Source organism: Amphiura filiformis, chromosome 19 (assembly GCF_039555335.1).
Source record: "Amphiura filiformis chromosome 19, Afil_fr2py, whole genome shotgun sequence".
Classification (NCBI taxonomy): Eukaryota; Metazoa; Echinodermata; class Ophiuroidea; order Amphilepidida; family Amphiuridae; genus Amphiura; species Amphiura filiformis.
The window spans coordinates 2,142,768-2,266,894 of record NC_092646.1 but is presented as its reverse complement, the minus strand read 5'-3'; the positions used below and the strand labels follow the sequence as shown (position 1 = coordinate 2,266,894).

At 38.3% G+C, this 124,127-nt stretch overlaps 2 protein-coding genes and 1 long non-coding RNA gene across 6 annotated transcripts; 2 read left to right on the top strand and 1 right to left on the bottom strand.

Moving 5' to 3' along the window:
- Positions 1-2,442: 2,442 nt before the first annotated feature.
- LOC140140824 (lysosomal acid glucosylceramidase-like) lies at positions 2,443-37,645 on the bottom strand. The gene is made up of 11 exons (XM_072162579.1): positions 36,870-37,645; positions 35,974-36,186; positions 35,193-35,387; positions 32,984-33,136; positions 31,920-32,053; positions 9,531-9,703; positions 6,669-6,906; positions 6,026-6,247; positions 4,852-5,015; positions 4,481-4,597; positions 2,443-3,313 (listed from the first exon to the last, which is right to left on the bottom strand). Exons 1-11 carry the CDS (start codon positions 37,192-37,194, stop codon positions 3,184-3,186), a joined length of 2,064 nt encoding a protein of 687 aa, XP_072018680.1. The 5' UTR covers positions 37,195-37,645; the 3' UTR covers positions 2,443-3,183.
- Positions 37,646-45,704: 8,059 nt separating this feature from the next.
- Positions 45,705-66,923, top strand: LOC140141685 (protein-glucosylgalactosylhydroxylysine glucosidase-like). Its single transcript, XM_072163597.1, has 12 exons — positions 45,705-46,017; positions 52,396-52,517; positions 53,295-53,405; positions 55,944-56,175; positions 57,197-57,605; positions 58,241-58,430; positions 59,244-59,459; positions 60,588-60,797; positions 61,224-61,498; positions 63,560-63,863; positions 65,027-65,128; positions 65,673-66,923. Exons 1-12 carry the CDS (start codon positions 45,764-45,766, stop codon positions 65,759-65,761), a joined length of 2,514 nt encoding a protein of 837 aa, XP_072019698.1. The 5' UTR covers positions 45,705-45,763; the 3' UTR covers positions 65,762-66,923.
- A 28,228-nt stretch (positions 66,924-95,151) lies between these two features.
- On the top strand, positions 95,152-109,074 carry LOC140140806 (uncharacterized). 4 transcript variants are annotated; one of them, XR_011857295.1, is made up of 5 exons: positions 95,152-95,374; positions 103,121-103,209; positions 107,096-107,174; positions 108,377-108,479; positions 108,895-109,074. It is a non-coding gene; the product is annotated as an uncharacterized lncRNA (long non-coding RNA). The 4 variants fall into 4 exon arrangements; XR_011857297.1 differs by lacking the exon at positions 95,152-95,374 and adding an exon at positions 101,207-101,220; XR_011857298.1 differs by lacking the exon at positions 95,152-95,374 and adding an exon at positions 101,734-101,780.
- The last annotated feature ends 15,053 nt before the right edge of the window (positions 109,075-124,127 follow it).

The window sequence follows — 124,127 nt, the reverse complement described above, 5'->3', positions numbered from 1 at the left end:
CCAAAAGTTAAAAATGCCAACCGACCGAATATGACGGGACAGGGATATGGGAATAGGTTCGATTTTAGGCAGGAGAAAAACATGGAGCATCCGGAGAAAAACCTGACACAGTAGACAGTAGGCCTACCCGATAGCGACGTTTTCACAGTATTTTTGTGGGACCTGAGTAATTATTTGATATCAGAAAGACATTCCCCGTATTCAGAATGCAATTTGATATGCCTGATGTGCAAAGGCGGGTGACCGATCCCTTAATAACATTGAAATGTCGGGTATACAGGGTGTCCCAGAAAAAAATTACCGGGCGAATGAATTTGGACGTAAGTCGAGAAATAGACATCAGAATCCAAAACTCAGCGTGTAGCCCATCTTATTCTGCATCTTATATACAAATTTTACTGGAATCGTTTGATTGATCGCGAAGAAAGGAGCGATTACATAACGCATGTATCAATTCACTTCATTCCAAGTTTGTAAGAAAGATCATTCAACACAATGCACACTAGTGGTTAACTGTCAATGGGCTTTATATTTTGTTCTTAGAAATCCTTTTTGTTCTTTTTTAAATAACCTGTTTCTTGCAAAACATTTAATTAGGTTTTGTTTGAATTTGAAAATCTGCACGATATTGAAAATTAAAGCTTGCATTATAAGATGATGCTCGGTACTTGTAAATATATTTTTTCGTTAATGTTGATATAAATGTTGCATAAAGAACAATTCCAGTCGGCTTAAAGAATTTCTCACCGTGACATTAATGTCAATTGAAGAAATTGTTATGCAAAGTTTAGATCTTTAAAAACTTCAACATTAATGTTGCCTGGTGTCAAAAATGACACGTAAATTGTTATTCTCGGCTCAAATGTTCTTTGGAAAGTTAAAATATAACATATTTGCACAACATAAAGAATTGAATTTGGAAAACTTCCAATTGCAGAAATCAAAGTTTTCTCGGACAAACTGTTATTTATCTTCAGTGAAAGCATGAATGACATAACACCGTCCGATTATAAAATAGATAGTGTAATGTGGACTAAATTTAATGAGATACACAAACTTTAGGAAGCGGTGAGCGAGAATGAAAAAAGCGCCTGTTGATCAAACTTGGAATGAACTGAATTGATGCACACATTATGTAATCGTTCATTTCTTCGCAACCAGTCAACCGAATCAAATAAAATTTTTGTATGTGATGCACAACAAAATCAGCTATGCGCTACATTTTAAATTATTTGATTTTGATGTCTATTTCTCGACTTACGTTCAATTTTATTCACTCGGTAATTTTTTCTGGGACACCCTGTATTTAAAGGTCCTGAAAACAATTTTAAAACGTTTTGAATTAAAACAAAAAAAACAAAAAAAACAACACTACAACAATTAGTGCTGGCATAGTGTTTTAGCAAATATTATGTGGATAATTGGATATTTTGGATTAGGCCTATATTATCAAGCTTTCAAAAACGTTTTTTGAATGTTATTAAGGTTAGCAACTGTTTTAAACTGTTGTGATTTTGTTAGTTCACATCATTTTACGAATGGTAGTGTGCTTTGGCAAAATATATACTTTTGTAGACCCTGTGGTTCTTGAGTTATGTTGTAAAGAGGGCTGTAACAACAACACTTTTGCAAAACGTACATAACTCATTAACAACAAACAAATCAAGCAAGTTTACAAAGTATATGATTTGTAGAATGAACTTTTGCAAAACATCAAAGTGTTATTTTTCAATAATATATTGATTTAGATAATGAAAATCGACTTTTTGGTTGCTCCGACCAACAATACCTCGTCTACCCTTAAAACGTTACACTTTATAACCCGATATTTAAACGTTTTTATTATGTAAAACGTTTTGTGTTTGCCGGGAAAGCATAATTAAAAACAGTCTAAAAACTAAAAGTAATACAAAATGAAAGCAGAAAACAAATGTACAAGAACAATTTACAATGTTAAAACATAAAATGATATACAGTAAAAAGGTAAAAAAGCACATTCACTTCAAATAACCAAAATGATTAACGAAAATAAAAACAAGCACTTAACTTCATTTGCACTTTCTTCCGAATACATGTATAATGTACTGCAAGCTTTGGCAGTACATTAATAAATGAAAATAGAATTTGTGGTACCCGATTTTGTGGTATTTTTTTAATGAAAAATCATTGATTTCAGCACTCACATGGAACAGTTCATGTTGACGACGAAACATTTATGAGCCTTATTATTTGAAAAATAACCGGGGGAAATGGGTTGATTGGATGAGGAATGATTTATATTAATCATGACACAAATTCAGATATTTAACATTCCCGTCATGGGGCAAGCTTTCTTCGATTTTCATGTAAATTACATTACACATTGTAACATTGTTTTTTCATTCTGCTGTAGTTCACCCCCAAATGTCAGACCAGGCCTGAGCTGTGTCAGACAGGCGTCAGACGAAGATTGTTGCACTGCCCTCAATCTACCATCTAAGCTCGGATCACCCGTACGATATTATAGAGGACGCTGTTCGATGAGATCAACTTATTACAGGTGTCTAGACGAATCCAATTTAACGCATTCCTACACCTCAATGGCAGCCATAGCTGTGCCACCTGAAATGTGAAATGATGTGGCCTTGGTATTCCATCACCCGTGTTACACGTAGACAAAAGAATGTTAAACAATACATATTTCAGCGGCTTTAATCCACCCAATTGGGCAGTAACAACACCAGTTTGGTCCGGAGGGGTCCCAGTAATGGCTGAATGAATTCTGACCATCACTTGGCTCGATTTGATGATGAATGATGATACTCTCTAAATTCAAAATGGCGCGTCTGTGATTGTGCATATCCTCCGAGCATCTTCCCACAAATTACCTACTCTTTTCGAAACTAACTTAGACTGTATGATATACGCGTAGCTCCCTCTTTCACGGCTAAGCGGCTTCAAAGCTCTTTCTTGCAAAGGACCATATAGATCAATTTTCTGATTATGATCTCCCACTCACTCCACTTACTCAGAAGATAATACCATAATAATTATGTTTATAATATTCTTAATCTTAATATTGATATAATTATTATGATTTTCGACCCTTCAGTCCATAACCGAGAAAGCTCATGAATTGCACACGATTGTTTCCGAGGTAGTACGACTATAGAGTAACTTGATAGTCTCTTTTACAGTCATGTTTTATTTGCGATCCGTATGACTTGGTTTCCAGTGGTATGTCTGAATAGATCTTGCCGGCACTTGTGCATTTATAACGCCTCTGTCAGAGTCTAAGGGATCTTCGATGTGGATATTGATGGGCTCGTCTTTTCTGTAGAAGTGAAACAGGAAAAAAAAGTCGAGGAGTCGGTGACACAAAGACGTAACTCCATTTTTTTCGAAAATGAGGTTTTGATATCAAAATTTTCAGAAACATAAAAAGGCACATGAGTACTTTCCAATAAACAATTAACCAGCATGCAGCAGTAACTCCATTTAGTAGGCCTTCCCCATTGAAATCAATGGCCAGTGAAACAGACTTAACTACTATAAAAGCGATGTGGACCATTATCTTTAAACTCATTTTTCTCAGAATAGCCAAAGTGGAGTTACGTCTTTGTGTCAATGACTCCTCGAGGTAATTTACATCAGTTTGTTGTTTAACTCTCTCCACACCGGGTGTCAGATATTATCAGGAATCAGCAGGAAAAAATGCTTTAAAAATGCTTGGTTAAGACACAATGTGACAGTGCAATAAAACGTGCAATTATCACAGCATCGTAGCCAGCATTTCAACTACTTTGTCTCATTTTTAGTCATTTTAATTACACTTTACTCTTTGCCGTCCCTATATTTCATGATATTTGGAGGGGGGGGGGGCAACTGAGGAGGCAAAGCCCAAATTTGTGGTCGGGGCAAATGTCCCCATGAACTCCCCCCCCCTTGTGACACCGAATCTGAAAATTGTCCTAATAGTGGGATTTTTGGTCTTTCTGGCTGACTGGGGGTCTATAGGGGGAGACAAAGTCGGTGGGTGGGGTAAATATGAACACCCGTGGAGCTGCTATATAATCAAAGACAGAGATAAAAAGATTTTATCGCGTCTGACGTCATCTGTCAATCAAACTCAAGCACTTGCTTACAAGTGTCGTGATGATGACTTGCTGAACCCGGCGGTATAACCGGGCGCCTTGTTGTTAATTTTGCACCTTTCGACATGCAAACCATCAAAAGTTAGGTTTTTATAGTAGGAAACTTTCTTTCGCGAAGGCACCATGTCAACAATGCCTAGAAAAGCTGCTTTTTGCCTTGTAAAAGTATGTAATTTTTCGCCATTTGCTTCTCTTCCTTTTCTCCGATCAGCACCAGATAGATCGGTCTTCCTTTACGCGCTATTAACCTGTGTTAACCAATCAAGGATCGTAATTGACAGTGACGTCAGACGCGATAAATTCCTTTTATCTCTGTCTTTAATTATACTGCCGCGCAGAATTCTCACCTGTTCAAAAATACCGCTACAAACGATAAATCGGCTTGCTGGACGATAAAACTTTCTAGCGATGTTTCCTTATCCGTGCTATAATCAATCCGCCACGAGCCAGCACTAACGAATTTACTGTAGAAATCACAAACATCACAAAGCAATCAAATCCGTGAATCTCCATAGTTATTATGAAACAATTTCTTACAACATATAACTGGAAAGTGTACCATATTTATGCGGTACGAAGTCGATGGCTAAGGGCAAACTAATACCACATAATCTATAAATATTTTGCCGGTTCTAACTTTTAATTCTTTATTTTAATATGCATTAAACAAGGGACATGTCCCTGTAGCAATAAGCAATTTAAGGAGTTTAAAACCTACCTAAAATGCCCTAAATGATAATACATGGGCTGTTTATAAAACAAATCATGTTCAGTGTCGACAATAATAGGACTGTCGACAAAATTCTGTACCCAGTTTGGTCCACCTTGTAAATCCAATGCCATATTCCAATCTACCCAGCCTGTCACCCAATGGTTCAAATCCTGAAAGATAAACAATAAATCGAGGATTAGAGAAAACTCGTCACCCAATGATTCAAATTATGAAAGATTAACAATAAATCGAGGATTAGAGAAAATAATATCAACAAGCAAAAACTTCACGTGGACTCTTAGTTTCATAAAACTTTGTCGTCATAATAACGATATGCTATATTGTACTTGACCTGTTTCTTTGTGTGCAGTGCAATATGATAAAATTGAAATTGATAAATTCAAAAAACTCATGAGACCCGTCTTTAGGCCTAGCCCGCTGGGCATGATCGAAACCACTCCTACCACACGACTTTATTTTGCATTTGAATATCGCGCCATACCTGTCAACACACTACCTTGATCATAGCTACTTGCATGGGAAGTGAAGCCGTGTGCAGATACAAAAATGGATGGTTTTATTCAAATGAGTATAACTTGGGTTTGGTGTAGGGGCCTAAGCAAATGGCGTAACCATTCTTTTTTAATTTAAACGTTCAAAATATGCTATTTTCAGTGAATTTCCAGTTTTCATTTACAGTGAATTCTTTCTAGATTTCGTACAATAGCGTCACAAAGATGAGTTTACTTCTTTTGGAATCAGCTTATATAAGCCTACAATACAATGCAGCTCAGGACACCTGCAAAATTCACCGTCCCATTGGTTCAAATTCAGCGAAAAGTAATTAGCCTATGATAAAAAAAACACCTCTAAAACACAGTAGATACAAAAAGGAAAAAAATTAACAACAACAATAAAATCTGTAACCTCTCCAAAATAAAATTGCTCAAAATAAACAAACAATCAAACCCACAAAAGCCAAAGTATAGACCATTCCCATAATTGTACTTTCCTGCCGTTGATGGGGTGAACATCGCTATCACATAACGAATAGTCGAATACATGTAGTGAGGACAAGAAAGCTATCGCGTGATCATTTTAAATAACGAAAGCGATGTTCACCCCATCAACGGCAGGGAATTGACAATTACAGGAATGGTCTATACCAATAAAACGTTACCTCTATAATATCATGGCTATAATCTTCTCCTCTCTCCCAGCTGCCAAGGATGACGGCATCTTCAAACATCCCAGACCCAGCACACGCCTCGGTACCAAGTAAGAATTTACTGGGATGATTTGCATGGGTTTGGTTTAGCACTGACGCAGGAGAGAAGGTGTCCCAATACCAGTGGACGCCGATACCAGAAACATATGATGCAGCTTCGGGATCATTTAATATCTGGAACAATTATATAAAGACTAACTTGAAGAAGCTGTGTTGTCATGCCATATGTGTGGGGGTCAGGGTGGGGTGGTGTGGTGTGGTGTATCAATAAGCACGTGAGTTTATAGCCAAGATAGATTAATGTGCAAATTTAATAAAATTGGGGTGCTTTTTCTACTACCTGGTTCACAACTCATGGGAGGTTTAATACCTTTTCATGTGTGCGGGGAGGGGGAAGGGGCGTATATGCATGTGTAACATTAAGTATACGCCTGCATACAATTGTTTTAGGAGAGCGTCGTGATCCCGCAGTTGATCAAAGTTGGGCAAAAACTCTGTCAATAATCTCTTCAAAAAAGGAATATTATGCCGAAAGTCATGTTATAAAAGCTCTTTACGACGAAAAACAATTCTAATAAAATAATGCCAAACTTACTGGATTAACCCACTCTGGCAACATGAATCTCTGGTCATCCAATATCATGAGCGACACATTACTGTAGCCATTTGCTTTGAGGGCAGGCCCTAAATCCATCTTAATAAAATCCCTTTCCATTTCAGACGAGAAATACATTGCTTGCCAACTATAGCCAGGAAAGTTGCCAGCCGAAGGTTCATTTTCGACGGTTAGACCCCAAATGTCGATGCCATTCCTAGCATATTCTTGCAGGAATCTGTGAAGTACAAAATGATAGGTTTAAAAGATTTACACTGGCATTGACGTGCGACTGGCCTTTGACAAATAGTTAGGCACCACGTTCAATTTGGTCCTATAGAACTATCGGTGCCCGGTTAGGTACCGATGACTCTTAACATCGCTCCCTGATAATAAATTGTATCGAGCATAATAATTAAGAGTTGCATAGTGTTATTGTTTTTCATTTAAATAAAAAACAAATGCACTGTACAAATATTCAGGGTACAATAAAAAGTGTCATCGGTACCTCTTCGGGCACCGATAGCGCTATAGGATCAAAAACGATGTAGTGCCTTATAAAGTGCTTTTTTGCTGCATAACATCGTGTCAAGCTCCCGGTCAAGCTACTACAAGTTTCCTCCAGCTTCATCGGTCTTGAGCCATTACTGATAGTTGACCTTGACTCAGCACGCTGTACATATCCCCCAAAAGACACTGGACGTATTTCCAGAACAAGGATCGTTACCGTCCAGGTTTCCTCTTACCATGAGTTGGGACATATACAAATGCACACTCTTTTACTGGCTCATAGGCAAGCGGAGTATATGGCCTACAAATTTCAGTTGACGAGTCCTGGCTTTCTCAACAAGTGGCGCTGTCTCTGTCAGATTGTAGATGGTAGTATTTGGTACGGTACCGTCTCTTGATGGTCAGCATAATACGGTAGCAGGATGTGCCAAATGAGTTGATTTTATTTTCCATATCCTTGGAGATAACTCACGACTCACAGCCGTATAGCAAAACTGTGACGCAGGTTATGTGAAACAGTTTAACCTTGGTGGAAATTGGGATGGTAGGACTTTTTTCCAAAGTTGCTCTAATTTCCAGAAGGCTGTCCAAGCAAGAGCTTTCCGTCTCTTGAGGTCACTAGCACTGGACCCCACCATGGAGCCTAGGTATCTGAAGTTGGTTACATGCTAAATGGGGTTTCCGTACACTTGGTGAGGAGGCTGGGGTTTACTCTGTTTTGGATGCGCCGATTATAAGTCCAAGGTTTGCCGCGGCATTAGCGGTCCTGGAGTGCTGAGTTTGGGCCCGAGGGGTGGAGGACTCAAGGAGAGCGATATCGTCAGCAAAGTCTAAGTCATTTAGCAATTTGGACGGATATCTTCTTGATCGACGAGGACAGGTCACAACTCCGGAGTCTGATCCAGACGCCTTTCTCAAAAGATAGTCAACAAGGATGACTTGAGTGATATGCCTCTATAGATGGTCATCAAATAAAGGTCACCTTTCTTTGGCAATGGTTTAATAACATTGGTAATCCATTGGCGTGATGGAGATAGTGTAGTGTAAACTTCTGAACAGGAAGCATGAATGACATCAACCATTTGATCACCACTTCCCTGGATGAAGGGCCCCGGCTGTAATGACACAATCTAAAGCTGCTACTCTGTTGGTTTCCATGGCGGCAATTGCCTTAACAGTCTCGTCACGAGTAAGGGGGGGTCAGCACAGATGGGGAGATCTTCTTGCGCTGGTGGGGTACATGTAGTTGACCCAAACCACTGTCATTGTTGAGCAATGAACTGAAGAAACTTTTTCACTCCTCGAGAAGTTCTTTATCACTTGAAGGAGCTGTCCCATCTCTCTTGTTGACTTTCACATTTCGCTTGGAGTTCTTTCCTGAGAGTGTGTGGACAGTTTTCCGAGTAGCTGTATAGTTCCCAGTCTCATCAGCTGCTCTCAGCTTATCCATCTGTTTATTTGAGTGCAGCAGCCTCGTCAACTTTATGAGAATCATTGAGACTGCTATTCAATTTCCTCCATCTTTCTCTTGATTGTGGGGAATTGCTTAGACAAAATTTCTTCTTAGCCTTATCCCTCTCGATTTTAAGGTTGATGGTCTCATCAGATACCCAGCTTGGCAGACCACAGGGCTCTTTCTTACCAACCACTTTATCTGCAACTTCTTGTACCGTTGTTTCAAAGGACTCGTATCTTATGGTGATGTTTATGGAATCATAATCGATTTGTTAGTTCTAGTTGAAACTCTTCTCTTGTGCCTGGATCCAACAGCTTCCTCCAATTGAACTTGGATGCGATGATTAGAGTCCAGTTCTACTGAATAATTTGTAGGCACGGCAGTCTGTTTTATATCATAAATACTGACGAGAAACGTAATATTAAGATCTTGACACTTCTTTGACCCGGCAGATATTTTGCATAATGAGAAGTTGAATACAGTACTTGCAGTAGATGAATGGCCAGCTTGAAAAAAAAAAATCAATTCAAAAGTTCTTGCTTGTATAACTTGGTGGTGTAACCGGAAGTGCTTTTCACAGTTCCGTCCTTCCTGCTCCCCTGCAGTGTTTATCTGGAAATTGGATGCGCCAAATGAAACATTTTCTTCCGAAATTGGCCCAATTTTGGCTCAGTAATTCCCCAAATTGACTAATTGTAATACAGCATTACAAATTTGTGTGGGCCAAAAATAAGTTTCACTGGGCCAAAATTGAGATACGGCCTCTGAGTAAACACTGCTCCCCTGTGGGATGCTTCTACCCCAAATTTCATAAACCGGAGTAAACCGGCATATGCTTTGTTAACATATCATATGGTGTTCACGAACCTTCTATCCAAGTGTAAAACAATACTTACTTTACAAAATAGTTTGCCCATGTTTTATAATATTTTCCCCCAGGGTCTCCAACCAATCTGCCTTTCCCTTTCATTTGTTGACTGTCCTTCATCCAACCTGGAGCCGACCACGGACTGCCGAATAATCTTACGTAGATCCCACTCTCATTCAAAGATCGCAAGATGATCGGAATCTGCAGCCAAAAGATGATCACATTTTAAACAAAATTAATAAACGGGAACCGATTGTATGTATCATCAGATCAAGTTTTAAATGTAAGATTCATAATTTTAAGGTAAAATTCATATTCATAAGATGGACTGAACATGGTGAAATTAATTCTCCAAATTACGATTATCTAAATTTTAGAAGTGCACATTTTGATAATCACCTTGAAAATCGTACCTACATTTATTTCTTAATGTTTTTAAATGCATAAATGTGTTAATAACGTTTTAATTACTTCATTTTGCCTCATTCCATCGAATTTGCTATTTTTATTGCTAATAAAATAAAAGAGAATCCTTTTAAACAATTTTGGAAATTAAAAAAAATCTAAACTTCTGAAAATACAAAAAAATACATTCCAGTACACAAGTTTTTTTCTTCTGTGTAAGAAATTTTTTCTTGCATGCAATAGCTTTTTTCTTACAGGTAGGAAATTTGATAAATAGGTCATCACATACAAAATTCATGTATGAACCTATTAATCAAATTTCTAACCTGCAAGAAAAAAGCTATTGCATGTAAGAAAAAAAAAATCTTACCCAGAAGAAAAACACTTGTGCACTTGAAATGTACTTTTGTTGTATTTTCAGAATTTTAGAATATTTTTTTAAATTTCCAGAATTATGTAAAAGGTTTCTCCTTAATATAATTAGCCATAAAAATAGCAATTTTGATGAGATGATGCTAAATAAAGTAATTGAAACTAAATTGACATATATTCATGCATTTAATAACACTAAACATGTTTAGGTCTGATTTTTCGGTTTTTACAATACCGATTATGCCTATTTGTGTGCACTTAAGGGTTCCAGCCTTCATTTTCAACCATTGTTGACTTGTTTTGGACCTCGATAGTTTGCTTTTTTGGCCAGAAATATTTTTTCAAAAATTTATTTCTTTTACGTTTAAACGGCCGATTTTGTTACCGTTTAAACGTTTTTCTTACGGAAATCGACAGCCTTATTAAATCCCTAACAATTGCCTTTAAGGAGATATCTAAATTCGTCAATTTTGAAACTCGAACATTTGTCATTCGATTGAGTTATAGTGCAATACAATCACATCGTGCCGAATAAGGTATCAACGTACGCAGAACAAAATTCTTCATCTATCGACTCTTTATTTTGAAATCTACGAGTCTGTAAGTCTTGATATGACTTTTGTTTTAAGTATTCTGGTTTGGCGATATATCTCACAGGTAAAAAGTACTCCGAATCCCTGTGGGAAACATGGAAAAATGTAATACAGGGGTCAACTTCAAAATTGCTCAAATCCCGAGTTCAAATCTGGTTTAAAAACCGCATCAAACTGATTATCCTCTAGCCTTAAGGAGTCAGTACAATGTATAATATAAAGATTACCATGGTTACATGGAGGTTACATGTACAAATGTATCGGCAGCTCTGATATGTAAATGAGATGTCTCTCTGCATGCGATTAAATGGTTTGAAGTTTTATTTTGAACGTTATAAATATATTGGTTGTGAAATATCAATTGGATAGGCAGAAGCTGTGACAGAGACATCTTTCCTAAAGCGTGCAACTGGGTAACTTATACGTTTCTTGAATGTTGTGTCGTATAAAATTCAGGCTATACCTAGTCGCAGTAAGAGACCTCTCTCTGTGACAGAAGAGACCTCTCTCTAAAAGCGTGCAAAGTAAACTCGTATACGTTTCCTGAAACGGTATGTCGTATAATATCCAAGATACACACATACAAATTGACAGCTGTGATATAAGAGACGTCTCTGCATATGCAGACAAATTGTTAACTCACATACGTTAATTGAACGTCGCGTCGTAAAATATCCAAACTCTCCACAACTGAATTGGATGCTGTGATATACGAGACCCATTTCCATAAGTGTGCAAATGGGTAACTCGTGTACGTTTATTGAACGTCGCGTCGTATAATATGCAAGATACACACAATACAATCGACAGATGTGATTATAAGAGACGGAAAGAGACGGCTCCCGATCTCGTGCAAATGGTCAACTCACATACTATACGTTTATTGAACGCTGTGTCGTATAATATCTACGCTATACACAGTCGCTGCAGCAGCTCGTGAATAAGAGACCTTTTCCTCATTTGAGTACAAACGGGTAACTCGTACGTATCATGCCTTTTATTGAACATTGGAACTGACGTATAACATACATCAGGCAACACCTCACAAATTGCGTCCAAATTGTTAACTCACATACGTTTATCAGTTGTAGCCTATCGTATAATATCCAGGGTACAAGCAACACCATTTGCCGCTCTGATATAAGATACCACTCCCCACAAGCGACCAAATGGTAAACTTATATACGTTTATTGACGTTGCGTCGCATAATATCCAGGTTTTACACAATGGCATTGGCAGCTCTGATATGAGATACCACTCCCCACGTGCGTGCAAACCGTTGACTTACATACGTTTATTGAACGATGTGTCGTATAATATCGAAGCCTAGTGTGTCAACTTCCTATGCAGTTATAGCAATAGCTAAAAAGGGGGAGCACAAGCGCATGTAGAGTAACTTTGCGTGATACTTGTCACTTTCATACGCCAAATTACTGCATGGTAGTATGCAACGCGCAGCAAGTATTGTGATCGTTTCTATTCTAGCCTGACACGGCACATATGTGGGAAGCATTACTTTTGCGAAATATATATATCAAGTGTACGGCGCTATGATGTTTATGACGCACCGTATGCTTACCTACTAGAAAATGGGGAATGCTGATATGGGAAGAAGAGGAAGAAAACCAACTATGTGTGTAAAAAGCAATCTTTATGCGTCAAAAATGTATTATCGTCCTCTAACGGAATGTCGTATGATGCTATGACAGGTCAGAATTTAGTAATTAATAATGGTAAACAACTGGGAACCAAACACTCTTGAAAACCATCATGGTAAGGGACATGGACCTAGTGGGACATGACCCTAGTGGGACATGGACCTAGTGGGACATGGCCATAGTGGGACATGGACTCAGTGGGACATGACCCTAGTGCGATTGGACGAAGCGGGATTGGACAAAATGGGATTGGACAGAAAGTGGAAAACTGGACCAAGTGGCCGCCGATGTGGGAACTGAACAAAGTGGGAACTGGACAATGTGGGAATGGACCAAATGGGATTGGACTATGGGAATAAACCTGTGTACCCACGGGGTGGTCAATTCTCAAAATGGTCTGATAAAAATCGCTTGCTCCCCCTCTATGGCTTCCTGTTTTGCATTGCAAATCCGGTGTCTTGTCTTAGAATGTCGACATATGTTAGGGCAGGCCTTCCTTGGTTTTTTTTCCCATGCTTCGGGATCCAGTGCACCAGTTTAGATACAGGTTCTGTCTTGCTTCTGACCAGCAAACCGTGTCCTTCTTTCCCTGATCTTGTCTGATAACTTTGGAAATACAGCGCTTACACCAAATACGCGTTGCCCTCAACAGTCTGGTATAGCAGCCATCCATCTCCTTTGCCAGTTTGGAAGTGACTGTCAACGCCTCACACCCATAGAGCAGTACTGATTCAACTGTTGCTGTAAATACGCGTTGCTTGAACCTTGTTGAGAGTCTAGGTAAATGTCAACGAAATAATGAAGGCCCTAACCCTAACACTGAGACTAAAAAAAGGGGCGCGGAGCATAATACGAGTTACGAGATATTTTATTCAGCCTCATTTTGTCGAAATTGCTAGCAAATAAAATATAATAGAGAAACCATTACAACAATTTTACCAAAAAATATTTCTTGCACGTTTGAATGTTCATACTCTTGAGTCTCTTGCACTAAAGAAAAAAAAGAGAAGAAAAAAAAATGGGGGTATTTTCAAATTTGTTTGAATGGTTTCTCCTGAATTTGATTAGTAATAACAATAGCAATTATTTGGATAAAATAAGACAGAAAAAAGTAGGTTAGTATATTCGTGCAAATAAGTCCGATTATCAGGTGAAATCAATTATTTTCCCCAGTCAGGACAAGGGCTAGGGTAAGAGCCGGGGGTAACGGTTAGTTTGGCTCGGTTGGTGGGGTTGCATATTTTGGGGTAACGGTTTGGTAGGATGCATGGGTTAGGATAGCCTATGTGTCATAGGTTAGGACAAAAGTTCACCTGGCAATATCCATCCATGATATTTATTGAAAGTTGTGTCGTATAATATCCAGGTTTCACACATTCGCATTGGCAGCTATGATATAAGACACTACTCCCCACATGCGTCCAAACTTACACACGTTCATTGACGTTATGCCGTATAAAGTCACAGACATAGTGGCAGCTCTGGTATAAGACAACTCACTCCTCATGCGTGCAAACTTCTAATTCACATACGTTTGTTGAAAGTTTTGTCGTATAATATCGATGCTGCTGTGCCAACTTCCTATGCAGTTGTAGCCATAGCTAAAAAGGGAGAGCACAATCGCAAGTAGACGAACTTTGCGTGATACTTGTCACTTTCATACGTCAAATGCACTTGTTCGTATACAACACAGCCAGTATTGTCATTGTTTCTATTCTAGCCCGACACGGCACATTTGAGGCGGCACTACTTTTGCATAATATCTATGTCAAGTATACGGCGCAACCTTATGGCGCGTCGTATGCTTACCTACTAGCAAGTGGGGAATGCTGATATGGGAAGAAGAGAAGGAAACCAACGATGTGTGTAAAAAACAATCTTTATGCGTCAAAAATGTATTGAGCCTCTATCGAATGTCGTATGATGCTATGATCGGTCAGTATTGAGTAATTGTAAACTTAGAATCACACACTCTTGGAAACCGTTATGGTAAGAGACATGGACCTAGTGGGACATGGCCCTAGTGGGACATGGACCTAGTGGGATATGGGCCTAGTGGGACATGTACCTAGTGGGATATGGACCTAGTGGGACATGGCCCTAGTGGGACATGGACCTATTGGGACCTGGTCCTGGGACATGGACCTAGTGGGACATGTCCCTAGTGGTCACCATACAGCTCTTTCTTTGTCATATGCTGTTTTCAATGAACATTACAGGCGGCGGATGACATGATCGAGCCAGCAACCCGTGAAACCGCCCGGCCGTATGGCATTTTCCATATACTCGGTTAGTTTCGTGGGGTTCATTATCGAACCCCAACGGTTTTAGCTTGTATTTATATTATTTATCAACATAGGCCTATTTGTTTGTGATATTTCAAGCGTTTTAAAATTTCAAAATAATCCCATTCAATTACACGGTTGACGATGAAAATTTACTGAATTTAGGGACTGCACGTCATACACCACCTGGAACATTACGCATTCAGGTGCCCTCAACAGTCTGGTATAGCAGCCACCCAGCTCATTTGCCAGTTTGGAAGTGACTGTCAATGTCTCACACCCATAGAGCATTACTGATTCAACTGTTGCTGTAATAAGCGTTGCTTGAACCTTGTTGAGAGTAGTCTTTGACAAAGATTAGGTAAATGTCAACGAAGCAATGAAGGCTCTAATTCTAATAAGACTGAAATAATGGGGCGCGGATCATAATACGAGTTACGAGATATTTTATTCAGCCTCATTTTGTCGAAATTGCTAGTTAATAGCTAATAAAATATAAAGGAGAAACCATTCAAACAATTTTACCAAAACTATTACTTGCATGTTTGAATGTTTTTCTTGAGTGAACGAGATGTTTTTGCACGTTTGATTTTATTCTTGCATGCAAGAGCTATTTTCTCGTGTGTTTGAAATTTCAAAAATATGTGAAAGCATTAATTTTGTATAAAATGACCGAAATATCAAATTTCTAATATGCAAAGAAAAAAGCTCTTGCATACAAGACAAACATTCAAACACGTCAGGGAAAAACTCAAGTTTTGCGCACTCTAGAAAAAATATAAAAAATGAATTTTTGGGGTATTTCCAAAATTGTTTGAATGGTTTCTCCTTTATTTGATTAGTAATAACAATAGCAATTTGGATAAAATGAGACAGAATAAAGTAGGCTAATATATTCCAGCTTATTCATGCATAATAACACTGAAAACAAGTCCGATTATCAGGTGAAATCAATCATTTTCCTCCCAGTTTGGGAGTCAGGACAAGTGCTAGGGTAACGGACCGGGGGTAACGGTTTGTTGGGCTCGGTTGGTGGGGTTGTATAATTTAGGGTAACGGTTTAGCTGGGATAGGTTAGGGTAGCTTATGTGCCATAGGTTAGAACAACAGTTCACCTGGCAATATCCATCCATGATATTAATTGAAAGTTGTGTCGTATAATACCCAGGCTTCACACATTCGAATTGGCAGCTCTGATATAAGATACCCCTCCCCACATGCGTGCAAACCGTTAACTTACATACGTTCATGACGTTATACCGTATAATATCCAGACTACACACAGTCACATTGGCAGCTCTGATATAAGATACCCCACTCCGTATGCGTGCAAACTTCTAATTCACATTCGTATGTTGAAAGTTATGTCGTATAATATCGAAGCTTGTGTGTCAACTTCCTATGCAGTTTTAGCAATAGCTAAAAAGGGGGAGCACAATCGCATGTAGAGTCACTTTGTGTGATACTTGTCACTTTTATACGTCAAATCACTACATGTTCGTATGTAACGCAGCAAGTATTGTGATAGTTTCTATTCTAGCCTGACACGGCACATTTGGGGAGAGCACTACTTTTGCGTAATATCTATGTCAAGTGTACGGCGCTACCTTGTGCCGCGTCGTATGCTTACCTACTAGCAAGTGGGGAATGCTGATATGGGAAGAAGAGAAGGAAACCAACGATGTGTATAAAAAGCAATCTTTATGCGTCAAAAATGTATTATTGTGATATTGTCCTCTACTGGAATGTCGTATGATGCTATGATCGGTCAGAATTTAGTAATGGTAAACTACTGGGAACTATACAATCTTGAAAACCATTATGGTAAGGGACATGGACCTAGTGGGATAGTGGAACATAGACCTAGTGGGATAGTGGGACATGGCCCTAGTGGGACATGGACCTAGCTTTATTATCACTTCAGTGACCAACAAACCATGTCCTTCCTCCGTCCCTGATCTTGTCTGAACAGTCTGATAACTTTAGAAGGTCACCATACAGCTCTTTGTCATATGCTGCTTCCAATAGACATAACGCATTGACCTCAACAGTCTGGTATAGCAGCCACCCAGTTCCTTTGCCAGTTTGGAAGTGACTGTCCCTCACACCCATAGAGCAGTACTAATTCAACTGTTGCTGTAATAAGCGTTGCTTGAACCTTATTGAGTGTAGTCTTTGAAGCTCTTTGACAAAGACTAGGTAAATGTCAACGAAATAATGAAGGCCCTAATTCTAACAAGACTGAAAATAATGGGGCGCGGATCATAATACGAGTTACGAGATACTTTATTTAGCCTCATTTCGTCAAAATTGCAGGCTAATTGCTAATAAAATATAATAGAGAACCCATTCAAACAATTTTACCAAAAATATTTCTTGCATGTATGAATGTTCTTCTTGAGTGCACGAGATTTGTTTGCACGTTTGACTTTTTTCTTTCATGTAAGAGGTTTTTTTTATTGTGAGTTTAAAATGTCAAAAATATTTGAAAGCTTTAATATTGTATAAAATGACCAATATATCAAATTTCTAACATGCAAAGAAAAAAGCTCTTGCATATAAGACAAACATTCAAATACGCTAGAAAAAAGCTCTGCACTCAAGGAAAAAAAGAAAGTTTTTTGTGGCATTTCTAAAATTGTTTAAATAATTTCTCCTTTGTTTGATTTGTAATAAAAATTAGACAGAATAAAGTAGGCTAATATATGCAATGCATGCATTAAACACTGAAAACGAGCACGATTATCAGATGAAATTAATCATTTTCCCCAGTTTAGGAGTCAGTACTCCTGACTTTTTAGGGTATAACGGTTTGGCTGTGTATAGGATAGTCAATGTGTCATAGGTTAGGACAACAGTTCACCTGGATTTTATTAATTGAAAGTTGCATCGTATAATATCTGGCCAGCCTACACACAATCGCATTGGCAACTCTGATATGAGATACCTCTCTCCATATGCGTTCAAACCGTTGACTCACATGCCTTTACTGAACTTTGTGTCGTATATCGAAGCTGGTGTGTCAACTTTCAGTTGTAGCAATAGCTAAAACGAACAATGGGTAGCACAAGCGCATTTTGCGTGATACTTGTCACTTTCATACGTCAAATGCACTACTTTGGTCGAATGCAATGCAGCAAGGATTGTGCTCGTGTCTATGTGTCGTATAATATCGAAGCTGGTGTGTCAACTTCCTATGCAGTTATAGCAATAGCTAAAAAGGGGGAGCACAATCGCATGTAGAGTCACTTTGTGTGATACTTGTCACTTTCATACGTCAAATCACTACATGGTCGTATGTAACGCAGCAAGTATTGTGATTGTTTCTATTCTAGCCTGACACGGCCCATTTGGGGGAAGCACTACTTTTGCGTAATATCTATGTCAAGTGTACGGCGCTATCTTATGACCCGGGCTTATGACGCGTCGTATGCTTACCTACTAGCAAGTGGGGAATGCTGATATGGGAAGAAGTTGAAGAAAACCAACGATGTGTATAAAAAGCAATCTTTATGCGTCAAAAATGTATTATTGTCCTCTAATAGAATGTCGTATGATGCTATGATCGGTCAGAATTTAGTAATGGTAAACTACCGGGAACCATACAATCTTGAAAACCATTATGGTAAGGGGCTGTGCAATAATTATGAGCCCTGGGGAGGGTAAAATGGGGGGGGCAAGAAATTTTGGCGAGCCGAAAGGGGGGGGCAAGCAATTTTGGCAAGCCGAGAGGGGGGCAAGCGATTTTTGGCACACATTCATGGGGCGCTTTTTAATAAAACGCTCTAAAAGGCTTAGGAAAACAGTACGGAAACGCTTAAATATGCAAATTTTCCTGCTCGCTGCGCTCGCAACATACATCTAGACCATGTAAGGTTTGCAAATTGGGATCCCAAAATTTGGCATGTTCAAGGGGGGGGGGGCAAAGAATTTTTGGCGGGCCAAGAGGGGGGGGGGGGGGCAAGCGATTTTTGGCGAGCCGTTCGGAAATTTTACCCCCGGGGGGGTAAATAATTATTGCACAGCCCCTAAGGGACATGGACCTAGTGGGATAGTGGGACATGGCCTTGGTGTGACATGGACCTATTAGTGGGACATGGCCCTAGTGGGACATGGCCATAGTGGTATTGGATGAAGCGGGATTGGACAAAATGTGATTGGACAAAGTGGGAACTGGACAATGGAACTGGACCAAGTGGGAATGGACCAAGTGGGATTAGAATATGGGAATAAACCTGTGTAGCTATGGGGTGGTCAATTCTCAAAATGGTCTGCTAAAAATCGCATGCCCCCTCGCCTTTGGCCGTGCCCAAATCTTTGCCTCTTTTGACGTGCCAAAAACATTTGCCCCGGGCCCCTACACCGTCACACACATGGAAGATATGGAGAAACCCAAATTTAAAACCTTAAATTACATGTACACCCATATAATGTGAGCGCAGCGAGCAAGAAATTTTGCATATTTGAACATTTGTGGGTTTTTTAGCGGGTTCGCCTTCGGACAAGTTTAGAACTTTCAAGCTTTCATCAGGAATAGCTCTGACTTCTTCAGGACAAAGTACCTAAGAATGAGACATGTAGGCCGCCCCTTGCCTACTGATGATTCTGAAAAGAGCCGTTCACTGATGACTGCCCCTTGTCAACAGAGAACAAGCAGATTTCGCCTATCTGCTAATTTTAAAGGTTTTGGTGGCTCTGAAAAGAGCCGTTCACTGAAGACTGCCCCTTGTCTACAGAAAACAAGCAGACCTCGTCTATCTGCTGATTTTAAAAGGTTTGGCGGCTCTGAAAAGAGCCGTTATCTGAAGACTGCTCCTTGTCTACAGAAAACTGTAGAAAAGTCGAGTGTTGTCCTCGAACTGTTATGGCCGTCCATATCTTCCTGTCTTGCATTGCAAGTCCGGTGTCTTGTCTTAGTCGACATAATAGGGCAGGCCTTCCTTGTTTTCTTTTCCCATGCTTCGGGATCCAGTGCTGTGCACCAGTTTAGATACAGGTTCTGTCTTGCTTCTACAACAGTGACCAGCAAACCGTGTCCTTCTTTCCCTGATCTTGTCTGATAACTTTAGACGGTCACAATACAGCTCTTTGTTTGTCATATGCTGTTTCCAATAGACATAACGCATTGCCCTCAACAGAATAGCAGCCACCCAGCTCCTTTGCCTGTTTGGGAAAGTGTCTGTCCATGCCTCACACCCATAGAGTAGTACTGATTCAACTGTTGCTGTAAATAAGCGTTGCTTGAACCTTATTGAGAGTAGTCTTTGACAAAGTCTAGGTAAATGTCAACGAAATAATGAAGGCCTTGACCCTAACAAGACTGGAAATAATGGGGCGTGGATCATTATTATAGTTACGAGATATTTTATTCAGCCTCATTTCGTCAAAATTGCTAGCTAATTGCTAATAAAATATAAATAGAGAAACCATTCAAACAATTTTACCAAAGATATTTCTTGCATATTGGAATGTTCTTCTTGAGTCCACGAGATTTGTTTGCACGTTTGACCCTTTTCTTTCATGCAAGAGGTTTTTTTTATTGTGAGTTTGAAATGTCAAAAATCATAAAGCATCAATTTTGTATACGATGACCGATATATGAAAATCTAACATGCCAGAAAAAAAGGTCTTGCATACAAGACAAACATTCAATCACAGTAGAAAAAAAAGTTCTTGCACTCAAGAAAAAAAAAAGAAACTTTTGGAGGGTATTTTCAAAATTCTTTGTGAATGGTTTCTCCTTTATTTGATTAGTAAATAACAAAAAGCAATTTGGATAAAATGAGACTGAATATAAAGTAGGCTCATATATTTATACATAATAACAGTGAAAACAAGGGTTAGGTAAGGGCCCGGGGGTAACGGTTTGTTGGGCTCGATTGGTGGGGTTGTATACGTTAGGGGAACGGTTTGGTGGGATGGGTTAGGGTAGCATATGTGTCATAGGTTAGGACAACAGTTTACCTGACATTATCCATGATATTATTGTAAAGTTGTATCGTATAATACCCAGGCTTCACACATTCGCATTGGCAGCTCTGATATCTATACTAATAAAATAATAAGCGGTCTCTGTCTATCTGTCTGTGTATCTGTGTATCTATCTATCTGTCTGTCCGGCTATGCGTTTCGCCGCACTTCAACGCATCGTGCTGAAATTTTGGATATAGGTAGGTATTGGGAAAAGCATGTTGGCCATGTGGTTTTGAGGGTCATCGGAGGTCAAGGTCAAAGGTCAAAATTTCAAACTTTGTCCGATCGGGCCCAAATTTGGTGGGTGGAATCCTTGATAGGAGGGGAATATAATGCGCAAAATAAAATCGAGGTCAACCGAGGTCAAAGGTCATTACGGAGGGGTCAAATTTCAAACTTTGTCCGATCGGGCTCAAACTTGGTGGGTCGAAACCTTTGTATGAGGGGAGCATGAAAAACATTATATGGAGGTCATCCGAGGTCAAAGGTCAAAGGTCATGGATTTCAAACTTTGTCCTATCGGGCTCAAAATTGGTGGGTGGAATCCTTGATGCGAGGGGAATATATGCGCAAAATAAAATTGAGGTCAACCGAGGTCAAAGGTCATGTAGGGGCTAAATTTAAACTTTGCCCTATTGGCCTTAAACTTGATAGGTGGAATCCTTTGTATGAGGGGGGGCATGAAAAAAATTACACCGAGGTCATCTGGGGTCAAACAGAAATGCTATCATGCCAGTGCTCTCACAGCATCAGGGCTCTCACAGCTGCAGGTGCACTAGTCTATACTAATAAAATAATAAGCGGTCTCTGTCTATCTGTCTGTCCGGCTATGCGTTTCGCCGTGCTTCGACGCATCGCGCTGAAATTTCGCATATAGATAGGTATCGGGAAAAGCATGTTGGCCATGTGGTTTTCAAGGTCATCGGAGGTCAAGGTCAAAGGTCAAATGGGGGAAAATACCCCACATGGATACAAAGCAGCAAGTGGATAAAAAGAATCAAGTAGACAATCTACAACAAGTTTCAAGCTGCCCAAGCGGGTTTCATTCAGCTTTTGGCTATGTGCCCAATTTGAAATGCACTGTAATGTCTACCCAGAATGCATTGCTGCAAATGATTTGTACATTTCAAACTTTGTCCGATCGGGCCCAAACTTGCTGGCAATGAATTCTAGAAGCGCCCATACGCCAATAAGTGCCCACACCCCAATAAGTGCCCATACCCCAATAAGCGCCCATACCCCAATAAGCGCCCATACCCCAATAAGTGCTCTCACAGCATCAGGGCTCTCACAGCCGCAGGTGCACTAGTCTACTATACTAAAATAACCAGCGAAGTGTGTGTGTCTGTGTGTCTGTCTGTCCGGCTATGCGTTTCGCCGCGCTGCGACGCATCGATCCAATATTTCGGATATGGATAGGTATCGGAAAAAGCATGTTGACCGCATGGTTTTCGAGGTCATTGGAGGTCAAGGTCAAAGGTCAAAATTTCAAACTTTGTCCGATCGGGCCCAAACTTGGTAGGTGGAATCCTTGATACGAGGGGAATGTATGCCCGAAATAAAATCGCGGTCAGCCGAGGTCAAAGGTCATTACGGAGGGGTAAATTTCAAACTTTACCCGATCAGGCTCAAACTTGGTAGGTGGGATCCTTGATACGAGAGGAATATATGCCCGAAATAAAATCGAGGTCAACCAAGGTCAAAGGTCATTACGGAGGGGTCAAATTTCAAACTTTGTCCGATCGGGCTCAAACTTGGTGGGTGGAATCCTTGCTACGAGGGGAATATATTCGCAAAATACCATTGAGGTCAACCGAGGTCAAAGGTCATTACGGAGGGGTCAAATTTCAAACTTTGTCCGATCGGGCCCAAACTTGGTAGGTGGAATCCTTGATACGAGGGGAATGTATGCCCGAAATAAAATCGCGGTCAGCCGAGGTCAAAGGTCATTACGGAGGGGTTAAATTTCAAACTTTACCCGATCAGGCTCAAACTTGGTAGGTGGGATCCTTGATACGAGAGGAATATATGCCCGAAATAAAATCGAGGTCAACCGAGGTCAAAGGTCATTATGGAGGTTTCAAATTTCAATTTTTGTCCGATCAGACTCAAACTTGGTGTATGGAATCTTCGATATGAGGGGAACACGTAAAAATATAATCGAGGTCATCCGAGGTCAAGGGTCATCCAGGGCTACATTTTAATATCACGGGAGCATGAACAAAATCAAACCGAGGTCACTCGAGGGCGAAGGTCAAATGGGGTCAGTATGCCCAATTGGGCTTAAAAGTAGTAAAAAGAATGACGGGAACATGTCAAAAAGTCAAAAGGGGTCATCAGGGGTCAAATAGCATCGCTATCAGTAACTCTCACAGCAACGGGTGAACTAGTCTATACTAATAAAATCGTAAGCTCTGTCTGTCCGTCTGTCCGGCAATGCATTTCGCCGCGCTTCGACGCATCACTCCGATATTTCGGATATAGATAGGTATCGGGCATTCCACGTTTATGGGGTAGTTTGAAAGGTCATCGGAGGTCAAGGTCAAAGGTCAAAATTTCAACTTTGTCCGATCGGGCCCAAACTTGGTAGGTGGAATCCTTGATACGAGGCGAGTATATGCCCGAAATAAAATTGAGGTCAACCGAGGTCAAAGGTCATTACGGAGGGGTCAAATGTCAAACTTTGTCCGATCGGGCTCAAACTTGGTGGGTGGAATCCTTGATACGAGGGGAATATATGCCCGAAATAAAATTGAGGTCAACCGAGGTCAAAGGTCATTACGGAGGGGTCAAATTTCAAACTTTGTCCGATGGGGCTCAAAGTTGGTGGGTGGAATCCTTGCTACGAGGGGAATATATGCGCAAAATACCATTGAGGTCAACCGAGGTCAAAGGTCATTACGGAGGGGATCAAATTTCAAACTTTGTCCGATCGGGCACAGACTTGGTGGGTGGAGTCCTTGCTACGAGGGCTTAAACATGGTATAACGAATTCTCAATATGACAGGAACAGGAAGATTTCACCACTCCCTGTGAGGACTGCAATGTCTTCCCAGCATTCATAGCTGAAAATGATTTCTAAATTTCAAATGGATGTATCAAATAAAACTGAGGTCATCAAAGGTCAAAGGGGATCAAGCCAAGGTCATTTAGGGTCAGAGGTCATATGGGTTCAGTGGGGGTCAAACAGCATCACTATCTGATGCTGGTGGTGCTCTCACGTACAGCTACAGTGCCCTCACAGCCGCAGGTACTCTAGTTATACAAATGACTACTTCCCCGAAATGAAACATGTTGTATTTGTTTTACTATACCTCATACATATTTTCACTATCACGGTAAAATCGTAAACAAAAGTCAAAACACACATGTCAACGTGCCGGTCGGCATGGTAAAAAAGCTTAGGCCTAATATTTTGCTTTACCTGATTTTATTGCAGGATTTCTGTTCAATCAATATTTACATTTTGACCTATATTATTCAAATTTTCTTTTTGTTTTTCATTTTGTTTCATAAAATGTCAAATTCGCGAGTTATTATCCATCGGTAATCTCGGCAAATAACTGCAGCAGACGCCATTTTCACGAATTCGCATCTGCAGAATCGCCGTTGTCTAGCATAGTGCTACGTCTGAAGGAACGGTGACGCGCGGGGTCGATATACCGTGTGGTAGTAGGGGTGCGGAAGTTTTACTACTTCCCCGCGTTCGCGTAATTGCACAGGCGCGGGGAAGTAGCCAAAATACCGTACTCGGACGCTGGCGTTATTAACCAATAAGATGTCTGGATTACCTAATAAATATTTATGAGGTATAGTAAAAGCTACTACTCCCCACATGCGTCCAAACTGTTAACTTACATACGTTCATTGACGTTATGTCGTTTATAATATCCAGACTACACACATTCGCATTGGCAGCTCTGATAGCTTCTGATATAAGATACCTCTCTCCATATGCGTACAAACCGTTGACTCACATACGTTTATTGAACGTTGTGTCGTATAATATCGAAGCTGGTGTGTCAACTTCCTATGCAGTTGTAGCAATAGCTAAAAAGGGGGAGCACAATCGCATGTAGAGGAACTTTGCGTGATACTGGTCACCTTCATACGTCCAATGCACTACTTGAACTACTTGTTCGTATGCAACGCAGCAAGTATTGTGATTGTGTCTATTCTGGCCTGACACGGTACATTTGAGGCGGCACTACTTTTGCGTAATATCTATGTCAAGTGTACGGCGCTGCCTTATGCCGCGTCGTATGCTTACCTACTAGCAAGTGGGGAATGTTGATATGGGAAGAAGTTGAAGAAAACCAACGATGTGTATAAAAGCAATCTTTATGCGTCAAAAATTTATTATTGTCCTCTAATGGAATGTCGTATGATGCTATGATCGGTCAGAATTTAGTAGTGGTATTTAACTTCCTTAACCCTCTTGAAAACCATTATGGTAAGGGACTTGGACCTAGTGGGATAGTGGGACATGGACCTAGTGGGATAGTGGGACATGGACCTAGTGGGACAGTGGGTCATGGCCCTAGTGGGACATGGACCTAGTGGGACATGGCTCTAGTGGGACATGACGCAACCTCTCTGGATAGTATACTAATAGCAACAGAGCCCGAAAGTAGTGCTAGTTTGGAAGTGACTGTCCATGTCTCACACCCATAGAGCAGTACTGATTCAAATGTTGCTGTCAATAAGCGTTGCTTGAACCTTATTGAGAGTAGTCTTTGACAAAGACTGAAAATAATGGGGCGCGGATCATAATACGAGTTACGAGATACTTTATTCAGCTTCATTTCGTCGAAATTGCTAGCTAATAAAATATAAAGGAGAAAGCATTCAAACAATTTTACCAAAACTATTACTTGCATGTTTGAATGTTTTTCTTGAGTGAACGAGATGTTTTTGCACGTTTGATTTTATTCTTGCATGCAAGAGCTTTTTTCTTGTGAGTTTGAAATTTCAAAAATATGTGAAAGCATTAATTTTTGTATAAGATGACCGATATATCAAATTTCTAACATGCAAGAAAAAAGCTCTTGCATACAAGACAAACATTCAAACACGCCAGAGAAAAACTCAAATTTTTTGCACTCAAGAAAAAAATATAAAAAATTAATTTTTGGGGTATTTCCAAAATTGTTTGAATAGTTTCTCCTTTATTTGATTAGTAATAACAATAGCAATTTGGATAAAATGAGACAGAATAAAGTAGGCTAATATATTCAAGCTTATTCATGCATTATAACACTGAAAACAAGTCCGATTATCAGGTGAAATCAATCATTTCCCCCCAGTTTGGGAGTCAGGACAAGTGCTAGGGTAACGGACCGGGGGTAACGGTTTGTTGGGCTCGGTTGGTGGGGTTGTATAATTTAGGGTAACGGTTTGGCTGGGATAGGTTAGGGTAGCTTATGTGTGTCATAGGTTAGGACAACAGTTCACCTGGCAATATCCATCCATGATATTAATTGAAAGTTGTGTCGTATAATACCCAGGCTTCACACATTCGAATTGGCAGCTCTGATATAAGATACCCCTCCCCACATGCGTGCAAACTGTTAACTTACATACGTTCATTGATGTTATGCCGTATAATATCCAGACTACACAGTCACATCAGCAGCTCTGATATAAGATACCTCACTCCGTATGCGTGCAAACTTCTAATTCACATTCGTTTGTTGAAAGTTGTGTCGTATAATATCGAAGCTAGTGTGTCAACTTCCTATGCAGTTTTAGCAATAGCTAAAAAGGGGAAGCACAATCGCATGTAGAGTAACTTTGCGTGATACTTGCCACTTTCATACGTCAGATGCGCCACTTTGGTCGTATCTGGTCGTAAGTAACGCAGCGTGTATTGTGATTGTTTCTATTCTGGCCTGACACGGTACATTTGGGGGAAGCATCGGGAAGCACTACTTTTGCATAATATCTATGTCAAGTGTACGGCGCTATCTTATGCCGCGTCGTATGCTTACCTACTAGCAAGTGGGGAATGTTGATATGGAAAGAAGAGGAAGAAACCAACGATGTATATTAAAAGCAATCTTCATGCGTCAAAAATGTATTATCGCCTCTTATGGAATGTCGTATGATACTATGATCGGTCAGAATTTATTGTAAACTAGAACCACACACTCTTGGAAACCATTATAATTATGGTAAGGGACATGGACCTAGTGGGACATGGTCCTAGTGGGACATGGACCTAGTGGGATATGGACCTAGTGCGACATGGCCCTAGTGGGACATGGACCAAGTGGGACATGGCCCTAGTGGGATTGGACGAATTGGGATTGGACCAAATGGGATTGGACTAAAGTGGGAACTGGACCAACTGGGATTGGATCTAGTGGGAATGGATCAAATGGGATTGGATTAAGTGGGAATAAACCGGGCTGTGCAATAATGTGTACCTCCGGGGTGGTCAATTCTCAAAATGGTCTGCTAAAATCGCTCGCTCCCTAACATGTCTTTGGCCGTGCACAAAAACCTTTGCCCCTCCCCCACATGCAAGATATCGAGGAACTCACGTTCAAAACTTTTAAGAGCTAAAAAGGGGGAGCACAAAGCCTGCCAAATATATTTGCCCACCCTATAATATTGACCACCCGGGGACGCACATTATTATTGCACCACCCCTAACCGCAGCCATTCCAACAATTTTACCAACAATATTTCTTGCATGTTTGAATGTTTTTCTTGAGAGCACGAATTTTTTTTTGCACGTTTGATTTTATTCTTGCATGCAAGAGCTTTTTTCTTGAGTGTTTAAAATATGTGAAAGCATTCATTTTGCATAAAATGACCGATATATCAAATTTCTAACATGCAAGAAAAAAAGTTCTTGCACTCGGGAAAGAGTTTTTTTTGGGTATTTTCAAAATTGTTTGAATGATTTCTCCTTTATTTGATTAGTAATAACAAAAGAAATTTGGATAAAATGAGACTAGTAGGCTAATATATTCGAGCTTATTCATGCATAATAACACCGAAAACAAGTTCGATCCATTTTCTCCAGTCAGGACAAGGGTTATGGTAAGCCCGAGAGGGTAAGGGCCCGGGGTAACGGTTAGTTGGGCTCGGATGGTGGGGTTGTATAATTTAGGGTAAACGGTTTGGTGGGATGGGTTAGGATAGCCTATGTGTCATAGGTTAGGATAGCAGTTCACCTGGCAATATCCATCCCATTGGCAGCTCTGATATAAGATACTACTCCCACATGCGTGCAAACTGTTGACTTACATACGTTAATTAACGTTATGCCGTATAATATCCAGACTACACACAGTCACATTGGCAGCTCTGATATAAGATACGTCTCTCCATATGCGTAAAAACCGTTGACTCACATACGTTTATTGAACGTTGTGTCGTATAATATCGAAGCTGGTGTGTCAACTTCCTATGCAGTTTTAGCAAGAGCTAAAAAGGTGGAGCACAATCGCATGTAGAGTAACTTTGCGTGATACTTGCCCCTTTCATACGTCAGATGCGCCACTTTGATTGTATCTGGTCGTATGTAACGCAGCAAGTATTGTGATAGTTTCTATTCTAGCCTGACACGGCACATTTGAGGCGGCACTACTTTTGCGTAATATCTATGTCAAGAGTACGGCGCTACGTTATGCCGCGTCGTATGCTTACCTACTAGCAAGTGGGGAATGCTGATATGGGAAGAAGTTGAAGAAAACCAACGATGTGTATAAAAAGCAATCTTTATGCGTCAAAAATGTATTATCGCCTCTTATGGAATGTCGTATGATGCTATGATCGGTCAGAATTGAAAATAGTAATTGTAAACTTAGAATCACACACTCTTGGAAACCATTATGGTAAGGGACATAGACCTAGTGGGACATGGCCCTAGTGGGACATGGACTATGGACCTAGTGGGACATGGCCCTAGTGGGACATGACCTTAGTGGAACATGGCCCTAATGGAACATGGCCCTAGTGGGTCATGGCCCTATTGGGATTGGGCGAAGTGGGATTGGACCAAATGAGTTTAGACTAAGTGGGAACTGGACCAAAAGGGAATGGACAAAGTGGGAATGGACCAAATGGGATTGGATAAAGTGGGAATAAACCGGACTGGGTTGTGCAATAATCATGTGTACCTCGGGGTGGTCAATGCTCAAAATGGTCTGCTACAAATCGCGTTCCTCTCCTTTGGCCATCCCAAAAATCTTTTTCCCGTTTTGAGGTGCACAAAAACCATTGCCCCTGCAAGATACTTTCGAGGGACCCAAATGTAAAACCTTAAATTTCATCATAATATAATGCAGAAAATTTTTGCATATTTGGTCATGTTAATGTCTTCCTACACCTTTTTAGGGCGTAATATAGAAATGGTGCCCAAAACATCTGTGCCAAAAATCGCTTGTCCCTCCCTTTCGACCTGCCAAAAATTGCTTGTCCCCTCCTCCCTTTCAACCTGCTGAAAAATGCTTGCCCCCTACTTTTGCCCTGCCAAAAAATCTTTGCTCACCTATAATTGACCACCCGGGGACAAACATTATTATTGCACCGCCCCTAACCGCAGCTCGCTGTCGCAGCTTTCGCTACTTCACAGCTCGCACTCGTCGCGTCTCGGGCTGACGCTGTTTAGCCGCTAACCCCCACAATCTCAAGTCCGGTGTCTTGTTTTGGAATGTCGACTTAGGGCGGCCCTTCCTTGTTTCCATGCTTCGGGATTCATAGAAAAAGGCTCTGTCTTGCTGCTGTAACAATGACCAGCAACCCGTGTCTTTCTTTCCCTGATCTTGTCTGATAACTTTAGAAAGTCACCATACAGCTCTTTGTTTGCCATAATGCTGTTTCTCATGGACATTATGCATTGCCCTCAACAGTCTGGTATAGCAGCCACCCAGCTCATTTGCCAGTTTGGAAGTGACTGTCAATGTCTCACACCCATGAGAGCAGTACTCATTCAACTGTTGCTGTAAATACGCTCTGATATAAGATACTACTCCCCACATGAGTCCAAACTATTAACTTATATACGTTCATTGACGTTATGCCGTATAATATCCATGCTACACACAGTAACATTGGCAGCTCTGATATAAGATACCTCACACCTTATGCGTGCAAACTTCTAATTCACATTCGTTTGTTGAAAGTTGTGTCGTATAATATCGAAGCTGGTGTGTCAACTTCCTATGCAGGTTTAGCAAGAGCTAAAAAGGGGAGCACAATCGCATGTAGAGTAACTTTACGTGATACTTGCCACTTTCATACGTCAAATGCACTACATGGTTGCAAGGATGTAACCGTTTCTATGTGTCGTATAATATCGAGGCTGGTGTGTCAACTTCCTATGCAGTTTTAGCAATAGCTAAAAAGGGGAAGCACAATCGCCTGTAGAGTCACTTTGTGTGATACTTGTCACTTTCATACGTCAAATGCACTACATGGTCGTATAGAACGCAGCAAAGATTGTAATCGTTTCTATGTGTCGTATAATATCGAGGCTGGTTTGTCAACTTCCTATGCAGTTTTAGCAATAGCTAAATATGGGTAGCACAAGCGCATGTAGAGTCATTTTTCGTGATACTTGTCACTTTCATACGTCAAATGCTCTACATGGTTGTATGCAACGCAGCAAGGATTGTAATCGTTTCTATGTGTCGTATAATATCGAGGCTGGTTTGTCAACTTCCTATGCAGTTACAGCAATAGCTAAAAAGGGGGAGCACAATCGCCTGTAGAGTCACTTTCAGTGATATTTGTCACTTTCATACGTCAAATGCACTACATGGTTGTATGCAACGCAGCAAGGATTGGAATCGTTTCTATGTGTCGTATAATATCGAGGCTGGTTTGTCAACTTCCTATGCAGTTTTAGCAATAGCTAAAAAGGGGTAGCACAATCGCATGTAGAGTCACTTTGTGTGATACTTGTCACTTTCATACGTCAAATACACTACATGGTCGTATGCAACGCAGCAAGGTTTGTTATCGTTTCTATGTGTCGTATAATATCGAGGCTGGTTTGTCAACTTCCTATGCAGTTGCAGCAATAGCTTAAAAGGGGGAGCACAATCGCCTGTAGAGTCACTGTGTGTGATACTTGTCACTTTCATACGTCAAATGCACTACATGGTTGTATGCAACGCAGCAAGGATTGTGATCATTTCTATGTGTCGTATAATATCGAAGCTGCTTTGTCAACTTCCTATGCAGTTATAGCAATAGCTAAATATGGGTAGCACAAGCGCATGTAGGGTCATTTTTCGTGATACTTGTCACTTTCATACGTCAAATGCACTACATGGTCGTATAGAACGCAGCAAGGATTGTGGTCGTTTCTATTCCAGCCTGACACGGTATATTTTGATGTGGCACTACTTTTGTGTAGCGCCGTATGCTTAGGCCCTACCATGAAGTGGGGAATGCTGGTATGGGAAAAAGGTGAAAGAAACAAGCGATGTGTGTAAAAAGCAATCTTTATACGTCATTGCCCTTAAATAGATTCATCAGGTTTGCAGAAAATCAGTTACAAAGTTCATTTTTCAAAACCAAGTAGATTTCTTCACTAACCTGACAGTATCGAACGCCATGGTCGACTCAGAGTGTTGAACCGATGTCCACAAACCTTCCCCGACAAACATCGGCCTGTACGGGCTGCAATACTCGCGGTGATGATGGGGTCATAGATGTGACCCCATCATTGAAAATACCCCCACCCTAGGAAATCTGCGATCTCCGACTATTCTGCCCAATGATTATGTCATCGATTGGCAAGGGTCCAGAATTCTAAGCAAGGAATGTGACGCTAGATCGCGAAGAATTATCCATCTGGATACGGAAGAACTTCAAGAACAGAGACGAGGGGCCCCATTTTCTAAGTCACATCTATGACCCGATCATCACCGCGAGTACCACGCCCCCTACAGGGCGACGTTCAATGGGGAAGGTATATTATGTTGGGACATAGTTCAACACTCTGAAAAAGAACGTCGACCATGGCGTTCGAAACTGTCAGGTTACTGAAGAAATCTACTTGGTTTTGAAAAATGAACTTTGTAAACTTTATGCGTCATTGTGTCATCGCCTCGTGTGATGCATGATAAACTGAAAATATTGGTGTAGGATATGATGGGGTGCACTAACCTTATATTTAGTGTCTTCCATAGCAAGGGAGAAGTTTTTCAATTCAAAATCATTTGCATAATCATCATAAGAATATGACCGAGTTGAGAAATCACAACTCGCCATAGGAATGCGACCCAAAGAGTATTCAATACCTATAGAACAGAGAAAACATTATTGAACGATTAATATATAATATTTTTGTAAAACTTGGTGCCTTGAAAGTTTTGCATATTCTGCCATAGCTGGGAAATAATGTGCAAGATGGATTTGCTTGTCTATGTGATGAATAAATGATGACTACTTAAAGTTGAGTTCTTGTGTTAAATAATGAGAAAAACTATATTGTCAATCAGATTTATATTTTATTAAATATTTTTGTCACAAAGGATTTTGCATAATATAATGAAATGTTAATCAAAACAAGAAGAAAACATAACAGCAGGCTTTTTACTGCCATGAGAGGTTCTGGTTAAAACTATGGGCCCGAGCTGAGATTTATTTTAGTATCATATAGCTCATACAAAGTTTCTTGTCATTTGCTTGGCCAATTACTATTGATTATTGCTGCTATTTTTATGTTTTTGCCGCCAGCTGCAAAAGGACTATTGCACTCCACGTCCGTGCAATAGTCATTTTTCCATTGCTCGGACGCGGAGCTACCATAGCAACGCTGACAGACGCGCGAGGTTTACACCTCGATACGCCAATTATAGGTGCGGGTGTTGCCTCTAGAATATATGCATTTAGATATCTTTTGATTTATTTTGTTTTCCTGATGATTTATAAAATTAAGTGGAATCAAGGGAACTTATTTATGAGTTATATAAAACAAATTGAATGTTTGTATTCGTTCCATGGTAAGAATATTTTCATTCGGTGAAATATGAACTGTCCATTCAATTCGGCAAAGCCTTGAATGGAACAGTCCGTATTTCCCCGAATGAAAATATGCCTACCACTGAACTCATAAACATTCAATATTTGTATACTATTTTCGTGAGGGGCACAGCCCCGAACTATTTTTGGTCACGTGATCCATTTTTAAACAATCAATAACATAGCTTTTATGGGCTGTCACTTACCATCCGTTCCAAAATATGATTTGATTAATTTGTCCTGCGCTGGTTTAGATAATTTCATGATGTTAATAGTTGCTGAGTCGGTGAAAGCCCCTCCAAAACCCAAGACAGCTTGAAGGATGGTTCTCTTCTTCAGGCTGTATGTTATACTATCGTCTGAGGTAAGAGAGTGTGACAATAGCACATTAACTTATATATATTATCCATAAACTCTATTTCTGTAATGAGGCATTACTGCATGCAGGAAACCTGAGCAGTGGTCAATTCTCAATCTCATCCCAATTCCAAAAAGCGGTGATCTCAGAGAGGGCAGGAATTACAGAGGCATCTGCTTATCATCCACAGTGACAAAGACCAGAGGATGTTTAAAGACATTCCCATGGCCCAATGGGGTTTCTGACCTTGGTATGTCTGGTTTTTGTACACATGTGGCAAGTTGACCATACTTTGCATTGGGATTGTGTGCAAATATCTGATGTTTTCATCCTATTATTTAACATTGAAAACATCGAGACTTAGGAATAAAATTAATGCAGTGGGACAATATGAATGTTTCCTGTAAGAAAATCAAATATCAGTCCTAAGTCTCAACTATTAGCTCGTTGGCTGCAGTTTTAAAATGACCATTTTGTGTGTGTGGCAATGGGGACTTTTGCCTCTAAAATTAGGTTATATTGGTCAAATTTCCCAATCATAGTGCATTGTAGGAATGCCTTTAAGCCTCCTCTGGACAAAGACCTACAACAGACTACTACTCAACAGAATTCGACCCTTCCTGGATCCTGTACTACGAATGAACCAAAATGGCTTCCGCCCTGGAAGGTCTGGCCTTGAGAAGAATTATTGAAGAGATAAACAACAACAATCTGCAAGCAGCACTGGTCTTCATCGATTTTGAAAAGGCATTTGACACCATCCATCGAAGGAAAGTGCTAGACATTCTAAGAGCATATGGAGTACCAGAGAAACTCGTGACGGCTATTGGAAACTTCGCTGACGACATAGCACTATTGGCCGACAGTCTCAGTGATGCCGAAGAGCTACTCCATCTTGTTGAGACTGCAGCACTAACAGCATGAACGCCAAGAAAACCAAGGCAATGGTTTGCAATATGGCTGCATCCCCAATCAAAACACTTGATGGAAGTGAGCTTGAAGTAGTTGACGATTTCAAATACTTTGGGGCCTGGATTGGCAGCAGTGAAAAGGATTTTAACATCAGAAAAGCCCAGGCCAGGAGAGCCTGCAACAGCATGAACAAGATATATGGAAGAGCAGCCTGCCTAGAAATCTTAAAACCAAGCTTTTCACCACCACAGTCGAATCAGTTCTGATGTATGGTGCAGAAACCTGGACAATTACATCAAAGTTTAGGAAGGCGCTTGATGGTTGTTACACAAGACTACTGAGAAATTCACTTAATGTTACCTGGTAGTCGCACATCACCAATAAGGAGCTGTACGGCAATCTCGCCCCAATTTCCGAAAGGCTGAAAACTAAAAGGCTGAGATTTGCTGGACACTGTGCCAGAAGTGAAACAGATGCAGCTTCCAGAGTTTTCCTGTGGCAGCCTACGCATGGTAAAAGATCAAGAGGACAACCACGGAAAGATTACATTAAACAACTAATCGAGGACACTGGGATAGAGAGACAAGACATTAGGAACTGCATGCAGAACAGAATCGTGTGGAGAGCCATCAGCGGAGTCCGACTAGACAAGTCGACATGCAAGTAAGCAAGCAATCCATAAACATAGTATCGCTGTTGCTTCTTGGCGCCCCGCATATCAGTGAATATGTGGGTGGGTGGGGATAGCGGGTGTGCGTGCCTAATTTTGTGTGTGCCGGGGTTTGTTTAGCGGGATGTGCACCTCGCGCGGTCAACAACCTTGTATTTTGACCAGAACAATGTCAAGGTTCTTGATCAAGATTCTAACTGGTATAACAGAGGAGTGAGGAAAGCGATTAACATCCACAGGCACCCTAGCAACCTAAACAAGGACAAGAGACGCGACCTGGCACCTGTCTACCGCAATATCCTGTCACATGACGTTGTTAACAACAGCTCGTCATATGACACTCATCAAGATCAATAACATAAGTTTGAAAAAGGTTTAGCGACCGCAAGCCGAAAGCTCACGTAAGTGAACATTTTTGTTGTGAGAAAAGTCATAAATTCACCAATATTTATATTTTACGTTACAAGTGCCTTACCTGTTTTATTAGCCTTTTCACTGAAATTATAATGTCTTTGAGTTAACCTATCCCCTGTTTTTGTTGATGTGATGACATTGTATGTGGTAGATAGCATTCCTATAGTACTGGTCGCAATCTGGTCACAATACGTTGAATTACAGACACAGACAAATGAACTGCTACCTTCAATGTCCTTTCTTACGCATGGACGTACTGGAAGAAAAAAACAAACATATGGCTAGGATGGCTCGTTATAAGTTTGACAGAAGAAAGAAGAACTGACGAAAAACAGTACATTTGCGATTGTAAAAAAGAATTGAAAAGAAGAGAAACGGCGAAATACAATACTGTATATAAAAAATAAGAGATTTTATGATACTCATTGTGGCTTACCTGGCAAAAGGGAGCAAATATTGTAAAATTATCCCTCTGACCAGCTACCAAAATGACTTTTTCAGGACGGTGCGCAAATGTGCAATTTTACTGCCTAAATATTAATGCATATTGGATTGAGTATTGCCCCATGAAACTTCACATGTCCCTTTACCAGCTACGTGTACCCATCAAGTTTAATTATTATTATTGAAAAGCATCCCTCTTCCAAATGCAACATTGGATACTATTGAAATATCCACAATGTACAGTGTATGACTTGTTATACAAGATATTATTTGGATCTTATGTTGAATATTGATGTGTCAGAGTCATCCATTATCAATGATGGGTACCAATCATTTTGTGTGCTCCTTTAAAACATGATTATTAGTTTGGTTGGAAAATAAACCATTAAAATACATACCGTTTTGGACGACAGCTTCTGTTCTCTCCACTTTAGGCGGAAGTGGAACAAAGTATGACGTGCTCTTTTCTACGTCTACGACCTTCCTTGTATAAGTACTTGAATTGCTCATCCTTCTCGTCTTTGAAGCAGTTCTCTTCAATTCTGTATCCATTTGTGCCCTCAACTGCCAATGAAGACTATCTTTTTTTCGTTCCACCCTATCTTGAAAAGCTGAAGGATAATTGCGAAATAATATGAAAAAGATAAAGTGTGACAGCCCAGGCATTAAGTTAACTGGGCGCAAGTATTCAATATTAAAGATGGTTCGTCAAAATGGCGATTTGTTATTAGTGGAAAGCCGTTGTTTTCACCTTGATTCTGTGAATTATTATAGGGATGAAATGTGTGTGTGTGTGTGGGGGGGGGGAGGCAACGACCATGCTGGGGGAGCACTGCGCCTGATGGAGGGATCACAAGCTGCAGAGTTGTAACGAGTCAAGTCATTTCATGGTCGAGTCGAGTCATTTCTTGCAATATCTTGAGTCGAGTCGAGTCAAATGACTCGAGTCACTGTACAATCTCTATGGGTAAATTTGAAAATCCGAGTCGAGTCATTCCATTTTTGAAAAGTCGAGTCTCGAGTCAAGTCTGCAGAGTCTGACAAGCCGTTTTCGTTTTGGCAATTTTCGAGGTTTGGAAATCGTGCCCCCTTCCCCTGCCCCTATGACGCTACGTCACTGTTTGAAAGTAAACAAATAAGCACAAAATCATTATAACAATATGCACATGTAGGCCTCTTCACGTGCGCATGGTGCAACACTATTCCCAACAGTCGACATTTGGACCATTTTAGGCCTACCATTGTTGAGCAATACCGATTGCAGGGATTACACCGATATGAAATCAATACACACCTTCTGTGTTATCTGCGTTGTGTGTCATCTTCACTTTTGGCGCGCTTCCCTCCGCATCCAGGACAGTTCTGGCGCTCAAATGTCCACGTGGGTTAGTCCTATGCATTTGTCCTCCGTGGAAATCGAAATGATAAAGAAATGTAATCACCAATCCACAAAATCCTAGCAATAATGTCAGCTTTTTGATAGTTCGCATCATGATTGTGAGTTTGGCAGCAAAATAGTGGTAGTAGCCGGAGCACAGATTCTTGTACGACCTGAAGTTCACTGATAACGACTGTTCAGTGCCAAAAGTAGGTAAGTGAAATAGCTGCCTTGTGCACATTGGGCAATTTACACACAGGATACTGTACTCATCTATACATGGCAGCTACACATGGCAGCTATTACACTTACCCATTTCTTTCACGAGTTAAAGTTCACTGATAAGTTTTATGTAAAGTAGATGAGCAAACAGATTTGTGTCAGTCTATTAGATCGAATGTGTACCCTTATTCGAAAAACTAACTCATGACGTCACATGTCATACGATTACACGATAATGGTCAATGTTGCAGCATTGATATTGTGACGTCATAGCCTTATGATAAGTTTGTTGACTTCGTTGAAGTTCAAAGCCATGACGAATCATGAAAACAAGAACGGTGCCAAAATGATATAATTATGGCACATGACAAGGTTACATCCGTTTGGTGTGACTAAACAACATGCGGTAAAAATAATCCAAAACAAATATGGTGCCTCCACAAAGTATGATGTAAACAAATGCAAGCTGTATAAATAAACAACCAAGCTATAACAAAGAATTAAATAAACAAAGGAACAAATAAGAGAAGGATAAATCGTGTGAGCAATTGGAATAATGATATGCAAGATATGAATAGATTCAATTGTTTGAATACCTCTGGTCAATGAACTTGCGTTCGCGTAAAACCATTCTGATATTAAAACTGTGTCTGCAACACACAGTCGTCTGCAACTGTCCTGGTTTTAGAAACGCAGATCAAGCTACGTGACTGGTAGGCCTACGTGTTTGGTAGGCCGTACCTGATGCTGATGTCCACCTTCCCCAATCTGACCACTTAGCCATTGCCACTCCAACACTGGGAACGTTGGACTAGCTGTTTTATTTTGATGTAGGGAAGAGTGGCACTACAATCCACCGTAGACGTAGTGATGTAAAACAGGATTAATTACCATAGCGATGTGCTTCTTTCGTTGATAAACAGGTGGTGAGTACAGCTGGTACAGCTTGCATTATGTTGGGCGGGAGTTCAAACAGCCACGAGGATTGTGTAGACACTTCTCTACGGTAATTAATCCTGTTACATCAATAAGGCGAATTATGAATAGCATACCATAGCAATGCATTTACAATTCTTTGAATGTACATGTATTGCCCCGCACTACACGTTACATCGTTCCTATGCATTATAGTTATATTATCAAAGAACAGGAATTCAAAGACCTGAATCGTAATTCTATAGAATTGTCACATCATGCTGATCACTTGCACCTGTAAGATTAGTGTCTTTGAAAAGAGCGGTATTGTAGTCAATCTAATATTGTTCACATACATAGGTGCAGGTGAGTAGTGCATTCTGTTTATCTGCCGTTGAAGTAGTGATGCAACAGGGTTAATTCCAACGCACTGCCGGGTCTATTGTTCTATTGTGTCCGATTTGAGCGCTGACATATTGGAAAATGTTGCCAATCAATATTCATGCTCGAGTGTACATTCAACGTCCAATTTTCGAAATTGAGTGACTTGCGCTTGACAGGTGTGAAATGCATTTGACTGGGCGTTTTAATTACGTAACGCATAAAGGCATTGACATCATCGAATGGCTCCTATAGTGCTGTTAGTGTTAGGCCGGGGTGTGTGTGTGTGTGGGGGGGGGGAGATGTTTAGTTTCTATAATGATAATTATTAGGCCTACATTTATTTATCATTCCTTTCTTTTCCTTTCGCTGTAACTTATTCTTTCCTTGCTAAAGTATCACTCCCTCTCCTTTTCTCCCTTCCCTTCTCGATCCATCCCCTCTTACTTTTGTTGTGGCGATATATTATTTTATATCCCGTGCCTTCTATTTTAATTTATTTATTTAATCAAAATTATGGTGTCATTCACCCCGAGTGAGAAATCACTCTCTCGTATCATTTCGATTAGACTATCGTAAAACGTCACAATGGTCTTTTGTAAACGGAGGTCTTGTGGACGACGCAAACTGAGAATGAGTTGTAGCTTGTAGCAGTCACTCAGACAGATAACACCTCTCTATAAAATCTCCGTGTGCGTCAAGATTTTGAAACAACTTCTTAGTTTAGAGCGAGAACAATTCTCGCTAATTATTACTTTGATAATGGAGTTTGTTCTACTCCCAGTTCACTTGTTAGTTTTAATATAAAGTTTCATACGGAATGAAGAAGATGTAGTAAGGTAATAAATAACTTAAATATAAGTAAATTGTGGTTTTGATTTTCTTGATGTTGGTGTGATAATATTCGTGCTTGGTTGAGTCTGAAAGCCTAAATAAGACCCTGGTCGAACCTCTAGTTCTATGGAGAGCTTTTTATTAGCGCCCATACCAATGCCAAATCTACGATGAAGAGCCGAGGAACAGAACTACCAATCTGAGAGACTAGCCGAGACGAGTGAACCAAGACGCATCTACCAAGCCGTGTGATTTATCCTGGTACCTACCTCGCCGCCTAAAATATTTAGCGAGTCCTAATCCCAAAGCTCTTTATTAGACTTTTTGTCCCCTCTCATTCCTATCATTTTTCCTTACCTTTCTATTTATTTACTTCTATTTATTTATTTCTCTTCATTGCTTCCTCTTTCTCTCTTCCTCCAGTCCTCCAGTCCTCTCATTCTCCATATCCCCTTTTCCACCTCTTCCTCCCTCATCCCCTCCCAAGACCTCTCACAGAAGAGCTGCCCCCTGGGTACGCCGCTTTTTATGCCAATCTCCTTCTTAAAAATGTCAATTTGTGAAACAACTTTTATAGGCCTAGTACTTATTATATGTTACATGTATACGTAGCTATTACCATTATATATACAGTACTAATAGACATGTGGACATGGCAGCCTTAATATACATTCTGATGTGTAATCCAGTGTTTCTTAAATAATAAAATGTCCTAGATAGTGCAAACTATTCTTTTTTGGATTGCAATTACAAGATAAAACACTGACAATTTTCATCAAATTGGAGCAAATGTTCTGCTTTGACTAATGTGGAGCCTAAATATTCGATCCTTTCACTAATAAATACAAACTGACAAGAGAACCAGAGGATTAATTGGTTTATCAAAATATGAGCCATTTTTAATTTGACCACTGTATAAACACAGACATGAGAATTCTGGGATTCGCAGTTGTGCCACTTGGCTAACATTTTCCCTAATGGGCTATTCCATTTAAAATCCACACAACTGTTATTGGTTAGGGTTAATCATTTTGAAAGCCATACATAAGCTCCCATACTCCCCTTGTATACTGCGCCAATAAACAATATGGTGGTAAATTTGTTTTTTTAAAGATGCACTATCTAATACTGCACATTATGACACAACATTGAATTGAATAAGTGACCCACAAGGACTCATAATAAAAGACAAAGCTGGCAAACTTCTTACACAATCTGCAGAAATCAAAGGCAGATGAAAGGAATTTTCTGAAATGTTATATGAAAACATAAACCATGATCCACCACCAATCACTGAATTACTGAATACCAACGAGCCAAGCATTTTCCTGGATAAAATAGAACAAGTGCAAAGCTGGGAAACAACAAGTCCGCTGGAATAGATGGCATCCCGGAAGAGCTCCTGAAGGCATCCAGGACAGCAGACCGACAGATGGGTTTGAATATCACTATGGACCACAATGGCCTCATCCCAATGGCAGAGTCTAATAACCTCCATAAAACAATCATATTGCAAAATTTGACCTCAAGTTGCAGAGTATGAGTTGTTGTACCCAGGTTGTCAAAGGACATTCAATGGATGTACAAATGTATTGGGATTAAAGAAATGTGCCCTGATAGCAGTAGCGTAGCCAGCGGGGGGCAGGGGGGCAGAGTGCCCCCCCTGACAAAAAAATGAAAGAAAAAGTGCCCCTCTGACAAAAAATGAAAGAGAAAATCAGGAGGGCAAAGGAAAAGAAAAGGGCAAGGAGCCCTTTTCTAGCAAAATTCAGGGCCAAAATAGTGTAAAATACAAAATTTTCAGCGCTACGCGCGCACATTGTAACAACAACGCCCTTTTTTAGCCGGATAATGGGCGAAAATAGTGTAAAATACCATTTTTTTTCGCGCTACGCGCGCACATCATCCCAATAAGGCCCTTTTCGGGAAGCTCGAAGACGTACAGTCTCTATGTATTGTATGATGCAACTGCAATTTTTTTCGTCTGTGCCCCAAATTTTTTATTTTGCCCCCCCTGACCAAGAAAGCTGGCTACGCCCCTGCCTGATAGATGAGCATGTTGTGGATCCTAGCGTATCTGTAATCGGATTTAGGATACAGGAGATTGACCAGAAGACTGGGTCTCATCTGATGTTATCACAATCCTTAAAAATGGGAATTAACCAACTCTGACAGAACAATTGCCCTATATGCACATGCCAGTAAAATTTTGCTCAACATAGTGCTGAACCGCATACATGGCATACAGAACATCCTGAACTGTGAAATTGCAGAAGAACAAACAGGGGGACACAAGACCAGATTATCGACCTATAGATGATATTACAGAAGAAACTGGAAACAAATATACCAGTCTATAATATAGCCTTTATTGACTACAAAAAGGCCTTTGACTCAGTTAGCCATCAGATGATGCCGTGTTCATTGCTTGATATGGGATTTCCCAGATACATAGTGGCACTTATCCAGTCACTATAATATAACACACAGAGAGAGAGAGAGTAGATGGAGAAATCACTGAATGGTGTAAAATCAAAAAAAGAGGAGTACGACAAGGTTGTATCATCTCACTACCCTGTTTAATGTTTATTCCGAAATCATCACGAGAAAGGCAATCGTTGAGTAATACAATGGCATCAGTATTGGTGGAATGATTACTGACCTGAGGTAATGACGTGGCTATCTTAGGTGAAAATGACGATGACCTCCGGATGCTTATGCATGATGTCTGAAAGGAAAGTTAAACAGTCCACACTATGGATCACAATAGCCTCATGTCAATGGCATAGTCCAGTAACCTCAATTACATATCATAGTGCAAATTTTGACCTCAAGTTGCAGAGTATGAGTTTTTGTTCCCAAATTTTCAAAGGTCATTCAATGAATGTACAAATGTAGCCTATTGGGCTTTAAGAACTGTGCCCCTGATAGAGGAGCATGTTGTGGATCCTAGTGCCACCTCCAAATGAATGTAAGAAAATCAAGCTCCTGGTGCTCCCGCTTTTAGTAAAAAATAATACGATATTTATTATTTTAAAATCATTAAATTAAAATACCGCTTCAAATGCACCATTGTTTAAAATTTAATACCCATCTTACGAGCACTGACCAGATGGTTCATGATTCAACTCAATTCAAGCACTTTTGGTACACAAAGACACGAAAGTAGCCCAAGCTGTTTTAGGACTACGGTACACAATTGGCCATATCTTCGCTTGTCGACCACCAATTTTATTAGAACAAAGTCTATGTAGTAGCGTACGAAATTGCCATGACGACCAAGTAAAATATGATACAATCAATAAGTAACATGTGTGTCTAATTCCATTTTCTAAATTGCATATATTTTATTGTTACAATAATGTGTAAATTCTGTTACTTTCTCACTTCATTCATTTTCAGGCATTAAGGTTAGCAACTATTTTCAACTGTTGCGATTTGGTAATTTACAGAATCCTGCGAAAGGTAGTGAGCTTTGACAAAAATTACATTGAACATTTCATAGCGAGTATGTAGAAGAATTCAAATATCACAGATATACTTTTGTAGGCCCGTAGTTCTTGAGTTAATTTGAAAAGAGGGCTGAAACAACAACACTTTTATAAAACGTACATAATTCATTAACAACAATAAGTCAAGCAAGTTTTCAAAGTATATGATTTGGAGAATGAACTTTTACAAATCATCAAAATGTTATTTTTCAATAATATATTGATTTAGATAATGAAAATCGATTATTTTTGGCTGCTGCGACCAACAATACCTAAACCTTGATTGTTCACCCTCTCTTGTACAGATTGGTCAAAGGAAGGTGCATTCCAAAACACCTACACACCCTTTTTCATCATAAATATATTTATTTACTATCCGCATGGCGAATTTTCTTCTAATAAAACCCCAGAGCTTTATTACATGCATCATATAAAATTCACAATACATGACCATGATGATTATTGCTGTATGCCCTATGGGTCATACCAGTTTGCTTTTCATGGTTGTTGTTAGCTTCCTCGTTACCATAGCAACAATTCCTTTTGTTTAAGCAAGTTCAAATTTGGCATCCCTGGGAAGTTCCACTTTATATTTTGGTATCAATAGCAAAGCGATTTCATGTTGATTAATGATGTTGATCGTTTGTTGTTAGTTTGTTTACAACAGACGCTTTCAATTGACAAAAAACAATCGCCAGTCGCCATTGACACAAGTATAAACTCGTCTTAATAGCTGTCAAAGTAGTTTCAGATGAATATCACATTGACAATAATTGTGTGATTAATGATAATAACACAATACAACCACATACCTACTGCGTCAAATTGGGTTGTGTTGGTTTTTGTAGTGTTAGCTCATTTTGTCAAGTTCATGGTCGGTAGCAGGTATTGTGTACATTTTGCTTGTTCTTCATATATAGGGGCATATAATTTGCACAATATATACAGTCGTAGGTATGTTGAATATTTGAATTGATAATCCGTAAACTCAGTGCTGAAACACGCTTGGGTCATGAAAGATCACATTATATCATTTTAAACAAAATGAATTTGATAAAACTTTGCAGACGATTAAGTTTACTGGTTCAAATTTCAAAATAGTGCTCTTGATTCAGTAGTAGAATTGTAGCCGATTTTCTCTAATACGTATATCCGACTAGAAAACAGAATAATATTGTAGATTGCATATAGACTATAGTATTGTAGAATTTAATACAATCATGCGTCTTTGCTGTCAAAGGTTTTGTTTGAACATTTTGAACATAAAAATAACAGACAACACGTCATGAAATATAGAACACGCATACTTTCGCTCTGCTTTCACAAAGGTAACAGCCCATGCGAGCAATCTGAATAAACCATATCAGCAATTCATTTAGGCCTAGTTACAATCATGGAAGAAAGAGATAAGAAGGAACCACAACGAACGCATTCACTTTGTACACTCCCTTTACCGACATTTAATTGACATTGTTATTCATGAGGATTTACTTTGATCAATACCCCGCGTTAAATAGGTGATTGGTATTGTACTCCATGTATTTGCATGTCTTCTGGAGCGTGTCTGAAGGATGATTTGAACTAATGACCTTCCGTGCAAGCACTCTATAGGATTTTCTCTGGTGACGTGATCATCGGTCATTGATGGCCTACATCTTTTTCTTCCATTTCGCCCAATTTTCCCGAACTTTGATGACTTTTTTCTCAGAGTTGGCAGTCTTTGGCACTGAAACGAGTTAGCTAGTTACGATTATACACATATAAACTATTAAATTAAACAGGTTTCATGTACCGGACTCAACCGGAACATTGTACATTATTTAAGAATATTTTACATCGATTTTACATCGAAAAAGACACCAAAATCTTACCTTATTTGCTAAAGATGAAACTCAGCAAAAAAACGGCCGATTTTGATGACCTTTTCGATGTTTTAAAGGACATTTTCTACATAACACGATCAAGAAAACAGTTTGACTGTAGATCCCAAAACAAAGCTACTATTCAAGTTCAGAGCATCAGTGAAATTCCATAATCTTACTTCTGGGTAGCGTTTGTTTGTTCTTGGATGGGTTTGTTATAGTTTTTTCCAGTAATTATTTCGCCAAGCATCGATCGCGGTAAATGGATCATACATGAAAGTAAGTACCATTGATAGCTTTTCTTTTCATGCGTCAATAGATATGCGGATTAAAACTTGGCCGATCGAAGTCGTTGTGGTTCCTTCTCATCTCTTTCTTCCATGGTCTATTGTAACTGTGGTTCTTGTCATTAAGCGCAAATAGTTATAAATTTATTTTTTTATGAGAATGGGCCCTAAGCATGCTAAGTGGAATATACCATTATGGGCCAACATGCTTTAAAAAAAATCATTTTATAGGCTATAGCTAGGCTATTAGGCCTAGTATTAGCTAGGCTATTAGGCCTATTAGGTAGCCTAATTACAGCCCGATTATATTGATTTTTCTAAGTAAAATGCTAATCCCTATACAATGCATTCAAAAGTCCAGGGAAATTAATGAGGTGTCACTGGAGCTGGAATAAATAGTACTACTTGCATATTCATTTTACAAATTATGCTCATATTCTTTACATTTTTTAACATTTTGTGAACTCTTTACATCCACGGTGTGTTGCATTCTTTGGTAAAATTATTTATCTTTCAAATAACCCAAGGCCAGGGCGAGAGATAGCTATATATCATATATCATCATTAGGGAGCTATAATTTGTACACACATATCAATGCCTTTGAGCCGATGCACTGACAGACACAAACTTTTATTTTTGAAGTAGGCGTCGTGAAACTAGAATGACAACAAATTATTCTATTATTATGACGACCACGCTACCCTTTGATTTCATTGGTATGTTATGGAATATTTCACTTTACTATATTTTCCACATGACGCTTTTTGTTATTGTAAACTGACTCTGACACGGACGCTAAGCGACCCAATAACTTCCCATGTCTTTTACGCACTGCATTGACAAACTGGGTGAAGTCAAACATATTGTTGGGGCAGGGCACTTTAAAATGGAATATTATAAAATGTCTTTCATATATATCTTGTTGGGATTGTGTATGGTACCGTCCATGTTTTCTTTACCAGCAGCAGACGAAGATGTACATCAAAATGCAGAATGGAAATCCTCGCGACATAAACGTGCGAGTGGGCAGAGAGATATCAGTACACAGCCGCTTATCTTTGAAAGTACAAGGTGAGTTTTAGTTCTGTATATTATTGTGTCGTGTGGATGTACAGACAGTAGTAGACTTAATACTATAATAGAGATGTCTATAATATCTATCTATATATATATCTATATATATACGCAACTGATTTTATATCATATATGCATACATGCTATACTTCGTCTCTCCTATATACAACAATGTCATTGTCATACACTCCCACTCTCGGGCTCCAACTGCTTTTGACAGGTAACATACAGAAAACCATTGTTAATGTAAGCATCACTGCACTGCAACACTTTGTATTGTCAATAATTGATATTCTGCAAATTATCAACATGCAGTTCTTGCAAAATCACTGCTATTATCATTGTAGTTGTTTGCCACGTCTTTTTAGATATTGCTGTCGATTTTCATCGTCACACTTCCCCCTCCTCCTGCTCATCCTCATTCTCATCATCATCATCAGCAGCATCGTCATTATTATATCTTTTCTTTCTTCTCTCCTTCTATCTTCTTTTTCTTTTCTCTTATTTAGCATAAAAACCGGTGCACTTTTAAGGAATATATGAAAAATTGTTTACAACATATACCAAGTATATTTTGTTGTCTATCAACTAAAGTACAATTTCTAGGAGAAAGAATGCTTCTTTTTATAAATCCATTTTATTGGCTGACATATTCTTCAGAAACATCTAATATTGCTCCTGTGAGACCAATTCAACATTACCCGAACTATTGATGTACACAAAATATGTCGAAGTACAGGGTGTATCAAAATGATTGGTACCATCAGTTTCCAGTGATTATGGACAAGACCCTCACAACAAAATGCAACATGGGAGCTACATTATTTATAGATGTAAAGTCATAAAACTATAAATCCTGGGCATTTCAAGAGGATTCAATGTTGCATATTGAAGAACAGCCTTGTCAATAAACACCAAAACCTGATGGGTACCAAACATTTTGATACAGCCTGTATAGAGTAGATGAGAACATGAATTGGATTCCTGAGTTTCACAAGACAGTCGTCTCAGGTCAGAGGTTTAGTAGGCAGTAATTTATTCTCCGCCATGGTTCCTCTTTCATTACCATGCATGTCAAGTAACAGGGTAATATTTCACAGTTTTCAATAGTTAGGTTACACCGCAGAAATATGGAGTAGAAAATGGTAAATTGTTTGGAACAGCGCTGTCGATTGGTATACAGATAACATATTGAGGTGTGCTGAAAATGTTGCTGTGGATGTATTGTAAGCATAAAATTTTATTAGAATAATATTGCATCTATTAGTAGAAAGTGTAGAAATATTAGTGAATTGGTTTTACTATTTCCATGGTATAAGTATTAAACACCGGAAGTAACATCAAAACCTGTACTTACTGCTATACTTTTATGTGATTTAGTAGAAGTCCTCTTTACGGTACTGAGATACGGCAGACGGTAGCCATGGTAGCGTGCCAATAAATACAAGGAATGTTACGCTATAAACATGATAAAAGGTGCATGCAAGGAAAGCAACAAAAACCAAAAGTGTTCAAAATATGCACAATTCCTAGACTTCTCCGTAGTCCACTTGCCCATTTTGTATACTTTGGCTATTACATTTAAGCATAAAACTCTGATTTGTATTAATTGTGTGCAATTGATCTGATCTTTTCAGTCATCGTACTCCCTCTGTTTACTAGCTTCCGATTTTTAACTCGGGCTTTCGCGATTAATAACATGGTAGATTCTAAAGTCAGAATTGTTCAGTATTGAAGTGCCATTATAATTAATGCCATTATAATATGTTGCATAAGTTGGTATGTGTAAAGATTGGGGATAGGGAAAAAGCAGTTCAGCACAAAGGCGAAGGGTATTATTTTGGCCAGCCAAAAAAGTGGAGCAAATCATCATTTGGCAGGCCATTTGGAATCATTCATAGACTATGCAACAAGTCCACTCAAAATTCAACAAATTGTACATTTTTCTTAATGTGGGCGTATAACAAAGCAATAAGGTATCCGACCTTACATGCAAACGCGTTTATTTTCCCTACTTGTTTACACCCCCTTTATAATCAAATCAAAGCATTTGAGATATAGCATGTTTACATTTAAAATCCAAACTTTTGAAGTAAAAATATTTAGCTTTTCATTCATATTTTCGACCCTGTGTAACGGCGTGAATAGATTTTTCACACTTGATAAAATATGAATGGTTAAATAGCTTACGCACTAATACCTGGTATAATCAGTATCGTGTCTAAATCTACAGTCCCCTAAGAACCACCCTAAGAATTCATTTTATTTTATATTATTTTTTTTATCAAGATAATTGTGAAAATATATATTTTTATAAGTTTCCTAAGTTCCTATTCAAGTAAATACGAAAATACGTAGACATCTTTGACTGTAATTAACAAACCATCTGACATCAATCGAGAGTTCATGTTTATATAGGCCTACTTATTATGTAAGTAGGTTTTCACGACATTACTAAATGCATAAATAAACATCTCAAAAAAAGTAACTAACCCACCCTAAATAAAGACCATTATTCAAAAGTGGTAATTATATTACATATCTGTAAAATGCGTTGGAAGCAGAATTTATTTCTGCACATTTGACACCTCGTTTGTAGCAATGGACTAAATATTGACGTCACCATAGTCACAGCGTACATTTAAATCAATGTAGCCCAAATATTGAAAGTTGCAGTAAATTCTATTGATATGTGTATGATATCTGAGTGTTTTTGTATTGTAAAAATTTGTATGTAAGTGCAACTTTCAAATTTGGACCTCACTACATTAAATTGGCCGGTGTTTTATTGTTTTCTGGGATATCGTATCAAATGAGGTGTCAAAATGCGCAGAAATAAATTCTGCTTCCAAAGCATTTTACACATTTGTAATACAATAGCCCATTTTTGAATAATGGCCATTATTTAAGGGGTTAGTTACATTTTTGAGATGTTTACAATAACAAAGCGTACATAATGGAAATTAAATTTCACGAGTCTTTTGAAAGAGTGAAAATATTGTGTTCTCCAAAAATTATTTCTGCAACTTTCACTGACACATAATGGGTTCAAAATCAGAGCCAATATTCACGGTAGAGTACACATTTAACGCTCTCTCTACGCGGGTGTCGACTGCAGACGACAAGTTTAAAAAAAAAATTGTTTATTTTCATGCCTATATTTGGAATCAGCATGGAAAATTAATTAAAATGAGTACAAACAAGCCTAGTATTGGTTCAGTGGTTCTTTATATAGCTTTAGCTTGATATTTTGAGAAAATACTCAAAACTTGGACTTTTTATGTTGAAGCCTATGGCTATAGCACGCAGATCATTAATCTTGTCTGGTGTGTTTGCAAAGTTGTCGTTAACAATTTAGAAATGACTGATTTAACAAATTTTGACCCAAATTCAATAATTATATGAAAGGTTTGATAAACACATGGCTATGGCATGGCATACAGCATAGAATCCCACTGTGATAGAAGTTTAATAAAATAACATTAAAAAAACCCGTCAAAATACCGGCCACTCACGAATCACGTTATATTAAAGCATGCTACTGCTATGTTTTGACTGTAAATTACCTGGTAAACAATTTACTAATGATTGAAATTCACTCTTAATTGGAGTGACCTGGGATTCTGGGTTAGCATTCAAAAATGTTGAAGGCTATTTTACCATTAAAATTTATGATTTTACACATTAACAAATAATACTAATAGAATAAAGCTTTGGTTAACTTTACTTGAAAAATACAATTTAATCATTTACCGAAATGACACTAATATGTCAACAGTGTGATTAAGGTTAGCAACTATTTTAAACTGTTACGATTTGGTAGTTCACAGCATCTTGCGAATGTTAGTGGGTTTAGGCAAAAATTGCGTTGTCACTTTGTACTTCAGTGTGGACACACTCATGCGCGTACGCAGGAATTTTTCAAGGGGGGTGTGATGATAAAAATACTAAAATAAAGAAATGGCCGCGTAGCGGTCATCCCGTCGCGCCTGCGCGACGCAGGGGGAGTCTGAGGGGGGATGTGCCCCCCTCAGAATTAGAACCTAATTGAAGCGATTTGGTGGACAATTTTGGCACTATTAGTGTGTAAAATTTTAAATTGAAAAAGCCGAAAATTTGTGAAATGATGGTCCATGAAGCCTTTCGTGAACAAGTTTTTTCTTCAGTTGTAGGCCTATAAATTGTGTTAAACACAAATTGGTAAATTTGGGGGGGGGGGTGTCTGAGGGGGATGTGCCCCCCTCAGAAGTAAGAAACTTTTGCAAAATGAAGACCTAATTGAAGCAATTTGGTGGATCATTTTGGGACTATTAGCATGATTAGTGTGTAAAATTTTAGTTTGAAAAAGCCGAAAATTGGTGAAATAACGGTACATGAAGCCTTTCGTGAACATGAGTTTTGCCTCCTGCAGAAGTTATAAAAATTTTCAAAATGAAGGTCCGATTGAAGCCATTTGGTGCATAATTTTTACACTATTTAAATCATTGCTTCAAACAGAAAAAAGGGCCCGAACTCAATTTGTACAGTTAAAACCTTTACGTATGTTGCCGGGGTAGGGTCCGGGGGTTAGGGTGTGGGGTGTGATGTGGAGAGGTGTTGGTTTTAACATCATAAGGCCCTATATCCATGTCAATTAACAATTAAAACCATTACGTACGTACGTTACCAGGGTAAAGGTGTAATGATGTGTGTGTGTGTGTGTGGGGAGTGTTAACACTGATGTATTGACACATTTACGTACGTACGTTTCCGGTCAATACCGGGTATAGGCCTAGGGGTGAGATAAATTTGTTTGGGCGGGGTAGTTATGTAATAATATGTCCCATATGCCTTGCTCATCTCCCTCCTCTCCTCTTCCCATTTCCCCCCTCTCTCTCCCCTCTCTCGATCTCTCTCTCTCCTCTCTCTATCTCTCTCTCTGTCTCTCTCTCTTTCTTTGCCTTTTCTCCCCCCATTTTAAATTTTTTTGGACAGATCCAAGGGGGGTGTTTCACACCCGTAACACCCCCCCCCCTGCGTATGCCAATGGACACACTGTAGTCTATACCCTTAACATGCTTAAAGTACTCGTTAGTACTTGCACTTATTTGGAATCGTCCTACAGATCTCGTTTCACACTTTGAAAGAGAGTATAAAGTTGGGTCGCATATATGTCACAAGATTGGGGTTGTTATGGTCAATGTTACCGCGTGTGGGAAAATACCGAAAATTAATGTATTTCCACAACCCTCTTATGTCTCATTTCAACTTCTTAGAAACCAGGGGCCAGTTCATGAAGATCATCTTATATTACAACAGTCGTAAGCTAAGTTTGACATACATGTACGCGGAATTTACTCTAAATGTTACTATAAGGTCAATAAAAACAGACACACTTCTACAATAGTCTATACAGGGTAGACGTAGGAAGCATTGTAACATCCCGGGGGGGGGGGGCACTCCAACTCTGGAGGTGACGCGTATGTAGGGCTGTTCAGCATCGCTGTCACCCAAAGATCCCCTATTTTTTTACGAACACATGCTCTGTCACCCGAAGACCCCCTATTTTTCCATTTGATCTGTCATCCAAAGACCCTTACAAATTCAATTTGAACAGCAACTTTCATTTATCACTGATTTTGTTACTTTTTAGAACTAGAAATTTGATTTTCGAGGTTTTTGCGACGCTGTTTCGGCTCTCACCCAAAGATTCCATTTAAAAAAAGGTCATGTTCTCACCCAATGACCCCATATTTTTGACATTTTGCTCTCACCGAATGCCCCTTAGTGCGAAAGTGCCAGCCCTACACCTATATCCATTTCATATTGAAGTGCCCCTCCCCCCGGGTGTAACATTATACATTTCATCATGCCAACCATTACAAGAACATGACTCAATAGAAACATGGAATGCGAAAGATGAGTTTGAGATCCTGAGAGGGGGTAAGAAAAGGAAAACAACCACGCACATATATTTATATATTTTCAAGATAAATAAATCCCTGCAACGAGGCCTTTTTAATCATTGGATTGTACTTGGTCAATTGAGAGGTTCTGGGTTCGATTCTGCTCAATTGCACCTATTGGATCCTCTCTCAAACGCTTCATTTTGTGATGCACGTAGTTTAACGGGTCATGATGAGCACTATTAAAATAAACTCCAGAGTTTGGCCAAGAATGTGAACATTAAAGTGCGTAATGTGGAGGTGACCGAACCAAAGACCTTTCAATTAAGCCGGGCACTCATACCGTTCGATGTGAGCGACTGTTACAAGGTTATTTCACTTCGTGTCGTGTATGTGACCATTGCAATGTACAACAAAGTTACACACTCTAAATAGACATGTGTTATGTGCAACCACATTATCATCGTATTTTTCTGTTGTGTTTTTGTAGCTTACCTGTGTCAGGCAATGCTGTTGATACCCGCTATATGCCAGTCGTAGGGAATGGACACCTTGCTACAACTATTTATAGTAATGCTATCTATGTCAACGGACTGTACAATGGGCGACTAGGTAGGTACAGCCCTACAAACACACCCCGTCCCCATTTGTAAAAACCTGCAACCCTGGACCCTTTTTGTGTCTAGAAAGTACCCAAACCAATGGACCGAAATTAACCACCCGCCCAACCGAAGACACCGATTGGACACTCACTCCAGACAGTTTACATGCCATTGGGGTAACCCATACCCTAGCAAATAACGTGGACATTGAATTAAATGGCGAATCACACACTGCTTTACATTTTGGTAAAGTGTTCTGAGGCTTGTGGATCAACGTCCAGGGCAGGCGTTGTGCCTGTGCTTGCTTTCTTCCTTTTTGCTGATTCCAATAACTATGAACGTCCTCAGTTGGAAGTGTGTCCCCATTTAGGTGGTATAGTCAGATCAAGGTCCACCTTTGCAGGTCTTTTCGAACGCCACCACATAGAACACACCCACCTCCTCCACACAGAAAAGTGATGGTTTTAAGCAGTGTGAATGTGTTTTCTATAGCATGTAGCCTCTCTGTACTTAGCCATCAATGTCCTACCATTGTCAAATCACTCTAATACCATGATAAATGTAATGCCATGTCTTGTTTGCCATGTCTCCAGACACGACAACAAACGTATCATCGACATACCTAAGCCACACATCTGCTTTCAAAGGTGGTACGAATCTATGATTGTTTTTCTTTTTAAGTGTTCCTTAAATATGTTGGAAACCATGGATTATAACTTAAGGGCCCCATGGTCTGACTTTCTTTTTGCTCATACTATTTCCCCACTATTCTTCAATTAATACTCAGGTACTTCTCATCGTGCTAGAATACCATCATACAATGCAATACGTGTAGACTTTCGAAACAATGCGGATAAGGTGGATGCCACTAGAAGCTATCAGTTACAAGCTGGCAACGGTAAGAACTACTATTTGTTTTTTTTAATAAAATTCTAAATTAAGATTCATTTGTTCATGAAAATAGTCAATATAAGTGCATCTTCCGTTAGATTGAGAAATTTTGCTATACTTAGCACCATGCTATCATGCTACAACATGATAAATAGGTTCATTTAAAAAACTGACATTTCCATTATTGTACTTGATAACCCCAATTATGAACACAACGTGCTCGTTATTGTGATTAAGACAATTTGTTCATTATCGGGAGTATCAAGTTAGTAAAGAATAATTAAATTATTTTGTATTGCTATAGACCTTTTTCCCTCTTTCCCATCATGCACTATTCCAGGGGGGTATGAGTGTCGCAAAATACATCATCTCCCCGGGGGAGTACAGAGTTATGTTCATTACATTCTGGAATACGGACATTTCGGCTGGTGCCTTCATCACAAAAAAGGAATCCCCAATAAACACGATAATGGCGCCCGATCTCTAATACGTTTCGGGGGCAAAACAACAACATTTCTATGCCTTATGGACATGGTGTCATCACCAAAAAAAGTTTCCTGCTATTGAAACCTAAGTTTGTATACATTTTATAGATATAATGGTGAAAAACTAATGACGGGACACGCAGTGATATTTTGTCGGCGTCCGTTCACTTTTTTTCGGAGATGAAAATAAGACGTAAACAAATATCTCTTACACAGATGTTCTGCATCGCTCCGTAACTGCATCACTCGTGTATTCAATAATTGCATAATTAGTAACATCGATGGCCTTTACGATAATCCGCATATATGGAATCAGTATGCCCATATTAAGACAAAATAATTGCAAAGGCCTGGCGAAGACCATCGTATGCACACGATCTATGAGGTTGATGAACTACGTCATACCCCCTGGAATAGTGCATTGTGGGATAGAGGGAAAAAGGTCAATATGCTCATCATTCAAGAGGTATTAAATCATAACTGTAATTTGGTTTTGTTGTTCAAAAGGCATATTGAGGTAACTGAGGTTAACAAAGCTCTCCATTTAAAGGGACCCTTCGTGATCCACAGCCTCACCAACTTTGAATTGTAAACTACACCCCTGATAAATTTTGTGACTAATTTTGTATTTTTCTCAAAATATAACTACACACTGGTAATAAAAGTTATGTATAATTAAAGGGGGCAAGGAATCCAGTTACTTCACTTGAAATTTCAGTGATTCAAGACAAGTGGTTCATTGAATCATTATATATGTTAAGAAATGAGGTACATTCTAGCGGTACCTCTTTTCTTATCATAAATAACGTACCGCTTGTCTTGAGTCACTGATATTCCAGTGTAGTAACTGGATTCCTTGCCCCTATAATATACAAAACGTGTGGTACCAGTGTTTTATTATTTTGGGAGAAAATTGCAAAAATAGTCACAAATTAATCAAGAGGTGTAGTACCATCTTAAGCATTGAGATTGGGACTACATAATGTTTGTGAGCATAACCTATTTCTTGTAGATTGGGTCGTTTGCCAAGACATCTTCCAATGTGTCTCTCTGTTGACAGACAGATAATACACACAGGCCTATGGGGCACTGTAATGCATGCAAATATGTGTAGGTCTAACTCACACAAATTTAGTTTCAGAATCAACTGAAATTTTGTAAAAAGGAGGTCATGCTAAAATCATGAAATAACCCTTTACGGTTGTATCAAAATGTTTGGTATCCATCGGTTTTGGTATTGACGAACCTGCTTCTTTAAAATGTAAAATTGGATTCTCGTGAAATATCCAGGAACATAATATAGCATTTATATATGAACAAGGTATCTCCTATGTAGTATTTTGATGTGGTAAAGTTAATTCTTTATTACTTCCGTAGTCCGAACTGTGCGCCAAGCGTAGACGAGCGTACACACAGAAGAAATAAACAATCACGCTGATTGGCTGATCAACGGACTTGAGAACAAGCCGGTTGACCCATTGGTCGTCGGCGCGGCGCGTAGTAGGCGACCTTGTCACTTCTACGCGATCGCAATTCACCAGCGCGTACCCGGACCACGGAAGTAATAAAAAATAACTTTAGTCTTGTCAAAAATCACTAGAAACTGATGATGTAGTATCATTGTTTGCTGGGAGAGTTACGTGGACTACTTTGAACAACATTCATTCAAGTTGAATGTATTTCAAACGAAAACAAGAGGATCCTAAATTAGAGAAGTCAGATGTTGCAGATTTATGAATAATAGCAATATATCCACTATGCAACGGTTGTTCAAATATGAACATGTTAAAATAAAAAACGTTTGAAAATAAAATGGAATTTTATACTCAATCACTGAACGACGAGCGATTGGTTCCTGCCAATAAGGTAGAGCGCTTTTTGTTACGTTGCGAAAAGCGCATTACCTCATTGGTCTAATACCAATCGCTCGCGCTTCGCTCAGCAATGGAGTATAAATTCAGCTTAGCACAAAAAAATTTGAGTTGTACATAAGTTGAACAAACTTTGGGTAAAATGTTTAAAAAAAGGTTAATGTTTCTTTAAACGTTTTTCTTTAAAAGGTTTATGGATTTCAACATTGGAAACCCCAGAGGTTACAGTAAGTGTTGTTATCTATGCCCATCAGTACTACCACCATTTACTGATTACCAGAGTGGCAATAGCTAGAAAGGAAACGGAAACAGGCAAGGATATAGAACTGAGTGTAACCAACAATAGAGGGCCAGATAGTGAGGATATTGATTTCAGGACTGAAGTATCGTGTGCTGGTATAAATATACCAGAAATGGATTGGTAGGTATACCATTAAAGGAGAATTTCGTGATCCTAGCATCGTCTTTTTATGACATTTTTCAGTAGATATCCGCGAAAAAAGTTGATTCCGATTTTGCGTTTGCGAGTTATGCATGATTATGTGTTTTACAGTGTAACACTGCTCAATAGGCCACTGTTGTAATTTACCAGAACGAAATTCAAATTTGGCGATATTTTTGCTAAACGAATGAATCTGCAAGAAATATTTGGTACATAAACATTATGTAGCCAGAGGTATTGAACATTGAACATTGACCAATTAATCATTGCACAACTGAATTTTCCCACTTTCCTTTTTTGATGCAATTGTTTAGCTTCCCAAATTTGGACCTCCTGGATCTTGGGCCCTTGATCCGTGCCCATGTGGCTCTGCAGCATTAAATTCGATCCTCCTTAAGGGGGTACTACACCCCTGTGGTAAATGTGTGACTATTTTTGCATTTTCTCAAAAAATAATAACACACTGGTAACAAAAGTTATGTATATTATTGGGGCAAGGAATCCAATTACTACACTGAAATTTCAGGGACTCAAGACAAGCGGTTCAGTTTATATAATAGGAAATGAGGTACATCCTAGCGGTACCTTATTTCTTATCATAAATAACGTACCGCTTGTCTTGGGTCACTTGTCTCAGTTGTACTGATACTAGTGTTTCCAGACTCAAAGTAGCTTCAAGCTGTAAACTGTAGTAATAGCGCCCCATAACAGCTTACACTTTGTACCCCAAAATTAAAACCGTAGTCCAAAATAGAGTGCCAATTCAGAACCTCTCTATAATTCGACTGCTTAGAAGTGGGTAAGTGCAATAGCTGCCATGTGTAGCTGCCACGTGTAGATGAGTACAATATACTGTGTGTAAATTGCAAAATGTTTACAGGGCAGCTATTGTAATTATACCCACTTCTGGCAAGTATTATAAAGCAGTAGGAAGTGTATATATTGATGTTTTTTGTCGTTTATCATTAATATTTATATTGTTTAATAATTTTCTTCACAGCAAATACATTACCGGCACCATCAAAGAGCCCGAGACCACCGGCAGTGAAAAAACTGTCGTACATGTTTATTACACAGGGATACCCAATACATTGACATTAACTGCTGCAGAAGGATCAAAATCCTGGTTATTTGCCACATCTATTGACATTACAAGTTCAAGGCAAGCACAAAGTGCTTATGGAATGTTAAGAGACCTTAGTTTAGAAGAACTGGAAGGTGCGCATGTTAGAAGATGGCGGGACAATTGGGATGATGGACGAATCGAAATAGATGGATCTTTGGAGCTGAAGAAGATTTTGTACGCCAGTCAGTATTATTTGAAGAGCTCATTGCCGGCGCCAGAAACTCATCAGTCCAAGAATGAATTTTTTGGAGTTAGTCCTGGTGGGCTTGGAAGAGGTGCTGAGGTAATAAAATCTTAGTTTTCCCCCTTAAATACAGCCAGCAAAAGAATCAATTAAGGTACCTGTTATTTTCACCCCTGTATATCCTGAATAAAAAAGACAGACATGTTATCATTAGAACCAGTAGAACCTGCTTTAGTTCAAATTCGTTGAAATCGGTGAAGAAATATAGACCCTGATCCAAAATCCCAAGGAAAATCCAAATTCAAAAGTGCCAGATTGCTCCAATGAATGACCGATTGATAAAACGCAACGTATAGCAGCCGCTCTGGACATAACAACATTACAATCCACACCTTAGCTCAAACTCTTGCGTTTCAATTTACCAGCGAAGTGTTACGTGTAATCCGATTATCACTATGTCAACTGGATCACGCTTTTGAGTTCTGCACCACGATCGAAATGATCGCAACACAAAGTCTATGGCATGTACTACATTCCAAAAGGTGCGTGATCCAGTTACTAGGGAGTTATGTAACCACTTCGCTGGGGAATTAAGAGGGAAACAGCTCAACAAGAATATAAGTGTCTACGAGTACGAGGTGCGAAATCCACTCGATCGGTAGTAACCATACATCAAGAAGTCATCCATATAATGCTCTTTAACTGAAACTCATTATTACTATCACCTTATGCAGGGCATGGACTACCAAGGGCATGTTTTCTGGGACCAGGAGACTTGGATCCTTCCTCCTATTTTATTACTGCAACCATCCGCAGCAAAAGATATGCTGAAATACCGAATAGAAAGAATGAGACCTGCATACAAAAGGGCATTAGAAGATGAATATCAAGGGCTGCGGTTCCCTTGGGAAAGTGCTTCCACAGGTGAGAAATGAATTTACCATTTCACTAGAATCTATGTTCATGCTCAACTATCAGGGGCACAGTTCTTAAACCCCAATACATTTGTACATTCATTGAATGACCTTTGAAGATTTGGGTACAAAACTCATACTCTGCAACTTGAGGTCAAATTTTGCACTATGATTATGTAATTGAGGTTATTGGACTATGCCATTGGGACGAGGCTCTAGTGATCCAGAGTGTTTCGGAAGCCATTGCAATACATCACGTACGCAGTAGCGATGTTCGCTAACGATGTGCGCATCGGTGTGATTTCTTAAACTGCTGCCCTCATTCGTCAACCTACGAAGCATAACACAGTACATGCGCAGTGTAGACGGCTGGTGGAATAGGTCTAGTGATTTGTAGGGTTAAACGCAAATCGCAAATCTGGATTTTCAGAAAATTGCCTATTAGACCACAGTGCCAGTCGGGCGCGGATCTAGGTTTTTAAAGAGGGGAATGGGCTCAAAAAATGGTTGGTTGTCATGTTTTTAATTTTTGCCTACTTTCTCTTTCCCATCCCCATTCCCATTTTTTTCTTGTAACTTTTTTAGGGGTGGAGCGGTACCCTGGATGCTCTCCATTTCCTTTTTATACTTTCCTCTCAGACTATTATCAACTTACTTTGAACTGGTTTATTTGATCTAGATCCCAAATTCTGCCTATTGTTTAATATACAACTTAACTGCCAATAAAATATAATAGAATACCTTGATGACAAGAGCTACCTTTATGTTACGGTGTCTTTTCAGTATTTTCAAAATTTTGATTGTTTTTTGTCACCAATAACAGGAGAGGATGTCACACCGGATACTTGCATTGCATGTCGGGAAAACGAGCAGCACGTGACCGCAGACATAGCCTTTGCTGCACGCTTGTACGTAGCTGCAACAAGAGATATGCGATGGCTGGAAGATGAGGATGGCTGCGAGTTTATTATCGATATGGCCAAATTTTGGGTATCGAGAGCGAAATATGATGCGAATATGGATAGATATCATATACGAGGCAAGTTATAATATTTTCTTAACAATGTCTCGATCTGTGTGTGACGTAAACATGCACAGGTATGCCTTCCACATCTTAAGGCAGAGGCACGGGGAGGAAGCACGTGGCCCCACGAAAAATGTAGAAAATCAATCCTATAGGAAAATTGCCGTAAAACGGCGTGTGCCCCAAACTACCCCTATCAGGCCCGGTGGCCCTCCATGGGATGACTCACGCTGCGCCACACACCTTGAAATAAATTCAATTCTCCATTGTCTCTGTTGTACTGATACTAGTGTTTCCAGACTCAAAATAGCTTCATGCTGTAAACTGTAGTAATAGCGCCCCAATACAGCTCACACTTTGATACAAGGCCAAAGGTCACTTTACGTCGCGTTACTATGCAAGCAGCCATATTGTTTTAACCTTATAAATAAATGACATGGCCACAATGTAAGATTACTTGCCCATATTTGTTATTGTCTGTGTGTGCGACGTTATCGATTTTTTGCAGTGCAAACCATTTCTTGCTATGTCCGTTATCCATTCTCAGCGATATCACTTAAAGCACTTTACATGTCATTTGTGACCTGCGCCAACGAAATGGGAGTTGCTGTTCTTGAAGACACCTGTATCAGTGATATGTCCTTTGTGAATGGTGACATAATATATATGCTGTACACTGTATTCAATGCTGTCCCCCATTCATAAAGGCCATACCACTGCCAATAATCCAATAGATGTTTTCAAACAACGAACAGCAACTCAACAGTTGGAACGTCTCGAAACTTGGGACTTCAAGCTCATTTAGGGGACGGTTTATAGTAGTCTTGCATTATAATTGAAGACCGAATTAAAGACTAATTTGCGTCTGACGCCAGGGCAAAAGCGCGGCGTGATTGGTTGCTGACCTGCGCAGTACGGCATTTTTGGTCTGGTTTACAGGACGTCATACGCAAACTAGTCTGTCTTCAATTAGAGTCCGTATGCGGGAATCACGACGAATTATTAGTAGTAGATTTGAGTCCAGTCCTCGTTTACAACATTAAGTGTTATGGTATAGGGTTGGGGTAGGGCAGTCTTGTATGACTAATAGTGTTGCACCCTATTCGGCAATCGCTCCTATTCATGAAAATTTCATTTTTGTAGGTGTGATGCCGCCAGATGAGTACCACACAAAGGTAGACGATTCAGTTTACACAAATGTTGGTGCTAGCTTAAGCATTCATATGGCAAATTATACAGCATGTCTATGTGAGCAGAGGTTCCCTGAAGAATGGGATGATGTAGCCAGTAAACTACACGTGTTATACGATGAAGACAAGGATTATCATCCGGAATTTGACGGCTATTCTCCAGGTAAAAACTATTCCCGCATTCATCAGGTCCCTTTCATGTTTATTTCCTGCTGTGTTCAGCTTAAATACTATACTAATTAGACCTGGATATTGCTTGCAAAAAAGAAAGGGACTATTTTCTTCCATGGCATCTGAAAAAGGTGCTTAAAAATCATTGAAAAATACCAAGCTGTATAGCCACATGTGCACATTTCAGAGTAACATGCAAAAATGACATGTTTTCTTCCATTATTACAGTTTTGATGAAAGGTTCCACCAATTCATCCGCGGCACATCGATTTACCTACCCAACCGGTGTGCTCCTATCTAGTCCCAAAAAGGATGGCACACTGTAAAATTGTGGTCTTTACACTTCAGTGGCTTAAAGCAAAAAACTTCTCATATCTATATTTAGGTATAACCCTGTTTTACCATGCTTGCTCTACAGAGGACACGTCACAAAATGAAGCCTTCTCCAACATCACCAACGAGAAAGTAAAACAAGCAGACGCTATTCTCTTAGGCTATCCATTTACATTCGATTTCACCAATCGCGAGGCTCGTAGAAATGATTTGAATATCTACCGCGGTGTTACTGACGAATCAGCGCCCGGTACGACTTGGGCGATGTTTTCTATTGGTTACAGGGAAATAGGCGATGACGACCAACAGAGGGAGACATTTGAAAAGTCTTATAAGCCGTATGTTTGTGAACCGTTTAAGGTACAGTTGGTAAATCATCGATCACAACTGTATAAATAAATGTGAATTAAATGAGCAACAAAACGAAAAGACTTGCGTTATATTTAAAAAGTACATAAAAAGCTTAAACTATAAGATGTCTTGGGATGACCGTGTTTCAGAGGCTTCATTCAGTGAGTGCTCTATTCAGAACCACCAAACATTTTATAATTAGCATATAGGCGAGGTCTGCTTGTTCTCTATTGACACAGGGCATTATTGAGTGAATGTCTCGTTTCACAGCCACTACTTATTTACTTATATCTGTTGAAGGGCCACCATTTTTGTTTTACATTAAGGGATCTAAAATGAGCTTTATTGTGTTTCGACAGTATTTTTGTGGGACATGAGAGCACCTCGGACCTATCGAATTGCATTCTGAATACGAAGCATGTCTTTCTGATATCAAATAATTTTCATTTTTGAAAATCACAATATAATACAAATTTTATGACAAATTATAAAAATTTGATAGTTTTCAAATTTTTGATATATAACAGTCCTCGAAGTAATTATATAAATCTAATGATATATTCTTAAAGTGTATGTAGCAGGGAGGAAAAGCCGACGGTCAATTGAAAATTTTGACCTTTCATATTGAAGATATGGATTTTTTTCCCAAAAGACCTAATTTTTTTGGTGTTTTGGGAAAAAATCCATATCTTCAATACGAAAGGTCAAAATTTTCAATTGATCGTCGGCTTTTCATCCCACCTACATACACTTTAAGTATAAATCATCAGATTTATAAAGTTTACTTCAAGTACTGTTAAATATCAAAAATATCAATTTTAATGATTTGCCATAAAATGTGTATTAAATTGCGAATTTCAAAAAATCCAAATTATTTGATATCAGAATGACATTCTTCGTATTCAGAATGCAATTCGATATGTCTGATGTGCTCTGATGTCACAAAATAAATAAGCTCCAAACGTTCATACCCCAGCCCTTAACAGATAGACGGGGTGTGTATGTTAACTATTCAATAGGGGCAAACTTCAGTGAACGGTTCTTTTTTAGTAGGTGAGGGGCAGCAAACATGTCAGGTACTTTGTCCTGAAGAAGTCAGAGCTACTCAAGACGAAAGCTCGACAGTTATAAACTTGTCCGACAGCGAACCCGCTAAAAACTTACTAACTGGTACAGCCCAATGTCACATACCCTTTAACATGATGCAGTCATGTCTACAGTAGAATTCATCTCGACCTTTGCAGGACTTAAACCCCATTAAAAGCTATTAAACCAAGATAACACTCATTGAAACAGCTCAACTGATTAAATCGGATCTTCTCTGGTTGTGCACAAGTGTCTGTTTTACATGTGCAATATCGCAATAAAGCTGGTATTATAGCTTCAGTTGGGTAACCGATTATAAAGGAAACGAAAGGAAACAATGGTATGTGTACCTTTGTTCACGAAATGAGACAATGGCGTGCTTTTTGTAAACCAGCATTCTTGAAAATGAGCAACATAATGATTGTTGACTTAACACGGTTTGGAAATAATTTCTTCATATTTTTGGTGTTATCTGTCGTTTACATATCCTTCCTAAAACACAAAAGTGCGACCCTCTCCAAACACCTAAATTAGCTAAAAATTTAGGACATGTTACAAAGCTATATTTTCTAGAATTTCGTAGAATAATTTAAATGTAGCTTGTACCGTTTTTTTGTGGCATCCTTCAGAAGTGAGCGGTCCGATACCAATATTTTCGGTCAAATCTCCATTCAATTAACACGGGGAGTTGGCTAGCTATGCATTGCCCTCACTCATATTTTACAAAAGTGCGACCATTTCCTAGCTGTAATTTTAGGTCATGTTAGAGAAATGTATTTGCTAGAAGTTTGGAGAATAAATTAAATATTGGCTGGTTATTTTTCACACCGTGAGTGATGTTAACTAGGCAAGTGTCCATTCTTCCAACATACATCATTTGTAGAGGTCACGCGTCAATGGTGAGAGCACTGTGTATTGTGTATAGGAAAACGCACAGTAACTGCAGTATGATGCACTAACTTATGACTCTATTCTTTATTAAAGGTTTGGACAGAAGCAAGCGAAGGTGTCGGTGCTACGAACTTCCTCACAGGAATGGGCGGTTTTCTTCAAGCTATACTGTTCGGATACGCTGGTTTCCGTTTGCAATTAGAAAGTCTTTATTTCAACGCAACACTTCCACCTGGTGCTACAGCTCTCAAAATGGTTGATATGGATTATCTTGGAGCTAAATTAAACATGGAATTTAACAGGGATCAGATTAAGATTGTGCTTAAGGAAATGAATCCGGCTTTGCCGTTGGAGATTGAGCTACTGGATGAAGAGAGGGTTGTTGTTCTCAAACCAGGTGCGTCATTTTTTGGGTTTAGGGAGCACACCACTAAATAACCGCCTCATCGAAATTATGTAAAAATATCATTTTTCGTTGCTCCTTTTGAGGCCTTTCCGGCGCTTTTTGAAATATTTTATGATAACCTGTCGATTGCAAATCCATGAAAGTTTAACATATGTTTCAATGTATGTTTCAACTTCCACCTCGTTTACCCGATAGGAGCCATTAAACAGCGCCCTCACTGTTTTGACATGTTCTCAACCTGTTTCTGCCCACTTTTTAACTAGCCGACATATTTTCTCGATAGTGATAAAAATACGACTTTTTTTTTGGTGATTCAAATGCGTGCACAGGCTTTACACTTTATATTTTACCAGAACTCAGCAGGGTTGCACAAATGGCGCATTGATTTATTGGTGTGCTCCCTTTACATGTTACCTTGAGAATGGGCGACCAATGTCATAGCTTCTTGTCTGCCATAAATTTCAACAAAACAGTAACCATTAATGTTTGTTTCAAGGGTCGCTCTGTGTGGAGACACATTTGGGTCCTGATGGGACCAAGCTCAAGCAAAATGCTCAATCAGGCTATAAATGCCTACATAAGTTAGCTGGCATATATGCAACAATATGAGAGAAAAGATTTAAAGATAAAGATCGAGTAAAAGAAGGCCACTCCCAACAATCAAGTGAATAGGCCTACTCTACTGTCAGCCTCTCCAAGTCATAGAAGTAGTGGATACATGCAGTCTGGTCTTATTCAGTGTGTATGAGTCTAACGTTCACAAGTTGGTAACGATATTTCCCACCGGTATAGTTGTGCCACACACAATAAAATTACTAGAATTATTATAAAACATGAACTTTATCCATGGCGTTGTCTTTTTTTAAAGAGAGTTCTTGTTTGACATCATCGGCAAGTGCATCCACTCCATCTTTTACCTAAACTTCGTATCACGCAATGTGCATATGTGCGAAACGTTTAACATTGTACCGGTACTCGTCTTTGGCATAAACAAGCCATGCATATAATAAGTACAATGTAAAGTGTGCTGAGGCTTGTGGATCAACGTCTAGGCGTTATGCATGTGCGTGGCGCACTATAAATCTTTTTTTTAACCAAATACCAATGGTTCTAATATTGTTCTAATATTCTAATCATGTTCTAATATTTTATAGGTCCAGACGAATTCGTATACAGAAACCAAGCAGCTCGATTTTACACCAGCAAATCTAGTGGATGTCTCTTACCACCTGACAGGGTCCTTCCACTGAAATCAGGTAATTATAAATAAACCTTTTGAATTATTGAGTATACAAGACACCATCAAACATTCCCTTTGGCACACTAACACTAACTCTAAACATGCTAAACACTAATCCAAACCCTACCCTATCCGTAAACCCTAACCCTAACCTCCAATCCCAACCCTTGCCCTAAGTTACCAAACCATATCCCAAAGACATTGTCTATTGTCTTGTTTGTTTTAACTTTCTCCACGTGGGTTTCGACTACAGACGACAAGTTTCAATTTAAAAACAAAATCAAGCATTTTAGAATAGTACATTTAAATGACCATATTATAGAATCAGTGTGAGTAATGCATGAAAAGGAGTACAAACAAGCCTAGTATTGGTTCAGTGGTTCTTAAGATGGCTCTTGATATTCAAGTTTGAGATAATATCCCAAAACTTTTTACGTTGAAGACCTAGCACGCAGAGCAATAATATCAAACTAGATTGGGAAGACCCCAGTTCGAGTCTTTTCAAATTGTGACTTTTCAAACAACTTGTATTCTATTATCTCTGACCAATATTGTTTCAGGTGCGACAGATATCCACCGGACACACCGCTTGCTTTTTGTAGTCCTCTCATCACTTCTTCTTTGCTGGTATGCAGTCCACAGAAGGTAGGATTCGAACCGGAGTCTCATCCGACGTCACAGCCTAAGTCCAACGTACATTCTCGTTCAAACATTGCTCATGTATATGAGCTTATATGTCACATTTCACTTCTCTTTAGCTCAGCCTGAAAGGTTTGCATACATAGCAGCAAGGATTTCAACCGACATCTGATCGGCTACCATTGCAGGCTGAAGTAGGCTACAGTTCTGTAATTTACAATTACAGCGCAGGTTATTTTCATGATTTATGAAATACACATGGAGTATTACATTACAAAATCGGCCTATAGGCCTACATAATTGCCGTGATCGTGTAGGGGTACAATTATATAAATTCCTATACCATAATATGAAGCTTTGAGCTATACCACGAATTGTTAATAGGGCACACTGCACAATAACAGGCCCTTTCAACTCCTATACACGCTTTAATATGTGGTTAGCGTAAGCATACTTTTTGTGAAAATACCGAACTCGCCTTCGCCTCGGTATCACACTCGAAGCCGTCCAACAATAATCTCACGGACAAATGTCGATTAGAATTCAGGCCCTGCTCTCGACGAACCAAAATAATTATTGTACAGTACTGATTTGTGAAAATTTTGTTTAAATTGTTTACAAGAAATAGCTACAATAGGCCTATATTCTATTTTTTGTAGTAAAATCCTGAAATTAAAATGTACAATGCATGTATTATACACCCTTTTAAATTAATCTGTGATTCAATATTATAGTGTTATGTAAAATATGCATGTGATGAAAGTATTGTGTTTATATGAATTTAAATTGTACATAATTGGTCCTTTTCATGTTTTAATAAGTAATGGAATATAGTAATAATAAAAATATATTATCGTCAACCGTTCACACTTTTTGTAGCTTACTAAACCTATTTTAATTCTAAACATTGTTAAACAGAATTATTGACTCAAATAATAAGCCCTTTCAAACGCACAATATATTCAAATGTAAACAGCGCCAAAATGCTTTTGTAATCTGCGGTGGAAAATATTAATATTAACCTATAGCATTTTTATATTTTGTAGCGCAAAATAGGGATCTGCTTGACACAATTTTTGTAATTAATGTGAATATATTTTTGTATTTATCAAGTAGAAATATATATTTTATTACGAAGTTATTTTAATACATGGTGTGCGCATAAAAACGGCACATAAGGCCGTATAAAATTAATATTTTGGTTCTCGTCCAGAGGATTTTCATGAATTGATGAGGGAGGGAGGTGTTTTTTTTTTTTTTTTTTTTTTCAGTGTAAGTTTAGTTTTGTGTGTTGTTTTTGGTTTTTTCCAACAGTGCTCGAGGAAACGATGAGGCACTTTTTTTTTTTCAAATGTGAGATTCTGAGGTATAAACCCCTAGAGTACCACAAAAGACTTGGAAGTGGTCCTTGTTCTCTAATAAACTTATTTATATGTATGAAAAATTCATAAATCATTCCAAAGTCTAGAATAATTGAAAAATCTAAAAAAAAAAAAAAAAAAATCTGACAAATCCCAGAAATTGAGGAGGGAGGGGACGAGAACCAAAACATTAATTTTATACGGCCTAATAAATAAATATTGTTCTGAAAACATTCAAGTCATTATCCATGTTAGCTAACCGGATTCTATTTCTAACTCAAATGAGAAATGTTGACTGGCTATCTGTAGGTCTTTAGAAAGCCATACATCTCAGCAACTCTAATAGCCCGTTTTTGTTGGGATTATGCTATGTTATTTTATTGGTTGAAACAAGGATATGATATTTGGCTGTCGTAATATTTTGAAAATGTTTCATATTAAAGGAGTACATATTTCGTGATCCTATTATCCCATTTTAACGGGTAAGGCCATTTTAAATCGACTTTCGAAAAGTTTTTTGATACATTCATTGATTTCTCAAAAAGTAAAAATCGCAGTTTAACAAATAACGGTTCAAATGAAAGCCATTATTGGGGGCTAATTGTTGTATCACTATGAAAGGCCTGACACCAATATAAACACTTATTTCGGTGACCCAAGTTCATGGTCATTTCTGCTCACGCACTTTTTTACAGATGGCCTAGAATTTCATATTTCGGTTTCAGCGATTGCCCGAAAAAGGTGGTATGTTTTTGAAAAGCGTTTCCGCTTGGAATGTAGATAGTTGTTGTTGCTATTACTGTTCGCGATTTTAATTTATGCACTTTTTAGCCGACAATTTTCAATGCATTTTACATAATAGAAATGTCGCTGGCATAAATACCGATATTTTTATCAGTATCGTTTTTTTAAACCAAAATACCATCCAAAAGAGTTCCCAATACTTTTATGAAACCATAGATACCAAATCGGACTGCAGGTGATGAACAGATTTTGAACTAGAATTAAAAGAACCAGCGTAGGCCTTCTCAAAATGTACTTTTTAAAAATATCGAGTTGTTTAATTTTGGACTGCTTTTTCCTTGTTTTTTATAACAAGAAAATGCTTTACATACCCCAAACTTCTCACATAGTCTTGGCTAAGTGTCCGTTACTGGTTGATATTATTAGAATTAAACGATTTTCATGATTAACTTACTTTTACCGCAATGTTTTCCCTCGCAATGTTCAAATATATCCCCAAAATGGCGTTGCTTTCGGTCTCACATTAATGACAAGGTTATCCCAAGATGTGTGAGAGTTTCTGACACTATATTCACGGGTATTCTATAGCTATTCAAACATATACAAATTTGGCTGGTTTGCGATAAGCTATACCATTTTCACCCTGATGTGGTAGGCTGGATCCTTCAGTTTTTCAACAACTACGCACGGTCATCGGGTTGTGCTGTTGGTGAATAAGGCAACGTGACGGATTGTGGGTAAATAAAAGACGCCGTCATTAGAGGCCAGAAGGATTCAGGCTACTGATATGGCAGTGACATCAGCACTGTATGAATTTCATTACACTCCCTTTAGCGTTCGATCAAAGCGCTGGTGTACACTCGCACGCGCTTAAAGACGCCGCATAGATGCGCGAGCGAAACAGCTGCTTCAACGCGTTGACGTCACTGCCACATCGGGGTGAAAACTCAGGCTTCCTCAAATAGGTTTGTTGAAGCGCCCCGAAGCGCCACATGAAATAAAGACTGAAAAGCGCCACTCAATGGCTGCGAAGCAGCTTTCGCGGTGCTTTAGCACGGCCGGGGGAGTCAGAGGGGTGCCCCCCTGTGAAGTTATCGTTGTTGTTTTGTTAAGTTGAGGTGCAAATGACGCCATTTGGTGCAATATTTTGCACTATTTTAGCCTGTCTTTATACGGAGAACATGGGAATTTATTTATTTATTTATTTATTTATTTATTTATTTATTTTAAATCTAAACGGCGCCTCGCGCCACTCGGGAAGCCACGCTATTTGCGGACCCCTGGTATAGGTAATAGATGACTATGAAAACTTTCCGCATACCGAATATGGGTTTAGCCCATATTTAATTGCCTTTAGGCCCTATGATTTATTTTTAGAAAAGAAAGCCTAAGACTGGAGCCTAATCAATTGAGAAGGGAATGGATTTTGTCACAATAATATTAAAATTAATATCGTCCATAACAAGAAGGAATGCATCACGATTTTTTGATATCCAGCTATAGTATTTTAATTGATTTACACTGAACATGAATCTATAATATCTCTACTATATAGCTTCATGCACTGGACATTTGCAGACCGACCTTCTCCATGTAGCGAGTACCACATTAGATTGTGTTTACAAGAAATATATAATAAGCGCCACTTCCACGAAATGTCCTATATGCCAGCAACTTTGATGATAATATATTATCTACAACATCACACCTGTTTTTCAAGAACTCTCTTTTATCTATTCACCTCAAAGAAAGGATTAGAATTATTATAATAGAATCCCTGACCTGATGCAACGCATTTTTAATGAGTTGCTGAGGGACTAGAAATCTTTTATGGTCGAATGAACAACGTATGACCACTACACAGGTCAATGGCCTTATTGTGTTCTGGCGGGTTATTTAAAAGCACGCTCCCTGAATTTTTCCAGACAAGGAACAATAGGAACAAATTGCCTGGCAATGGGGTCACATATAATCCCAGTCTATAGTGTGATCAGAACATTATAGGCAGGTAATCATTATAGTATAATCAGTACGAAAAGTCCAATGCGATTTTTAATGTATTTTTAAAAATTCAAAGAACCACTTTTTAGCGGGAATTTTTGCAAGTTACACAGCTGAAGTTGTAAAATGGTTGAAATACTACAATATTACGGCGTAAACAAGAATATGTAATTTGTTTGGTCTTTGTTCCTATGGCCACATCCCTTAATGACATTTTTTATTAGTAGATATCTACGAAAAAACTTATTCCCAAAATGTCAGTTAATTCCGATTTTGCGTTTGCGAGTTATGCACAATGCATGTGTACACTGCTGCACCAGTGTTGTAATTTCGTTCTGGTGTACCAGAACGTAATTCAAATTTCACGATATTTTTGCTAAACGAATTAATCTGCAAGATTGTTTTGTACATAAACATTAGGCAGCTTCGAGGTTTCAGTGCTATAAAAATTATTTTTTGAGAAAAGTGGGGGAATGATGCTGTGAATCACGAAATGCCCCTTTAACAAGTGTTGACCCGCCAAATGGACCTTGCTTAGTTTGCAGTAGCTACCCTGGTGTTCGACAGAACCGAATTACAAATAATAGTAAGGGGCTGTGCAATAATTATGAGCCGGGGGAGGGAGAGGGGGTAACATTTCCAAATGTCGTGCCCAGAATCGTTTAACCACCCTTTCGTCAAATTTATGGGCTCCCAATATTTCGGGTTCCCAATTTGCAAACTTTAAATGTTCAAGATATATGATGCGAGCGTAGCGAGCAGGAAATTTTGCATATTTGAACGTTTCTGTACTGTTTTCCTAAGCCTTTTTAGAGCGTGTTATGTAAGGTAAATGTCTCAATCAGACAGACCATCGCGATATATGTTAATTAGGGTCAGGGGTTGCGGGGTTAAGGTTAGGGTTGATTAGCATATCGTGATGGTGTACCTTAAATGAGACATTTACCCTATTTAAAAGGTGCCTATTAATGCGTGCCCAAATTTCTTACCCCTCCTCTCAGCCGGCCAAAAAATCTTTGCCCCCCCCCCCCCATTTTACCCAGGGTTCATAATTATTGCACAGCCCCTAATGTCTAGTATAACATTAGGGCATTAATATGCCAAAAAATCAGGTTTGAAAAAAATTAACCAATTCCATATTATAAGATCCTATATACATTATAGCTTTAAGTATAGTTTTCTACTTGGAAAGATTTGTGTGTGCATATTATAAAAACAAACCATTTCTGCCTACCATTGTACAGTAAATGACTATTAAACACGTTTAAATGAAAAGCAAGAACGTCTACTTTGTATTGTTTGTATTATGTGCTTAAAGGCCCGTGTTTTAACATCTAAATTGTTACCCACCACACGGGCGGAAACATTGGGCGGAAACATTCCAGTTGAAGTCCATACGACCATACACCCCCTGTGGAAGACATGACCTTAATCATGTTAATATCCCGTACAGGGAGTGTAGATTTCAAATGGCATAACCCATTCAGGTAACCTTATTTGAAATTCACACTCCTTGTATGGGAGATTACCGTCATGTCTTGTCATAGGGGGTGTGTCACCGTGTGTGTATGGGATAGCCCCTTGGATTGGTTCAAGTATGACGGTATTTTGCTTTGACGCGTAACATATTACGTTTAACCAAAAAGGGCCACAAAAGGGCTTTCAAGCATACTCTCTATAAAATGCGCAATATAGCAACTTAGCTAATATATCATCATTTATGTTTCGTTCCTCACAAAGAAACAAAAAAACAACAACAACAAAAAAACAAACAAAAAACAAACAAACAAACAAAAAACAAAAAACCCAAAAAACCCCAAAAAAACCCAAAAAACCAAACAAAAAAACCAACCCCCCCAAAAAAACAAACAAACAAAACAAACAAAACAAAACAAAACAAACAAACCCACCCCTCCCCCTAAAAAACCCAAAATAAAATAACACCAAATTTCACACCTACCGGCCCATTACTTCAGATAATTTACACGCCCAATATATAACAAAATTGTCATAATTTTATTGGCCTGCGCTGTTAAGCCTGTACAGCTCCTATGGGATTGCTTGTGTTTTGGTCAATTATTTTTCAGATTCCTAACGGAACACTATGGAGCATATGAAGTCACCATCCCTTCCGGGAGTTAGCAGAAGACGCTGATTCAATGACTTAGATTAAAAGAAATATTCTGGATTAAAAGAAATATCCTATTTAGACATCCACATTGTCTTTCAGTGTAGTAGCGCTGTGAATAAATAAAACGAAATAATTATCAACCACCCAAACAAACAAACAAGAACACACCGACACCCCACCAAAACACACCTGGAACATAAAAAGACGGATTTGACTCTTTTTTGCAATATACAATGATATACACCCATTCTCGTACCGCAGATAAAACGACGAGATGGAAAAGCATAGTGTGTGAAGTGTGTTGGGGTGTACACACTCTACATACAAAACGAGGAGTTTTCACAGGAATGTGAGGAGGTGTGTGAGGAAAACTTAGCACAAATACAATTATGGAACTCCTCGAATTGGAGGCAAAAATGTTTGAAAAAATGCCAGAAAAAGACGTCCTAACCCTCCACTATAGAGTTCTCCACTTTGAGGAGCTCCTCAAATTACTGCTTTTCGGGTCTAACCTCCTCGAATTCCTGTGTTTCGCACGCGATATGATGCAAACGCTGTTGTACATATCTTGGCATATTGCTATACAAGTTTTAAATTAGCTGGGACAATTTTATCACCAATGTGCATTTACCTGGCCCTGGATCGCCTTGTAAAAATATCTGGCAAATTTATGGGGATGTATTGTGCCAGAAAATATTCGCCCACCTTGTACACTCCACATACACACCCCCACTCCCCACTTGCACACCCCACAAGTAATATTAGTTCCCGGTATTAGTTACGTATTTTTAAAAGCGAAGAGATTATTAGTTGACCCTCTTGTTCTTTCCACGTTATGACAAAATCAATACAATTATTGTTTTACAATGTTCAGATAATTTATTATCGATTCACACCATTGTTATAATACGTAACGCAGGAAGCCAAGACTTCTTTACTTACGTTGAATTTACACTGAACTCGCTAATGACTCGCGACCGCTTTTAACCAATGAGCATGAGTGTACCTCATTAATTAATAAAGTACGACCAACCCTATTGGTTCGTTATCGATCGTCAGTGACTGGAGTATTCAGTCTTAAGTAAACATTCCATGATGTTGAAAGAGTGAAGACAAAACAAAGTTGGCATCTTAATTACACGGAATACAATGAATGCTTTCTAATTAATTTCCTTGCAATTAAAGATTTGTGTGTGAGAGCGAATGTGCATGGATACCATAGTGTTACCTGAGATTCTTAATTGATGTCTTGTCTAGAATCACTCACGACTGGTATTAGTCTTTTGGGGTGATAAATCTGGATGTTTCGGTTCAGGATCTCTGTCCATTTCGTAATCATTTCAGCCAAGAGATGAAGACAATTTAGATATTAAGTGGTGATGGTTTATCCACCATAATTTCAGCCACCATGAAAAGCAGGGAATTATTATGGATTTTGGCGCTATTTTGTTGGATAGTTGGAATTAATGGGAATAGTTCTTCGTACAGCTCCAGTGGTTCTTGGGATGGCTCATCGGTAAGTAGGTACCAATAATAGGGCAACACATAGGCCTAACTCACATAGCTAAAAATAATAATAAAGTAGATTTCCTTTGACATTGGTGGGGGGGGTGGAGTTGGAAAAAAATCTTGAAGTATAATGATTTCATCACCTTTTGGGGACAGATTAAGTATATTGTACAAATGCGCATGAAACGCACGATAAAATGACAAAATATTGGGTGGATTTATCCCCCCCCCCACATCCCCCGGAGATTTTATTTATCAATTAATAAAAATAATTGGTAATAGTTTTGGCATTCATTTGTTACATTTTTACGTAAAATTACTCAAAGAATCTCTTGAAACCCTGCAATATGGTCGTACAAATTACACTTTAAGACTACATAGTAACGGTAGTCGAAAAAGTGTCTAAATGGTAAAAAAAATTGTTCAATAAAATAGTCCACTCTTTTACATATTTTCTATAGAGTAAAATTTCACGTTGTATTGGCCAAAATATTTGTGTGCATGTAACTGAATATGTACAAAATATTAAAACCACAAGGTTGCAAATATGGACCTACGTCTACGTGGAATTAGGCATTTTCTTCCACATTCTTTTCTTTTTATAATTATCGTGTATATATAGTAGGCCTATATTAATAAATGTTTTTACAACATTGTGCGTATAAACGTTTGAATCTGCTGTGAGCACTTGTAATAAATTTGAGAGATTCATGGGTTTCTGCATTTATCAGCTACCTTCGGCTGTATTTATAGATACGCATTTATAAATACGCACGTGTACCATGGGCACGACATACCAAGACCTGCAAGCGTGACCAAATCTTCATGTCATTGAAATGGATAGGAACTCTTTAGATAAATATCATCAAATTTAAGTATTAATTCAATTGCAAAATTACTGCACATGGGGGGGGTTCGAATTTGTAATAATCAAAACAACATTTTGAAAATTTGGGAAAAAATATTTATCGACTGAAACTGAACAAAATAGACACTGCACAGTTTGCTGCACAGTATCGCGTTGTTTACCGCCTTAGGAAGACCACCCACTGTGTAGAAGGTCACTTCGAGGCTAACTGCTGGAGCTGTTATATGGCAGCGCGGAGGTGGTCATGTGCGTATTTATAAATACGTATTTATAAATATAGTAGAAGCATACTGGTTATAGTTCCATATTCAACAGAAATTAACATCAACATTAACTATCACGAATGAGTTGTTCCTACCAGTCAATTATGTCATACATTAGGAACTAAAAACCGGGCTAAAAACATGCTCATCTGTCAGTACACAGTATTTGACCCCAATAGGCTTAACAAGCATAGAATGACCTTAGAGTCTGTTGGGTACACAAATTCATATTCCACAACTTGAGGTCAAATTTTGAGCTTTGATATAGATTATTGAACTTAGCCATAGGAGTTAAGATAATTTTATCTCATAGTGATAAAGCACGTAAATTAACAGCGGATTTTGTACGATATCCCACCGCACCATGTATAAAAAAGGCGATAATATCTTTCTATATTCTATACACAATAAAAACATTGTTAACATGGGGTGCAATACTCCAGAGGACAGAATAACCAGCATCCAGGCATGCTATAATCCGAGACCGAATTAAAAAGACTACTTTGCGTCTGACGTCAGGGCAAATGCGCAGTGTGATTGGTTGTTGACCTGCGTAGTACGGTATTTTCAGTCTGGTTGACAGGATGTCAGACGCATTCTAGTCTTTTTAATTCGGTTTCAGGTTATGATTAATATAATTTGTGCGCCACCAGAAGTTAAAACAATGTCATTTTGGAATCCCCTTTAATAGCGACTCTCACATCAAATTGTAGTCCCTGACTGACGCCACTGAATTAAAAATCAGACTATACGTCGTGGCCAAGTTTGACATTAATGACGCTGGATCGCATAATGACGAAATTGACAATTTCCAATGCCATTTGGTGAATTCTGGTGCTAAAAGCTCCAAGCAAGTTGAACACTGACAGTAACGTTGGCTATATATGGTTTACTTTTTAAATACATGTAGATAAATCAGTGTACAAAAACAAACCAATTAAGGGATGGGGTATGAACGTTTGGACAGTATTTATTGTGGGACAATAGAGCACATCAGACATATCGAATTGCATTCTGAATACAAAGAATGTCCTTCTGATATCAAATAATTTTGATTTTTTGAAATTTGGAATGTAATACACATTTTATGGCAAATGATTAAAAATTGACGTTTTTGATATTTAACAGTCCTCGAAGTAAACTTTATAAATCTGATGATTTATACTTAAAGTGTATGTAGGTGGGATGAAAAGCCGACGATCAATTGAAAATTTTGACCTTTTGTATTATAGATATGGATTTTTTTCTCAAAACACCCAAAAAAAAAAAATTAGGTCTTTTGGGAAAAAATCCATATCTTCAATATGAAAGGTCAAAATTTTCAATTGATCGTCGGCTTTTCCTCCCAGCTACATACACTTTAAGAATATATCATTAGATTTATAAAATTTACTTTGAGGACTGTTATATCGTGAATTTCAAAAATGAAAATTATTTGATATCAGAAAGACATTCTTCGTATTCAGAATGCAATTCGATATGTCTGATGTGCTCTCATGTCCCACAAAAATACTGTCCAAACGCTCAAAACGCTCATTCCAGATCCCTTAAACAAATCAAATTGTTCTTTTTTTTCTTTTGTTATGCTGCCGGAATAAACGACACGCTTTATTTTCGGATGGTCTGATACAACAGGTTTCCAATGACTCCGTGACGACGGGTAAGTCAAAGTTTTATTAGTTTGTGTATAATCCAGTTAGCAGCCTGCACAACCGATTCTTTTGTTTGGCAAGGCTCACTCAGTCATTTAATGAGGCAATACAAACGATCGAATTTGGTGTTGAAATGAGCTAAATTTTTAGTTTACACCTTTTCGATGTAAAATTAATTTTCTCGGCCAAATGAAAAGCAATCATTTTCATTTTTTTAGTAAATGTCAGGAAAAATTGTAGTGCTTGATACTGTATTTTTTTCATATTCTAGTGTTAAACTTAGGCGTGAAATTTAGTCATTTAGTGTAAGATTTTCGATTTTGATAGGCTTAAACTCTGTCCGCGAGCCTTTTTTGGATCAACCTTTTAGCTTTTCAAAGTAAGATAGTTCGCTAATGAAGGATTTTTCCCAACTTTCTAACGCACATCACCGTGAGCGATATATCATAGTTTTGTCAGAATTTGCGTTTTCATTTCACTATTTTAACTGCCGGCTGACCATTTTTCAAAATCAACGAGTGAAATCTAAGGCTAATACTAGCATTGTGGATCGATATCCCTGGGTTTAATAGTAGGGATGACCACTGTTAATACAGTTTCCACTAGAACGATTTTTCATTTACTGTGTGCGTGCACTCACACACGTATTGTCTATGGAGAAAGTGATCGATACAAGAAATCCCAGGCCTGTTAAATGGCGTACATACTTGTTTTGATCCAAATGTAGGCCTATATCAGGGTGTTTCAAGAAATTCCTGATTCCACCAGAAAACATTAACCAAACTTTTTCCTGTTTGGTCAGTAAATAGAGAGGACCTTCCTCCATGAAGAGATCAACTTTTTTAATGAAAAATTTAATGAGATGAGAACTACAACAGGTTCAAGTGACACCATTCCGTGCATCAGGTGTTCAAACGCAATTATCTCCGAATTTGGAGTGAATCAGACAAGCAAACCTACATACTCATAAAATTTAACTATTTTTGAAGACAAAATGTGCAGGATGTTAAGAAATTTAAGAATGTTTAAGCCTACCGCGGCCCATCTCAAATCTTTTACTTCCCCGTGCACTACTCACTACCTAGTCTGTGTTACAGACCGTGTACCTATATCCATAGGGAGAGAAACTACTGGGAACCACACACTCTCGGAAACCATAGTGGGCACATGCACACACAGTGTATTGCTCAATGTAGTAAAGATAACCTTTGAGTTGGAGCAAATTTCTCAAAATTGGTAGTGATTAATGTTACCAAACTTATGCCATGATGAAATATAATAATTTTTGAAGATAAAATGTGCTGACCTTAAAAGATTGAACAATGTTTAAGACTACCGCTATTCATTTGAAATAATGCACTTATTGTTCATCTCCTCTATGGAGATATTTTCCATGGCGGCCATCTATGATCATGCTTGAGGTTTCACCAAACAAACCATGGGTTTTGAGGTCTTATATTTTTTGTTGTATGTCAACAAAATCGATTAAATTTTCAGGATGATCTTATTTTCATGTTGTTATAAGCAAATATAATGTTCCAGATAACGCTAGTTAATAAATACATTAAGAAAAAGTACCTTAAAGTTGCACTTTCTGTTAGTATTCCTTTTTGGACTTTAACTTTTTAACATGTTCTAGCAGCCCTATATAAAACCGTGACACTCGAAAGGCCATATCTCTGGAATGAAACGTCCGATTAAGATTATTTAAACGCCAAAATGTTTCTTTCATCAATTCCAAGCCAATAAGTGAGGTCTGAATCAATTTAAAAGTACTTCAATTTTTAGTGGACATGCCTATTAATAGGAATACCGGCATGGCTACAGTGTTGCTAGAACTTCAATATAGCAAAGAAATTCCCAGGCCTATAGCGCTCCTACTGATCATGTTTAACCAGAACACTCAATTGGGGATTTGGGCTACCAAATCGCTGGTCGGGCAATTTGCTTTCAATGGAAAATTGACCTGGATAAACAACAAAGGAAATATCGACTATTTCTGTTGGTTGCTCTCGAGATAAAAGTAATGAGTTAGACATTTTCGGAGTATGAAGGGAAAAAGGGTAAAATAAAAACGGAAATTCTAACAAAACTATATATAATATATAGACCCACACGATGTGCTTTACAGAGGTGGGAAATATCTTTCTTTAGCAAACTATATTAGTAAAAAAAAAAAAAAAATGAATTCCGTAAAAAGCTCGCGTGCGAACTGAAGGCCTATAAAAATTAAAAATATCACACTAAAAGACACAATTTGATGCTTAATTTTAACACCAGGATTTGTAAAAAAAATGTATATCCAAGCACCAAGTTTTTAACTGACATTACTGAAGGAAAAAAAAAATATTGCTTTATATTTGACCGAGAAAATTAATTTCATAGCAAAAAGGTGTATCTCTGAATTGTGCTGATTTTAACATGTATCGATCGACTTTCAGCGCGACTAAGCATTTCTAAAGAATCGGTTGTCCAGGCTGCTAACTCAGAACGTGGGGCACTGCTAATTCAAAGACGTCTCTGATATCAAAGACGGGTCAGTGATTTCACATACGGGGTCTGTGATATCACATACGTCGTGCTTTTTTTACAGTTTGGGGCTAGATGCAGCATATCGGAAAGAAGGTGACTGTATCGGAATATGCTTTCCTATGTTTAGCAAATATCTGCCTGTGCAAACATCATATCTATCTGTGCAAATTCTAACAAATGGTCCCAGAAACACTTAGATTGGCAAAATCGAGCCATATCCAACGTTTTGAAGTAACAAAAAATCCCAAGTCATGGGGGGAGTGAATATTTTGGCAAGGCAAAAAAGGAGGGAACAATGAATTTTTGGCCAGTCAACGAGGGGGGAGGGGAGCGATTTTTGGCACGCATTGTGGCGGCAACTTTTGACAAATATATTCAAAAATGACTTTAAAAATGGTAGGCCCCTACGGAAACGTTCAGGCCTAACCTCGTGGCCTGACTCTTGCACACGTGCATGGGATGAATTCGGAGAAATATGGACACTTGTATTTTATTGATAGGGGTAGGGTTATGTTATGATTAGGTGGCTCAAAATAGATCAACAAAACCAGGCGCGTGCCCACTGCCCAGGGAGTGGGGCTTTGGGGCCTGGGGTCTTAAAAAAAATGAGGGAGACAGAGAGAGAAAGAGAGAAGGGAAAGGTAGGGAGAGGAAGGGGAGTGATAGAGCAGTGGCATAGCCAGGCCCGTTTTTTTTTTGCGGGGTGCTGATTTTGAAAAAGTGTTTCTTTTTTTTTCCAGGGGCGATTTTGTAAAAAGTGGACCTTCTTCACAAACTTTGGACCTTTTTTTTGACTAAAAAAGCATAAAAAACATATTTTTTTTGCTCACTACGGTCGTAAATTAGGATTTTTTTGAGGACTTTTGCCTCACCGCACGGCCCCACTCTGGGGCAGTATAATGCCCCCTACAAAAATTGAAGGGCGGAAAAGGGTGGGAAAAGAAAAAGGTCTACTTTTTCGGTCTGATTTCCCAAAAATTGAAAGAAATAACCCGACAACTGAAAACATATATAAAATAACTGCCAATAATACCGGAACGAAAATGTTACAAAAATCAGGACAAAATATTAGCAAAACTGGGTTGAAAATTTTGTTGTGCCACAGCCACCCAGGCTCATTTCAATATCCGGGGATTTTTAGGCAAACGAAAGGGGGAAAAGTGGAAAGAAAACAAGGAAGAAAACAAGAAGAAACGAGGAAGAGTTGGCCTAACTTTTTGAAAACAATTCTCCAACTTCTGAGGGAGCACATCATCCCCCTCAGGCACCCTTCTCCGTCAAAAAAGAAAAGGCTAACTTGCATTTATCCATATAGGCCTTATTGAGCAGGTTCATACCCATGCAGAAGTCAGGTCCGCAGGAAATTTGTTAGGAATTGTAGGCCTATCTTTCATAGATATAATGACTATAGGCCTATTATAGCACATCCCCTCAAGCAAAACAGAAAAGCCTAAACTTAGGCTGAATTGAAGGAATTATTGAGCACGAGTGTTAAATATAGGCGGAGACTGGGGTAATTGTGGCCCTGGGGTAATTGTGGCCCCTTTGTCTTTATCAGGGTGTCTTTATACTAAGCATTGGTCTAGGTGACTTAACTTTGTATTGTATGAAAGAGTGGTCTTTATGTTACTGTTTGGTGAAAACATATTCAAATAGCATTAAAATTGTTATGAGGGGGGTCTAATTAGCGGAGCGACATCGCAAATGGCTCTAAAAAGTGGCAAGTCCACTTTTTATTCATAGGGGTGGTACTTATTGGTTGCATCACTGACTATTTTGTATGTGTTTGACATGAAAGGTAATCATAACAGTTCCCATTGATATAACAATTTTATAAAAAATTATTTATTTAATGAGCTAAATTTGCATATTATGTAATACCCGGCTTGGGATAAATGTGGCCCCTGTTCATGTCTTAAGCAAATTACTTGCATCTGATCCCCTAAAAAGCTATTTTGGTCATTAATCTGTTATATGTTAATCAAATGAGCCATTTGGGGTCATTATTGAAACAAAAAAGACATATTTAGTATGTTTTCAAGTCAAAACAAGGAAGTATAATGAACAGTCAGATCCGGCCGCAGTTTCGGCATGCACAAATTAGCATAATAACAAGTATTTTACAAAATGCCTTAAAATGCCCTTTTCTGGTAAATAAACCAGTCCAAATGGCCTAGAATTATCGCAATGACTGTAAAACATGTTATTAATAGTTATCAGGAAGAACTGGATTCACAATACTCTTTAAATTCTTTATTTTGTTCAGGGGCCACAATTACCCCGCTTGGGGTAATTGTGGCCCCTAAAACATGTTAATTATTATGCAAATTGCAATATATTTTCCAATTATATTTATCACATCTGATAGGTACCCATTGCCTCTATCCACTCATGCAGAAATTTTACTTCTCCAGTTCATACTTAAAGAATTACATGGTAAAAATGCAAAAGGGGGCCACAATTACCCCAGTTTCCTCTAAGCCTAAAACTAAAATTCGCGGCTCAGTTGGAAATCTGTAAAAAAATATATGCTCCGAAAATAACCAATAAACAGTTCTGATGTGTCCGGAGAATTGAAAGTCTGCAAAATGTCGTCGAGGGAGCAAAGTTATTCTGCAGCATTTAAGCTCAATTATGAAAAAGAGCAACATTTTTTTAGCATTCTCCGATTTCTCACGTTCACTAGAAAGGTCATGTCTTAAGCAAATTACTTGCATCTGATCCCCTAAAAAGCTATTTTGGTCATTAATCTGTTATATGTTAATCAAATGAGCCATTTGGGGTCATTATTGAAACAAAAAAGACATATTTAGTATGTTTTCAAGTCAAAACAAGGAAGTATAATGAACAGTCAGATCCGGCCGCAGTTTCGGCATGCACAAATTAGCATAATAACAAGTATTTTACAAAATGCCTTAAAATGCCCTTTTCTGGTAAATAAACCAGTCCAAATGGCCTAGAATTATCGCAATGACTGTAAAACATGTTATTAATAGTTATCAGGAAGAACTGGATTCACAATACTCTTTAAATTCTTTATTTTGTTCAGGGGCCACAATTACCCCGCTTGGGGTAATTGTGGCCCCTAAAACATGTTAATTATTATGCAAATTGCAATATATTTTCCAATTATATTTATCACATCTGATAGGTACCCATTGCCTCTATCCACTCATGCAGAAATTTTACTTCTCCAGTTCATACTTAAAGAATTACATGGTAAAAATGCAAAAGGGGGCCACAATTACCCCAGTTTCCTCTAAGCCTAAAACTAACATTCGCGGCTCAGTTGGAAATCTGTAAAAAAATATATGCTCCGAAAATAACCAATAAACAGTTTTGATGTGTCCGGAGAATTGAAAGTCTGCAAAATGTCGTCGAGGGAGCAAAGTTATTCTGCAGCATTTAAGCTCAATTATGAAAAAGAGCAACATTTTTTAGCATTCTCCGATTTCTCACGTTCACTAGAAAGAGTGTATCCCGAGCCCGCGATTTAATTAATAAATTGGATAGTAAAATTAGCAGGAGCTAGCAGGCACTTGGGCTAGCTACAACCCTGTGATCATGCTGATTAGGCCTACTCGCAAAATTATTCCCGTTGCGCCAGTTCACGTTCACAATATCGTTTGCGGCTGGGTTTTGAGACTAGGGAGTATGTGATTTATGAGACGTCTTTGAATTATGATACTGTCAGGTGACTCGGCACTGAAGAGTCTTTGATATCAGAGACGTCTTTGAATTAGCAGTGCCCCCGAACTGAACTGAATCAGTTTGAAAGAATAGTGTCATTATAGTACAGTCACGGAATCAATCAAGCGCAAATGCTCCTTAACCAAATTTCGGGCCCGTGGTCTCGGGTATGGACTAAGACTCATTCGGCCTTTGTCTTTATATTATTATTAATATTATTATAGTCAATTCAGATAAGCTCACAGAACTTTTGTCCAAGTCTACGATAAATACACAGAAACAACATATAAGAAATAAAAAACAAACCCCGCTAACCACGACAACGAAAAGAATGACCAGACATGTGTACAGGATAACGGGATCAATAAATGGACTTCCTGCTATCGGTATATCGTTGACAGAAATGTGCAATATCTTAAAGTGCCAGCAATTACGTATGCTGTAGGTCCCGTATTTGTTATCCCGTACTCTAAGTTCCGTGGTTTCACCAAAGGGGTAGTTTTGTGTAGCTTTTACGCACGACCCTCCAGTGTTCATCAGTTTTCCATTGGTGTCTACAAGTTTGATCACAAGCGTGAACCCTACATCCAATATGCTGTGTGTAGATTGTAGCCAACCTCCTAATCGTAGCACAATACAGCGGCTTGGATCGACTCTTGGTCCAAGTGAATATCCATTCTCGGATGCGGTCCCTGCAGAATACAAATGACAAAAAAGTTTGATTTGAGCAATCCCAAGCGTTGCGGAATGATGAAAAATACCATTTCTTTTTGATGTAGCAACCAAACATGACTGTATTAACAGCACATGCTGAATAGCATAATGGTAAACAAACTATTTTTGGTAAGTGAATGATTGAGGTAGAAGAAGCTTTTCCAAACATCCTAATTTCCTAATTTGCATATTCAAACTTCGCGGCGTTGTGGAATGATGCGCACGGGAGCAGTATTTTTTTCACTAAAACATTTTTGGCAAACTCTGTAAGTTTAGTAATCTGAGATATTAAATTTTCCACTTAATTTAAAGCTTACGATGTAAACTAACAATCTTCAGTATCCATTTAAAAAAGTCTTGGGCATCGTCTCTTTTTGCCAAATTTTTCGACAGTAGGTTAAGTTGCGGAATGATGCAAGGAGCGTTGCGGAATGATACTATGTGTAAAATCACAGAAAATGAAAAGCAGTCCATGTTTGAAAATAATAGAAATATCAATACATTTGAGTAAATTGTGTTTCAGATAGTTAGCTAATTATGTTACCTGACAAATATCAATATTTATCCAAAAATATTTATTAATGCTTTTTTTATCCGATAATTTGTGTTGTAAGGTTCCGAAATTAACATTATGTCAACATTCTGCCAGTCTAAAATTCTAGGAAGTGAAATTTAGCACTGGATGTTAGCACTGGATGTAACATAACAACTATCACCATATATCAAGAAAAAATCATCACAGTTTTTATTTTATCTTAAATTACAAAAAACAACAACTTGCAATCGAAGAATCCATATCGCGTTGCGTAATGATGCAACGGGTTTTGCAGGGAAAATGTCACTTACAACGGTTCAGGCAGTGCTGAAACATTAATTATTGTAAAAATAGTTCTGTGCAATGCATTTCAGAATGTTTTAACCCTAAATTGTGTTTAATTTTTTCAGACTGGTACATTATGAAGTATGCATCATTCCGCAACGTTGCGGAATGCAACTTTAATTGGTCGTTACCACCGCAAATTAGACTATTTGAAAAATATTTTTGTTTCATTGGATAGGGATGAATAAATTTGCTTTACATTCTAGTTTTAATGAAAATCAACTTTATTTTAAAATTGCAGTACTAATAAATGTTACTTTTGCGTTGCGGAATGATGCTTTTAATCGTAAAATTGATACTCAAACAATGTTGACGAAGACGCACGTTATAAACTATGAAAATTTGTTTCTTATAGTTTATAGTTTGAGTAACTAAATATTCACATGCATAACTTGTTTCGAAAATTGTACAGTACAGAGCAGCTGCTGTGTTTATAGCTTTGCTGCTTTTTGTGCAAGAAGCAGCTTTGCTCATGGTTGTTCATGGAGTTTTTTCCTTATAATATTGGAAATCCAGACAATTTTGTTTGTAGCAAGCCTAATTTCACCCAGAAATCACATTTTGGGATTTTCCTGCGTTTGGGATTCACCCCATAAATATTCGGGTACAGCTAGTCCGACACGCCGCTAGTCCTACACTCCGCTAGTCCGACACGCCGCTAGTCCGAATCTAAAATACACTCTGCCAGTCCGGCATGCCGCTAGTCCGAATCTAAAATACACTCTGCCAGTCCGACACCCCGCTAGTCCGAAAATGAAAACCACTGCGCTAGTCCGAAACTAAAAACCACTGCGCTAGTCCGAAACCGAAAACCATTGCGCTAGTCCGAATCTGGAAAACACTCCTTCAGTTCGTCACTGCGCTAGTCTGAATCTAAAAAACACTGCGTTAGTCTGAAACTGAAATCCATTGCGCTAGTCCGAATTTGAACAACACTGGGCTAGTCCGAATCTGAATTTGGGAAAGACTGCACTAGTCCGATACTCAGACTAGCGCAGTGTTTTTCAGATTTGAACTAGCGCGGTGGTTTTTAGTTTCTGACTAGCGCTATGGTTTTCAGTTTCTGACTAGCGCAGTGTCAGGCTGAAAAATAGTTTTCCAGATTCGGACTATCGCAGTGTATTTCGGATTCGGACTAGCAGCGTGTCGGACTGAAAAAGTGTTTTCAGATTCGGACTAGCGGCGTGTCAGACTGTCGCATGCCTTTTTTCGGACTAGCGCAGTGTTTTTCATTTTCGGACTGACGCACCCCTAAGTATAGGGAATTTGTGTAGTCGGACTAGCGGCGTGTCGGACTAGAGCCTTGTTTGACTAGCGCCTTGTTGGACTGAGCGGTGCACCCCAAATATTCTAGCTATCAATATCAGAATATCTTGCATGTGCCTTTCAAAAAAGTTTTTAATACCTCTATGCATCTGATTGGATAATACACTATCGTCGTCATCGTATGATGTTGAGGTATGACACATCTGACTAGGTAATGGACTCCCACGCTTCTTGAATCGGGACCTCCTTCGCATCCTTTGCTTAGGTTTCTCTTCTTGCAAATATGCTTTCGAGTTACCGTAAGACGACGTGGAATTGAAAAGATCTCGATACTCTTTTAGATTCTCCACAACGAAGTTATTCGGCAGACTACCTACAGTACCTCCTTGTAAAGTGACCAAACTGCGGCAGTGTGGACAGTTAAATTTCTTCCTTCTACTTGCGTATTTTTGTAGACAAGACAAGCAATAAGTATGCAGGCAAGGCAAACACTTAGCTTGGTGTTCATTGTTATCATACGGCTCATGACAAAGAGAACAAGTTAAAAACTCGTCATTGAAGTCTTCGCAACTCTTCTCTGGTACTTTTGCTGTGGCCATTTTGCTGCGCCCTTTGGCTAAGCACCTTTGTTTGCGCCGTTTGGTGAAGCAATTTTGTTGTATCCTTTGGTTAAGTAAATTTATTGCGTCCTTTGGCTAAGCAATTTTACTGCGTCCTTTAGTTTAGCAAATTCTATGTATCGGTTAAGTAAGTTTGTTCAAATGTTGCGTAGTTGCTGCAGGCACTTTCTTGTATCTTCATTATCGATGTGAACGCAAATGTCTGTTCAAAATGGACTTTGGTATTGTTGCAAAAATAAAATTTTGTTGTTACCTTTTTGTTGCGTAGTTGCTGCAACTACATGTTTGTATTCTCTATAAATTGACGTAATTGCAAATTTCTGGACTTTGTGTTCCTGATTGTTATGTTAACTATGCATTGATCAGATAGGTCTCCTGTTGACCCCATCAAGTGACCTGTGTTATCTATTATAGATTTGATATAATTATTATTATTATTATCATCATCATCATCATCATCATCATCATCATCATCCTCCTCCTCCTCCTCCTCGTCCTCCTCGTCCTCCTCCTCGTCCTCCTCGTCCTCCTCCTCCTCCTCGTCCTCGTCCTCGTCCTCCTCCTCATCATCATGATTATTATTATTATTATTATTATTATTATTATTATTATTATTATTATTATTATTATTATTATTATTATTATTGAGTATTATCATTATTATTATTATTATCATTATTATTAATCAATGGGATGGAAGGTATTTACATGCGTGCTTACTATGACGGAATAATGAGCATCCGTTTAAACACGGAGACGAAGTCTTAAGTCCGCAAAATATCCCGATGCCATAAGAATGTTCGCCAAATGATGTAATTTGTTTCTAATTCTGTAAATTATTATGTTACGGAAGATGGTGGTACGGAAGTGATGCTTGGACGAAAATAACCGTCAAAGCTGATCGCAGGGTTATGGATTCATAAATTTCAATTGCAATGATAAGGTCACGTGGTTTATACACCTTTAAGGACAAAACGACATTTAAAAACCCAAGACAATGTTTTTGATGTGATTCAAGGTCATTCAAAGACCTTATAGGGCCTTTGTCTTCTAAGCCTTGTAATTTCTTCTACACGGCGCATACATGAATCATTCTCCTACCACATTTTTTCTGATACCTTGCAGAATCCAATGAAATCATTTGCAACCATTTATGGCATCTGAACATTTTGTGGATTAAATTTTGTTCGTCTCTGCATCTAATCGAATTTCCGTCTTTCTGTCATTGTAACCACTAAAAATACTTTCACCAGATGTCAACACAGTGGACGTCTTCCATCTCATTGATTTGCCTGATCATACTTATTTCATGCAAAGAGCATTGCTATCTAGTACTTAATGTGAAATCGACAGAATCAACTTAAAGTTAGGAATAATCGATCCCCTATTAACTCTATAGAAAGTTCAAAATATTGCGCGAGGCCATACACGATATCATATTCACTTTACAAATGAAATATTGCCAAAACACTCATAAACATACACAGCATCAGTGCATTTTATCATGATTTTACTGTCATTTTGAATGGGAGAATGGAATTCACTACGGAGCTATATGAGCAAACAAATTATATTACAAATTCATAAACAAAGTTCGAATTCAAATTTATTATCAACATACAGAAAACAAAGTGAAATGGAGGATAATTAATGATGTTTTCATTGCTGTTTATTATTTAATAATGCCCCTGGAACACATATATCGCACTTCGGCAAGCAATAGTGATTACGAGTGAATGCCAGAAATCGCCATACTTGTTACATTATATAGTGACACAAATGAATGACAATTTTGACTTCACGATAATATTGCTCCACATTCCAAAGTCTATACCTGTGCTCCTCGAGAAGTGTGTAGTCCTCGAGAAGGTCAAACGACCGGAGGTTTAGCGTCACGGTGTTGTTAAAGCTCCAGTAGTTGGACCTTTTCGACAGACTATCTATGAGTTCTACTATACAGAGAAAAGTCCATTAAAGTTTATTAAACATATGACAGAATCAACCGAAAACGATAGATAACAATATAGTGCTGCAGAATGGTGCGAGTATTGCATAGGAAAAAATTCTAAATTGGTCAAGTTCAACGGAGTTGAGTAAATTCGATCTATTTCCTCCTGTAAATATTCGGCACATGTTTTTGCATGACGAAGAAAATTAATTAATACCGTTTTAAAGAAAACCAGAGCATATTTGTGACAATATGACCTTTGAGTTTTTGCTTATAACGTACGTCACAGGTAGGGCACACTATTCTTTTTCTGAATCATTAGGACCGGTAAAATACTCTGGCGTGGTTTCAACAAAATTCAAGCAATTTTGAATTTGATCCCTGTATTTTCTTTGATGACCCTTTCCCGCCATTTTGGAAATAAAATTTATTTGGCTCCTTATCAAAAGCTACGGTTGCACAATATATATGATACTCTACACCCTTCAACTATTTGCGATCATTAACGGCCATCTAATCTGAAACATTCTGCTGATCATCATGGGAGGTTACAGTACTTTTTGACGAATTCCAATAATGAGTCAAATAAATGACGAATATTAAAAAGAAAATAATAAAAAGGACACCAAAAGGGTCATATAAGTAAAGAACAAAAACTACAAGAAATGGGACCAAATAAATCCAAGTAGGAAAATCATCGTTAATAAATGGACTTCCGGTCATCGGTATACCATTTATTAAGATATGCAACTCATCATGTGGATAACTGGAGCAGTTAGGTATCATATAGGTCCCATCTTCGTTGTCCTGCACTCTTAGTTCCTCGGGTGGGCTCAAGCGGTCTTTTTGCATCGCCTCTACATCGGCTCCACCTGTGGTCATCGGTTGCCCATCAATGTCTACAAGTTGCACTATAGCCGTAAAACCAAGACCAAGTTGTGATCGGTGCATAGTACAGCGGTTTGGATCGACAGGTGTTTTGCTTGACGATATTGTCTTAGACGCGTTCCGTCTTGGGGACTTGGTACCTGAAAAATAACAAATGACACAAAGATATAATTATTTCAGAATCCGGTTTGGGGATAAGGTGACTTTAAACGACGATGACGACAATAACAACAAAAGCAACAACAACAATTAACAATGAACAATATTCCGACTTCATGTAAACTGTTGTGTTTTTTCAGTCATATGTTTGTTCCTTATGGTGCTGCAACCACAGTTTTGAATAATCTATTTGTTTTTAACGATTGCTATGCATGATGGTAGAGTATTTAGGAATAAATTTCTAGGGTTTAAATATTACGCCTCGAATTCAAAAAGTAAATGTATTTAATTTTATTTAATATTTTATTTTAACTCAGATTAAACTAAATTAGATTAAACAAAAACTTTATTCACATTCTATTAACATCAGTGTTCAAAAGGCCAGAGGTGGCATCACATTTACCTTGAAAACAAAATGCTTCAAACATTACACAAACATATTTGCAATAAAAATACAGCTTACATTACATACAAAATCAGGAAATACATGAACATGAACATCGTGACTTCCCGCTAGTCCGAAGGGTCGCTAGTCCGAAAAGTGTTAGGGTTAGCGAGCCTTATTCTATATTCGGACTAGAGAACCTTATTTATCATTCGGACTAGCGAACCCTCGGACTAGAGAACCCGATATTCGGACTAGCGAACCTTTTTCAGAATTCGGACTAGCGAATGGTGAATAACGTGTTCGGACTAGGGAACATTCGGACTAGAGGGTTGCCGCCTATGAATATTATAATCCATTTGTAACCTTGGATTCAAATAATTGCTCACCATTTAGTATTCTTTCCGCTTTATTTGGTTTTAATCGCTTTCTTTGCTTTGCTTGAATTACATTTGACAACGACACAAAGACAAATATTGAAAGGTATACTTTTTTCCGAAAAAAAGTATAATATCCTCCCATGTCTGCCCGACCTATAAAAGGGGTGAAACTATAATGAAAGACAAAGATAAAAAGAGTAGTTCGCGTGTGACGTCAGCGCAAAGGCGCACCGTGATTGGTTGCCAACCTGCGCAGTACGGCATTTTCTGTCTAGTTGTCAGAATTTGAGACGCAAACTAGTCTTTTTTTATCTCTGTCTTTCATTATACACGACGGAAGTTTTTAACTTATAATATTGGTTGTGCTCAAAATAATTCTTAAAAATACAGATTTCTTTCTTTTGGGGTTAGATGTTGGTTTTACCTTTGTTCATCATTCGATCCATCAAGCTGACCTTTTCATCCCGTGCTGTTGTGGTATCGTACATCAGACTAAGGTTTGCATCATCGGTCTTCAGCAGAACTTTGAAGTTGGATTTATGTTCTCGCACACCTACAAGAGAGGAAAGACGCTGCTTAAACTGCGGCATGCTTCTCATATTATCATCTAAACATCTCTGCACATTCTCCACAAGGTCGTTATTCGGCTGGTCGTCTACGGTGCCTCCTGGTAAAGCAACCAACTTGTGGCATTTTGGACAGTAACAATTTGGCCGTCCATCAGCACGACTGTTAAGACAATCCTTACAATAAATATGTAGACATGGCAAACACTTAGCTTGGTGTTCACCATTATCAAACGGCTCATGACAAAGTGAACAAGTCAAAAAATCTTCTTTGAGATTTTCCAGAGATTCATATGATGCAGCAATTTTGTTTCCCATTGCCCTACTTTTAGAGAGCAATTTTGTTGCCTTGTGTAGTAACTATATATGACTGCGCCTTAAAAACTCGACGTAACGCAAAAGGTCTGACCAAATGGACTTTGTTCTATAATTTCGCAAGGATATTAGTTATTGCACTGTTATGAAATGTATTATTATCTAATATATATGTTTGCATAACTTGTATTTATACCACTTTACGTCAACTTTATCTTTAAATGTATTACTATTTATGTTTTAAGGTCCGTTTCTTGCCAACTCTTAGCACGTTTATGTGAAGACCATGTAATCATACCTATTGCAATAAGGCAAAAAAAAAACACCAAAAACAAACACTTTTTGCGTTGCCCTCAAGCGGTAAAAATGGAAAAGTTGGGTTGGTCGGTCGATTATCTTTTTTAAACCTTTTTAAATCCCCACAAATATTAGGTAATGCTTCTTCCATTAGGGATATTTGTTAATTATGACTACTGGATACTTATTAGATAATCAATTAAGATCAGTAAAATATTAATTATAAGTGAAAAACATTGATTTTTTGAACATATTATACAGGGTGTCCCAGAAAAAATTACCGGGCGAATGAATGTGGACGTAACTCGAGAAATAGATATCAGAATCCAAAAATCTAAACATCAGCATGTAGCCCATCTTATTCTGCATCTTATACGCCAATTGTTACTAAAATCGGTTGACTGATCGCGAAAAAATGAGCGATTATATAACGCATGCGTCAATTTACTTCATTCCAAGTTTGAAAGAAAGATCATTCAACACAATGCACACTAGTGGTTAACTGTCAATGGGCTTCATATTTTGTTCTGTGAAATCCTTTTCGTTCTTTTTAAACAATCTGTTTCTTGCAAAACATTTAATTAGGTTTTGTTCAAATTTGGAAAACCTGCACGATATTGAAATTGAAAGCTTGCATGTAAGATGATGCTCGGTACTTGTAAATATATTTTTTCGTTATTGTTGATATTAATGTTGCATAAAGAATTCCAGCTGGCTTAAAAATTAAGAAATTATAATGCAAAGTATAAATCTTTAAAACTTCAACATTAATGTTGCATAGTATCAAATATCACGCGTACAACTGTAATCCCTTGATCATTGTTATTCTTGGCTGAAATGTTCTTTGGAAAGTTAAAATATAACATATTTGCACAATATAAAGAATTGAAGTTGGAAAGCTTCCAATTGCAGAAATCAAAGTTTTCTCGGACAAACTGTTATCATCTTCAGTAATGAGATACACAAACTTTAGGAAGCGGTGAGCGAGTATGAAAAAAGCGCCTGTTGATCAAACTTGGAATGAACTGCATTGATGCACGCATTATGTAATCGTTCATTTCTTCGCAACCAGTCAAACGAATCAAATAAAATTTGCGTATGTGATGCACAACAAAATAAGCTATGCGCCTCATTTTAAATTTTGTAATTCTGATGTCTATTTCTCGACTCACGTTCAATTTTATTCGCTCGGTAATTTTTTCTGGGACACCCTGTATATAATAGAATCTTCATTAAAAAATAAGGAAATGTATAGAGACCAATATAACTTCTAGTCTTGAGAAATTACGTGAGTTTTCTATTCCGACAAATGCTACGTGTTCCAGTCTTCGCGGTGATTTTCCGGTTCTTTGCGCCTTTTCCGCTGCGGTCTTTTCGCTGTGGCTTTTCAGCGAAAATAAACTTTGTTCGGGGTTTGTTCGAGACAGTAGAAATTGATGCGGTAAAATTGCCGCTATCTGGACTACTCGCGGGCAACTTTGATGGCCGGTCATACCCCCGGGTAAGGTGCTGGGGTAAAAACTTTATCACTATTAAATGAGCGCAAAGGATGGATCTACAATTAGCTTAGGTCGTTTGGGCGTAAACGCGTGCGTTTATTTATGACGGATTCGTAGTTCTAGGGGCAAAGGACCATAAAAGGAAGCTGAAAAAGTGGGCTTGGTAAAGTCCTGGGGACGTACATTAAATCCCCGTATTTACTGGACTAAATGTCTCACATGAATGAACATGCCGCATTTGCCCCAACATACCGAAAGGTCACTAGTCCAAAAAGGGAAAAAGTTGGGGTTAAAGACATTTTAAGGCTAGGATTAGGGTAAAGTTTAGGTTTAGGGTTAGCACAGTGTTAGGGATAGGGGCAGAGCTAGGATAAGATTCCGGGTAATATTTAGGAATGGATTAGGCCATTTCTTGGCTTACACGCTCAGAAAAAAGGCTCCAAGTAAAACCTAACTAGGTTCTTAAGCTGTCCTGTATATTTTATAGCCTTGCAGAGTTGTACAAAGAAATCAATTTAAACATAAAAAAGTTGTGCTACTCTCTAAATGTAAAATAGTGAATCTTTCAAGGAGTTGAACGAAGGACAACCCGTTTTTGAATGTAAAACACTCAAAAATGAAAGAAAGTACAAAGTGAAAATTTTCCACTCAAAAAGAGGTTCCCCTCCATTAAAATCTTTTTTCACTCTTTCCACTCGGTGTACATTTAGAGAATAACACCAAAAAGAACCATTGCTTATTAGTTTTTGTTGGCGATTTCAGCTACTCGGGCTATTTGCGCCATTATCTATATCGGCACATTATACCTTCTATCGTATTCAATATGAAAACCGTGGTCCGCAACTTTACAATCATGGAAAACAGTCCGGTTTTAGAAGCAGGAGGACACTGCAAACCCGCGGCAGCGAGTATAAACCAAATGCACATAAAGTTGTCAGTAACAGCCGAGGCTCAAACCTCATTGATGTAATGCAAGGACCGCTATGCGCTAACAGAAGAACTATTCTGGGGTTTGTGTCATTGCATAGAACCCCTAGAACCCTAGTTATCCTGTATGCGAAACCCTAAAAATAAAGAGTTTCATGACCATGATGAAATATTCTAGATGTTGTTTACAGGCAGAATAATTGGCATCATATAACTCGCACGACATATACATTTTAATGTATAGATTGATTTAGATTGTTTCAGAATGACAAAGTAAAATCCCATAATTTATCCTTCGTTCGCAATCTGAATGGATTGCGTAAATGTGGTGTGGGTGTACATCCCAAATATATTAAAAAACATCTACTGTGATCAAGGAAAATGATTTGGATTCGGGGGAACTTTCCAAAATCTTTACTGACTAAACTTTACTGACTAGAAGCAAATGACAAAAGGTCAAAAAAGGACATTGTCAACATGAAGTAAAGGTCATACATCAGTCATTCACCAGTATCACACCGCTGATGACGGAGTATGGTTTAATACTCTGACATTATGCGGACAAAAATGTGGGTGTTGTTGACTAGTTTTCTTTAATGAAATACACATCTTAAAGGGTATTTTAAAATTGGTCAGTACCCACAAAAGTTGGAATTGAGTTTTCTGAATTTTGAAGTTGTTAAAAAACAATACTATTCTTGCCATAACTTAAAACCAATTTGCTCGATCACATCACATTGTATTTTTGAGATTTAGAACGCATTACTGGATACACAGCGATTTAAATCGGTGCTTTAAAATAATCTAAAGTTGTATTGTTTCAAAAGTTTTACATTTTAGTTATGTGATCTTGTAGATTTTAATACGGTTGTAATCCGCAATTGCGAGCAAACCATCTGATGTAAGAATCATCCCAGTAGGGTGATACAGTCCCTGTGCTATACATGCTATTTTCCTACCAGTCCTCCAACAGTACTGCTCTATCACACCATTACCAGTGACGCCATCCTTCCTTCTTCCAGTGAATACACAGTCCGTATACCTGTCATAACAGAGTCCATTTATCTTAACTATACTAACACCGATTGATTCCTGGACGGTTTCAATATTTATCACAATAAATTTATCATATGTCCAGTCAATTACTGCACAGTGCGTATCCTGGATGGCAGCTACCCTAAATGGGGTACTGCTCGTTTTCAGTGTCCGTATGATAGTGCCTGTAGGATCATACACAGTAATGACATTTCTCTTTATATCGCCTGCCAGTATCCTGCTACCATCTTCGGTGATCGCCAAACTATACACCCATACTGCAGTATCAGTTTCATTCTCCCTTTTGGTGCTGATTGTCTTCTCATATTTGCCTGTAGGAGAGTATACTTCAATCAAGAGCTTTAGGTAAACCTGTATTATCCGTCAATTTCTCCGAATTATGTTGAACAAAACTCATTAAAATTCTAATAAAAATAAAAATAATGGTGTCAAATGTGTATTTTAATGTATAAATTACTGTTATACCCCCACTGTCATTAGAAATTGCCTATTTCCCCCTCTATCGATCGCTAAAACGATAAACAGAGGGCAGTATCATTCTATTAATGAGAATTAAATACTGCCCTCTGTTGGCGACAAAGCAGCACATCTGCAGATCACGGCTGAGATCTTATAATTTGAATGTATGACACTCTTCCATGCCAAATTTGCTAAGCGATTTTTCACGACTAAGAGTTACACAAGAGTTACAGTGACGTCAGCAGCATCTTACTTACCATACTATAATACGCACCGGGTCTGCAACACGTTATCACGTGACCCACTTTGACCAATCATATTACGTGAAATACATAACTTTATCGGTTCATTTTCTGACAGTTTTGTCACGTTCCATGACCTTTTTTCTGCGCGCGTCATTATGAAAAAAACGCAAATTTCAAGGTCATCGAGTGGTCATCGAGGGGATGTAAACAGAAAACACGGCACATGTGATATGTCAGCGCTGTGCTAATCACCGGGAAAACAAAATTGGTGAGTACTGTCGGTTTTATTCAATATTATTATTATTTTAGTAAAATCTAAAGAGGGTGCAGATGTAATTTGCATGAAATTTGGGCATCGATAAAGTTGATTTTGAGGGCTTTTCGGCGCACAAGTCATGATCAATGCATTGGATGGTAAGCTTACCATACATGCCATATCCATGTTACTTCATGAATAACAGTACTTCACATTCAGTGTTCATCATGTTCAATGGATTCAATGTGCGTGTGTCATGCATGATGCATGGTGTGCATTGAGAACTGTGCTGTATTAATTTTGAGGTTAATGCTTGCGGATTTTACTGGCACATTTGTGGTTTGGACTCCCCTGCCTGGCCTGGCGCGCATGCTGGTATATTAATTTTGTCAACAAATGTGACGACATCACCACATGACCAGGCCGTGCCCATGTAATCATGGTAATGATGTATATGAAAGGTGAATTCAAATTTGCCATCAAACCGCATCATTTTATACATCAAATTAAAGCCCTTCGGGCCTTGAGTAAAGAAAACCAAAACTGAAAACCGTTTTGTCATAGCACTTTCCATAGCAAAGTTACATCTTGTCAAAAGATTGACTTTCATCAAAAAATTCAGCCAACATTTAATGCATCAATTAAATAACGACACGGCATAGTCTCATGATCGAGAGTGCAGCTTTTCTCTGTGGAACTATTATTCACAATCCTCTAAAATTCCATGTGCGATTGTCTCATAAAAAAAAAATCATTTTGGGTCAAGTGAAGTAGGTATAGACAACATAAATGTAGGTTTCCTTGAAAAATCTTTTCTTTTATCATGTTATGGAGTGACATGCATTGACGACATCGCCGTCGGGGCTGGTAGTAAATTCCAATTTTCTTTGCTTTACCTCAGTTGTTGTGTACACGCTTAAGGGTAGACGAGGTATTGTTGGTCGAAGCAACCTAAAAATCGATTTTCATTATCTAGATCAATATATTATTGAAAATTAACGCCTTGATGTTTTGCAAAAGTTCATTCTACAAATCGTATACTTTGCAAACCTGCTTAATTTATTGTAATTAATGAGTTATGTACGTTTTACAAAAGTGTTGTTGTTTCAGCCCTCTTTACAACGTAACTCAAGAACCGCAGCACCTATAAAAGTATATCTGTGGTATTTTAATTCGTCTCCACGCTCGCTATGAATTGAGCAATGCAATTTTTGCCAAAGCTCACTACCATTCGTAAGATGCTGTGAACTACCAAATCACAACAGTTTATAATAATTAATAACCTTAATACGCTACATCATGGCAACAGGTACGCATTACATGTACGCTCGAGCTTGGCCAAGAATTACTTTATTTACTTGTAGGTCATGCCTGTTCCATGTGATGCTATGCTATGGCATACAGCTTCTTTTGGTCGATTGAGGTGTGCATGTGATGATGAAATGATATATGAATCATGGGAAACTGACTTCCTAATTACATTGTGAAGAGAGTCAAATCTGCCAGTGCAAAAGATTTTAAGAGTATTTTGAAAATGTCCTTCCCATTTGTTACCAATTATACAATTGCCTGCCACTGACAGTGGCGTGCACGTGGCCGCCCCAACCCGGGGGCTGAAGAAGAAAAAAATTGCCGTCCCTTCCTTAACAGCCCGAAAAGGTTGACCCAATTTTTTCACGGTCGTTTGAAAAGTGAAGAGCAAAAAAAAAAAAAAAAAAAAGGATTTTAGGCGCTAGCGTCCCAAAAGCAACCTTTTTCACAATTTTTATGCTTTTTCAATTTTTGGCGCCCTTTTTCTTTCCTAATTGTTTTGCCACCCCTTCGTTTTTGCCACCCTTGTTTTTGCCGCCCTTCTTCTTCCGCCGCCCTTCGTTTTTGCCGCCCCTACTTTGACCGGGGGCTGGCACCCCAAAATACGCGCATGCCTGAAGATGCAAAAAGATTTAAGTTAAAAGGTAACAGTTCTTAGCAAATTATTCCAAGACCGTATCATGCGTGTGTGGTACAGGCGCGAGACAAAGATGGTGGAATGGGGCATATGTACTATTTGTAGCGGGTGCGAAATGACACTGTACCCCACTGGGGCCAAAATGGATAGTTTTTAGTTTGGTACCGTTACCGTACCATCATGATTTTCCTCAGTATTGGTCCTATGATCAGCTCGTATTCACAGGCAAGAAATTGGGCTGGGACTTTACGGGGCGAGGGCGGGATTATGTTGTAACTCACCGGGATTTTCCAACCAGTAAAATGGGATGTGAACATGGCTGTGGTTTGCTAGTTAGGCCGTATAAAATTAATGTTTTGGTTCTCGCCCAGAGGATTTTCATGAATTGATGAGGGAGGAGGTGTTTTTTTTTTTTTTTTTTTTTTTTTTCAATGTAAAATTAGCATTGTCAGTAGTTTTCGGTCTTCTCCAACAGTGCTCGAAGAATTTTTTTTTTTTTTTTTTTTTTTTTTTCTAATGTGAGATTCTGAGTGTTAATCCCCTAGAGTACCACTAAAATACTTGGAAGTGATGCTTGTTCTCTAATAAACTTATTTATATGTATGAAGATTTCATAAATCATTCCAAAGTCTAAAAAATTGAAAAATCTAAAAAAAAAAAAATCTGACAAATCCCAGAAATTGAGGAGGGAGGGGACGAGAACCAAAATATTAATTTTACACGGCCTTAAGGATGCCCACATTTTAATATGGGGTGGGGAATCCTATCACTTGGCCGTACTTAAGCCGTGGATGTATATTAATATTCACTGAGTCGCCACATTAATATTACTGTTCATATAAATCCATTAACAAAAACAAAATCTTGGCTGTTGTTTCCACATATTGCATTAGGCCATGTATTTTCAATTTAGCGTGTCTTTAAAGTATAGCTTGATTAACAAGACCACACTGGCTTCTTGACATGCATGTGCAAACAAGAGCCTGCTTTACGCTTTTAAATTATTTATGCCAGATGTATTGTTTTTTATTTTTACGTTAATTATTTTAACCACCCGCCGATTAATATTTATTGCTGGTAGATTCATTGAAAATGTGCCTAAATTGAAATCCCTACTCATTATTCTATAGCAACACCATAGAATTTATATTTTAAGTTTAAAATAAAAATTTGGTAAACAAATGTTGTGATATGAAGTTGAAACTTGTCCCAAAAAAAAAAAAAAAAAAAAATATATATTTACTCTCAATTATTCTCTCTGCAGGAAACTTATTTGTTTACATTTCTAGCTGCTAGCTGTGAATTTCTGAAAATTAAAGATGTGTAAAAATCTAGCTTTCATAAGGCATATTGGAATTGCCAAATCAGGGAACCTATTCTATTCAATTGTAAGGATCACAAAAATATAAATATTGCGCCTCTACTATGGAAATAATGATGTATCATTTCATGTACATATCCTTAAAATAGGGATGACCAATGAACCATCAACTTGATTAGAACACTCCCATAGACATGCAGGGAGCTCAACTGTGCACTGCTTGCACATACATTTCTAAATTGATCTCATTCTTTTATTTTTCAATATTTTTCTGTAACATTTGGGGAAGTTACTGCCAATTATATTTTGTAACTATCTTGCAAATTACAGCAACATAACTTATTTTGTTTTTCTGTAAGTGCGAGTCAAAATTGGTCCATCGCCACAGTGCGCTTAACTGCCAGTGGCTGAGTTTAGCACTGCTCAAGAATGGCACAAAATATTCAAATCAGTAAGATCAGGTGAAAAACGTGGCCTACTGAGCTGTAATTTGGCAGAGTTGCCAGTAATACCTCTATCATACCCTCTGTAAAAAGGTTAAAAATTGAACAAGTAGATCTCGAGTTACAAATTAAATCACCAGCTTCCCTTTGGAATTTTTATATTCCTTTCAAATCATGTTAAGAAGACACCTTTCTGAACATAAATGTGAAGTTTCGTGCTCATTCGATGTATTGTTCACCTGATCTTAACCCTAAACGTTTTCTTATATTTAGGCCTATAATATCTACAACTTGCTGCTGGCTATACCTTGTTTAGGACTTTCAAAAGAAGTACCTGAATGTGCAACCATAACTGTTTCAAAATAGCCCGCGATAGTCATGCAGGTAACTCCGAGGTCAAGCATTGAATTGGTTTGAACAAAGATACTCATAATGTATTGAGTGCTACTTTGGTTTGAATGAGGAATACTACAGGAATACACATGAGCATGATGAGGATAATCTCTATTGTTGTGAATGAGTCAATGACCTTCAAAACTTAAGATTTTGTTTACATACACCTACTAATTGGTCATATTAAACCCAATAACATTGAAATTCTTGGTTGTGAAAAAAAGTTCACCTACTTAGTGCAATTTTGATTTTGTGCCATATCGGCTATCTTGGATGATTTTTGGCAAATGTCCTCTAAATGCATGATTTCAATGCCTTGGTTTGAAAAAATAAGTTATGCCAGTGACTAGTTAAGTGCCATTTCATAAGAAACCCTTTGATACTTTCACAATATGCTTGTTTCATGTTTGCAAATATGTTAAAATAAAGAAATATATAAAGGTAAATATATGCTTATGCCAATTTTGCTCCCAACTGCTATTTTTGGACCTTGTCATTTTATTTCGTTCCAATGACCGGTCAGAATGGGAAACTTTGATAATTCATAATTCGAAAAGTTTTTGACCGATTTTGACCATTTAACCACCAAAATACTTCTGTTGATTAGTTCTACTCAGAAAACAATCTTTTGTAGCAATAGGGTCAACATGAAATTTTGATGGTTATCCCTACTTAAAACTTTTGAATCCATGCTTTCTTCAAATGTTTTCAGGTTTGACAGCTAGTTGCCATGGCAATTGCCATGAGCATGAAAGTTAGTCTTAAAAACACAGTGGTCAATCTGTCATCCCAACCAGCTGGACTTCACTTGGGTCACCATACTATATACCCTCTGGCAATTCCAGCCCTGAAACTCACTCCCCTGCCCAGCTGACCTCCAGAGCACCAGGAATGTGTTGACATGCAAAAGGTCAAACATCAGCAGGTGTCGAGGTATATAAGATCAAATTGTGAAATCCAATATCAGCTAGATGAAACCAGTGAAACAAAATTAATTACCATCGCTTTTCTCTAATCGAGGGTAATTTTGCTAAATTTCTTTAAGGACCCGTCGACGAAATGTATTAAAGTGGCAAAAAAAGTTAACAGGTCAAGTTCTAATGGCAATTGCAAATCGGTTCTACCTCGGTAATTATACGTCACTGTAGTGATAGTAGTCACTGCTACAAAATATTATTCTTCTCTTTTATTATATTTGCGCCCAAAGTTTGCGAAAAAATCAAAAACTTGAAATCAAATACAAATTTTGAGTTTTATTTTCTCCTTTTGTAAAAAAATAAAATAAAAAGAGATAAAAAATGAATTTCTTGATTTTCAAAGAGGACAACGCGCATGATTTTACTAACTTGCAGCAAGGCAGCTTAAGACACAGGATTTAATTAAGATCGCGTTAGGATGATTGTCAAAATGGGGTGGGGTGAAAATTGAAAAATATTTGGTGAGGCACCATGAGGGGTGCCCAAGAAGGGTTTCCCCTTGAGTCAGAATTTTTTTTTTTTTCAAAATATAGGTCACAAACACCAATTTTCCTCTATTTTATCAATTTGTTTGTTTTAATGTTTGTTTGCACATAGAGATATTGACATGGCCAAGGAAATCAACCCTGCACTCTTCTTTGAGAATCTGCAACAGAGAATTGAGCGGCAAATTGAAACAAGAATGCCTTCAGAAAAAGTTGCTGGAAGTGGAATGGGTGCACCAATGTATGTGGTTATGGCAGAGTCCATTTGACAATTGGAGGGACAGTGTCTCGGTGAGTGCACACAGTCACAGAGCCTCTTACATGGCTTTCAAAAGAAAGAGAGAGTGTGAACTGCCATATGCCAGTGCCAGTGGCTATGTGAAGCACTTGCAGCCAACTACACTGCATCCAGTAACAATTTGAGAGATGATGTAATAGTTTGCAACTCTCATAATTATACATGCATGTAGGCCTATAAAATGCTCTTTAGTTATGCTTCAAGTGCTTCACTAACACAATTTAAAAATCCCCCTCTCAATGTCGGCCTAATTTCACAAGCAATGTATATTGGGGAGATAGTAGGTGTACAATATACCTTGTTTTGAAGTTTTGAACTCAAAGTACCGTATTTCGTCAAATAAATGCCCCCGGGGCGTTACATTTTCCCAAAGGGGGGCGTTTATTCAAGATCAATTTTAGAACGATAATTCATGTTAAAATCATTAGGTAAACTAAAAACTCTCGCTAAAATGACGAACTATGAACTAGAAACACTGACTTCTGGTTCACTTCGGTTTCAATCCAGATTTTCGCCAAAAAGTGACACTATTATCGACCATGTGAGCAACTTGGTAAGCTTACTACACAAGATAGCATGGAAATATCGGCATTTTTAAAACATCTTGGTTGAAAAAAAGTGGTGGGGGCGTTTATTTGAGGGGGGCGACTATTTGACGAAATACGGTATGTATGCAATACATGCCCAAGTCCCTTCATTGGCTTGGACCTCCACTCTATACAAATAAACAAAAAGTACACAGAAAATAGATTCAGGCATTTGTTTTTGAATTCAAGCAATATTTTAATACAATTTTTCTATCATTCAGTGTATAAAAACATTTGCAAATGAACAATAAAATGTAAAAATGTTACATTGTATCAAGCTATTTAAGTGTGTAATTTTGTCATTGCTATCAGTAGTAGATAGCAAAAAAGGCTAAATATGATACCATGTAAATTAGCTTATAAATTTGCATAGTAAAGACCCCTCAAAATTGAATCAATCCTGTCTAATTATGTTTATGTTTACCAGTATCCAAATTTATGATATATTATATTAACATGTAAACATAAAAATTCTTTAGAGTGCACGCCAGTGACCAGTAAATAGGAATCTCCTAAAATGTACATTTCAGAGACAGCAAGCTATTTGTGAGTCGCCATAAGCTATAGGGTGATCTAGTCATCAATTTTCTGAAAAAACCCGATGGACTTCAGATGATTTCTCTGGACTAGAAGTTTTGAAGAGCTGAGTCGCTCTGAAGTCAAGAAAATGATGTTTTCCGGGACCATGTTTGTACAGAAAGTCAATGGAGGCTATTTACTGGTGTGCTGTGTGCACCCTTAATATATCAGTGTAAAGCTTATTTTGAGCAAAAAATGCTTATCCATTATCTCACAAAGTGAAATTGCCGCCAACAGCCCATTTGTGGTGTACGGTCACATAGCAAAAAGAAACATTTTGTCTCAAAAACAAGAGATTTATAGTTATTGTCTCTCACTGATACCATCATATCATCACACATCCTATCTAGCACCTTTGAGAGCAATATGGTGCATTATTGTACTGATTTACTATTTTGTGTTTCAAATTTTAAACAACATTATGTGATGCGATCAAGCAAAATCAGCCTGAACCTTGGAAATATTGATTTTGAGATATAGCTAAACAAAGAAAATATTTCCTTTTTTGCCCCTTGTTTTGGAAACTCCTTAATTGCTCATATCTTTGGAAATGTTCCGACTGATTTTGCTTGATCGCATCACCTACATTGCACTGGCCTGGGTACCGTATATGTAGGACATCATGCCACAAAATGATATGTCTGGTCCTCACCTCATATACTCCCAAAGTAAAAAGTTAACTTTTATGCAGGTAATAATCACATTGCCCATGTTCTTATTATTTCAGATCTTCATGACTTGCTCAGTCAATTGAAGAAAGTTGACAAACATTATACAGAGACAGAGAGAAATTGTGCAGAGGAACTAAAACAAAAGGTAAAGTCAAGGGTGAAATTAACTGCTTTTCATCCAGAACTCAGTTTTGGAGAAAAAAGTGAGTCATAGACCTAGTTCACCAAATGTTAGCTAGAACCAGGATTTACTCTGAGCTTACCAGGACTCACTTTTTCCATGTTTTTAGGGAATTTAAAGTATTTGGAAATGCTATCTAGACAAACCATTGCCAGCCAGGGGTAGCATAAAATGTCAAAGATTAAAGGATCCAAATGGACCCTTACAGTAAATCCAAAATTAAGGGTCAACGGTAAGCAAATTTTAGGTTCCAAAACCCGTTCAATATATTTACAATTAACAATTAACTTAATGTGAAATGCATTGTGTAAACTAAATCAAACCATTAGTTGAGCTTAGCTAACATGCGGTTAAAATCTCTACATATTCTGCTCTGTATTTGTCAGGAAATACACAGTATTAACAGTGGCGGCACCAGGAATTTTTTTTCAGGGGGGAAATTGGGGTGCAAAGTGAATTTCGGGGAGGAATCGACAGAAATTTATGTAATTGGGGTTTTTGCCTCAAAACTGGGGAAAGAAAATGCCCCCACTTCCCTCCCGTGAGAGCTGCCACTATGTATTAAACAATGTATTTAATGCTTGGTTGGTAGGTATGGAGAAGAAGAATTTTTGTGGAAATTATATTTATGCTTGCCAAGTTACTAAAATTCATTCCAAGAGTCAAGAGAGAAATATTCACATGCGATGATGTGACTGGGTTTTCCGAAATAACAGAGGACCAAAGAATGTACAGAGTAAAGTGAAGAGGGGTAAGGTACATGGTGGGGAAATAGTGAGGGTGGTGGGGTAATGGGGTAGGATAAGGTGGTGATTTAGGGATTCAATCATGTTTCACCGTTGTTCGTTACAGATTAACAACAATGCGTCTAAAACAAACTTGTGCTTCAAACTACATATTAATATTTTTAAGTTGCCCATGACATGGTGTATTATTTCTTTAAGGGGTACTACACCCTGCCAAATTTTGTGCCTATTATTGCATTTTTCTCAAAATTATAGCGCATTGGTGACAAGTAAGATATGTATATTATAGGGGCAAGGACTACAACTACTGCACCGGAAATTTTATTCCAACACAGACAACAGTTGTGGAGTTACAGTCAAAAATGAGGGAAAACCATTATTTGATCAATAAATCAATAACTACTTGCCCTGAGTTCCTGAATTTTTAATGTAGTAGTTGTAGTCTTTGCCCCTTTAATATACATATCTTACCTGTCACCAATGTGCTATAATTTTTGATAAAAATGCAAAAATAAGCACAAATTTGGTCAGGGGTGTAGTACCCCTTAATGCATTGCAATGGTTACAAATCATGATGTAAGTCTCAATAATATGTAGTTTGAAGCACAAGTTTGTTCCCAATTCACATACACATCGTTCATCCTGTCAAGTTTGTTTTGATCCAAGCGAGGTCATTTTAAATGTCGCGCCAGTCTAATTGGACTGCTCATGCACATTAGGTACAATTAGTTATTGAAGCAGATAATTGGGTTGCTTGATCTGAGCATGCATGCACATAAATCCGTAACAGACCTGGCTCATTGCACATGGTGAATTCCGATCCCTGTTGGTTTTTTTTTTGTCTCAGGTGCTGAGGTAATAGTAGATGGTAATGTGGTTATATAATAGTGGGTGGCGGGGGTAAGGGTGGTGATGGAGTAGGGTTGTTGCCTTGTCAGGGTAAGTTGGTGGCATGTTAGGGTGGTGGGGTAGGGTTGTCTGGGTGGTAATAGTGGGTGGTGATGTAAGGTTAGTGGGGTAATAGTGGGTGGTGGAGTCATAGTGGGTGGTATTGTAATTATAGTTGGTGGGGTCATAGTGGATGGTGGTTATATTTCCCCCTACATGTAGTCCATACTTGACATTCTAGTCAGAACAGATCGAGAAACAAAGTCAAAGCCAACACATGACTCAACCAAACAATTTGTGACACCTATCAACTTAAGTTGGTAAGTTGGTGGCGGGTTGTCTGGGTGGTGGTGTAAGGTTAGTGGGGTAATAGTGGGTGGCAGGTTAGGTGGTGGGGTAGGGTTGTCTAGGTGGTAATTAGAGAATAAGCGATAGGAATTTTTATTTTGCCTATCCTCTACCGTGTGTGGTAGCGACAGGCAGGTCCAATATTTTGAGTAGTGGATGCCGGCGCAGCGGTATCCACTACGATAAAAATATTGGACCTGCCTGTCGCTCTATCATAGGTAGAGTATAGGCAAAATAAAAATTCCTATCGCTTATTCTCATTCTTAGTCAGTTAAATATTATTTTAATAACTGGAAACAATTTTTTTAAAGCAAAAACTAAGTTGCCGTCATAAAAACTCCCCTCATTATAAAATGAACGAAATGAAATTGAACTTGTTTACAACTTCACGTATTCTGTTGCGCGTACTGCTAGCGCGTTCGCGTATTCCGCACTAGTCTACGCATCCAGCGCGATACATACGCGCACCTCTACACGCGTGTTACGCATTATCAAGACGCATGATGACGTGGGGTCGTGTACGGCCTGATAGACGGCACCCGAAATCATGCGATTGTCCAATCAGAAATGTGTCTCTGAACTAGACCACCACTGACTAAGAATAGTGGGTGGTGGTGGTGTAAGGTTAGTGAGGTAATAGTGGGTGGCAGGTTAGGGTGGTGTGGTGGGTTGTCTGGTGATAATAGTGAGTGGTGGTGCAAGGTTAATGGGGTAATAGTGGGTGGCAGGTTAGGGTGGTGGGTAGGGTTGTTTGGGTGGTAATAGTGGGTGGTAGTGCAAGGTTACTTGGGGGTAATAGTGGGTGGCAGGTTAGGGGGTGGGTTGGGTTGTCTGGGTGGTAATAGTGAGTGGTGGTGCAAGTTTAAGTGGAGTAATAGTGGGTGGCAGGTTAGGGTGGTGGGGTAGGGTTATTTGGGTGGTAATAGTGGGTGGTATAGTGCAAGGTTACTTGGGGTAATCATGGGTGGCAGGTTAGGGTGGTGGGGTAGGGTTGTCTGGGTGGTAATCAGTGGCGCATCGTGGCCGCCCCCAACCCCGGGGCTGAAGAAGAAACAATTTTGCCGCCTTCCTTAACAGCCCGAAAAGGTTGACCCAAATTTTTTCACGGTCGTTTGAAAAAGTGAAGAGAAAAAAAAAAAGGATTTCAGGCGCTAGCGCCTGAAAGCAACATTTTTTCAAAAATTTTTATGCTTTTTCAATTTTGTACGCCCTTTTTTCTTTGCTAATTCGTTTTGTCGCCCCCTTCGTTTTTGCCGCCCCTGTTTTTGCCGCCCATTCTTCTTTCGCCGCCCCTTCGTTTTTGCCGCCCCTTCTTTGACCCCGGGGCTGCCGCCCCCAAAGCCCCCCCCAAAATACGCGCATGGTAATGGTGGGTGGTGGTGCAAGGTTAGTGGGGTAATAGTGGGTTGCAGGTTAGGGTGGTGGGTAGGGTTGTCTGGGTGGTGGTGGTGGGGTAGGATTGTCTGGGTGGTAATAGTGGGTGGTGGTGTAAGGTTAGTGGGGTAATAGTGGGTGGCAGGTACAGGTATAGTGGGGTAGGGTTGTCAGGGTGGTAATAGTGGGTGGTGGTGTAAGGTTAGTGGGGTAATAGATCCAATTTTTGTAGCTTATAATTGATGATATTGTGCTCCAAAGCTGAAATAATGCACTGATAGAGACTTTATGAAAGATTTTCAAATATCTGTGAAGCCAATGGTGGCGAAAGCGCAGGCAAGGCTAGTGATTCAAGTACTGTTTATGTGTAAAAAGGCTGATGTGGTAAGCATGCTGACAAGCACCATTAAATCACACAAGATTGGGTGGATTGGTAATTGTGGTCAATACTTAATAACATAAAATTAATGTGTTTTTACTTTTTCTGTCTACAGAAATTACATTGAATGTGAATACTACTTCAGGCTAGACAGCTGGCAGCGAATGCAAATGTATTCTTTTATGCCAAAGAAGGTAGGTAAATTATAATATTCAAATTTATCACAAAAGTCTGGTGACTTTTTCCTCAAAATGTAGTCCGAACAGTATGCTGAAATGGTACTAGATCTAGCCAACACACAGTCACCATCAAAAATGGCAGCCTTTTACGTAAGGTTGGCTTGAAAACAAAGGCAGACCTGAAGGGGAGAAACTTGAGTAGCAGCTTACTGATACACTGAGGTCAAAGGTCATTTGACATCAACTTTTAAATATGCTGAAAATCTGGTATCACAGGAACAGTTCACATCCAATTGCAATCAAGCTTGAACAAAAGCTGTATTATGGGAGCTTTCATGTAATGGGGCATTCAAGGTCACATATTGGGGTCAAAGGTTATTTGAGGTCAACTTGTAAAATTGGCTTGGAAATGAACAAAAGTGTTTCACAAAATTGCAAAAAAAATGTTTCACATGAATATTACTATGTGTAGTGTTCACTACTGATATCTTCGGATGACCTATCTCGGACCGCTGTCCCAATTTTTAATACCCTGCTCATGTACAATATTTGCAAAATTATAATACACTTAGGAAAAAAAAATAAAGGTATTTCCGCATTTCTTTTTTGGCCTTAGCATTGAAAACAAGCTATAATATGGATATCACAAACAGTGCTAAAAACAAAATCATTTGATTACAGGTAAATCTGAAGTGAAAGAGTAATATGTACCACTGTTGGTAACACACGCTTTAGAAAGGGTGGGTTTGAAGGGTCCACAAAATGCTTATTAAAGGGTGGGTTTGAAAAATTCTGGTTAAAATGCGTGTCCAAATATAAAGCGTGGTCACTGATAAAAAGGGTGGGTTTAGAAATCAACAATTGCAATCTCAAAGCTTACTGCAATTTCCAATTGAATGACACTTAAATGAAACAAAAAACACATTGAAATCCCATTCTGTTCTCTTTGGATGCAATCTGCACCTCCTGGACCACCATAACCAGTTAAGTAACCACGCATAGAAAGGGTGGGTTTCGGAGTTTTGGTATAAAGGGTATAAAATAAAAAGGGTGGGTTTGAAATAAAAAAAGGGTGGGTTGTATCACCACTGCCAACTATGTGTACTGAATCTCGATCTTTAATCTCAAATTAACTGACTGCAATGCAATGTACTCTTTATTGAACATATCTCAAGAAGAAATTCCTTTCATCAAAATAGTCCACTTTTTTTTGATAGGTAATGCTGCACTTTGTTCTACTGGTGATTTTGTTACTGTGAAGGTGCCCAGCTGGGTCAGAGAGGCAATGTCACAACAACAATTATCTAATACATAGCTTGTGTGAGTATAATGACTATCATGATTCTTAAATGATCTTAGTAAATTTTAACAAAATATCACTATAATGTTAAACTGTGATATGTTTAATGCCACCAAGAAATTGATGTATTAAATGATATGTATCTATATTGTAATTAAAAGAAATAACATCATGCTTTGACTGCAGTTATATTTTGACAAAAACCCAAATACCACAGTATCATGTCATGTACGTACACCTGGCATGTACACAAGAGAAGTTCTTCATTGGTTGATCATCAGGGCAGTGACCTTCAGAGCCTTATTTCACCATATATCAAGATGAGCACTAAATAATTGCTGAATGTATTAATGTAAATGTAATAGTAATGGCTTATTGTCACATTTGTAAGTTTCTAAAGTGGTGATATTCTCATTTTTCTGTATCTGTATACAGGTTGTGAAAAGGACAGATGACACAGTCCAGGTCAGATTTATGGAGAAAGTATCTCTAAAGCCATCAAGTGGAAGATGTTGTTTATCTTTTGCAACCTCCAGCTATTGCAATGAAAGGCAGGGTTGTAGAAAATATGTTGCTGGTCACTTCTCCCTGATAAAGCAAAACAAAAGAATCATATTAATCAGACAATGAACATAGTAATGGATAATTATATGATTATATAAATCAAAATAATTTGTACACTGCACACAAATTTTGTTTGAAAAGAATTACATGTACTGGTCACAAATTATGTAAACAGTAAATTTATATAATGCAGAACCTCATATATGTTGCTGTGCGATTACTCTCTATTCCCCATTCCAGAAAAATACAGAACTAATTTAAAAAAAAAAAAAAAAATATTATCCAGTTTTGCCAAATGTAACATAGCTAAATCCTAATCCTTTAGTTAGTCCTAACTGGCAATATAAGTCAAAGTTTAATATTTTTGCAATTTGTCCCAAAACAATTTTCTTACAATTATTGTAGTCACAAAATTGTAAGTCTTGGCACAAGTCTAAGCATACAAAATCTTGAGTGTAGGGTAAGAGTTAGCTCTTAATTTTAATATTAGGCCAAAAAAAATAAAGGTTTGTCTGCTCACGAGTGGTTTGAAAACAAATGCGAAATGCGATTTTTTTTTATTCCTGACTTCGTATTTTTATGGTATTTTGAAGGGAAAAAAATCTGATTTTCGCTGAATTTTTCCGGAAATTTTTTTTTTTGGCCTTATATGTTATTTTTGCTAATTGGTTACGAAAAAGATTAAAAAATGTGTTTTCCAAAAATTAGAATCAATACATAACTTGAAATTAGCCTTTAGCCAAGTCTTTGGGCTTGATTGTCGACACAGAATAAGAAAATTTTTGAAAAACGGCCCAAAAATGCATGTTTTTGGTCCTTGTTTCCCAATATTGACCAAATATTAAAATTTTACTTTCATTGCGGTTAGGACTAACTAAAGGATTAGGATTTAGCTATGTTTCATGGATAATTTTCAGGATAATATTTTTTAATTAAAAAAATTGTTCTGTACTTTTCTTGAATGAGGAGTAGTATGCTGTTTCAATTATATATTTTTTAACTAATTCACTTTGCAGAAACCAGTACCGTAAAAACTCAATAATTAGCAGATGTGCTTACTATATCGAGCACTTTTGAAAACATGAAATTGTACGAAAGTCAGTCCTGCATTTTACCAACTGAGCTAATATGGTTGAGACACACATTTGCAGGTTTACTTGTTCGTATTAAACTATGTGAATCGATGAATTGCTCAAAACCCTTTACACTTTTGTGGATGAGGCTCTTCATGTTAGCATGTTTCATAAGCGCTCTAAGTTTTTACGGTATGAAGGTGGATGAAAAACAACAACATTATCATATTACGAGGACATGTTCTTAAAACTTATACCCCGAATAGCCAGTATCGGGATAATAAATTTTCTTTTCCTGATCTTATTTTCACATAACAGGACAGGGCTCCAACCAGAGCTCCAACCAAGACATGTATAATAACCCTTGCCCTTGTCTACCCTGCTGACAGTGGTATTTGAAAATAAGATCAGGTCCGATCGGAAAGAAAATTTCTTTCCCCCCCGATACTGGCATATTGGGGTTAAAAGATTTTAAGGGCATGTCCATGTAATGATTAATAACTTTTATGACTCATTCAGCATTTTTCTATTGGAATGTCGGCTTTTATCCGGTTTGGGGATTAAAGATTACCAGTAGAAAATGGTGTCCTCCGGGATTTGGCAAATTTTCTCTGCTATTTAGCGGTATTTATACTAATAAACTAGGATTTTTTCCGGAGATGAAAGCCGGCTTTCGTCAAGAGAGAACCATGCACAGCTTCCGTATGCCGGTTTGCTACAGTGCAGTGGAGTACTGGAGAACCGGCAAATATGCAAATGACATCAGCGGCATGCGGTGTTTAGCGCAGTAGAAAATCACGGTGAACAGGAATATTCCGGTTTAATCTCTAACCAGAATGATTCTTTATTATACCGTAAGTTCAATAGAAAAACGCTGATTGTAAAGACCAATTAAAAATGCCATGGCCTCTTCCTATAGGGATTCAAATGTTTTGAAACAAAATTAAGGGTCAGAATTTTGTTGATTACTCCGAGAACCCAGAGAGATTCTTCTGAGAGATCTGTTCCAAAAACTCAATAAGGTTCATGTAGTGACTGCCAAAATTCTACCCCTAGATGTCATGGAAGTTGAAAGGTCACCAGCTTGAAAGTGAAACAGACTGGGAAATTGTCAGGCATATTGTGCAGGTCTAATATATAATGTGCTTTTTATTCTGCCATATCGTTTATTGCTTGTGGACATTCTCCCATCTCCTTCATTTCCAATTTGGTATTATTAGTGACCACGACTACTCAAGCATTGTCAAGTATTAAACAACTATTATTTAGCTCCAGGCAAATATAGTGGCATGCTTTGGTTTATGTAACCAAAACTCAAGTTAGTATCTTAGACTAAATAAGATAGAACCTTCCAAAATTGTAGATATGTTTTGTAGCTTAAGATTGTAAAGCTTGTGTTCATTTTAGTAATTTCATAATACTTGCTTCAATGCTCGAGCAGTTTCGGACCTATTAGTGGGTTAGGGGCAAGTCTATGTGTGGTCCTTTGACATCATGATGGAAGTCAAAACTACTATATAGCTCATCAGGTGGTCGCACAAGACCCTTCGCCAACTATATGAATTAAACAATATGAATTGAACACAAAGGAAGTTTCAAATCTTGTTAATAATATTAGAATAGAAGTGAATATATCAATAACCAGTGCTCGAAATAAGGATTTCTCATGTTGTACCTCAACTTTCAAGTTGGAGTGCCATTCATCCAATATTTAAGTATTAAACCACCATAGTTTATTACTTACTTATGTAATCTGTTTTGCAAGTTATATCATGATATGCAATTTTTGAGGTGCAAATTACGATACGGCTTATTTCGAGGGCGGCTGATATTAAACAAAGAGTTAACAAAACATTCATATTAGAAAATACAAATTCTTGGTGAAGTTGTACAAATGTACAATAATGCAAAAATAAGATCTATCAAAACAGCATGCATTTAAATCATAAAATTGTTAAATTTTAAATCTGAAAGTGTAATATTAAAGCAATTTAGGTATTATTCACTTACAACTGATCAGTAATTGCTTTAAACAAGAAAAGATCCTAGAACTAGGAACTAGGACAATACGATTTTTATGTTTCCCAGTTATGCGCAACATGATTAAGAGTCGAGATACGTAAAATGTGCATTACTAATCAGTTTTTATTTCCTAGGCTCAGTTATCCAATACAAAATGTAGCAAATGGTCTGTAATAAAAAGAGTTTGATCCAGTGAAGGTATTTCTTGTTTGTGATTTTTTTGTCATGTTGGAAATTTCATTTTAAAGTAAAACATTTTGGTTTTAAACATACCGGTATCTAAGTTCTTGAAACATGTCAGGTGGGAAGTTTAAAAATGATAATATTATGAAATTATAATATTTTGCAGTAAACCTTTGATGAGAGCGTATTTTAAGCATACATCACATATTTACTGTGTTGAAACACACTAGTCTCTGATTGGCTGCTGAGGTGATCTACTGTTGCCATATGGAAATTTATGAATGAACTTTGCACCACACACGTTGTTAGCTCTGACTTTGTACTAGTAACATCACGGTATAATATTTTGCAGTAAACCTTTGACAAGTGTGTACTACCGTGATGTTGCAAAGTCAGAGCTCACAACGCGACGGTATAAAGTTCATTCATACCGTGGAATCATGGCATATTGCCTATCTGCGTCAGCAAACACACAAATAGCACAAATAGTGCAAGCGTACACAAAAGAAACTGTGTGTAAGATGAGCGATGTTGCCAGGTCTGAACGATGGACCTGCGTCAGCTGAATTCGAAATGCGCTTGGAGGGCACAGGCATGGAAAATTCCAATCTGTGTGTTTATTAATCTGTGTGTTTATTAATCTATGATTAATTTCCACTCGGCAACAGCAGAACGCCTAAGCAGCCAAGCTCATTTCAACACAGTAAATATGCAATGTACGCTTAAAATACACTTTTGTCAAAGGTTTACTGCACATAAATTATAGTAGATGCTTGTCAAAGGTTTACTACAAAATATTATAGAAAAATTGGTAAAAACGGTAGCAAAATTGCAATTGCTCATACGCGGAAATGATATTTAGGTTATGAAAGTTGATGCAGGGAATAAAATCCCTGTTTAGGGTGTGAAAACAGGCTCGTGTTACCTGTTTAGGGTATCATTTTAGACAAGGATTAAATCCTTGTTTAGGGTGCTTTCGCAGGTGGTGTATTGAAATAACTTACTAATAATGCAACATGTTGGTTATACGACCCTCAAACACCATTCTCGAGAAAATGAAAATAATATGATATGAAAATGCAGTACTTTTAATTAAAGCGTGAAACAATAACACTGGAGCGTGCAGGGAAAAAAATCATGTCATGGTTGACAAATCAACACCATAGAATATATATATACGTAAAAAATGTTTCTTAAATAACACACAAAAACACTTCAGATGAAGTGTTCAGTAGAAGCTGTGCCACTTGAATAAGACTTGTAAATAATGATAAGGCCAATTACAATTGATTCCTAGTTTCCTGTTTCCGCCCGTGTCCAAAGTAGAGAATTCCAAAATATTTAATTATTTTATTTATATTTTGGATTTTCTCTTTAAAAATAACTTTTAATGACTACCATTTGCTACTTTCTGACTTTGATCATATCATCTATAATGATGAATAAACATAGAACCTAATTGTACCATTACTTATGTATAAGATCAAACATAGTAGTAAAATAATTAAATACATGCTCCTTGTCAACATGGCTTGATGTAGGTTGCGACCACTTATTTTAAAATAAAGAAAATAAAAGATAGTTAATAATTAATAATTAAAAGTAGCCTCATCCCTGGTTTTCAACCATGAAACAGGAAACTAAGAATTAATTGTGAAGGGCCTAAAAGGAAAAGAAATGAAAACACTTATTTATCTGTAGATAAAGCGTGCAGTTTTACAGGAGTGGGGAAATTTAAGTCTGGGGGAAAATTTGCTTCCCGCTCGGCCTGCCAAAAATATTGTCCTCCTCCCCACGCACATGTCAAATTTTTGGGATCTCAACCATAGCATTGTGTTTCGCTCTTTGCAAGGAGCGGCCCTGTAAAAAAGAAGGCTTTTGCAAAGAGTATGCGGCATTTTTTTGCGGCGGGTAGAACCCCCGGGGGCACTACCATATATTGACATACGTCATGTGCCCACAAAAAGACCCGACAAATCCTATACCCAATGACCCCTTTTTTCAGTAGCCTACACTGAATGACCCCTTTCTTTAACAAGTAGTCCTCAAAATTTAAATTTCGGTGCGCGGCACACATTTTGAGCAAAATAAATGAGTTTTGTCTATTTTGTACTGTAAAACTGGGTAAAAAGCTATTTTTGATTGTCGATGATTTGAAATTTTGGGCGCTCCCATACAAAATCACCCCATTTTTGAGATTATCGACACCGAATGACCCCATTTTTCAGAAAATTTCTACACCAATAGTGCGCTTGTGGGCACTTTCATATTCGAGTGCCTCCCGGGTAGAACCTCGTTTTGAGATGATCGGCGAATAGCGAGATCGGCGACTAGTGAGAGCAGCGAGCAGGAAAATTTCCCATTTGCTACTTGTTTCACTGTTTTCATTTTATTAAAAGGCACCGATGAATGTCAAAGCCTGCAATGAATGTGTGCCAAAAATCGCTTGCCCCTTGGCTTGCCAAAAATTGCTTACCACCCCCCCCCCCCGATTTGGCTGGCTAAAAGATGCTTCTAAGTTTTTACCATCCCACAGTGCTCATAATTATTGCACAGTCCCTTATGTAATATAAATGCTGAAATGGACCTCGACCATGCTAATCATCTCTACGCGGGATCATCCAGCACTCAAAGGTCGGATCTATATAATTGTGATGTCATATTTAGTAACTAGCAAGAATAAAATGCTTTTTTGTGGAGAAATTTTGTGATAAAGACCAGACTCGCAGAAACACCATAGAATATATATACAAATCCTAAGTCTGGTTATTAATACACATCGAAAAAAAAATTCCAACAGGAACAGAATTAGGGACGGACCATTTGATGAGTAGTTGAGGTTGTGAGTTGTGACAATTATTTTTTCAAAATAATCTGAAAGTATTTTGGACCATGATCCGGATGAAATTTGGTGGGAAACGAAAAAAAAAGAAGTCCAAATCAAAATGTTAGATTTTTCAAAATGCCGAACACATTACAAAATGTACTACGTACGCTTAACGTATTAACATCATTCATAACCATCACTTTCATTCATAACCATCACATCACTTTACAAAATAATAAAATTTTACTCAAAATTCGCAAAATAAACAATTTCCTTTCCAAAAATCAAAAGGCTAAAACAGTACAACCAATAACATTCGAAGTGCAAATCACAATCTGCAAATATGGTAGAGTGCAATCCAAATAGCGGCCACCACTCGCAGTTTGTTCGGCGTACTAACATTTACCTGACGGCGCAACGGTTGTCCTTGGAGAATGTGCTGTCCTTGGAGAATGTGCTGTGCAGAAGTGCCTCGGGTGCTCAAAAATTACATTGGTGCAAGTAAAAAAACCATGGCTGCCTACAGCTTCTGGTGGGTGGAGGTGGGTTGCATCTCCCTCAGCACTGGAAGGGCCAGCGTCTGAAACTGTTGAATATTAGTAACCACATTTCGTGTTTTGGTAAATAAATACAAATAATTGGATCACATGTATTCATGAGGTTATGAATGTCCTAAATGCGATGCGTGCGATCCAATTATATTTTGTTAATTGTGAAAACGGGAATGCAAATCGAGGTAATTAATATCTCACAATTGACCACAAAATGCGTAGTTGTTCAAAAGTAAACCTTCATAACCTCATTAATAAACGCGATGCGTGCTATCCAATCACATTTAGTTATTTGTAAAAACGCGAACGCAAATCGAGGTCATTAATATCTCACAATTGACCGCAAAATGTGTATTGTTCTAATGTTGCACACAATTGACCGGCGTTTGCGTGTTGTTTCTTAACGCGCAAACAAACACGCGTAATCACCGCGAGTAAGCTCGCGTACTTGTTGATCGTAATTATGAGAGATGCAATTATAGGCCAAACTTTCCCTCTGGTGTGGCACTGACGTCAACACGTTGAGGCAGCTGTTTCGCTGAAATTCGCTCGCGCATATGCATTCTGGGTTAGCGTCTTTAAGGTAATTAGCGTCTGTGTACATAGTACGCCAGCGTTGTGAGTGAACGCTAGCAATTTGAGGATGCGGCCAATTAAATGCACACTGACGTCACTGCCGCATCACACATGCAAGGTGAAAAATGGTATTACATAGACAAGACATAGTACCGTACTACTAAATAAGTAATTCTTGGCCAAGCTCGAACCTGCGTGTTGCATCCATGTAGGGTACTACATGTATAATGGGATTTCAATTGAAAGAAAACACAGCTTTCAACAGCTGTATGTGACCCAACCGCAATTGTATATCGCATATTTCAAACAACAATGCAAGCGCACGACCTTGGATACAATACGGTACTAACCAATCACGAGTGCGCTGGCATGGTAGGATTCACTTCCGCATAACGCACACACGCTGGCATACATCGCACATTGTACGTAAAAAATCGTCACGTTATGTCAGGCTGTGTTCATTCAATTGAAATTCCCAGTGCAGTATAAGCGTGTACACAATCAGAAAATGCAAGGCGTGTGTATGCTTTCTTCTCTACCGCGCTATAATGCGCATGTTTTCATAGCGTTCTAGCTTGGCCAAGAATTACTAACTTACCTGTAACTTACTTTGTTCGGCTTATTTATACAAGGCGGAATTTATTTGGCTTTTGTTACGTACTGCGCATGCGTCAATAAAGTCCCAACTCAGGCAGCCTCGCGTAAATTCACATAGCGTGCGCTAGTCACGCAATTACACAATGCACAACTAGCGTAAGTAGTAACAGTGTTATGTGTCATATTTTTTCTGCCTTTACTGTAATATAAGCCGAACAAACTTCAGTACTATAGCTAGTTTCTCGATCATGAGAGAATGAATGTACTGCGTGCACTGCGTAATGTTGCAAGTTTAGTGGAATGACATGATAGCGCGATCGATTGTGCACGCACAGGAAATGCAGCGCTACCCAAAGCGTGTGTGGAAGGCGTTGTACGGCGGCGCAATAGAGGCCGTCAGCCTTTCGCCATCTTTTGGGTACAAATGATCTGTGTGTTCATGCGTCGGACACCACGCGCGAAAGTCGCGCAGCTTGCCACGCAGCTGTTATCGCGTATCAACGCAGTGATTTTGCTGCTCACGCATGGGGATCGAACGACCATCGCAGCGTGTACCCACAAGATGGCGGCATATGACGTCACGCTGACGGCCTCTATTGTCATTGCGTGCCTATTGAGCTCTCATAATCGAGAAACTATTATTTTAGCTATAGTACGTACACGGTTTTGTTATGTTTTTATGCTTAAAACTTATAAAAGCTTACTTTTCTTTTTAATTTAAACAACTTGCATGACATGCAAATGCAAGACTCAAGACTTCCAAGTTTGATTACCGTACTGCAAAATCCGGGCCTACCCTGCAGGCTGGTGTGACTTACAGTGAGACTGTCGAAATGCACAGCATCCATGCATTCACATCATACACAATGTCATGAATGTAAATTAAAAACAGTCATGGCCGTTGACGTTTGCCTTGTCATAGTACATGCATTGCATGTCATGATATCCACGTATCATTCACAGATCACATTCATATGGATTGAACTGGAGCCCAGGACTGGAACTTTTTGCAGCGATTTGCTCACAATTGCCATCCATTATTTCCACAACTATTACCAGCTATTTGTCTCGTATTCGCTGTATTATCGTCACCAAATACCTTCAAATATCTCTTTTTTTCCGTCTCGATCGTGCATTTGAAACAATTTGGGTCAAACCAGGTTAAATAATAAAAGGATCGACATGACCGATGACCCAGGTCAAGCAATTTGAGTGATGCAAATTCGTGACATTGACGTTTTAACACCATAGAATTGAGAAAGGGACCGATTACCTCTCTCAAATACTACCGAAATTCGATGTAATTTCAAAATTCCCACTATTGCAATTTTGAAAAGACATCCGTAGATGTAATATTACTCCGTAACGAAAGAAAAATGTTTTCAAAATACTTCCAAAGAAAGAATTATACCCACCTTTCACTGGCAGGACTACTGCATTTTCTCTTCCTTGCCTCCATCTTTACTGCAGTACCGTCGCCGATCAGCTTTCAGATCAGCAAGATCTTGCTGACGTCAGGCGCCCTGACATAGCAACGCAAAATTGGTATAGCAACGTGTGACAGAATTAGCAGATAAACATCTTTGCCGTTGCACACCCATTCGTATTTAGCAGTAAACCTCGATAGAAATTGATGACGTCATCGTAATTATTCCTTGATTTCATCGGCATCAAGATTCTGGTCTCAAAACTCCGAGGCTGGAATTTGGCGATTAATCAACAACAGAGGGCGCTATGTAGAGTAATTAACGACAGGGGTGAAAGATCAGCTTCACGATATAAATCAAAGAAATACGATTTACTGAGTCATTGGCGATGACTGTATTTAAAATCATTGGTGTTTTTTTTTAATCATGATTGTTTCAACGTCATGCATACGTATTGTCGCACACATTTGACACCATAATTAATCAGATATTATAATTATTAGTATATGTTCTACAAATTGGAGAAAAATTAACGGACAATACAGGTTTTCCTATTGCTCATGCTTCAATATAAGTAAACCGAGCTACCCAGAGTTTACCATCAAGACAGAATACTACACCATGCGGCCCACTTGCGTTCGTTGTGTTGAGTTCTAGTGATAGCTTCTTTTCATATTTGCTATTTTCATTCTTGTAGATGGTCACTTGCCTGCCACCCGAATCACTTACAGCTAGCAATCCATCTTTCGAAGAAGCAACATGAAAAGCCGATTCAAAGTTGCCAAATTCTTGCTGAAGTTCCACAACTTTACCGAATTTAGTTGCAGTCTTAGAAAACCATGCGCTGCGTGGATTCAAATCAACTTGCGGCGGATCGTGTTGTTTGACACTCATATCCCTCATCTTTTCAACCAAGTCCGCATGCTGTGTAATGTAGGCGTGATCAGAAGAGTCACCCGTCCGTTTCGCGACATCAATGGCAGCTCTCAGAGTTGATGTCCGTTTCTCTAGTCGTGTAAGCTCTGTCCGTATTTCAATCAGCTTGGCATCACCTGCTTTTTGTATTTCACTTTGCAATATTTCACCCTCTTTCTTGACTGCTTCTATGAATTCATCCATACTTTTGACGATTTTTCTTTTCTCTACTTCTCTTGTTTCCAAAATATCTGCTTCAAGCTTTTTCAGCTCCGTTTTTGATTCCTGGCTGGACTTGATTTCTTTTTCGGTATCAGAAATCACGGTTTTTAATTCTTCTTTTCGCTCTTGTGTGGTATCGCCTACATCTAAAATGACATGTCCTGCTCCGATATGATAAACTATCATACAATTCTGACATGCTAAGGTGTTACAATGAGTACAATACAGGTACATTTTCTCATCATGTTTTGCGCATTTTGGCACTATAGGTTTTGCTCCTTTCACATAACTGGGGTGTTCTTCGGCTAGGTTTCGAACCTTTAAATTTGTCCGTAAGTTCCCAACTCCATCAACAGGGACACGCGTTTTCTTAGCACATCTCATAGGGCAAGTAATAAGCTGACCAGGATTCAGAGTTAACATGTTCTGAAGACACACCTGGCAGCATGTATGAGGACATTCCAAGTCTTTCGGTACGTGCGGATCCACGAAAAAGTTGTAGCATATCGGACAAGTAACTTCACGTTCCACAGTTTCTGCAAATCCAGAAGAGGTAGCCATTTATATAAATGCGTGAAATCTGAGGCAAGAAAGTAGTAGTCTGGTGTGTTGGACGCGGATTTTAATTCTGCCGTATCCTAACTCTGTTGCATAATTGTCATTTATTGTTTCGAGTTCCTTAAACCATGGGTCAAACTTCAACGGTAGAAAACGTTATCGCCTCAGATAGAGACAATTTATTATTATGATATGTTTATCAATTTCATTCACGTTGAAACTAATTTAAGCGAGACTTAATTCAACCAAAAAAAACCCTTTAATGGCTGACATGACTGATCTGCATGCAAACTTTTTGTAATGATATCATACAGAAATCAACTAAAAGCAATGAAAATCAAATCGGTTTTTTAAGTTAACTTTATGTCTATTTTAATTTTTTACATACCATCAAACGATGTCAAAACAACAATGTTCAAAATTTGTCCACAGTTTTAATTTGAGAGAGACTCACATGATAAACCGATACTAATTTATGACAGGTGGAATTTTCATTGCTCAACCAGACGCCCAACTTATCATACAATATCGCCTGGTTGTGAATTGATTACAGGAAGAATTGTTTGCACTATGTTACAAATTATACTTTCAGTATACAATAACTATCATTGAAACAAAGGTATGAGCTGATATGAAACGGAACTAAAACTAATTTTGGAACAATTGTTATCTGGTTATACCGTATACATAGTGTAGCTTCTGATATGTGTCCCCCAAAATAACCTGTATAACATGTCAAAAAATTAGTTTCTGAGAGTTTAAAATAAGCTTGCATAATGACACGTTTGGGTTTGCATCAAATAACTTTTGAAGATATATATATATGATACAATTTGTCGAGGCTTCTTTACATATTAGGGCGATTCCATCATATTAGGGTACCAACTTTATTGGCCCACTTCGACAACTTGGCCTCTCAACTTGATTGCGAGGGTTCACACAAATTACTTTCATTCCAAATAAAAGACATCAAAATAAGAGAAAAGTACCTCCATAATGCTGAAATCATGTACCGGTAATAAAACACTTGTAAGTTCCACGTGTTAGGGGACACCAAACAAATTTTTTCTCAAGTTTAGTGACTGCATTGTAGATGTGTATTTTGAGTTATGTGCATACTTAACTTTGTAAGTGAACATGGTGAATGAGTGTGAAAATATAATTCATACAGGCAAAATATAATCATTTATTTTGGAGCGCATAAAGGACACCATTTTGGTGTCCCCTGTACACGTGACACCAAGAAAAATCTTAAAATAAAACAAGTTTTAGTAATTCAATCTTAACAAACTTTTCAAATCATAACAGTTGATACTTGTGAAGAATGACAATACATTTTGGTACCAATTTCAAGATGAAATTTTGGCATTTTAATGCTAAATGTGCCAAAAGGGGGATTAATTTAGGGTCTAGACCAAAAGGAAGATGCAAATCGCAAGGTTTGTCCCAATATTTCTGTCGACTGAGCAGGGAGGGGATCTTGCCACCCTACCCCATGGCGATACTCCATTGGTGCTGATGAAGCGGTATGGAGGGGTGATGGGATGCACGCATATATTTTCGTTCAATAAAAACACTGGATGCACCTTTCATGGACTACATCACCTAAACGCACCTGGGCCTCAATATCAATGTAGGCCCAGTGGGTAACCTGAAAATGACTGTATTGAAGAATTGAACTGCGTGGGGTCTGAAGTTGATTGTATGAGTTTGCTTTCATGATGCCAACTACTTGTGCTTGATTGCAGTTTTTACCTCCTGTCTTTAACATGATGTGCGAGACAATCTCATACTCTCACAGCCCTTCCTTCCCTCCTCTCACCCTTCTCTAACCGCCATTGGATTCAGCAAGTACTCATACTGCAGTTACTGTCCGTTTTCCTATACACAATACACAGTGCTCTCACCATTGACGCGTGACCTCTACAAATGATGTGTGTTGGAAGAATGGACACTTGCCTAGTTAACATCACTGTGTGAAAAATAACCAGCCAATATTTTATTTATTCTCTTTAACTTCTAGCAAATATGTTTCTCTAACATGACCTAAAATTACAGCTAGGTTAGATGTTCAGAAATGGTTGCACTTTTGTAAAATATGAGTGAGGGCAAAGCATAGCTAGCTCATAGCTAGCCAACTCCCCGTGTTAATTGAATGGAGATTTGACCGACAATATTGAGCTATATTGGTAACGGACCGCTCCGTTCTGAAGAATGCCACAAAAAAACGGTACAAGCTACATTTAAACTATTCTAAATAGGTTCTAGAAAATATAGTTTTGTAACATGTCCTAAATTTTTAGCTAATTTAGATGTTTGGAGAGGGTCGCACTTTTGTGTTTTAGGAAGGATATGTAAACGACAGATAACACCAAAAATATGAAGAAATTATTTCCAAACCGTGTTAAGTCAACAATCATTATGTTGCTCATTTTGAAGAATGCTGGTTAACAAAAAGCAGGTCTTTGTCTCATTTCGTGAACAAAGGTATACATACCATTGTTTCCTTTCGTTTCCATTATAATCGGTTACCCAACTGAAGCTATAATACCAGCTTTATTGCGATGTCGCACATTGAAAACAGACACTTGTGCACAACCAGAGAAGATCTGATTTAATCAGTTGAGCTGCTTCAATGGGTGTTATCTTGGTTTAATACCTTTTAATGGGGTTTAAGTCCTGCAAAGGTCGAGATGAATTCTACTGTAGACATGACTGCATCATGTTCTACTTAAAATGCTTTACGAAATCTGAATTATTGAAATCTTGTCTATATTCGTATAATTTCGTTCTGCTAACAAAAACACAAATTTGACGATATTTTTGCCCAACCAAATGAACCTGCAAGAAATTTGTTTGAACACAAACATTATATATAGCCAGAAGTTTGCGATGACATAAACATTTCAATTTTTAGAAAAGTGGGGAGATGAGGCTGTGGAACACAAAATGCCCCTTTAAACATAATAAAGAGATAATGAAAACTCGTTATTTTATCATGTCACTTCAAACACTCATTTATAAAATTTCATGTAAACAAATCCAATTGATTATTTGGTAAAATGATGTTAAACATACCTAACAATGACGTTTCGTGCTACATCGTAGCACTTTCTCAAATCGACTGACCAATTCTCCCAGTCCTCCTCGTCTGCTTCCTGTCGGAGCGTGCCGTTGGTGGCGCTGTTTTAGGTGGTTTTAGAAGTTGGTCATAGATGTGCGGCAGGAAGTGATTTCCTTCATCCCGGTTGAGTGTGTTGGGCCCCCTTTTCCGTATCCAAATCGCTTCTTTTATGTGTCTTCTATTTCTGTTTTTGGAACAGTACCTCCACTTTCAATCTCACCACCCACTTCAGCATAAACTCAGCGTCATTCGAACCCTTATGGATCGAAAAGATAAAGTCATCACAGATGAGGAAGATAAACGAATGGAAGAAAGCAAAATCAAGGAAGCCCTCAAACTTTGTGGGTACCCAGAATGGGCTTTCAAAGACGTGGACAAAAAGAAACCCCCCAAAAAGGAACCATCACAGTCGGTCACTAGAGGCATGGTCGTCCTCCCCTACAAAGAGGGGCTTTCGCAGCGTGCTAGGAGGATATTTAATAAGCATGGCATCCAAACATCATTTAAGCCACACCAGACATTAAGAAACATTCTGGTCCACCCAAAGGACAAACGCGATTCCTTACAAACCGCTAAATGCGTTTTCGAAATCCCCTGCCGCAACTGTGAACAAACCTACATAGGTGAAACCTCTACTGTCTGTTCAATTAGCTTAGATTCTTGAATTTTTAAGATATTTGAAAAAATAAAAATTTGTGGCCAAAGTCATCAAAGAAAAGTGTTAGCACAACCTTAGACCTAACGTGATTTATACTTTTCAAATTCCCAAGTTCAATTTAAAACCCCATTTCTTTTCAATTTTGCCTCAATTTGGGCAGTTACTTGGGTCCACCGAAAGGGTTCGCGACCTTTTTACAAATCGAGTGGGACGGTCCATTCTCAACTTAGGGCATAGACCCATTCCAATTTAGCAAAACAATCTGTCCACCAATCTATCCTGCCATTTCAATTGTTATATATACCGTTCCGGTTATTGGATAGGTTCTATAGGTGATGATGGTCCACTGGTTTTTGTTACACGAAATTATA

Excerpts from the sequence above, each read along its gene's own strand:
- LOC140141685 (XM_072163597.1), top strand. The coding sequence starts at position 45,764 with ATGTCTTTTACGCACTGCATTGACAAACTGGGTGAAGTCAAACATATT. Across the intron at positions 60,798-61,223 it reads ATTTGACGGCTATTCTCCAG|AGGACACGTCACAAAATGAA; the intron begins GTAAAAACTATT and ends CTTGCTCTACAG. Across the intron at positions 63,864-65,026 it reads GGTTGTTGTTCTCAAACCAG|GTCCAGACGAATTCGTATAC; the intron begins GTGCGTCATTTT and ends AATATTTTATAG.
- LOC140140824 (XM_072162579.1), bottom strand. The coding sequence starts at position 37,194 with ATGTGCACAAGGCAGCTATTTCACTTACCTACTTTTGGCACTGAACAG. Across the intron at positions 33,137-35,192 it reads TGAAAAGGCTAATAAAACAG|ACGATAGTATAACATACAGC; the intron begins GTAAGGCACTTG and ends CTCTTACCTCAG. Across the intron at positions 4,598-4,851 it reads TATCATTTAGGGCATTTTAG|TAAATTCGTTAGTGCTGGCT; the intron begins GTAGGTTTTAAA and ends TGATTTCTACAG.